Genomic DNA, 111,026 nt, shown 5'->3' with positions numbered 1-111,026 from the left:
AGAGGAGTAGAATGAGAGAGAGGCAGATAGAGAGACAGAGAGATAGGAAGAGACACACATATTCAAGGAGAGATGGAAATACAGAGACAGTGACAGACCCAGAAAGAAAAAGAGAGACAAGAGACAGCACAAGTTAGAGATCGAGATAAATCAGAGAGACAGAGAAATGGGAGAGAGACAGAGACAGAGACAGAGACAGACTGACCTGGGGCAACTCAGCTATGAGGATGGGTACGTGTATATATGTGTGTGTCCAGTTCTCATTCACAGCCTTGAATGTGGTTCTCCATCCCAGAGCCCCCGGCCCCCACAGAAGCCTGTATCCTTCTGTCCCTGTGCCTCAGCACCACCTCTCTGGGATGTCCTTCCCTCAGGTGGAGTTTCCTTTCTTGAACCCTGCCCAGCAACAAGCCTGATCTTTCAGGCCAGAGGGGAGACTCTGCTCCTTCCCAAGACTCCTTGCCCTGGCTGCAAGGGGAAAACTTGGCTCCAAGACCCTGTGCCTTCTGGATGTAGAGCTAGACCTCAAGATACACTGGCCAGATATCCCATGGAGGAAGGAGAAATTAGGAATTGGGAGAGAGGCAGGTGGTTGGCTGGGTTGACCCAGAAAAGTATGTCCACTGCCTTCCCCTCTCCCCAACTCAGGTCCACTGCCCCACAGAATATCCTACTAGAATTGTACTAACACATGACTCACCAGGAGTGGTGTCTTCCTGTGCTGATGCTTGTGGAGGATAGTGGAGGAGAGGATAGGGGGGTGGGTTCCACATGTTTCCTGGCAGATGGTGTTGCAGGAAGAGGAATGTGGGCCGTGGTCTACAAGCCTCGCCTGGGAACGTTGCTATTGGTTATAGCAGCGTGGGGGACTTAATCTTTTGCAAACCCTCGTCCGAAGGGGGCACAGCCTTGGCTTGTGGTCATGGCCCTACCCTGGGGGGACCTGATCAAAAACCACCCCCGGGAACCCCCAACTGAGCAGAGGAGTAAAGTAACCTTGTTGGGGGCGGGGGCATGAATGCACATCCACCCTGGCATCCCTAGCTCTGCTGAAGGTTTCAGAACAGACTTTTGGCTCCTTCCACTTGTGTGTATTGAAAAATTGCAGCTAAAATTAACTCAGCTCTAGGGTCCACCTTTCCCAGTCATTAGCAAAGTTCATCAGTGCTCCTGGCCCAGCACAGCAGATACGGTTTCTCAAAAGCTCAGAAAAATGGTGAGAAATTTCAGAGATGCTGCAGAAGTGGTGGAGGTGGGGGAGATAGAGGAAAATACTTGGAGACAATCCCAAACAGACTGGGATTAGAATTCAGAGGATCTGGCTGATTTGGTGTATGGCCCCAGGAAATAGGCAAGGGAGGGAGGGGGAAGAGTGAGGCAGAGGAGGAACAAAGTTAATAGAAGGTGCAGACGAGGAATGGGTTACCTCTTCGGGCAACTGGGGCTCAGTTCTGCTGGGGAACATTAAGGAACCCTGTAGAACACATCAGAATTGTCGTTCCTTCCCTTCCTTCCCTGCTGCAAAGTTCAGAGAGGCTGGGGCATTTGTCCACAGAACCTTGCCCCCTTTGGTGATGACTCTCCCTTGGTGAGAGGGGGTGGTACTGAGAGCCATCTGAGATCTGAGGTGGAAAAGCAGGGGGATGACTTGCATGAACTAGACCCAAGGTCCTCACATTTTAGCTGCATCAGGATCACCTGGAGGACTTGTTAACCATAGATCTCCAGACCCCAGTCCCAGAGTTTCTGATTTGCATGTCTACCTTCCCAGATGATGGTAATGCTGCTGGTCCAGGGACCACACTTTGAGAACCACTGGGCTAAACCAGGAACATCTGCAATGTGTGTGGTACTGTCCACCACACCTATGCCAAAACCTTGTGAATTGAGGGCATGCAGCACCCCAAATGTGTGCCAATGAAACTAACATGTTTAGAGACATAAAGAGAGATTTGGCAACAAAGAAAGGCAGAGGCCAAGATGCTAGTTCAACATTTACTTTGGATTTCTGGGCATGGTTGTGTGCTAGATGACACTGCAGTAAAAGTGTGACCAAGACAGCGTCAGGTCCTGCTTCACTGAGCTCACATTCTAAAAGGGAGTAAGACACATCTCTAGACAGCCTGGCGTGGTCAGCGTGGGGATGGGAGAAGCTTGGGCTAGAAAGATTGGGACTGTCATGACAGAAGTCCAGGCCATAGTGGTCAAAGTGTGCTAGGGGAAGCACAGGGCAAAATAATAAGGGCTCTGATGACAAAGCACAGGCCACAGTGGTCAGGGCTCTCATGGGGGAAACAGAGGGTGTGGGCCCCAGAGGCAGAGTCCAACCCTTCTCCCCCCAACTTCCCCACCCCCGGAGTCAGGAGGGCTTCCCGGAGGAGGGGGTCTTTATACTGAGATCTTAAGGATAAGTACGAATGAAGCAGGTGGGCAAAGGGACCCCCTATGCCGTTTGTGTGCCCTCATGCCACAGCATGTGCAGTCTGGGGGGTGGTCCCTGTGGTGCCTGAATAGCACCGTGTATGTGTCTGCATGTGCTGTCATCTCTCATTGGCTCCTGGAAGGGGATCCTGGTGGGATGCTCGTTTGGGGGACTCCGCTTAATTGCTGCATTTACATAATTGCCACATCTGGAGAAGGGGACAGAAGCAGTGGAAACAGCCACAGCAGGAAGAATGAAGTTAAATTGCCTGAGAGCTGAGGGAGACTTGGGGGGAAGGGAACTGCTCATATCCACACACAGAATCTGCCCCAAAATACACATCCATACTCACACATGCACATCACATACTCAGAAGCTCACCAGAACACACATGGACACAGCAGGCACATGGACCTTATATCACCTGGACTCATGTTCAAATACAGGCGCATACAAAAGTGAATACTTAGACACACTTCCAAAACACACACACAGACTCACACTCAGACATGTGAGAGGTCACATGTGCAGAAACACACTCTGCACACAGATTCTCTCTTGTACACATGCGTGAGCCACACTCCCACACATATGCATAGAAACATATTCAGAGAGTCACATCAGACACCTCCATGGGATGGGCATACACACGTGTGCACACACACATTCAAACCAACGGATTCAGTCTGTCTGCCAAAAAGGGGTCGCTTTATAAATAAACTTAGGCCCCTTCCAAGTCAGGGGGTTGTTAGCGCAAGAAGGGATGGAGGTGGTATCTCCTTATCCTCAGCTAGTACCTACCAACTCCTTGTACAACCCAAGTCCAGTCAATGGGGTTCATTGAAATTAGCTCGGCTTTGTAATTAGCACATGAATCAGAGCTGAGAACTAGGGACTCACTTTAAAGATCATGTCTGAAGGTGCACCCCCATGTGAAGGGGTCAAAAGAGTGGGGCAAGGAGATGAGTACATCCTCTCCGTCCACACCCCGTACACACATTCTAACCACCCTAAATCAGATTGATGGGTCCCAAACAAGCACTGACTTCTACACAGCAACCAGGAGACCCTCTACATGAGGTTCTGCTGAACTACGTGGAAGACGGAATGCAACTTTCAAGGTCTGCTTTAATGACTTCCAGCTATCAACATGGAAGAACACTTCCATAAGAACATGGGGAAAGGTTTACATTTGTGCAAAGAATGGAGGGAAATATGCCGAAAACTTTTAACTAGCAAACATAGAGACTTTGGGCCACTGTATAGACCTGCTCTGTGAAAGCCTGAATGCCACAGTTGGGGATTAGAGGCTCATTTTACAGAATGACAAGGAGACCTCAAGCTTTACTGATATCTGGGGCCAGAAAGGAAGGATCAGTGTGTTAGTGAATGTAATGCCAGCTGCTGTAACAAATAACCCCCTGATTCTCAGTGACTTAATACAATAGTTTATTTCTCGCCACAGGTGTCCTGCGTGGTTGGCAGCTATCCTCCATCTGCCGATTCACATGCCAGATTTGTTAATCTTGCACCTCCATTATTTCCTAGGGCTCAGAATTATCTGCTTCTACCTGGCAAATGGGAGGAGACAGAGTGGAGAAGTTTCACCAGCTTCTTAAAAAAACTTGGCCCAGAAGTGACATTCTACAGATTTCCCTTCTGCTCATATCTTATTGGAGAGATGCAAGGGGGGCTGAGAACATATTTCTGCTCATATCTTATTGGAGAGATGCAAGGGGGGCTGAGAACATATTTCTAGGCTGGGCAGCTCCCTCTCAGTCACAATTATGCAAGGAGAGTGTGGATTATAATGGAGCCAACATCAACCACCACCAGATCCACAACCTCAGGGGAAGCAGCAGAAAGAGGCTATGGGATCTCCTTCCCTCCCTGCTCCAGGGAGAAGTTCCCAGCCCCACCCTGACCACCCACCCACCCATCTACCCTGGTTCCCTGCCTTTGGGGTGGGTGACCACAAATTTGACTCCTTTGAGGGCAAAGAGAATCTGACTTGATTTGATAAACCTTTAGGTCACTTCAGAAGGATAATGGTGAGAGTCCGACACTCTTTCTCTAAGCATTTATTGAGCCCTTACTGTGTGTCAGGCCCGATGCTGGGAACATGCCCATGAATGAGACACAGTCCAGGCTTTGGAATTGTGTCTCCTCACAGGGCAGAAAGAGAACAGATGATTTCTGTTTGTCGCTGTGATATTTCATTATGAACAAGATGGGAGAGAGGGGAGGGGCAAGGAAACCACCCAGTCTGTCTGTCTGTTGGTGACGGTTGGGGTGGGGTTCAGGGAAGGGATGGGGGCAACATTTGAGGGGGTCACCTGGACCAAAAGGGGATAGAGCTTTCTAGGTGTGAACATAATCCCTGTGTGCAGACCCATGTGCTAATCAGAAACCTATGATTCCAGTTCCTAACACAAACCACTGCTGATTCAAGTGCTAATCAGAAATCTGATCCCTGTGAAATCTGATCCCTAATCAGAACTCTGATCCCATGTTCTGATTCATGTGCTAATTATAAATCTATGTTGATTGCAAACTCTGTCCTGGAGAAGGGCTAAATCACAAACTTGGGCAGGAACACATGCTGATAACCATCAACTCAAAGAGATCCACGTTGCCAATGGCCATCTAGAGTTGATTCCTGTGCTAATTACAATCTTGGGATCATTTAATAGAATGATCAGGGGGTGTTAAATTCATAGTGAAGAAGACTCTGAAGACTCTCAGACTCTGAAGTCTGACAGCCTGGGTTTAAATTCCATTCCTGTAAAGAGGGGGCTGATAGTAAATCAAATGTCTTTTGGGAGAATTAAATGAGTTAATACAAGTAAAGCGCTGGAGCAGAGCCTGGCATCTAAGTGCTTACTCTCTAAGTACTAGCTGTAATAATAATGATAATATGCAGCCAACAGTTATTGTTCTGATTTCATGTAATTCTCATAGCGGGCCCTACCTGCAATCTCTTCACCACCTTCCTTGGCCCAGGTCTGAGGGACTCATCCTCTGGAAAGGTTTCCCAGAGCTTCCCAGGGACCAGGGAGTCCCCAGTCCCGCCTTCGCCCCTATCCCTTTCAGCACCCTTCCCAGGCCAGGGCGTAACCGCTCAATCGCCACTTGGGGGCAGCAACACACCGTTCAGCAGCTGCGCGCGCGGCGCATTGTGGGGCGCGTAGGCTTGAGGGCAGGTTAAGCGGTGGCTTGGGTCAGCAGGCGAACTGCGTTTCCCGGAAGGCCACGCGACACCCTCTGCCTCACCTTGCTCAAATCTTGGAAGCGGAGGTCTCGCCCCCACAGAGGGTGCGCCTCCAGAGCGGCGCGGGGGATTATGGGGTGTAGGGACTGAGGCACGCGCGGGAAGGAGGGATTGCTGCGCAGGCGTGGGTAGCCGGTAGCGCCCGCTGGACCTTAGCTGGTGGGTGGCCCTGGAGCCACAGACGCGGAGCTGAAGTTGAAGCAGCGGTGGAGGGTATGCAGTCCATTACTCGAGGAAGAGCGGGATCCCCGCCCCCCCGCTCCACCCCCCCGCCCCACAGTGTGTGTGTCCTGGAACCAGCTCACCAGCCGTGAGGCTCTCTCCTGCATCTCCACTGTCCCTAGTATTTCCTTGGCGCTACAGTCTTTTTTTTTTTTTTAATTTATGTATTTATTTATTTTTGGCTGCGTTGGGTCTTTGCGGGCTTTCTCTAGTTGTGGAGAGCGGGGGCTACTCTTCGTTGCGGTGCGTGGGCTTCTCATTGCAGTGGCTTATCTTGTTGGGGAGCACGGGCTCTAGGCACACGGGCTTCAGTAGTTGTGGCTCGTGGGCTTAGTTGTTCCGCGACGTGTGGGGTCTTCCCAGACCAGGGCTCAAACCCGTGTCCCCTGCATTGGCAGGCGGATTCCTAACCACTGCGCCACCAGGGAAGTCCCAGTGCTCCAGTCTTAAGAGGAAAAAAAAAAAATCCTTCTTTTCTCTCATTTCCTTTTATAGCCACACCCCCTTTTAAAAAAAACCACCTTACTATAGTAACGTTCAACCATGCACAAAAATAGAATAGTACGATGATCCTCCAGCTACCCATCCAACAATTATCAACATATGACCAGTCTTGTTTTATTTTTTCTGCTTCCCTCCCTGGCTGAATTTGTTTAAAGCAAATGCCAGACATCATATGATTTCATCCATAAATACTTATGTATGTATCTCTAAAATATAAGGTTCTTAAAAAAAAAACACGTTTATCACCTAAAAAACGAATAATTCCATAATATTATCCAATATCCAACCCATCACCAAATTTCCCTGATCATCTTATAAATGTCTCCTAACTGTTAGCTTGTTCAAATCAGAATCCCAACAGGATAATGCATTGCATTTTGTTGGTACCTCTTTAAGTCTTATTCAATGACAGTTCCCCCTCACTCGCATCTATCTCACAGTCTGGTTGCACTTCTTGGTGTCCTTTAATATGTTCTTCGGTCCCCTGTATGCCCTGCAAACTGGTAAATCTAGAGGCTGGGTCGGATTCAGATTCAATTTAGGGGTAAGTATGCTTCGTGGGTGATGACAAGTCCTTCCATCAGGAGGCACATAATACTGCCTGGATGTTTCTTTTTTTGTGTGATGTTAATGTTCAGTGTTGGGTTTGAGTGTTGTCGGCCTGATCCATCCATTATGAAACCACAGCCAAACCTCAGGAAGGAAGTGTCTCCATGATCTCCCCTCCATCTCTCTCCCTCTATTTAACAAATGTTGGCGCCTATTGCTAAACCTCTTCCTTGTTGCTAAGCTCAAGAGGCAATTCTCCATCCTCAACTCACTGGTCCTGTAATAATGGACCTGTCCTATGCTGTCCAGTAGGGTAGCCACTAGCCACACAAGTGGCTTTTGAGAGGTTAACTAGTTCTAATTGAGATGTGTGCTGTAAGTATAAAATACACACTGCGATTTCAAAGACAGTACAAAAAGAAGAATGTAAAATATCTCAAGAATTTAAAAAATATTGATAACATGTTGAAACGATAGTTTTGGGATATATTAATAATAAAATACATGAGAGAGCTATTTTATTAAAAGTACTTTCACCTGTTTACTTTTTAAGTGTGGCTACTAGAAATTTTAAAATCACCTATGTGATTCACATTACATTTCTAGTAGAAAGTGTTGTTCTAGACCAGTGGTTTTCAAGTGTGATCTCTGGACCAGTGGCGTTAGCGTTAGCATCAGCATCACATGACAACTTGTTAGAAATGCAAATTCTCTGTTGCCCTGGACCTACTGAACCAGAGTCTCTGGGGATGGGACCCAGCAGTCTGCATTTTACCAAGTCCTCCAGACCATTCCTGTCTGAAAACTCCCCTCCCAGTTTCTGTGACACAGTACCCTCCCAAACCCACCTACTTCTCACCCCTTCACTGTTAGCACCGTGGTCTGAGCATCATTCGGTCCTACCTGGACCACTGCAATTGCTTACAAACTGGTTTCCTGGCATCTAATCTTGTACCCTACTTGTAGTTCTCACACACAGCTCTGGGGCTCCTCCAAAAACATAAATCAGATCACATTACTTCCCTGCTTAAAACCTTCCAGTGACTTCTTACTGCATTTAGAATAAAATCCAAACTCCTTCCTGTGGCCCCTGCAGCCTCCCCACCTTCACATCATCCCCCAGCTCGCCCTTCGCTTTTTCTGCCCCAGCCTTGCCACCTTTCTGGCTGTTGCTCACACTCCCAGCTCTTTCTTGCCTCGGGGACTTTGTGATGGCCATTCCCTCTTCTGAGAACACGGTTCTTTGTAGGACTGGCTCTCTCTTTTCCTTCGAGCCTCAGCTTAGATGTCCTCATCTCCATGGTGCCGTGTGTCATTAAAGCCCGGCTCCCTGCACCCATGTTCACACAATGTCACCCACCTTTCATTCTCAGCATGGCACGTACCACACACTGTTCTTCTTCATTTGTCTTATCATGTATGCACACGGGGGCAGGAACTCATCTCTCTAGCCCACCACTTTGTCCTCAGCTCCTCCCACAGTGCCTGCACACAGTAGGTGCTTAAAAAAGGTCTTTTCACTGACCCAGCATGTGAACTTCTACAGCTGCTCCTCCTCAGTCTCTCTAGCTTCCTCCACCTACTCTGAAATCAGAGGACCGTTGGCATCCATGGTGTTTGAAATCTCAAAACGTTCCCCATGACAAACCTGATTTCTGGCTTCTGCCACATTGGGATATCTGACATCACAGAGCCCACTTTCCAACTTGGGACCAGTAGGCTGGAGCTGCTATACCTGTGAGAGCTTGCTGAGGATACAGAAAACAAAGAACAGAGGGACGTTAACACATCGGGGTGGTTATGCAGCAGATGGAGGTGCTGAGGGGCCAAACAAGAGCCAGTGAAGCCATCGGAAATTAACAGCAGTGGGAAGCCACCGCTGCTCCAGGCTGGAAGAACAAAGGGAGGAGGTGGTGTCACCAGAGCCCAAAGTCACCTGATAGAAGCTGGAACCCCAGTGGGATTGTCTGGCTGGCTGGACTGTGGAGGGGGCACAACAACAGGGAGAGAGGGAGGAGTTACTGTGGAAAGGGAGAATTGCTCTGGCCCTCCAGGCTCCTGCCACTGCTTTCCACTGGCGGAACCCCAGGTGAATCCAGATGAAGGCGAGATGGAACTGTGGCCTGGGATGCAGGCAGAAAGGGGAGGACAAGGAAGAGATCGGGGCAAATACAGCCCAGAGCAGCACAACGTGGGTTGCCCTCCATGCACCAGGGATCCCACTTGGTTGTCCCACGCCAGGCCTCGCTCACTGATTTGCATTACGTTTCTGGCTGCAGTAGGATTAGGGTTAGGGTTGTTTGCAACTCCAATGTTTCAGTTATCTATTGCTGCATAACAAATTATCCCCAAATTAAGCAGCTTAAAACAACCATTTTCTTTTTCTTCCAACTTCATGGATCAGAAATTCAAAAAGGGGCTTCCCTGGTGGTGCAGCTGTAAGAATCCGCTTGCCAATGCAGGGGACAAGGGTTCGAGCCCTGGTCCGGGAAGATCCTACATGCTGCGGAGCAACTGAGCCCATGCACCACAACTACCGAGCCTGCGCTCTAGAGCCTGTGAGCCACAACTGCTGAGCCCACGCGCCTAGAGCCTGTGCTCCGCATCGAGAGAAGTCACTGCAATGACAAACCCGCGCACTGCAACGAAGAGTAGCCCCTGCTCGCCACAACTAGAGAAAGCCGGCACGCAGCAACGAAGACCCAATGCAGCCAAAAATCAATAAAATAAAATAAAATTAAAAAGAAATTCACAAAGACCTCAGTGGGGCTGTTCTCGTGTGGTGTTTGTGCTGTGGCTGGAGTCCGATGTTGACTGGGGTGGGGTCATTTGAGAACTCTAGGGGCTGATGTCCAAGGTGGCTCACTCACACTGCTGGCAATGTTGCTGGCTGTCGGTTGAGAGCTCGGTGGGCTGTTGACCAGAGCAACTACACGTGGCTACTCCAGCATGGTGACCTTACATGGTGGCCGGCTTCTTCCAGAGCATGTGTTCCAAAAGATTCAGGTAGAAACTGTATGTTTGTTTGTTTTTATGACTTGGCCTCAAAAATCCCACAGCATCACTTCTGCAGTCACAAACCCACCCAGATTCAAGATGAAGCTACATAGATCCCACCTTTTGATGTGAGGAACTTGCTACAAAGAATGTTATTTGAGGCACTGATAGGAGTCCTTTTCTGTCTTGACTCTAGACATTCTCCTGAGATGAACTTCTCTGTTATAGTCTGGTGGCTTTGATGACTAACTACACGGCTATGATTCCAAGCCCTATTTGCAGCCCAGACCCTCTCTTGATGTATAGAATGGTTATCAACTGGACATCCCTCCTCCCAGATATTATGTAGACACTTCAAAATATCTAAACTCAGGTAATTCTCTTTTTTTCTTATTAGTTATCTATTTTATACATATTAGTGTATATATGTCAATCCCGATCTCCCAATTCATCACACCACCACCCCCCCGCCACTTTCCTTGGTGTCCATACATTTGTTCTCTACATCTATGTCTCTATTTCTGCCGTGAAAACCGGTTCATCTGTACCATTTTTCTAGGTTCCACATATATGCGTTAATATACGATATTTGTTTTTCTCTTTCTGACTTACTTCACTCTGTATGACAGTCTCTAGATCCATCCACATCTCTACAGATGACCCAGTTTTGTTCCTTTTCATGTCTGAGTAATATTCCATTGTATATATGTACCACATCTTTATCCATTCGTCTGTCGATGGACATTTAGGTTGCTTCCATGACCTGGCTACTGCAATGAACATTGGGGTGCATGTGCCTTTTGAATTATGGTTTTCTCTGGGTATATGCCCAGTAGTGGGATTGCTGGGTCATATGGTAATTCTATTTTTAGTTTTTTAAGACACCTCCATAGGGGCTGTCTCAATTTACATTCCCACCAACAGTGCAAGAGGGCTCCCTTTTCTCCACACCCTCTCCAGCATTTGTTGTTTGTAGATTTTCTGATGATGCCCATTCTAACTGGTGTGAGGTGGTACCTCATTGTAGTTTTGATTTGCATTTCTCTAATAATTAGTGATGTTGAGCAGCTTTTCATGTGCTTCTTGGCCATCTGTATGTCTTCTTTGGAGAAATGTCTATTTAGGTCTTCTACCCATTTTTGGATTGGGTTGTTTGTTTTTTTAATATTGAGCTGCATGAGCTCTTTATATATTTTGGAGATTAATCCTTTGTCTGTTGATTTCTTTGCAAATATTTTCTCCCATTCTGAGGGTTGTCTTTTTGTCTTGATTATAGTTTCCTTTGCTTTGCAAAAGCTTTTTAGTTTCATTAGGTCCCATTTGTTTATTTTTGTTTTTATTTCCATTACTCTAGGAGGTGGATCAAAAAAAATCTTGCTGTGATTTATGTCAGAGTGTTCTTCCTATATTTTCTTCTAAGAGTTTTATACTGTCTGATCTTAGATTTAGGTCTATAATCCATTTTGAGTTTATTTTTGTGTATGGTGTTAGGGAGTGTTCTAATTTCATTCTTTTACATGTAGCTGTCCAGTTTTCCCAGCACCACTTATTGAAGAGACTGTCTTTTCTCCATTGTATATCCTTGCCTCCCTTGTCATAGATTAGTTGACCATAGGGGCATGAGTTTCTATGCATGGTATCTCTGGGCTTTCTATCCTGTTCCATTGACCTATATTTCTGTTTTGTGCCAGTACCATATTGTCTTGATTACTGTAGACTGGTAGTATAGTCTGAAGTCAGGGGGTCTGATTCCTCCAGCTCCATTTTTTTCCCTCAAGACTGCTTTGGCTATTCGGGGTCTTTTGTGTCTCCATAAAAATTTTAAGATTTTTTGTTCTAGTTCCGTAAAAAATGCCAATGGTAATTTGATAGGGATTGCATTGAATCTGTAGATTGTTTTGGGTAGTATAGTCATTTTCACAATATTGATTCTTCTGATCCAAGAACATGGTATATTTCTCCACCTGTTTGTGTCAACTTTGATTTCTTTCATCAGTGTCTTATAGTTTTCTGAGTACAGGTCTTTTACCTCCTTAGGTAGGTTTATTCCTAGGTATTTTATTCTTTTTGTTGCAATAGTGAATGGGATTGTTTGCTTAATTTCTCTTTCTGATCTTTCATTGTTAGTGTATAGGAATGTAAGAGATTTCTGTGCATTAATTTTGTATCCTGCAACTTTACCAGATTCATTGATTAGCTCTAGTAGTTTTCTGGTGGTATCTTTAGGATTCTCTATGTATAGTATCATGTCATCTGCAAACAGTGACAGTTTTACTTCTTCTTTTCCAATTTGTATTCCTTTTATTTCTTTTTCTTCTCTGATTGCCGTGGCTAGGACTTCCAAAACTATATTGAATAATAGTGGTGAGAGTGGACATCCTTGTCTTGTTCCTGATCTTAAAGGAAACGCTTTCATTTTTTCACCATTGAGAATGATGTTTGCTGTGGGTTTGTCGTATATGGCCTTTATTATGTTGAGGTAGGTTCCTTCTGTGCCCACTTTCTGGAGAGTTTTTATCATAAATACGTGTTGAATTTTGTCAAAAGCTTTTTCTGCATCTATTGAGATGATCGTATGGTTTTTATTTTCAGTTTGTTAATATGGTGTATCACATTGATTGATTTGCATATATTGAAGAATCCTTGCATCCCTGGGATAAATCCCACTTGATCATGGTGTATGATACTTTTAATGTGTTGTTGGATTCTGTTTGCTAGTTTTTTGTTGAGGATTTTTGCATCTGATATTGGTCTGTAATTTTCTCTTTTTTTGTAGTATCTTTGTCTGGTTTTGGTATCAGGGTGATGGTGGCCTCATAGAATGAGTTTGGGAGTGTTCCTTCCTCTGCAATTTTTGGGAAGAATTTGAGAAGGATGGGTGTTAGCTCTTCTCTAAATGTTTGATAGAATTCATCTGTGAAGCCATCTGGTCCTGGACTTTTGTTTGTTGGAAGATTTTTAGTCACAGTTTCAATTTCATTACTTGTGATTGGTCTGTTCATATTTTCTATTTCTTCCTGCTTCAGTCTTGGAAGGTTATACCTTTCTAAGAATTTGTCCATTTCTTCCAGGTTGTCCATTTTATTGGCATAGAGTTGCTTGTAGTAGTCTCTTAGGATGCTTTGTATTTCTGCAGTGTCATTGTAACTTCTCCTTTTTCATTTCTAATTTTATTAATTTGAGTCCTCTCCCTCTTTTTCTTGATGAGTCTGGTTAATGGTTTATCGATTTTGTTTATCTTTTCAAAGAACCAGGTTTTAGTTTTATTGATCTTTGCTATTGTTTTCTTTGTTTCTATTTCATTTATTTCTGCTCTGATCTTTATGATTTCTTTCCTTCAACTAACTTTGGGTTTTGTCTGTTCTTCTTTCTCTAGTTCCTTTAGGTGTAAGGTTAGATTGTTTATTTGAGATTTTTCTTGTTTCTTGAGGTAGGCTTGTATTGCTATAAACTTCCCTCTTAGAACTGCTTTTCCTGCATCCCATAGGTTTTGGATTGTCGTGTTTTCATTGTAATTTGTCTCTAGGTATTTTTTGATTTCTTCAGTGATCTCTTGGTTATTTAGTAACATATTGTTTAGCCTCCATGTGTTTGTGTTTTTTACATTTTTTCCCCTATAATTGATTTCTAATCTCATAGTGTTGTGGTTGGAAAAGATGCTTGATATGATTTCCATTTTCTTAAATTTACCGAGGCTTGATTTGTGACACAAGATGTGATCTATCCTGGAGAATGTTCCGTGCGCACTTGAGAAGAAAGTGTAACCTGCTGTTTTTGGATGGAATGTCCTATAAATGTCAATTAAATCTATCTGGTTTATTTTGTCATTTAAAGCTTGTGTTTCCTTATTCATTTTCTGTCTGGATGATCTGTCCATTGGTGTAAGTGAGGTGTTAAAGTCCTCCACTATTATTGTGCTACTGTCGATTTCCTCTTTTATAGCTGTTAACAGTTGCCTTATGTATTGAGGTGCTCTTATGTTGGGTGCATATATATTTATAATTGTTATATCTTCTTCTTGGATTGATACCTTGATCATTATGTAGTGTCCTTCCTTGTCTCTTGTAACATTCTTTATTTTAAAATCTATTTTATCTGATATGAGTATTGCTACTCCAGCTTTCTTTTGATTTCCATTTGCATGGAATATCTTTTTCCATTCTCTCACTTTCAATCTGTGTGTGTCCCTAGGTCTGAAGGGGGTCTCTTGTAGACAGAATATATATGGGTCTTGTTTTTGTATCCATTCAGTGAGCCTGTGTCTTTTGGTTGGAGCATTTAATCCATTCACGTTTAAGGTAATTATCAATACATATGTTCCTATTACCAATTTTTTAATTGTTATGGGTTTGTTTTTGTAGGTCCTTTTCTTCTCTTGTGTTTCGCACTTAGAGAAGTTCCTTTAGCATTTGTTGTAGAGCTGGTTTGGTGGTGCTGAATTCTCTTAGCTTTTGCTTGTCTGTAAAGCTTTCGATTTCTCCATCAAATCTGAATGAGGTCCTTACCGGGTAAAGTAATCTTGGTTGTAGGTTCTTCCCTTTCATCACTTTAAATATATCGTGCCACTCCCTTCTCGCTTGTAGAGTTTCTGCTGAGAAATCAGCTGTTAACTTGTGGGAGTTCCCTTGTATGTTATTTGTTGTTTTTCCCCTGTTGCTTTCAATAATTTTTCTTTGTCTTTAATTTTTGTCAATTTGATTACTGTGTGTCTCGGGGTGTTTCTCCTTGGGTTTCTCCTGCCTGGGACTCTCTGTGCTTCCTGGACTTGGGTGGCTATTTCCTTTCCCATGTTAGGGAAGTTTTCAACTATAATCTCTTCAAATATTTTCTCGGGTCCTTTCTCTCTCTCTTCTCCTTCTGGGACCCCTATAATGTGAATGTTGTTGCATTTAATGTTGTCCCAGAGGTCTCTTAGGCTGTCTTCATTTCTTTTCATTCTTTTTTTTTAATTCTGTTCCATGGCAGTGAATTCCACCATTCTGTCTTCCAGGTCACTTATCTGTTCTTCTGCCTCAGTTATTCTGCTATTGATTCCTTCTAATGTATTTTTCATTTCAGTTATTGTATTGTTCATCTCTGTTTGTTTGCTCTTTAATTCTTCTAGGTGTTTGTTCTTTAATTCTTCTAGGTCTTTGTTAAACATTTCTTGCATCTTCTTGATCTTTGCCTCCATTCTTTTTCTGAGGTCCTTGATCATCTTCACTATCATTATTCTGAATTCTTTTTCTGGAAGGTTGCCTATCTCCACTTTATTTAGTTGTTTTTCTGGGGTTTTATCTTGTTCCTTCATCTGGTAAAAAGTCCTCTGTCTTTTCATTTTGTCTATCTTTCTGTGAATGTGGTTTTCCTTCCACAGGCTGCAGAACTGTTGTTCTTCTTGCTTCTGCTGTCTGCCCTCTTAAACTCAGGTAATTCTGATACCCAGTTGCTGATTGGGAATCACTATTCTTCAAGATGAATGCTAACTTTCTTACAGTGGCATTCAGGGCTCCCATCTTTCCACATTATACAGACCCTGATTTGGCCCCAACCTCATCTCTCTGCCTCTGGACTTTAGGGATTCACCAAGACAATCTCTAAGTGGTTTCTCGCCTGTGAACCTTAGTACATGCTCTTCCATTTAACTGATTGTGCTCTCATTTTTAATACACATGTCTGGAGTTACCTCCATCAGAAGCCACTTCCTTTCTCAGACTGGGAGAGGTACCTGCCTCAGGGCCCAGCAATGGCTTGGGCCCCTACACTCACTGCATTTCAGGAGCCTGTGTCTGTGTGGCCTGCCATTGCACCTGCTTTCTGCCTGACCCTTGTGAATGGCTAATAAGCAGCTGTTTAATGGATTGTGGAAGTCAGTTATGCTGAAATTCCCAAAGAGATATACCTCCCTATTCACACTCATATAATCCTCTCCCCTTGAATCTGCCTTGGACATGTGACTTGCTTTAACCAATGGAATATGACAGAAGTCACCCCCAGCCAGTTCCTGGCTAAGCCTTAGGATTGTCAGTTTTTGCTTCTGTGTACTCAGGAGCTCTGAGCTCCTTGTTGGGGAGACCACATGGAAAGGCCATGTGGAGACCTAAGGAAGCCAGGTAACAGCGAGAATCGATGCCCCTCATACATGACCCCAGTTCAGCTGTTCTAGTTATCCCTTGGCCATTCGAACTTTTTCCAAAACACCAGACACGCAAATGAAGAAGCTCTCTTGGATGTTCTTTTTTCTCTTGGATGTTCTAACCAGAGCTGACATCATGTGGAACAGAGACAAACCATCTCTGCATCTATTCAAAATCTTGAAACACAGGACAGTGAACAAATAATAACATGGTTGCTGTTTTAAGCCATTAGTTGTAGGGAATTTTGTTATGCAGCAATGGCTACCTGATACACACTGAGTAAACTATTTCCTATTCCTCTGTACACTCACTGCCCAGATCAGGGCTGGCATATTGTATGCATTCATTTATTTGCTCACTCATTCACTGATTCATTCACTAATTTATTCTTTCACCAGTTATTTATTGAGATCCTGCCATGTGCCAAGCTCTGTTCTAGGTGCTGTGGATACACTGGTGAAAAGACAGGCAAAATCATGGAATTCATATAATATAAAGTGTGATTTCAGTGTAAGAGCAATCATCCTGGGTAATGTACCAGAATGATTGGCCAAAGACAGAGTAAAGAAAGCAAGAATGTATTATAGAACAGAAACATAATGTCATACCAGCTGGGTTTATGTCTCAGCCATTTGGGGGAAAATATCAATTTGGAGCCTCATCTTGCATGATAAATGAAAATAAATTCCAGATGGACTAGAGGAAAATGTGGGAAGAAAATTACACAATAAAAATCTTGAAAAAAAAATCTTGAAGATGAAATAAATATTTAATAACCTCTGGGTTGGAAAAGACTTTCTGAACTTTAAGAGAATAAATCACAGGGACTTCCCTGGCGGTCCGGTGGTTAAGACTCCGTGTTTCCACTGCAGCGGTCATGGGTTCGATCCCTGGTGATCTCTGGTTGGGGAGCTAAGATCCCGTATGCCGTGCTGCACAGCCAAAAATAAACAAATAAATAAAAATTTAAAAATCCTGTTAAAAAAAGAACAAATTACAAAGGAAAGGATTGATGGGTTTGACTGTATAAAAAGTTAAATATCCCATATATTCAAAAAGGGCATGACAGGGCTTCCCTGGTGGCGCAGTGATTGAGAGTTCGCCTGCAGATGCAGGGGACACGGGTTTGTGCCCCGGTCCGGCAAGATCCCACATGCCACGGAGCGGCTGGGCCCGTGAGCCATGGCCGCTGAGCCTGCGCGTCCGGAGCCTGTGCTCCGCAACGGGAGAGGCCACAACAGTGAGAGGCCCGCATACCGCAAAAAAAAAAAAAAAAAGGGCATGACTAAAATTGAAGTTAAATAAATAGTAGAGAAAAATATTTGCAACAGGTATGATAGAAAAGTGGTTAATGTAATAAAGATATTAATAAATTAATGTGGAATTAACAGGAAAAGCCAATACCCAAAAGAAAGATGAGTAATTAATATGAAAAGACAATTCAAAGAAGAAATACAAATAGCCAAAAAAGATGAAAGGCAAGTTTATCCCCAGTAATATTCAAATAACTTGCCACTTGAAATACTGAGATGCATCCCTTTGTCTGTCAAATCAGCAAGGATGTTTGAAATGTGGTTCCCTTTGGTGAGGAGAGTTCAGGGAAATGGAAGACCCTGTTCACATTCACTATGATTGGGATGTGAATGGGAGTGACCCTTCCAGAGAAGGATTGGGCAGCCTGAGTCCAAAACCTGAGAATGTGCATATCTGTTAATTCACCATTTACCCTGCTAGGCATTTAGCCCCTGGAAAGAATCCGGCAAGTGGAAAAGATTTCACTACAAGGATTTTTATAACACCATTTTTAAAACAATAGCGAAACGAACAAAAACTAATTGGAAATAATTTGACTGTGTCCTACTAGCATTTGACAAAGATCCATGGGATGTTAATTGGTATTTGAGAATAAAGACTCCTTGATAAAATAAATGTGGGACATGCTGGCTTGAAAGAAGTTAGGTGAGCTGCAGGAATTTTCCTCGACATGCTAGCGTCCATGATAACTGTATGAGGGTACCTCCTAGGCATTTTTTTCCTGAATGTATTTACTTATTTCTGACTTCATTTTCAGTTCTTTAGCAGTTGTTGGCAACTATCATGCCATTTCTTCTCTCTCATTCTATTGGCCACCTCACGGCCCAAGACCTGCTCAGATTCAAGGGGTGGGGTAATAGACTCCACCCTTTGATGGAAGATGCTGTGAAGTCCTACGGCAAAGGATAAGGAGCCAGGGAGGGGTGAAAAATTGGAGCCATTTTTGCAGTTGACCAGAGCCCTTTCTTTTCTTTTTTTTTTTTTTTGCGGTACGCGGGCCTCTCACTGTTGTGGCCTCTCCCGTTGCAGAGCACAGGCTCCGGACGCGCAGGCCCAGCGGCCATGGCTCACAGGCCCAGCCGCTCCGCGGCATGTGGGATCTTCCCGGACCGGGGCACGAACCCGTGTCCCCTGCATTGGCAGGCAGACTCTCAACCACCGCGCCACCAGGGAAGCCCTAGAGCCCTTTCTTCATGTGTATAAGGCAAGGTAAATTACTAGCAATTGTAACCAAAGAACCCCCAAATCTCAGTGGCTTGATGCAACTTACCTTCTTTCACAGGGTTGTGTGATACAGCAGGTGGGGTAGCTCTGCTCCTCAGAGCCACTTAGGGACCCAGGCTCCTCCCACCTGGCACCTCTGGGCTCCTTTAGCTTCCCTGCACCTGCACTTAGTCCTCTCCATTGGTGAATGTTAAAAGAGGTGAGGATCCTAAGTGGGAGGTTTGGGGGATCACACCTGGAAGTCAGACACACATCTGCCCACTTGCTCATTGGCTCACATACCTGATTATAAGGGAGGATGGGAAATGTGGTCCAGCTGTGTGCAAAGGGGGGCAGTTTTAGTGAGCAATTAGTCTCTGCTACACATTTGGGAACATGCTGTATCTGAACATAGGGAAGGGTTATCTTGTTTATTTATTTGTTTTCTTGTGTATCACCTGTCTTCTTCCACTAGGATGTAAGCTGCAGGAAGGCAGTTTTATTCACCATTGCATACCCATCACCCATCCAGGGGCCCAGTAAGCACTCAACAAATATGTGATGGAATAAATGGATGAATGCATGAGTGGATGAAAAATTCAGTAACTTCACAGGACACAATATTATGAACCAATTAAGAATGATACTTCTTTTTTTTTAAGAGACTTTTAAAAATTTAATTAATTAATTAATTTATTTTTGGCTGCGTTGGGCCTTCATTGCTGCCCACGGGATTTCTCTAGCTGCGGTGAGCAGGGGATACTCTTCGTTGTGGTGCACAGGCTTCTCATTGCAGTGGCTTCTCTTGTTGCAGATCATGGGCTCTAGGAGTGCGGGATTCATTAGTTGTGGCACACGGCTCAGTAGTTGTGGCTCGTGGACCCTAAAGTACAGGTCCAGTTGTGTGGTGCACAGGCTTAGTTGCTCTGTGGCATGTGGGATCTTCCCAGACCAGGGCTCGAACCCGTGTCCCCTGCATTGGCAGGTGGATTCTTAACCACTGCGCCACCAGGGAAGTCCCAAGACTGATACTTCTAAGGAGATTTTGGGAACATGAGAAAATGCTCACATATAATGAGCATTTAGGTAGGGTCTATGTTAGGTAGGACATGAATCCGTAACAGAACTCAATATAACTACAGCTTAAACAAAGGAGAACTTTAATTCTCTCTCACCAGTAGACCAAGCATAAGCAGTCCAGGGCTTCATGGTGTCAGTATGGAGGCTTTATGGCATCAGAGATGCAGGCTGCTTTGACCTATGGCTCTCCCATCCCTAGGGGAGCGTCCCGGCCTGAGTGGTCCAAGGTGGCTCCCACCACATCCATGCTCCAGGCAGTGGGAAGGGGAAAAGGGAAATGGAGACTCAGCCCACCACTCTTTCTAAGCATAGGTGGACAGAGAAATAAAGTCTTAGCTTTGGTGTCTAATTTATTCTGAGGGTCATCTCTTTGGTTTCTTCCCAGGGCAAATAGCGAGGGTAACAGTGAGGTCACGTCATGAATGAGCAGTCAAAGGGAATATAGCTGCTTGTTTCAGGTTAATACAAGTTGGTTGCAAAAATGGGCAGAATGCAAATTTGCATATATGATATGGTCAGAAATATATAAAAATATACCCAGTAAAATGACAGGATGGAAATATAACAAAATATTGTAATGAGGTTGTCTCTCAGATGTAGGTGAAGTTTCTTTTTCTTTTTGTATTTTGCTGTGTTTTTCAAAATTTTCACAACGAGCAAGCATTATTAGATCTTTTACATTTTATTTATTGTGACATATAGAACACCTATCAAAAGAGCCCACAGAAGCCCCAAACAAAAAGCAAATGCACGGCATAATGAATCATTGAGTGAACACTTGACCATCTACCGCCACAGAAAAAAAAGAGGTCATCAGTGCAGTCTAGAAAATGTTTTGTCCTTTTTTATTCGTAAAGCTTCCTCTTCTCTGACAGGTTACCACCATTTTGATTTGATAGAATCCCTTCCTTGCTTTTCTTAATAGTTTTTCCCCCTACCTGTGCTTACTAAACACTGTAGTCTAATCTGGACTATTTTTAAACTTTATGCAAATGAGGACCATATTGCATGTACTCTTTTGTATATGGCTTTTTTTCCTTTCACTTAACATTCTGTTTGTGAGATAAATCCACGTTGTAGCAAGTATTAGTATCTACTGTGTTTATTCTATGGATCCAGGATAATTATTATCATTATTGTGTGAATGGGCTACAATATACGTACCCATTCTCCTGTGATGGGCATGTGTGTTGGTTCCCCTGAAGGGCTTTGCAAATAGCGCAGCTGTGAAGAGGTTTACACAGGCTTCCTGGTGTCCATCCACTAGTCTTCCCAGGATACAGGTAGAGGGGCAGAAGTTCTGAGTCACTGGGAAAAACAATGCCATACTGTTTCCAAAGTGGTTAAACCACTTCCACTCACTCCTTCAGCAGCTTTACAATAAGTCTTGATATCAGGTAGGGTGAGAGACCTCTCATCTTGTTCTTGTCTAAGAGTATCTTTGTTATAATCGGCTCTTTGTATTTCAGTGTAAAATTTAGGATCCATCTGCAAGTTCCACAGAAAAAAGCTTTTAGAGTCTAGATTATGAATGGATTGAATATATAGGTAAATTCAGGGGAAACTGCTATCCAAATCCAATAACATGGTATATCAAACCATTTATCTAGATTTTTTTAAAAGTCTTTGACAGAGTTTCCCTGTACAGGCTTTTCATATAGTTTGTTAGATTTATTACTAGCTACTTGGCCATTCATGCTAATGTAAAGTGTTACTTTTTTCCACCTTTGTTTGGTTTATGGCTGGTATATAGCAATAAAATTGATTTTTGTAGGTTGATTTTATATCCAGTTACCTCACTAAATTCTGTTATGAATTCTAATAAATTAGTCTATAGAGTCTTCTGAATTTTCTTTAGCCAGAATCATATAATCTATTAATAATGGTGGCAATAACCTTTTATTTATTTTCCTGCTTTACTTCAGAGTTAAGGTCTCCAGGACAAAATCGAACAGAAGTGATGACAATAGGCATCTTTCTTTGTCTTATTCCAAACTTAGAAGGAAAACATTTTTTTTTAGGTTTTTTTTTGATGTGGACCATTTTTAAAGTCTTTATTGAATTTGTTACAGTTTTGCTTCTGTTTTATGTTTTGGTTTTTTGGCCACGAGGCATGTGAGATCTTAGCTCCCTGATCAGGGATCGAACGCGCACCCACTGCGTTGGAAGGCGAAGTCTTAGCCACTGGATCACGAGGGATGTCCCAGTTCCCTTCCTTTCAACCCTGTTTTGTGATTACCCTCCCCCATCTCCTATCCTGATCCAGGTCACCAGTATTACCAGCGTTAGCGGCCCAGGTGTATCCTTACATAGTTTACTCCACCATCACTCAAATATGCAAACATGTATACATATATTTATAAGGGATTCTTTTTGGTCATTGCTTGGAATCGTACTAGATTCACTTCTCTGCATCTTGCTTTTCTCAGTTAAAATCCCTTCAAATCAGCTTGTAGAGTTCTAATTCATTTGTAATGACTGCGTTTATGATATGGGTAAAACACAGTTGATAAATCTATCAAGTATTGCTTTAATTATATTTAAAAGGCCTTCATTTTATGAATAAAACTTGGCCGTTGTGGTCTAAGATGGGTGCCCACTGCCAGTGTCAGGGCCACACTCCAGCCAAGAGGAAGGGCAGAGACGGGCAGGGCACACTTTTGCCTTCAGAAACACAACCGGGCCACTTCCCTGGCGGTCCAGTGGTTAAGATTCCGTGCTCCCAGTGCAAGGGGCACGGGTTCAATTCCTGGTTGGGGAACTAAGATCTCGAATGCCACACAACGTGGCCAAAAAACAAACCGAAAACAAAACAAACAAACAAAAAGAAGTTGCCCATTTTGTTTCTTCCCACATTCCATTGGCCAGAAGACAGTTACAAGGCCTCACCTGGCTCCAAAGAGACTGAGAAACATAGTCTTGGCCAGGGGACCAGATGCCCAATTCCAGATGCTATTTCAATAGAAGAAGGGGAGAAAACAATGTTTGCTGATCACTAGAATTCAGGCTCACTCACCTTCTAGCCAAACAGTGCTTGCTAGCACTTTCCCTTACGCCAGAGTGGGAAACATCTGGGTAGTCATCCACTGATAGGAAATAACTGGTAGGAAATAAAGAGATTGTGAAACCTCTTTACCAGTTTCTTTGGTGCTTACAGCTGCCATTTCATTAAAAACAAAAACAATTTTTTTTATTCAGGTAGAATTTACATAGAGTAAAAATCACCCTTTTTAGTGTATTTTTCTATGGGTTTGAAGAATGCATACAGCCATGTAATTGTCACCACGATGAAAATATAGAATTCTATCACTCCCGGATTTCCCTTTGTGGTCACCCTCTCCCTCTACTTCCAGCCCTTGGCAGGCACTGATCTGATGCCTGTCCCTATAGTTTACCTTTTCCAGAATGTCATATGAATGGAATCGTGCATGTAGACTTTTGAGTCCGGCTTCTTTCACTTAACATGATGCATTTCAGATGTGTCTGTGCTGTTGTGTGTATTAGTAGCTTATTCCCTTTAATTGCCGAATAGTATTCCATTGTATGGAAGTATCACAGTTTGTTTATCCATTCATCTGTTGACGAACACTTGGGTTGTTTCTAGTTTTGGGCAATTATGACGAAAGCCACTATTCATATGGCCTACTGGTTTTTATGTGCACTTAAGTTTTCACTTCTCTGGGGTAAAAACCTAGGAATGAGGGCTTCCCTGGTGGCGCAGTGGTTAAGAATCTGCCTGCCAACGCAGGGTACACGGGTTCGAGCCCTGGTCCGGGAAGATCCCACATGCGCAACTAAGCCCGTGCGCTGAGCTGAGCCTGCACTCTAGAGCCCGTGAGCCACAACTACTGAGCCTACTTGCTACAGCTACTGAAGCCCGCGCACCTAGAGCCCATGCTCTGTAACAAGAGAAACCACCGCAATGAGAAGCCAGCGCACTGCAACAAAGAGTAGCCCCCATTCACCACAACTAGAGAAAGCCCGCGCACAGCAAGAAGACCCAGTGCAGCCACAAACATAACAAAACAAAACAAAAAACCACCTAGGAATGAGATTGTTGGGTCATATGGTAAGAATATGTTTAACCTTATAAGAAACAGCCGAACTGTTTTCTAAAGGGTCTGTACTATTTTGCACTCCCATCGGCAATGTATAAGAGTTCTAGCTGTTCACATCTTTGGCAGCTCTAGATATTGTCAGTGTTGTTGTTTGCCATTCTAATAGATGTGTAGTGGTATCTCATTGTGGTTTTCCATTTTATTTTGACCAAAGAATCAAACTATTATCTTATCTAGGAAGGGTAAGGCAGGCCAGATGGATTGGTTCCCCTGGTATTTTGGACAATTCTCATGCTTTCTATCCAGAGGTCCAGGGCTTTCTGAACATCAGCTCTACATTTTGGGAATTTCCTACCTTATGAATTTGGCCTCCCCAGTCTAGAAATCAGAGACCACTTTCCCACCCTTTCTTGCAGCTGTGGTGTGGGCATGTTTTCCGTACTCTGCCAACCAAATGCACCCATGTTTGAAAATTGTTTTTTTAATTTGGAAAATTTTGAAAAGACAGAAAAGTAGACAGAAAAGTATGAGGAGTCCTCAATAATCTATCTACTCCCAACAACTGGCCAACCATGGCCCATCCTTTACCACTCATTCCCCTCTTCTGTCTTGTTATGTAGCAAATACCAAACATCATATTTCATCTGCAAGTATTTTGGTACTCACATCATGATTCGATTTGAAAGAGAGTGAGAAGGAGGCCACCTGTAAAATCGATTCTGATGTGAACATCAGAAGTCTTAGCAGAAAATTCTGTGTGGGCATTAGGATTTGTGTAGCCCCGGGAGTGCTTCTCTGGCCCTCCTAGAGATTCAGCGGTTTCCTTAACATCATTGAACACACCTCCTTTTCTGTTGCCTTGGTTTCTATGGTATGTAACGAAGAACCCTGACTGCTATGTTTCGGTCAAGTGTAACCTTGGTTTAATAACTGGTGCCAGGGGGTGGGCATGGATAATTCCTACTTTCAAATTGTGGAAGCAGCAAGTCTTTTGAGAAAGGGGTAGGGATAAGAGATGTCATGGGCATCCATTGTACTGACAACCCGGTGCCCCTCTTTCCTTCTGGAAATTAAACTCCCTTTGTCTTAGTGTAGGTTCCCCCAGAAGCAGACGCTGAAAGAGGATTCAAGTGCAAGCCATTTACTTGAAGTTCAGAGAACACCAACAGGGAGTGGGGAAGGGAGACAGGGAAGGATGAGCCAATGAAGGGTGTGTTATCTAGAGCAATTGGAGCTTAATCTTGCTGGGGAATCCTGGAAGACTGTAGAACAGTCTAGAGTTGTTCATCCAAGCCTTGAGGGAGCTGGGGTATTTATCTACCAACTCCCGTCAGTTATTGGTAGAGAGCTGCTCCCAGGAGCATTAACTCCCTGGCCCTTTCCAGCTTGGGCGGAGTGGGTTACAACAGCCGGAAAGAGCCCTCAAGAAGATAGCCACAGTGCAGGCACTCAGAAGCCAGGTTGTGTGCTTGGAAATGGTAAATGCTGAGGGAATATGGGTGAGACACCAACAGCATCCCCTCCACGCTGCTTATAGGGACTGTTCCTCCCTCCTGCTCCATTTCAGTGTCCTCATGCATCCTGCCATTTTCTTACAGATTTCACCCCTCACCCCAGTTTTGAGGTGGGCAGATTATTTGTGTTGAGCCAATCTTTGCCCTTTCCCAGGATATATATCTATATCTATATTATATATCCCTATCTATCTATCTATCTATCTAACCAACCAGGGTTCTTGGACTCCTTAATCAATAGTAATTGATAAGAGGCCAGATGAGAAATTCAGGCAAGGCTGTACTGGGACTCGTGCTGCAGCACGAAGGAGCAAAAACAAGTAACAGTTCCCCTTGCTTGCTTCCTGAAGGGGAGTGAGCTGGTAACTTAAATTGGGTGAGGGTAGGGGTGGGTTCATGGGTCCGGGCCGGAGGGTTGGCTTAGGCGGTTGGCCAACCCACTTGGTGGTGCTGTGTGCAGGGACCACGTGCAGTATCCTGCTTTTGCTCCTGACACCTCAGAAGTGGTAGTTGGGTTTTTGATCTTTCTTGGTTTTTTTAATATTTATTTATTTATTTTGGCTGTGCTGGGTCTTAGTTGCAGCACGTGGACTTCTTAGTTGCAGCATGCATGTGGGATCTAGTTCGCTGACCAGGGATCGAACCTGGGACCCTGCACTGGGAGCATGGCATGGAGTCCTACCCACTGGGCTACCAGGGAAGTCCCAGTCTTTTTTTTTTTGCGGTACGCGGGCCTCTCACTGTTGTGGCCTCTCCCGTTGCGGAGCACAGGCTCCGGACGCGCAAGCTCAGCGGCCATGGCTCACGGGCCCAGCCGCTCCGTGGCATGTGGGATCCTCCCGGACCGGGGCACGAACCCGTGTCCCCTGCATCGGCAGGCGGACTCTCAACCACTGTGCCACCAGGGAAGCCCGAGGAGCCATGTTTAATACAACCTGTTACCACTGGTGGTCATTAGGGCCAAGAGCCAAAGAATATTTATTGAGCATCTGCTATGTGTGCTGGGGACACAACAGTGAACAAGACAGAAAGATTCCTCTTCTTATGGAGTTTCCATTCTAGAGGAAGTGGCGGACCGTAGAAATAGGAATACGTAAGTCAGAGAATTTCAGGCATGACAAATACAGGAAGAAAATGAAATTGGTAGGAGGTGACTTGAGCAGTGGTGACCAGGAGAGGCCTCTGTGAGTGTGTAGCATTTGGGTTGACACCTGGAGGATGAGAAAGGGTCAATTATTCAAAGACTTCAGGAAAAGCATCACAGACAGGGGGAACAGCAGGTACAAAGGCCCTGAGGTGAGAATGAGCTTGACTTATTCAAGAAACAGCAAGAAGACCAGTGTAACTCGAGTAGGGGAAGTGAGGTGAAAAGAGGCCCGAGGGGAGGACACAGAGATGGGCAGGTCTTTATATGAACATATGTTTTTATTTCTCTCGGGTAAATGCCTTCTTTTGCAGAATTGCTGGATCTATGCGTAGGTGACTATTTAACTTTATAAGAAACTATCAAACTCTTTTCCAAGGTTCTATTTTACATTTCCAATTGCTCCACGTCTCTGCTGACACTTGGTAGGGTCCGTGTTTTTAATTATTGTCATTCTAGGGACTTCCCTGGTGGTCCAGTGTTTGGGACTCCACACTCCCAAGGCAGGGGGCCCAGGTTTGATCCCTGATCAGGGAACTAGATCCTGCATGCCACAGCTGAGACCGGGTGAAGTCAAATAAATACTTAAAAAAATTTTTTTTTGTCATTTTAGTAGGTGTGTATTTCATTGTGGTTTTAGTTTATATCTCCCTAATGACATGTGGATTTAGTTTGTATCTCCCTAATGACATGAAGTGTCTTTATCTTTCTGAGGAAACTGAGTGTTTTTTCACATGTTATTCGGCCAGTCACATCTCTTGTTTTGTGACGTGTCTGTTCCAATCTTTCGGCCATTTAAAAAAGTGGGTTATTTGTCTCACTTTTCAGAAAGCTTCCTCTGGCTGGTGTGGGGAAGATGGACTGTAGGGGGCAAAAGTGGAAGCAGGGAGAGTGGGGAGGGACTGTAGCTCCCACAGAGGCAAGCTTGTCACAGACTCAGCACACAGCCTGCCTTCTGGGAAAGTCAGCTTTGACCTTCCCCAACTCTTGCGCTGCTGCCAGGAGAGACTGAGACACTTAAAGATCTGGTGGCCGGGGGGGGCAACCCTGCTTCCTGGAGTCTGGCTCTGGGAGGAGGATGCTGCCCTCCATCTCAGCCTGTTCCTTTTCCCGGTGGAATGGAGACCAGGGAGTGGAGACCAGCCCAGGCTGGCGTATCAGGGTCTGCACCAGTAAAGTTGTACCTGTCGCAAAAATATTGAAATACTTCACTTTGGGTTGGTAAAGAGCCTCTATCCCACGTCCCACAAATATCTACCACCACCCCAGTTGGCTCCCTTGGGACACCTCAGACTTCCCCACATCTCATCAAGCAAAGGGGAGCCCCAGGACTCTGATCGAGCCCTGTGGCCACATCTGTTCTGACTAGGTGCTGCCTGGGTGTGGGGCTGGTAGACTGGGGACAGCCTGGGCCTGGCTGCAGTTGGAAGAATCAGATCAGGAGGCCGAGGCTGAGAGGTCGAGGGAGGATTTTTCTCAAGGCGAGCCCAGAACTGAAGACTTGAAGTACTAATAACAGTAACAGCAATGATGTTGATAAAGATTAACATTCATCGAGCATATACAGGGTGCCAGGAAGCCTGATTCTAACAGACCTCACAAAATCCTCACGAGAAACTGGATCATTGCAGCAGCCTGGCCCCCAGCTCCTGCCCCTGCCCCCCACAGTCTGCTCCCCACCCCCAGCCAGAGGGAGCCCTGGGAACACCCGAGTCAGATCAAAGCCCTCCCGGCTCAGAGCTTCCTCTGGTCTCTGACGGCCCCCCGGCTTGCTGGACTTCAGCCACCTTGAGATGCCTGGTGTGCCAGTAGGGCCTGCAGGACCTACTCCCTCCGGACCTGGTGGTGGTGGTGGTGATGGTGGGGTGTTGATTCTTCTGCAGCGGAACTCGGCCAGGCCTGGGCAGTGGCGGCGTTAGCAGCCAGTGCTGCCTGGGACTCGGCCCTGGCCCTCTTCCAGACTCGAATACTACGCCCCCGCAACAGGCCACTCAGTGTCTGTCCCATGACCAGCATCCAGTTTCCCCTTTTTTCTCCTGAGCCCGGCCCCCTGGGGACCTGTGGGTGTTCCGCCTGGACAGGGGAGGGGGGCTTCCTGCTGCTGGCCCTAACCTCAGGTTCCTCCTTCCCCAGCCCCAGCTCATCTCCTGCTGGGGCTAGAAGTCCTTGTCATCTCCTGGGTGGCCTCCCTCAGTGCTCGCTTCCAGCCACTTCCTCATTTGGTGGGAGCAGCCTAACCTGGCCCAGTGTTACCACATTTCCCCCACCTGCCTCACCCCAAAGCCCCAGTCCTGCATCTGTGCTGTGTGCATCTGTGTCACTGCCTATTCCTCTCCCTCTTTCTCTGCCTTCCCGCTACTTTCTCCTTCCCTATCCTCCATCTTGGTTCTTTTTTCTTTCTAAGGGTCAAATATTTGTCTTTGGGTCCTGGGTTCCATTTCTGCCTTTATGTTCTGTGTCACCTTGGGCAAGTGTCTTTATCTTTCTGTAAAATGGGGATCAGAGCATCTCCCTCAGAAGAGTGTTCTTGGGGGTTAAATGCATGAACACAGGGTGACTGCACGTCGTTAGTACCCATATCCTGATGGCTCTCTTTTAATATCCTATGAACATCACACGGTTCTGATTGTCAAGTAATTATAACTGGTTCTTATAAAAAGCTGACAAGGGTCAGACCCTGTTCTAGAAATATTAATTCATTTGATTCCCCACAACAATAGTATAAAGTAGGTACTATTTTACTCCTCATTTTACAGATGAGGAAACTGAGGCCCAGAGAGGTTGAGTGACTTGTTCAAGGTTGTCCAGCCAGGAAGAGGCAGAGATAGCTTCAATCACAGTCAGCCACAGACCCTCGTGTTATAATGATGTCTGACCCCTGCCTAGGGATGGAGGTCGAGTTGACACATGTATCTTTTGCCCTTCGTTCCAGCCACTGGGGACTGCAGCATGGCCCTCTGGGGTGTCTGGGCCTGACTCTTTGGTGGTATCCGTCTCCGTTCCTCCTCCCCCATCGTCCCCTCCTCCCTCCTGCCACCACCCACCTCAGACTTCCTCCTTTCCTTGGTTGGACACTACGTCACATCCCACCCGCCTTGGACTGTGGTGTCCAGCAGCGTCGCCTGCATCATGGGGGGCCTTGGACCTTCCAACAGGCTCCTGTCTCTCCTGACTGTGGGTGGTGAGTTGGGGGCTTCGGCAGCTCCTGGGCTCAGTTCTGGGCAGGAAAGGGAACAGGGCGGAAAGAGAGAACCAAAGGGTGGGGGTTGATACCGAAGCAGATCCCTGGGGCCCAAAACCCTATGGGTCTCTCCCAGAGCCTGTGCCCCACAAGATCTGGCCTCTGGGAGAAGCAGAGGGAGGGGATTCTGAGGGTGTTGCAACAGGACACGTCGATGTAGAAGTAACACAGTCTGGTGGCCGTGATGCCGGCCCGCAGGTCCCACCAGACGTGGCTCTCCACCTGCGCCTGCTGCCTGTTAGGACCCACCCTAAGCAGCTTCTCTGCCCAACCCCCAGTCATAGTCACGTGTCTCAGTTTACCTTCTTTTTCTCTCCTCAGGTCTCAGCTTCGTTCAGGCCCACGCAGGTAGGCCTAGACCTTGCGATCCCCCTCCCTATCTCCCAAAGACCACCCCACCTCTGTCCCTTCCCCAGTCTCTCCACACCACCCCCTGATGACTGACACCACCTCCCAATTCCCAGCTCCCACTGGTCTCTGACTCCTGTGCCACTTACGTTCCCAGACTGCAGCTGCTCCTCCGTGAGCCCCGGCATGCTGGCGGGGATCGTGCTGGGGGACCTGGTGCTCACCCTCCTCATCGCCCTGGCCGTGTACTCCCTGGGTCGGCTGGTCCCTCGGGGGCGAGGGCCCACGGAGGGTGAGTGGAGCTGGCCGGGGATGGCCTGGGACCCTCTGAGGACTTCCCTGGCGGGGAGGGGTGAGCTCCCAAGTCACGTCCACCCAAAAGGAGGTGATGGAGGGGCGGCTTTTGCAACCAAATGGTCCGATTCTCACCCCGTCTGTCTCTGAACTCTGCTGTTCCCCACCCCCAAGCAGTGACCCGGAAACAGCACATCACTGAGACAGAGTCGCCTTATCAGGTGAGGAAACCAGCTTTTCTTTCTCAAACCTCACTCCTGCCCTGAGGGTGTCTTGTCCCAAATACCCCTCCCCCAGCCCCTGCAGAACCTAGGCCCTAAAGCCCACTTTCTCAGCAGCTCCTCAAACGCTTGAAGACAAAACATCCAAAACTGCTTTCAATGATCCATCACCACCTTATGCTCAGCTTAAAATGCGCGGAGGGGAAATACAGGGGTAGTTTGTCTCAGCCAGAAGGCAGGCTCTGAATCGTTCTCCAAAAGCCCAGCCCAGGACAGGCTGATTTCTCAGAGAAGTCCTCATAAGGGCAGAGGATATAATTCAACCCTAGTTTGGTAACTCTAAAGAAAGGAGCTCTGAATTTGTGGGGGAGGGACCCTGCAGCCTTTGAGAAACTGACGAAAGCCAGAGACTCTTCAGAAAAATCCACACAAAAAATACAAAATTGTGCATATAATCTAGAGGCGGTGCAAGTATCCTTGAAACCCTTAAGAACCATAATGCAAACGTCATCTTTCCATCTCCCACCTCCTGTCCATGCCATTCTTAACCCTTTAGGGGGTCATGACCTCCTCTGAGAATCTAATGGAAGCCAAACAGACCCTCTCCAGAAAGATGAACTCCAGACTGGGCATGTGTATATGATTTCAGGGATTCTATCTGAGGCCTGCACCTTGGGGGCATAGAGCCCCACCCCATCCCCATCGTGAACCCTGCTCTGTGAAATCTGTTTTACTTGTCTGCAGCCAACTTTGCTTTGCCTCACTTGTGGATAAAAAGTCTCTTTGTAAAGTATAAGAATCTCAAGTTCGGCTCTGTGAGGTCCAGAGGACTGAAGGGGCTTTCCAGTTACTGGGGGAGGTGGGGGACAGTGAAATTTTAGGGCAAAGCCCCAGTTTATTCATTCCTTTGGTGGAATTTGTTGAGGGCCTATATATGCTAGATGCTGGAGACACAGCAGCAGAGCTTACATCCTAGTTGGGGAGACAGACTTTTTTTTTTAATTAATTAATTAATTTTTATCTTTGGCTGCGTTGGGTCTTTGTTGCTGCGCGCAGGCTTTCTCTAGTTGCGGCGAGCGGGGGCTACTCTTTTTTGCGGTGCGCGGACTTCTCATTGCGGTGGCTTCTCTTGTTGCAGAGCACGGGCTCTAGGCGTGCAGGCTTCAGTAGTTGTGGCACGTGGGCTCAGTAGTTGTGGCTCGCGGGCTCTAGAGCACAGGCTCAGTAGTTGTGGCTCATGGGCTTAGTTGCTCCGTGGCATGTGGTATCTTCCTGGACCAGGGCTCGAACCCATGTCCCCTGCATTGGCAGGCGGATTCCTAACCACTGCGCCACCAGGGAAGTCCTGGGGAGACAGACTTGAAGCAGATTAACAAATAAAATCATTTGGGGAGGCAACATGAAGGAAATAAAGTAGGTTGATGTGACAGTGACTCGAGTGTGTGGGGAAGAAACTATAGATGGGGAAATCAAGAAATGCTTCTATGAGAAAGTGACATGAGCTGAGACTTGAAGGGTGAGAAGGAACTACCCATGGGAATATCTAGGGGACCAATGTTTCAGGCAGAGTGAACAGCACACACAAAGGCCCCTCGGCTGGGGCATAACAATGAGGCAGAGGAGAAGGGGGAACATTGAAGGCACTTGAATAAAGTCCAGATCTCTTTCATGGCTACAAGGTTGAAGAAGCTGCCAGGGGCCTTGCAGGCCACTGGGAGAAGGCTAGATTTTATTTTCAGTTTATTTGGTGGACCCCCTTCACTGATGGTCCACACCCTGTCCATCCCTTTAGGAGCTCCAAGGCCAGAGGACAGATGTCTACAGCAGCCTCAACACACAGAGGCCATATTAAAAATGAGCCCAGACCAGGGCAGTCAGCAACCTGATGCCTGGATCCACTCATTCCTGATGCCTGCCCAGCACTCTAGTCCTACTCCCACCAAGATACGGATCCACAGAGTGTCCACAATGAGACATCAGACCTCTCCCCACTACTGCCCCCAAATAAACATGGAGCGCACAAACAATGTTGAGTTATTCCAGATCCCTGGGCTGACGGGATGGGGATATGCGGGGTTCTAGGTGGATCAAGGACCCAGAAACAGCTAAATGAGAGGGAGCCTTTGGGGAACCTGGGTTGTCTGAGAAAGAATTAGAACAGGAAGTATTTCAATTGCTTTATTCCAGCCCAGAAGAGGGCTGGATTTCCTGTGCCGCCACACACAATCCAGGATGACAGGGTCAGAAGTCCTATGTCACAGTTACTGGGGAGTCAGCCCCTGCCAGGCATGTTGATGCAGATTTTGCCATCTTCTGGGGGTGGGGGAGAGAAAGCACGAGGCCTGACCACCCACCTTCCACCCACATCTCCACTTCCTTGGGGACCCCCTGCCTCAGGGGTTTCCTCAGGAGTTCCCCTAAGCACCGCCCCCAGGGTTTCCCCAGAACCTCAAGGGCTTGCCCGGGGGCACCCGCCCTGGGGACCCCCTCCCTAGGGACACCATGCCTCTTCAGGCCCAGCTCTGTCCCTGCCCTCACCTTGGGTGGGCCTGCTGCGTGGGCGCACACACACAAACAACACCACCACGATTAGCAGTGACACGACCGCATCTGCAGCCACGAGGCCCGCCAGGAGTGGCAGGGAGAGGGGCCCACATCCAGAACAGGAACCTGAAGGGGTGGGAGCCAAGATAGAAGGCAGCTGAGGGGGGTTCCAGACACTTGGGCCTGGGCTTTGGGCATATGGGTCAGAGGAAGTCCCTTTGGAGGTGGGTGTCCCAGGTTCCTGGGGAATGAAAGGGGAGAGGGAGATCCAGAGAGAGGCTGGGGGGTGTCCCAGGGCTCCCAGGACTGTGCTCTGGGCATAGTAAATACTCCTGAAGACAGGCTGGCGGACGGCCGAGTCCCTGGGCCTTCAGTTTGGCGATGAGGACAGTGAGATGGGGACCTAGAGAGGGCTGCAGATCCTCTGGGGGCTCTGATTCAGGGATGTGAGGTGAGATCCAGGACCCACAGGCCACACTTTAGGGATGGAAGCAGGACCTGAAGCGGTGCTGCAAAGGGGACAGGGTGTTGATTTCTCACCTGGGGTCGTCTGAGCTGCAGCCACTGAGGAAGGAGAGGGAAGGTAGATCAGTGGGGAGAGGTGGTTCTCAAAACAGGGTGCAGGGAAAGGTGATGTCCTGAGAAGTAGCCTCCACTCGGGAGAGGTCAAATAAGAAAGAGGGGCCAAATGGGAGGGAAGCACCCAGAGACACAGAGGGAGACAGGAAGTCAGAAATCTCACCTCACGGGAAATCTCACCCAGCGGTGACAAGGGGACGAACAGCAGCCATCCAAACTCAGCTTCCCTCCCCAAAGAACCAGGCCCAGAAGTCTCTCTCTGGAAGGGCAAGGGCACTGGGAGAAGGACCCATCCTCAGCACCCCTCCCTTCAGATGCCACCCCAAGCCACTCCTTTCACAAAGCTCTGCCTAACACCCCCCATAACCACTGGCTTCACCTGGGAGCAAAAGCAGGAACGGGATGTTGCCTGCAGGAACCATGGTGGGCTGAGGGCTGGAAGAGGTCTGTCAAAGGGCTTTGGTCCAGAGAAGTCCTGAGGAACAATGGGGAGTAGAGAGGCAGCAATAGCGGATGTCACTCTGCTGGTGGCAAGGCCACCTGCTTCCTGTGTGTGTGTGGGAGGGGGAGAGGTGATGGATCTCTCTGACAGCCTTTAGGGACAAACTAGGGGGAGGGTCAGAGAGATCAGGGAGGCTGCTGTGATCGTCCAGGTGGGACATGACAGGTGGACCAGGGTGTGGGCACTGGGGAGATCCTGGAAAGATTTTGAAGATAGAGCCAACAAAACTTGCTGATGGAGTGGATATGAGTGTGCATGAGAGAGAGGGGTCCAGGATGACCAAAGCTTCTGGCCTAAGCAACTGAGAAGACAGAGCATCCTTTGACAGGATGGAGAAAGAGGGGAAGCAGGCTTAGGGGGGAGAGTGCCAAGGTTTGGGCAAACTGGGTTGGAAATGCCTGATAGATCACCCTGTGGAGAAGCTGAATGACCACAGCTGCCTCTTTGAGTTCAGGCGGTAAGTCTGGTCTGGAGATGTAAATTTGGGGATTGCTGGCTTATGGATGGTATTTAAAGCCATGAGACTGGATGAGATCATCAAGGAAGTGAGTACAGACAGAGGAGCAACACCACCTCCTCCCAACACCAAGAATGGGTGAAGAGGAGGAAACAGCCAGTAAAACGGAAGGAGCAGCAAGTGAGGGAGGAGAACCAGGAGAGCATAGAGCCTTGAGGGCAGGGGAGAAATATGATTTACATGGTCACCAAGATGGGAACTGAGAATGAGCCTCCCAGTGGAATGTCAGTTGGCTTGAGGGTTGGGAATTCCTGCCTGCTTAGTTCACAGCTATACCACAGCACCCAGCAAAGTACCTCCCTTGCAGTAATTACTTTTAATGATGAATGAATAATGAGAACTGGCCTCTGAGAAAGGTGATGTGTGGAAGGGGGTAAATTTGAGTTCACCTATATCACTCTTACCTACAGACCTTTCTTCCCTCGAGACCAGGGAGTTCAGAACCCCAGCCCCCTTCTCTCTCAGGACCCAATAATACTGGCAGCGTCCCCCCGCTCCTCGGCCAGCCCAGGGCCTGGGAGTCAAGGCCTCCAACACCCCCCTGGACAAAAGTCCAGGTCCCCAGTTCCCTCCTCTTTCAGGAGTCCGCTACCTCAGGCCCGTCTCCCTCAGACCAAACACGGGGTTCCCAATCACTGTTTCCGGGGAGACTTAGGAATCGGGCTCTTAAAGTCAGCCCCGCCCATTTAGACACCAAGTTTGCTCGAGCGCAACGCGGGGACTCCCGGGCTTGTGGGCGGGGCCCGCCCCACGACTGGGCGGTGCCAGAACCTCAGTTTAAAAAGTCGCGGGGGGACCCGACCCAAGATCGGGGACCCGGCGGCGGCTCCGCGGGGAAACAGCGAGGCTGGCGCAGCGCCGAGGCCGGGGCCCTGGGGCCCCACAATCCGCAACACGGAATCTCCGAGGTAATGGAGGGGCGGGGAGGTGAGGCACGCTCGGCCCCTAAGAGAGGGGCTGGGAGACGGACTCTTGAGGCTCTGAGGGACGGAGCTGGAGCATCAAGAGTGAGGGGTGTGGGCTTCCCTGGTGGCGCAGTGATTGAGAGTCCGCCTGCCGATGCAGGGGACACGGATTCTTCCCGGTACGGGAAGATCCCACATGCCGCGGAGCGGCTGGGCCCGTGAGCCATGGCCGCTGAGCCTGCGCGTCCGGAGCCTGTGCTTCGCAACGGGAGAGGCCACAACAGGGAGAGGCCCGCGTACCGCAAAAAAAAAAAAAAAAGAGTGAGGGGTGAAGCCTCAAGCTGAGAGTGAGGGTACCCGGTGTTTGGAGGGGGCGGAGGGTCCAGACTCCTGGGTTGTGATCCCGGAGCGGCTGGGATTCTGGACTCTTGAGTCCCGGGGTGGTGGGGGCGTGGGGTGGGGTAAAGGACTGTTGATCCTGAATCCTAGGTCCCGGGGGTGAAAGCGCTGGGAGCCCCGACTCCTGCCTGAGTCCTGGGAGGAGGGGGCTGGGGACCCGGACTCCATGCTGTAGAAAAAGAGGCTGGATCGAGTCCTTGGGGGCGTTGTTTGAAATCAGCCAAGGTCTGGGTGGGCAAGGTCCGGAGCTTGGCCGCAGGAATGCACTCTGGCCGTGACCCTGCCCCACCCTGGGATTTCCCGAGTCGCCACCCGGCCCGGGTCCCCGGGCTGAGCAGGAATTTCCCTTGTGCGGGGATTCCACGAGCGCCACGCTTGGCCACGCATCGCGTCTCGGAGCGGGACACCTGGGTCGCCGGGCGGAGAGGAAGAAGGAGATGGAAGATTCCCTTGCGTGAGCGACGTGACGTCAGTGCGTCGCGTCTGGGCGGTTTCCGAGTCCGCCCTCCGGCGCTTAACCCTTCCTATGCTCGAGCGGGGCTCGGAAGGGTGAGGGCTGAGGGCCCGGCCTTCTTGCGTCGTGCGAACAAGGAGTCTGGAAACTGGGATTACCAGGTCCTACAGGGGAGTAGGCTGAGGGCCCGGACTCCTGGGTCCTGAGGAAGGGTATGCGAGTCTCCCAGACTCCCGTGAGGTGGGGCTTGGACTTCTGGGTCTGAAGAGGGGGGCGAGGTCTGAACCTTTGGATTCCTAATGAGCTAGGGGGCTAGTGACGTCGTGGCTCCTCAGGGAGAGGGGCTGGGGACTCGGATGCCTGGTATCCCGAGGAAAAAGTATCAGGGCAGCTTCTAGGGCAGAGAGATATTGGGAACCTGGATGTGCGTCTCTGGGGAGTGATGCCCGGCGACGCCCCGAATCCCTCAGAACTGGGAGATCTGGGGGTGGGGTGGGGTGGGATTTTTCACGGAAGTGTTAGGCAGAGGGAGGGGGGCTGCAGAGGGCGCCCTCCACCTCCTTCCTCAGTTTCCACGACGCTGGTGGAAAGTTGGGTCAGAGGGGAAAGTGCGGAGCAAAAGGAAGGAAACCGCGGAGGCGGCGCCGCACCCGAAATCTTAGATTGGCTTTGGAGTTCTCAGGCGGCATCAGTGTGCCAGTTTTTCCGCGCGGGAGGGCGAAGAGGGCGCTCAGATCCACTCCCCGGCGCACTTGGGTGACGTAAGGACCCCTGATAACTTCCCTCTCTCCTCACCCCGCAGTGAGCCGGAATGAGCGCAGCCACTGCCCATCACAGACGGTGAAGAAGCTCCTAGAAGAACAAAGGCGCCGCCAGCAGCAGCCTGACGCTGGTGGGCTACAGGTGAGGCCCATGAAGCACTGTAAACTACAACTGCCGTGAGGCCATGTCCTGTTGGGCAAGGACTTGCTGCCTTGCTGGGCCCTCGGGGCTGATGAGAGACGTAGTCCTGACTTAGATGCCCTGTAGGTGGGGAATGGATGCTGAGGAATATGCCAGGTAAATTCACCCTTGTTTCTCTTTGCTTATGCCTGTACAGGGACAGTTCCTGGCTCCCCTGGCCCAGCCCCTGACCCCACCTGTGAATGAGGGTGAAGCTGGTAAGTCTGGAAACTAACCTGGTTCCCTCAGCTCCTAGCCCCAGCTTCCCTCAGGGACTCAAACATCCCAACTCTTAGAACTTTCAGGAACTTAGGAGTTAGACCCTCATTCTTGCTGAGACCCGCAGAGTAGAGCCAGATTCTCTGGAGCCCAGTAGTCTATGCACATAGTCCTTCAGGGGCCCAGGCTCCCAGCCTGGAATCTAGGCCCTCAACCCCTCAGTGTCCCAGGCATTTAGGTCCCATAAGTCCAAGCTTCCAGCCCCTTGGTGCCCCAGAAGTACTAGCTTTCAGTACCTTGGGGACTCCAGGCCCTCACACAGGTCCTGTCTGGGCTGTGACTTCCCTAACTCTGGTAACCAGGCCTGCCTCTGCTCCTCCTCTCACATGCAGGCCATACTCACTTCCCAGCACACCAGGAGACTGTGGGTTCTGGACTTGGCAGCCTGGCGCCCCCCATGGGCTTTCCAGACTGGGACCCCAACACGCATGCTGCCTACACGGACAGGCCCTACTCTTACGCTGCTTCTGCTGCTGAAGGTTTCCTGACTCCTGACTTCTACTCACACTCGGACCCAGGGCGGCCGTGTTCATTTCCCCTGGGGATGGAGGTGAGATACAGAATGGGAAGTGGTTGCTGAAGGGCTCCTAAGATTCCCAGTTGCCCTTATGCAGCATTCTGAGATGTCTGGGGTTGGATTAGGATCCCATTCCTCAGATGGGCAAAACTGAGGCCCAAAGGTCCAAGGTCACTTGGCGCAGGTGGGACGCCCAGCCACTCTGCCTGGCACTCTGTATGTGTATGTGTGTGTGGTAGAAAGAGGGAATTCTCAGCTGACTGGCTCTCCCCATCACCTGTACCCTTCAGGACCCCCTGGATACTCGGCCCTATGCAGAACCTCCCCTGCCACAGGCAGGATCCTGGAGAGGTTCTGGACTCCCTTCAGGACCCCCACAGTTGCCTCCTGTGGTCAACGGACCATCCCTGGATGCTGCCCGTGCTCACATGCTGGCTTTGGGGCCACAAAAGCTGCTGGCCCAGGATGAGGAGGGAGACACGTGAGTATAGGGGAATGGAGTCTGCAGGCTCTCCTGCTCAGCTGGGGTGCTGTGCTCATTGCTTCCTTCCACCTATCCTCAGGCTCCTGCACCTGTTTGCGGCTCGAGGGTTGCGCTGGGCTGCATACGCCGCAGCTGAGATGCTCCAAGCGTACAGACATCTGGACATTCGTGAGCATAAGGGCAAGGTGAGGGCTGAGGGCCTGGACTACTGGATCTGAGGGCAGAGGGTCTGGAGGCCTGGATTCCTGGTTTTCAGAGGGGAGGGGGCTGGGGGCCCAGACTGACCTTTCCTGACTCCTGCAGACCCCTCTTCTGGTGGCTGCTGCTGCCAACCAGCCCCTGATTGTGGAGGATCTACTGAACCTGGGAGCGGAACCCAACGCCACTGACCATCAAGGGCGCTCTGTCTTACACGTGGCCGCTACATATGGGCTCCCAAGAGTTCTCTCGGTATGTTCACCTGGCAGCTGGGGTGAATGGGATGGACTGATTGCCTAGATCCTGGCTTTCAGGGCTAGGAGGCCTGGGGAGACCCTAATCCAGCTCTCTACCTCCTCCTCCTCCCAGGCTGTGATTAACTCAGGGGTTCGAGTTGACATAGAAGCCAGAGACTTCGAGGGTAAGTTGGGTGGTGGGCAGGGTGGGTGGGGCTGGTGGGGCTGGGTGGGGTCGGTGCTCCAGATGTAGAGTCTTCACTGTCTCTACTCTGCAGGCCTCACTCCTCTCCACACAGCCATCCTGGCCCTCAACGTTGCTATGCACCCCCCCGACCTATATCCCCCAGTACTGAGTACCCAGGCCCAAGACAGGCTGGCTTGCGTCAAGATGCTGCTGCACATGGGTGCTGATCATACCAGCCAGGTGAGCTGGGCAGTGGGCAGCTGGCCTCCAGGAGGGCACGCGGGATGGGGGCGCCTGGATATCCAGGGGCTCAGAACAAATTCTGACTTGCCTCTTCCCAGCTGTGTGACCTTGAACATGTGACTTCACTTCTCTGTGCACCAGTTGTCAACTGGGAATAATATTACTGATCTTAACTTGTATTTACCAAGCACTCACTATTCATCAAACACTGTTTCATGGATTAGCTAATTGAATCCTCACAAACGCACTTTGATGTGTGTACTATTATTACTTTCTCTGTTTCACTGATAAGGAAACTGAGGCTCAAGGACTTTGCCTTGTGAGTGTCAGAGAGGGGATTTGAGCCTAGGTGGCCTGACCCCAGAATCCAGCTGTGTGAATACATATAGTCTCCTCCTTCCTGACAGTGGCTCCTTCAAAGGCTGGCTGAGAGAATTAAACATCTACTCATTGTTTTGGATTTTTACATTTTAGTTCAAGAACTTTGAACATAGATAAAGTACAGAAAATAGTATAATGAACTCCATGTAGCCAACATAAATAATCAGCAACTCATAGCCAGTCCTTTCCCATCCACTTCTCCTGTATTATTTTTAAGCAAATCCAAGCTTATAGTTTTACCCATAAATATTTGTCTTTAGAAGACAAGAACTCTTGTTAACCTCAGTACCTTTATTCCACCTTTAAAAAAATTAACAGTCTCATAATATCAAATATCCTGTGTTCAAATTTTTATTTGGCTCTAAAGTGACATACATTTATTTTTTTCATTTAAAAAAAAAAACGAAAAAAAAACTAGGATTCAAATAAAGCCCACACATTGCAGTGATACGTCCTTTTAAGCTCTTAATTTAGAGCTTCCCCTCCTTTAGAGTTTTCTCTTCATAATTTTTTTGATAGAGCCAGCTAGGTTGTTTTGCCCTATGTAAACCCAGAATTCTTTTTAAAATTGAAGAATAGTTGATTTACAGTGTTGTGTTAGTTTCTGGTGTACAGCAGAGTGATTCAGTTGTACACATATACACATATTCTTTTTCATATTCTTTTCTGTTATGGATTATTACAGGATATTGAATCTAGTTCCCTGTGCTATACAGTAAGACCTTGTTGTTTATCTGTTTTACATGTAGTAGTTTGTATCTGCTAATCCCAAACTCCTAATTTATCCTCCCCCATCCCCTTTCCCCTTTGGTAACCATAAGTTTATTTTCTATGTCTAAACACACAATTTTTAATGTTTATTATCATTACAAATTCTTTAAAGGCACATAGTAAAGTTTCATTGTGGAAAATGTCTTTACTTGCTTCAAAATATGAAGAGAGGGGCTTCCCTGGTGGCGCAGTGGTTGAGGGTCCGCCTGCCGATGCAGGGGACACGGGTTCGTGCCCCGGTCCGGGAGGATCCCATGTGCCGCGGAGCGGCTGGGCCTGTGAGCCATGGCCGCTGAGCCTGCGTGTCCGGAGCCTGTGCCCCGCAACGGGAGAGGCCACAACAGTGAGAGGCCCATGTACTGCAAAAAAAAAAAGAGAGAACAGTTCAGTATGGAAGTAGGTACAGGCTTAGATAGGCCACTGATTAATGCTGCTCAGTTCCCATCTTTATAGATAAAATACAGTCCATGTGGGATGTGGGCGCATTTTACTGTGTTTAATAGAATGTGAGCTGGCCAGGGCAGCTGCTAGTCCAGAGAGCTCCTTTGGAGGAATAGAAAAGAAATCTTTTTCTCAAAGATACTTGGGCTGGAAAATTGTCTTAATAAATGTACCGTTCGGTGATGTGTGTGATCTGAACGGCACCCCCTTAAATCTGGTATTCCTGTAGAGTGCACAGCACATACAACTGTATAAGGCACTCCTGGGTGCTTGAAAAAGAGAGACAGGGTGTCTAAAGGCTCTTGGGTTCCATGGGTGGAGGCTTGGGTGTGAGGACTGGCCTGACCTCTGTCGTTCCCCTCCTCACAGGAGATCAAGAGCAACAAGACAGTTCTGCACTTGGCTGTGCAGGCTGCCAACCCGACCCTGGTTCAGCTGCTGCTGGCGCTGCCACGGGGAGACCTGCGGGCCTTTGTCAACATGAAGGTAGGGGCCTAGGCTGGAATGTGCAGATTGGGTGAGACGTGGCAGAGAGCGGGCAGTGGGATGTTGGAAGTCCCACGGGCTGTGTCTGGGGAGGGGCTGCTGTGTGGGACGTGGACGGGGCACGTGTAGGGCCTAGAGGGGTGTGTGGAATGTGGCCCTGGAGGGGGCTTCTGGGGGATGTGAGGAGGGACATGTGGGACCTGGGTGTGACGGAATATGAAGTGCGCCGTCGAGGGCCCAGGCCAGCTGAGCCTGCGTCTTCAGCAGGCCCCCCCTCACCGTCCCCAGGCCCATGGGAACACAGCCCTCCACATGGCGGCCGCCCTGCCCCCTGGGCCGGCCCAGGAGGCCATTGTGCGGCGCCTGCTGGCAGCTGGGGCGGATCCAACGTTGCGCAACCTGGAGAACGAGCAGCCCGTCCACCTGCTACGGCCAGGGCTGGGCCCTGAGGGGGTGAGCACTGAGCCCGCCCTGACTGCAGGGTGCACCCCCGACCCCAACATTCCTGACTGTAGAGGGTGACTTGTAATCTCAGAAGGTGACCTTGACCCTTATCCAACCCTGACTTCAAAATGTGACCTTGAGGGACTTCCCTGGCGGTCCAGCGGTTAAGACTCCACGCTTCCACTGCGGGGCGCATGGGTTCCATCCCCGGTTGGGGAACTTAAGATCTCACATGCCATGTGGCACGGCCAAAAAAAAAAAAAAAAATGACACTGGACCTCAGTGTTTGCTCCCTTGCCTGATAATGGTGACTCCTCCTGACTTCTACTTTCAACCCTGTATCCTGACCTCAAGGTGTGACCTCTGATCCCCAAGCATGACCTCCAGCCCCCTGACTTTTAGTCCTGACCTCAGAGTGGGACTTCTGACCCCCAAATGTGACTCTGGCCCCTTGCTTCTCCCCTTTGACTCCCAGTCCTCAATGCTAATCCCAAGGTGGGAACGCCCAGCCAGCAACACCTTTGCTCAGGAGCCTTGATTCATTGTGTGAACGAGCCTTCACCCCCAGCCCCGCATCTTGACTCAGAACCTCTGACCTTCAAACCCAACTGACCCTACTCACTTCTCTCTGACCCCCAGCTTCACACCCCAACAGGGTGTGCCTGTTCTCCTTGCAACCTCTCAAGCTTCTCCCCCGTCTTGTCTTGTCCACAGCTCCGGCAGCTACTGAAGAGGAGCCGTGTGGCACCCCCAGGCCTGTCCTCTTAGGACTCAAACCCAGAACCTGGACTGATTTTCCAGTCCCCACCGTCCTGTGGGACAGCCAGCGTATGCTAATGTTGCAAATCCGTGATAATGTATGTGCATGATGTCCTGCCATCGGGGTCTTACATTAAAACCCCAAAATGGCTGTTGGTGGGTAAACAGTCCCCAATATTTGGGGTGGTGTGATACCCTTCCTCCACCCACAAGGAGCCCCCTTGATGATTTCTGTGAAATCGAGGCCCCTTGATTGTTTCTGTGAAACACACTGGACCCCCAACCCTTTCCCCACCAGGATCTTTTGGGGTCCAGATGTAACTCCCCTATATGGTACTTGGGGTACGCCAAAAGAGCTTCCAGTACCATCCTAGTAGAGCTCCTAAGATGACCCCTGACCTCCCCAGGACCCACCCCCTTCAGGTCCTTAACCCTGAGACATAGGAAGGACTCTCGATCATAGTCCCCTAGGTCCTACTGCTTTAAGTCAGAACACAACCAGGCCCCTGACCCAGACCTCAGTATTTCTAGTGAATCCCTCCCCTATCTGAAACTCTTGATTAAACTCAGTTTGGACTAGAACCGTTACTGTCTAATCTCTAATCATTGTGCAGGGAAGCGGCTGAGGAGCCGTGTTTGGGTGGATGTGTCTGGGTGGGGGGTTGTAGCAGACACGGCGGGTGCGAAGTCCATATCCTGTCCCCCTCACCCTGTCAACACCTGGTGGTCTAACTGCCAGGGCCAGCACGTGACTCTGCCTGTGGGCATTCTCAGACCACTGGTGCCCGCTTTGCCCTGGGTATGAGTGTGGCAAGACTTCCGTGCCAGGAGGATCATGCCTCTTCCCGCTCCAGCAGCTCTCAACCAGTGACTGACTGAAGGGAGACGTTATGTAAATACTGCAGGTCCCCTGCCTCCGTGGGGATAACTGGGAAGTGTGTGTTCCGCACGGGCTCTCCAAGCTCCCCAGTGGAACGAAGCTCTGGCTCTCCACCATGGCTCTGGCTTGAGAACGTACCCTCTCTTGGCAGCTTCCCCTTCTCTGGGTCCCTTCCTGCTCCCCTATCAAGGTTCTCCACTCCTTGCAGGTAATCCTGTCCTCAAATCCTTGCCTAAGCCTCTGCTTCCGGAGAAACCCAAACGAAAGACGGAAGACCTCCACAATGCCCCCTTGTACCTCTGTCCCACAGCCTCTGCTCTGTCCTCCGTCCCAGTCTCGTCACTCCAGAAAGCCCTCTGACGCGTGGTAGCCCCCACTGCTTGGAGCTCTCACGGACAACAAACCAAGCACACTTCAGGGCATATGCCAGTGTCTCTACCCCAAAACTTAAGGCTTAAAACAACCACCACTTTTGTTTTTTGCTAAATTTATTTTGTTTATCTTTGGCTGCATAGGGTCTTCGTTGCTGAGCGCAGTCCTCTAGTTGTGGCGAGTGGGGGCTACTCTTCATTGTGGTGCGCGGGCTTCTTTGCGGTGGCTTCTCTTCGTTGTGGAGCACAGGCTCTAGGCATGCAAGCTTTCGTAGTTGTGGCACCCGGGCTTCAGTAGTTGTGGCTCGTGGGCTCTAGAGCGCAGGCTCAGTAGTTGTGGCGCATGGGCTTAGTTGCTCCGCAGCCTGTGGGATCTTCCCGGACCAGGGCTCAAACCCGTGTCCCCTGCATTGGCAGGCGGATTCTTAACCACTGCACCACCAGGGAAGCCCAACACCACTTATTTTGTTCCTGATTCTGCGATCTGGGCTGGGCTGAGCTGGGCAGTTCTGCTATCTTGCTTTGGCCACACACGTGGCTGCAGTCAGCTGGAGGCCCGATTGGCCTAGACAACAGCACTCACGTGTCTGATAGCTCAGCTGAGATGGCTGGAACTTCTGAGAGTGAGCCAAGCATCCCTCTCCCTGTGGTCCCTCCAGGAGGGTAGGAGGATCTCCTCACGCAGGAGCTCCAAGAGGGAATATTCCAAGAGAAAAAGCCCCTGCTTGCATCATGCCTGCTGATACCCCATTGGTCAAAGTCAGCCATGTGGCCAAGCCCAGAATCAGTGGGGAGGAAGGTACTGCACTAGAACAAGAATATTGGGAGGTGGAGTTACTGGTGGTGCCAGCACAAGTCTCCCACGTCAGCTGCCTCGGACCAGCATGAGTGTGCTCTTCTGTGTGTACTCACATAGGGGCAGCTGACCCACGGAAAATTCATAATAGTATGTTGTATTTCATTAATTCTAGGAAGAACTTAATTGGAATTCAACTTACAATCAGGTGGCATAGTTTAATGTCTGCGTAGTTTTCCTTGTGGTACATAAAATAATGGTATTTCTTATTATTATTATTTTTTTTGCGGTACGCGGGCCTCTCACTGCTGTGGCCTCTCCCGTTGTGGAGCACAGGTTCCGGACGCGCAGGCTCAGCAGCCATGGCTCACGGGCCCAGCCGCTCCGCGGCATGTGGGATCTTCCTGGACCGGGGCACGAACCCGTGTCCCCTGCATCGGCAGGTGGACTCTCAACCACTGCGCCACCAGGGAAGCCCGGTATTTCTTATTTTTGATGGCATCTTAGATTCTGTTGACATATAAGATGTGTTTCCCGACATGTATCAGCGCGCACACACACACACACACACACACACCACTAACGTGATAACAAGTCTCTAGGAAACTTTGCTTTACTAAAAGAAGAATTAAATCGTATTCATGGGAAAAGAAGAGTGGTTTAGGGGCACAAGAGCATCAAATGAGCAATAGTAAAGTTATTTTTCCTGCTGGAATTTCAATAAAAACAGTGTTTTTGAACTAATTACTCTAAGTATTGCCATTAAAATGCAAATATTATTAGGGAATCATGCACTGAGCGTATTGAGCAAAATGGCCTTTCATTTCCTATCCCACCTGCTTGGAGCTCCTTACCTATTGTTAGCCTGTTAACCACCCTTGGCTGTGAAAATACAAAGGCAGTTTTTCCCCTGCTTGTGGTGCTAGTTATAGATTTCTACTAGAATGGTCTGAGTATACCTGATGGTAAAGCTGGTATCAGAATGATGCTGCAAACTGGGTTCTTAATAAAGCTGTGGCATTGTATCCAACGTGCATCATGTAGGCATCTTCCTCCCAATACCTACCACGTCTATATTTAATATACGTGACCTATAATTCATGTATATATTATGTAGAGCTCATCACTGTGAGCTCATCGGTCCGTTGGAAGAATTAAAAATACGTGCTCCCTCCCTTAGCCATCTGTCAGAAAATTGTGCTCTCCTGTTATTAGAACATGGCACACTACCGCTATCTGCTGGGAAGTTGTGGTAAAAATGCAAATCTACAATGTCTAGGAGATGAATGGTATCACTTAAAATTTTGCAGTGAGCAACCCAAACACCATATGGGACAGCCATGAATTATTAGGCAGGAGGGTAGCAAAATGGCCTAGAGTATGGGCACTGGAGCCAGGTTTCCTGGGTTGGATTCCTAGCTTCATCCCTTCCTAGATGGTGACCTTGGGAATGTGACATAACTTCTCTTTGCCTCCATTTCCTAATCTATAAATGAGAATAGTCATAGTACCTACTTCATGGGGTAGAAATAACGATTAAGCATGCCAGTGCGTGAAAGCCTTGGAGCAGTTCCTGGCACAGGGTGCCGTATGAATGTTTGCTGCCATGTCATTTTAGAATTTATTCAACAAGTACTTGCGAAATGCCAGGCACAATTCTAATGTCCCAACAAATATCACTCCTTTTAATCCTCGTAACAACCCTCTTGAGACAGGTAACAGTATATGTAGAGGGACAACTCTGACATGTCACAAAATGCGATGCACTTGCAGACATCACATAACCCTCTCTGGGACACATGGTTGGATTTCCACACTCCAAGGGGATTCTTATCACCTCCCCCAGAAGGGCTTAAGACTCAAGAATGGGAAGAGCAGTTCAAGATTCCCTGTCCCTCATCGAGTTCACAGGTTGGGGGTGGATGTTGTATGTGACTGTGTATGAGGGTGAGTGGGAGGCAGGGGAAACTTGCTAGAGCCCAGCCTCCTTGGAGTCCACCCTGGAACCCAGCTGATACAGGCTTAGAAGTGGCTGCCCATTCAGTACCACGGAAAGCTCCTGGGTAGGAGCCTAGCCTAGATCTCTAGACCCCGCCCCTTCCCAAGGCCCCGCCCAGATTTAAAGATCTCTCCAACAGTTTAAAGAGGTGAAGGAGGTCTGGGCGGGCTTGCACACCAATGTCCAGAGCTGATTACACCCTGATTCCCCCACAGAGACGGAGGATGGCCTGGTGGGGAAGAGGACTTTATTGGGATATTAGTGGGGGACACGTGGGAGGGTGAATTCCAGGGAACAACAGACAGTGGGACCAACTGGTGGCCACCCTAAGGAACAATACATAAATGTACAAAATAAATTAAAGTGAGGAGGTCCCAAGCGGGGAGGCAGCTGGGAATACCTGGGGATTTCTTAGGGATTAAATTTGGAATTGGACAGGGGAAATAAGAATTTCCAGCCCCCTCACAAAGGGTGTGAAATGAACTTTTTCAAGACCCCTCTCCCAGGCTGGGAGCTGGGGTTCTGGGGCTCAGGAAGAGGGAAGGTCTGGGCTCAGCCAAAGGGGTGAAGGGGGCTGGTTCAGGGTCGTTCCTCCAGGAAGCGGTAGGTGGGGTTCTCATAGCCGTGACGCTGCAGTTCACGCAGCTGCTGCTCCTCCAGGGTCAGCATGGGGTCCACCTGCAATAGGGGCAGAGGAGGCAGAGTGGGCCCCAGGGGCCTGACCGCAGACCTCACAGCCACTCTACTCCCAGGCTCTGGAAGTCCTCCCCATTCCAGGTCTCTTTGCCTCTCACCTCCACCACTCCATGGCTGATAGCCCCGTAGGGTTTCTTCCTGCGCAAGAGCAGCATGGAGAGGATGATCAGGGAGCCACCACCCGCTCCCATGATCAGCAGACCAGACACAGCCTCTCGGGACATGCCTGTTCCAGCTGGTGCCTGCAGGGAGAGGAGATGGGGCCGGGGTCATCTTGGAGGCTCACCAGGGCCCTGTGTGGCTTTGGGAGTCACAGCCTAGCCACTGACCTCTGACCTCTTCCCCTAAGTACCCACAATATTCCTCCTCTTACCAGCTCATCTCTCTGAATCTCCGATGAGTGGAAAGGAAAACCCCTTGGAACAGACACATTCACCTGGGGGAGCAGGAGGTGTCAGGGACCCAGAAGTCTGGGCCCCTGCCTCCCCCTCCCCTGGGCCCCGAGAGGGCATCCCCCAGCCCTCTTCTTCCCTAGGACCCTGAAGTCCATGTCCTCAGTCCCTTCTTTCCTCTGAGGCCAAGGAACCCAAACCCCTAGCACCCTCCTCCTTCAGACCTAGGAGTCCAGGCCCCCTGGCCCATCCTCCCTCCGATGCCTGTGGGTCCGACCAACTTACCTTTCGTTCATACTGCTCCAGGGGGGACATCTTCTCTTTCTCAGAGGATGCAGCATCTTGTTCTGTGGACCCTACCCCCCAAATCCTATCTCATTCCTGAGAGTCCAGAATGGTGCTACCCCCGCCTGAAGAGGGGGTCAGAAGGGGCACCAGACTCCACCCCAGGAGGCCTGGGGTTCCCCGTGTACGGGCCCTCTTCCATTCTGGGCTCAAGGACTCAGAGGGATTTGGTGGCTGGGGGCTACTCTGTGAGATACTCACCTTTTGGAAGGGCCATGGGGGTGTCTGCTGGCAGTCAGAGGAGGCAAGACAGGTGGAACAGTGAAGAGAGGAGAGCATCACCAAAGATAGTGTGGGGAAGCCCCCTCCCAGGGGCCGAGGATCCTACAGAGGCCTCTACAACCTCAGACATTCCTTCCCACCCTCTTCCACTCACTGTGGTGGCTAAGACACCCCCAGATTTTAGGGGATTAGAATTGAGGTTGGGGACCTGTACCCCAAAGTCTGGGATTATGTAGATTTGGGTTAACTCACCATCCTTGGAATCCAGGGGCTGCAGCCCACCCTTGTCCTCATTGCTGCCCCCCGGGGCAGGGACTTCCAATTCACTGGGGCCCAGGTGTTCAGAGTGGAGGAGTTCCTCTGAGGGGAACATGCAGAAAGGTGGTGAGGTTGTGAGCACAGGAATCCACAAAACAAAAATGGGTGAATGGATGGCATCCTAACAATAGAGCGATCGGAGGGGGGAGCCATACGTGTGACCTGGGGAAGTGGAGCTGAGCGTTGGAGGATGGAGGTTGAAGTTCAAGAGAACAGCCTCCTTAAAGAGCAGGAGAATTAGGGTTTGGCATGGGACATCCAGGAGGAAGTCGCAGTAGATCTGGGGGTTACACTTTCTGGTATTCATGCTCTTGTGAAGGCCCTGCAGCTTGCATCTGGACTGGGTTTGTGACTTGCTTTAACCTACAGAAGGTGGGCCCAAGTCTTAAGAAGACCTGACAGTTTCCACTTGCACGGTATGGGGAGCCTGAACCACCATGTAGGAAGTCCAGCTCCCTTGTTGGACAGACCACGTGGAGGGGCTCCATGGAGAAGAGAGGCCCCGAGCCTACACAGAGAGGGAGAGAGGCTCATTTGTGCCAGAGTCCCAGCCCTTAGCTGACCTGCTAGCCAAATGTAGTGACATGCTTGACCACTGACAAGACCGGCAGAAGAAGCACCCAGCAGAGCCCAGAGCAGACGGCAGAATCATGAGCAATGAAAATGGTCGATTTAATACAGCTATAATACCTGGTCCATGCTGTCCTATGACCAGAAGATGAAGATTTCCTATCCTCAGTGTGCATTTGAATTACTCAAGGAAGTTGTTAAATGCAAATTTTCCATCCATGTCTCAAAAGATTCTGATTCAATAGGTGTGGAGTGAGGTCCCTAAACTTGCATTTTTAACAAACTTTTCAAGTGATGCTAATGAAGGTCCTTGAAGGACTGTGGACCATTTAAATTTAAAGAAAGACTGGAATAAACCTTGGTTTTCCAAACTCAAAAAAAAAAAAAAGAAAGAAAGAAAAGAAAAGAAAGTGGTTGATTTAAGCCACTACATTTTGCAGTTTGTTACACAGGAATAGAGAGCTGAAATGGAAGGGGAGTCAAAGGCTGGGGGTCAGGACTGGGCACTCACGGATCTGGGGCCGCAGCTCCTGAGCCAGGCGGGGGTTCTGGTCAAGCAGCCCCAGGCTCTGATTCATCCTTTCCTCGATTACTTGAAGGTGAGTCTGCACCTGTGGGGGAGTGAGTACGAGGGATGAACTGAGCAGGGCAGGCTAGAGATGGGGAAACGGAGGCAGGGTGAAGGAGGAAGGTCAAGAGGGTCCAAGCAAAATTAGCACATACAATGGACAGGAAGTAGGGTACAAGGGCAGGAACTTGGCCATGGGAGGAAGGAAACTGGAGAAGGAGAAGTGGAATACAATGAAAAGGAAAAGATGTACAGAAGACAGGCTGTGAGAGTCTTGGGAAAGAAAGTAAGGAAGAAGGAAAAGGAGTAGCTGCTAGGAAAGGTGGGGCACAGGAGACAAGGTAAGTATAGGGTACAAGGAATATGGTATAGAAGATGGTAAGTGGGTAGGAGGGGCAGAGAGTAGGGTCTGAGGAATAGGAAGTGAGGCTTGAGGAGGTTCTGAAGAAGGAAGAATTGGAGGGTCATATAGAAATGATGTGGTTCAAGGGCAAGACTTGGAGTTCAAGAGCACAGAATGGAGTATTCTGGGACAGGAAGAGGACATCCAAGAAACAGGAATTAGGATCTGAGGGCACAGAGCAAGGGTTCCAGGGAGAACAAGTTGGGTTAGGGAAAAAGGAGAGTTGAGGGGCAGGAACAGGGTTCAAGGCACAGGAGGGGGATTCTAGGAAAGGAAGAATCCAAGGGACAAGAAGTGGGGTCGAGGGACAGAGAGTGGGAATTCAAGAAAGGGGTCAAAGGCACAGGGGTCGGGGAGGCAGCATTCCAGGGTCAAGAAGTAAGGATCTGAGGGACTGGAGTGGGTCCCAAGCACAGAAGGGGGAGGTTCCAGGGATAGGAAGGAGGTCCAAGGGATAGAAAGAGGGATGAGGGGCAAGAGAAGAGTTAGAGGGATGGGGTCCCAGAGGCCGGGGTCTGAGGGCTAGCTGAGAATCTGGGAGCTGGAAGAACCTGAGCACCTGGAGGCGCGTCTGCTGGGCCTTCTCGGGGTCCACGGCAGCCACGTGCTGGTAGTGCCTCAGCGTGTGCCTTTGCTCCTTCCGTTCTGCTCGCAGGTAGCGCCGCAGGGCCAGCAGGACGCGCTCTGGCTGTGGAAGCGATGAAGGCTGCCCAGGCCTGCCCCAGCCCTTTCCACCCCCGGCCCTCTGCCCCCACGGCTCCCGCACCTGAGGCGGATCCTCCTGCAGTGCCGCCAGGAAACCTTCCAAGGCGGCCCGGCGCTGGTCGTTGATAAGGGCAGTGACTCGGGTGGCATGGGTCTCCACCAGGCGCTGTCGCTCACCAGACACCTGCTCCTCCAGGGTCTGCAGAATGGACTGGAAGTGCTGGCGAGGGGGTGGGCACAGGGCCAGGAGAGGTGTAGTGGGGTGAAACCCGGGTCAAAGGCAGTCTGGAAGGGTAGGGCTATGGGGTCAAGTGGCGGGGGAGAGGGAGGCGTGCAGTGGATCTAGGCCTGGGCACAGTCAACCTGGGGTGGGACTAGATGACAGGAGACTGACTGGTGGAGCTGGGGCTTCAGGGTCAGGTGGAGTGGGGGCAGGGCTAGGCCTGCTGGGAGCCCCGCTGAAGGTGTTCACTACATGGGTGGGAACAGTCTAGGCACAGAGCTGGCCTGTGTCGAGATGAAAGGAGCCAAGTATTGTAGGAAAGGTAGGGCTCAGGCCTGGGCAGGACCCACTGGAGACAGGCTGTAACTAAATAAGACTGAGCTGGGTAGGAGCAAGAGTCAAGTAATGGGGCGCAGACAAGTGGGGTCTACACAGGGTAGGGCGGTACTAAAGTGAGGCTGAGAGAGGTGGGGCAGAGAGTCATGAGGCTGGGACTACTGAGGAGGGACTGAGTAAAAGGGAGATTACAGGGGCAGGATCAGAGTCAGGGAGCAGGGCCGAGCATCACAGAGAGGCTGAGAAGGACCGGGCTGTGTCTGCAGGGGCCCAGCTTGGGAGAGGCCTCCAGAGCCAGCCCTCAGAGGCTAGGATCAAGTTAAGACAGGGCAAAACATGGCCAGTGGGAAGAGGAGGGAAGCAAAGTCGGGTTAGATGTAGGCCAAGAGGGGCCCGAGCCGAGTGTAAGGGTGGGGCCCGGAGAGGCCCGCGCAAGTAGGAAGGGGTGAAACTGGATGAGGCCAGACAAAGCCAGTGTGCCCCAGGGAGTGGACAGGCCTGAGCAGGACACCCTGGAGGCTGTCCTACCTCATTCAGGGCCTGTCTGTCGGCTTTAGGCAGGTTCTTGGACTGGTTGTCCGCCATGGCCCATTCACGCATCACCTGGGGACAAGGCGAGCTTCAGGATCCTAGAATCCACCCTGCTCTACCCACTGCATCTCCCCCGCCCCCATCCTTCCTCAGAGTCTCCAGATCCCTTAAGTCCCTCTGCCTCTTGGATTCCCGAGAGGATTCAGAAAGAATTTAAAGTGGAAGAGTACCATGCATCAGAGTTTCCATAGAATCTGGTGGCATCTCAGTGGGATTCTAGGTGGGTCAGAGATCCCTGGTCATCTTAGGGGGGGTGTTGAGGACTGGGGGTTAATGGGGACTTGGGGACTCTTTAAAGATAGTCTCAATGTGTCCCTGAGGAATTTCCTGGTATTTAGGGAGCTCTGCGTTATGGGGGGTCCTGGGGCCCCCAGCACCATCACCTCGTTAATCTGACGCATCCTGCGCTCTTCCAGATCCATCTTGGCCCGCAGGAACCCCTCGTGCTCGCTGATTTCTCCAGGCATGCCAAAGTACACGTCCACACCATCCGTGGGCCTCGGGGTGGGAGTCACTGCAAGGCCAGGAACCAGGGAGTCAGCCAGAAGCCCAGCTCCAGGTCTCCTTCCCTTCCCAGAGAACTGCATTTCCTAGAGCGCACTGGAGACCCTCATGTGTTCACTTCAGCCATAGCTGCTGCCTGGCCTCGTGCGAAATGTGGTTCTGAACTGGGCCTGTTCTTGTAAAGCTTAGGAATCCATTACACTATCCTCTAAGCTTTCCCCCCAATAATCCTTCAGACCTGCCAAATGACTCCTCCACTTCTGGGCACCCCCAAACCACCCTCCCCCTTTGCATCCCTCACAGGCTGCCCCTTCCAGCTCTACTTTATTCAAAGCCATTCCCATCCCTCCCATTTCCCCCAACAGGGCTTCTCCCCCACAGGTCCCTCCCAAAGAGGCCCCTATACCAAGGCTCCCTTAAATCATCCTCCCCCAAGGGTGGAGGGGACTGGGGGTTCCGAGCCTGCCTCACCTTTGCTGACCCCTGCAGGGGGATGGGAGCTTGAGGGTGGGACTCTTTCCTCCTCTTCTTCCTCCTCAGCCCGTGGGGGCTCCACAAAGTAATCATCTACTGGCTGTAGGAAGGATTCCTCCTCTTCCTCATCCTCACCCCCCTCAACTCTGCCCCCGGGGGGCCATGACCGAGTGGAAGGATCCCTGAGGGAGCAGAAGACCCAAGGCAATGAGAACCTGGGCCCAGGCCCCCAGGCTTCCATCTGCTGCCTCAGGAGCCTTGGGTTGGGCATGGAGGCTTCCCTCCCACTCACCCAACTGCTGTCCCAGACGGGTTGGGGGTCACTGGAGGGGGGCAGCACACATACTCCACACCTCGGAACCGATCCGCGCCACAGGGCAAAAGCATGCCCGAGCCATGCAGGATGAGGCCCTGGGAGCTGCAGGCCTGTGGGAAGAGTGGGCCCAGATGCCAGGACTGTGGGGTAACAGAAGGTAGGGGGTAGCCTGGATGCCTGGGTCTTGGGGGCTGATGGGGCTGGGAGCCTGGATTCCTGGTTCTGTCCCATTGGGAAGAGAAGGCTGAGGCCCAGACTCTTGGGTTCTGGAGGAGGAGGGTGTTAGAGGACTGGATCCCTGGGTTCTGGGGGGCGGTGAGAATGAGTGGGCTGGGTCCTGACCTCCTGTGCCTCCTGACGCCTCCGGGTTGAACTCTCGCACTGGTCCATGCGCTCCTGGTGCAGGAACCGGCAGCCTTCAGGCACCAGCAGGGCCTCACTCACAAATTCACCCTCTGGCAAATGGGAGTCATCGATGTGAGACACTGCCGCAGCCACTAGCCCTACCCTCCTCAGAATCCAGATGTCTTATCCTCATAGGCTTTTCTGTCCCACTCTGGACCCAGGCATCCATCTCCCTAATGTGAACCTGAAACCAGGGCCAGAATCTCACCCCTCGGAGACGCCCCTCCACCACCCCCACCCCCACCCCGCCTCCTTCCGTTCCCCTCCCCCAGCCTGTGACTCACCCAGGCAGCGGAAAGGCACAACCTGGTGGTGGGGGTGGGCACAGCGGCCACCTCGGGCATCCCCGCACCATTGTTCCATGGGGATGGCCTGTGTCGCCTGTTCCACACGTGCAATCTGCAGCTCCGGGTACATCTGGGGGCACCGGGTGGGGGTGATCAACCCACGGCCCCGCCTGCGCTTCTGCACTGGCCATGTCCCTTTTCAAGTCTCTAGTATTCATAAGGACCTCTCCTCCCTAGGCCCCGCTTCTCTGTAGAACAGGTCTTAGATATCTAAGCCCCTCAAGCCCGTTGGCCACGCCCCCTAGTACCTCTCCCTTAAGCCACGCCATCCTTAGGCTCCGCCCCTTTGCCTGTCCAGTTTCTTTACGAAGGTCCCTCCATTGCCCAAAAACTCAATCCCTCTAAGCCCACCTCTCTTGTAGTCGCCTCTGCCCCTTCCCCCTATCAGGTTTATCTCCCCATAGATTCCTCCCTTCGTTAAGCCTCGGCTCTCTCTCTGGCCTCTCAGTAAGTATCCTTTCTTTGTGTTAGACCTGCTTTCATAGCCACGCCTCCTAGCTTTCCACTCTCTCATTGGGTTCCACCCCGTTCCCAGGCACGCCGGTCCAAAGGTCTTTTTGTCTTAGCCCCGCGTCTCCTTTGGTCACGTCCACCTACACCTGCTCTTTAAGGAGTCCACCACATTATTGCTAAACTCTGTCTCTTCACTGGACACTTTCCTCAGCGGGCCGTCTTTGCACGGTTCTTCCCCTTTCCTGACCTAGTTTCTCAGAAACAGGTCCTGTCCTATCCTAACTTCGCCTCTTTTTTGGCCACGTCCCCTAGTTTCCCATGCCTTCTTGGATCCCTCATCTCCCTGGACCTTGTCTTTGCACGACTACCTTCTCACGCGCGACCCGGCCCCAAGCTGGATCCCTTTTCTTGCTGGCCACGCCCCTCTCAGTAGGTCCCGCCTACCTGTCTGCAGTACTCCAGCACGCGTTGCGGGTCCCGGAGACAGCGTCGTGAGAGCTGTGGGTCTGGTTCCCAGCGGCCGGTACGCAGGTCCCGGTGAAGGGTTGGGCGCCCGCATAGTCCAGCCACCTGAGCAGACCCTGGGGCCTGGGGGTGGGGACGGAGGGGTCAGCGAGGGCACGGGGGACGCGGGCATGTGACTCCCCTGGTCCTTTGCTCCCTAGAACCCAGATATTCACACCCCCAGCACCAGCCCCCTCCACCAAGCACCGCGCACCGCCTCCATAGACGGTCGGTTCCCCGGGAAACAGCTCCCACAGGGCGGGGGCGCCCCAGCTCTGCCGTTGCTATGGCGACCCGGGTCCCCCGGGATTCTCGCGGCCTTGTTGCCGCGGAGACAGGCTCCGCCCTCACCCCAGCTCAGCCGCACTAGAGCTGAAAGGGTTAAACGTGAATGGCGGGGGAGGAGGTCAGAACCCAGGCGTTCTGGCCCCTCCTCCCTCCATCCCTAGCTCATGCTCGCATTCTCGGGTGCAAAGACCACAAGGCCTGGTTTCAGGGCCCTGCAGGCCTGGACACCAAGTCCTTGAGGGATGGAGAGCTACATCCTGGGTTGGGGGGCGGTGGCTGGAGGCCTAGACTTCTGGGTCCTAGGAGCCTTGCGGGAGGCCTCATATGGGTCCAGAGGATGCAGGGGGCCCAGATTCCTGGCTGTAGGTGCCTTGCTGCCTGGTGGGTCCTGTTCAGGTGGGAAGGGTCTGGGGCTGAGTCACCTAGGTCGAGAGGGTCTGGGGGGGCTGGACTTCTGGGACCAGGGGCTCTGGAAAAGCCAGTTCCTACGCTGCGGGCTGGAAGGGACTAGGACGACAGATGATGAAGGAGATGGGGCCTGGACTTACGGTTTTCTGAATGCCTAGTGCAGTTAGCGGCGCCGGGGGGCCCGGCCACCTAGCTGGAAAGACTGCGCTTTCTGCTCTGGACCCGTCCGCATCGGGGTCCAGAGGCCCGGTCCTGCCCCTTCCCCCATCCCCTTGGACCCGGCCGGGCCTCACCTCGGCAGCGCTGGGACTCCCACCGGCCAGGCTCCCGACGGCGAGCTGCGCGCGCAGAAGCAGCAGCAATAGTGGCAGCAACAGCGGCAGCGGGCCCAGACCGCGAGCGGCGGGGATGGCGGGTCCCATGTCCCGGCCCTCGCGCCCTCACGTCCCCAGCACTTCCGCCCGGCCCGGCCCGGCCCCAGCGGTGACAGGAGCTCCCAGCGCCACGGCCGCCGCCGCCTCCTCTTCCCGCCGCCCCCGGGCTGCGCCGGCGCCGCCAGCCCCGCCCCGCGCTGGCCCCGCCTTCCTGGCCAGGACAATAGCGTGGCAGCTCTGCGCACAGCGGAGAAGCTTGGAAACCCCGGGTGGGAACCTGCGCCAGGCCCCCGCCGCCTTGAGATTCTAGGCGTCCCACCCCATGCAAGCGCCTAGGCAGGAGTCTGGGTCACGGGTTTCCTGGTTGGGGATTTTGAGTTCTCCCTCAAGACTCTCACCACCAGTGTTCCCCTCCCTCGGATCCAGATAGTCACAAATCATCTCGCTTCTCCTCTAGGGATGCAAGCATTGGAGAGCGGCCCCCACCCCCAAATCGTCTCTTGAGGTCCCAGGAATACAGGCCTCCAAAGTTTCCCCAATCAAGAACATAGCACTTGGGCTTCCCTGGTGGCGCAGTGGTTGAGAGTCCGCCTGCCGATGCAGGGGACACGGGTTCGTGCCCCGGTCCGGGAGGATCCCACATGCTGCGAAGCGGCTGGGCCCGTGAGCCGTGGCCGCTGAGCCTGCGTGTCCGGAGCCTGTGCTCCGCAACGGGAGAGGCCACAACAGTGAGAGGCCCGCGTACCGCAAAAAAAAAAAGAACATAGCACTTGAGACCCAGTCCCCTTCTCCCTCAGATCCAGAAGCCTGGGTCCCAGGTACCTTCTCTCTCAGGACTAGAGACCAAGCCCTCAGCCCTTTCTCCCTAAGACGCACGAGTCCAGGCCTTCTGCTCTGCTACCCAGGAACCCCAGTCATCTAGACCTTTAACTCCTAGATCAAGGATTCATGAACCAAAGCCCCCAGACCCTTTCTTTAAGGATGAGCTGAGTCAGGTAGCCAGCACCTCAAGATAAGAGTTGACCCCCATCCTTGCTGTAAGGATCAGGGCATTTCTATTTTCCCACCCCTAGCCTCTCCTTCGCCCCCTCCCCTTCAGGGCTCACTTCTTTGTCTCCTCAAAATGCATTGTAGAATTGTCTTCCCCAGGCTGACTGGGGCAGTCCTGTCATGTGTGTGCATCTGTGCATGTATGTTTGTGTAGATGTATCTTAAAAGAGCCTAGAGTGCTCAATGGGTAGCAAAGGGCTGGGGGGTGGCTCACGGTTTTTTCTACAGCCACTTCATAGTCTAGGGTAAGAAGAAGGGCCTTGGGGCAGCTTCGATGGAACCCTTCTTTGATAGACAGTAATAATGCCAGGAGAATCTCTAAGACATTCACTTCGCAACTTTTTTTATTAAACATAAATATGCTCATTCTCAGATTCCAACACCACCCCTCACCCCCCCCCCAACCCCACAACAGCTCTCACCCTATCCTTACTCCTTGGGTCCAGTTCTTCCAGGGCCTTTAAGGAAGGTAGAAAAAATCAAGATAGTGACCATCTTGGATTCCCAGGGGTGAATGGCCATTCTGGCTGCAATTCCATGGGTGAAGCAAAGTGCCCCTTGGGGAGAGCCAGGACAGGTCCTCCATCTTAATCTGCCTTATGTTGCCTTTCTTCTCAATGCAGGTGGTCATCTTGAAATATCTTCTTTCAGTGTTGGGAAACAACTTCCTTCTCTGCCCCTAACTCCCATCACCCCCTGCCCCCCCATCCCTCTGCAGAGGGTCCATGTGCCATCTTGCATCTCTTTTACACAGGGGAAGAGGTAGGCACAGTGGCCTTCTTGCTCCCACTTGGGGCATCCCCTTTGGCTGAGCTGACTGTATATCAATGACCCAGACCATTGTAACGATCTTTCCCTCCCCTCAATGTTCAATGTTGGAAGAGTAAGGTCGCCAACTTGTTCTGGTTCCTCAGAAATCAGGACAATCCATTATGGCAAGTTGAAGATCCCAGGACTCTTCAGTTGGAGAGATGTCACACATGAGTCTGGAGACGTGGGTGGCTGGGGGTGGGGAAGGCAGCATATGGGAAGGGGGGAGTGCTGGGGGCCAGATCTGGGGGTCCAAAGGATGTGGGTTTGATGTAGCTGGTAAAAGCTCGAGGATGGGGTGTGGTGAGATAACCTGCCTTGGCTCTATATAACCTGCAGGGGGGGACAATGCCCACATGTGTTTTGAAATCATAGAAGGTAGGGGTCCCTGGAGGTCCAAGAGGGGAGGAGGGTGGCAGGAAGAGACCTCCTCCAGGGGCTTCTCCAAGGCTCAGGCTCACACTGACTCCTCGGACCTTGTAGTAACCATTGGTTGGGTCCTGAGGGGACAAAATGGGACTTGGTAAGGTATGTAAGGGTACAGCGGGGTGAGGGTCACTGATGGAGAGACACACTGAGATAGAGCCAGACCTAGGGGGAGACGAAAAGATAGAAACAGGAGCAGTCAGAGATCCAGAGACATATGGACTGGTAGATGAACAAAGTGACACAGAAAAACAGTGACAAGAGATGAAGGGACAGAGGAGATGGGCAGAGAAAGACAGAGACAGAAGGATATAGGCCTGCTGAGCGGTGGCGGTGTGGAAGGAGATGTAGAGGGAACAAGAGAGAGAAATGGAGATCAAGACATTCATTCATTCATTTGCCCAACAGCCTTGAGGCTTTGATTCTGAGTCATGCCCTGTGCTGCATGCCTAGACATCTCTCACTAGGATAGACCTAGCCCTGTCCTCATGGAGATCCAGGCCAAAGGAGAAACGAGGAATCACTAGATAGAGCCAGGAAGGTCAGGGTTGTGATGGAGGAAGTTCAGGGAGTGACTGGGACAGCTATGGGGGGATCTTCAGACTGAGATGGGGAAGCCTAGCTCACAGTGGTCATGGCTATGACAGGTGAAACACAGACAGAATGATCAGGGCTACGAGGAGGGAAGCAAGAGCTTTCTGGAACCAGAAACGTTTGAGTTGAGACCAGAGGAATGATGGAGAGAATTAGGTAGGTATGTGAAGAAAGGTAGGAGTGTTTCGGGCCAAGAGAATAGCATGTACTAGGTACAGAGAAGAGAGAGAAGGGCTCTGGATTGGGGACTGGGGTCAGTGGGGCCTAAAAGAGATGGGACCCTAAAGGATGTACAAGTTTGGGGAAATGTGAGGCCAGTGTGGAACCTGGTAGGTAGAAGGGGCCTGGGTGAAGCAACCAGGGAGAGGCATCTAGGAGGCCTGAAACATGACTGTGTTGGGGAAAGCACAAGCAGACTGAACCTTGATCTGGGGCTCAAGATGGAGGCCAAGGCTGGGGCTGATATGTGGGCATAGTCAGCAGATAAACAAACTGAGACTGGAGTTGGGTGAGACAGCCCAGGAGGCAGCAAGAAGTGGGTGGAGGGGGTTAGGTGCCAGCTCTGGGGGCAACAGAATGAAAAAGCAGGGAACAGAATTGGAGAGAGGGACTTCTCTGGTGGTGCAGTGGTTAAGAATCCACCTGCCAATGCAGCGGACATGGGTTCGAGCCCTGGTCTGGGAAGATCCCACATACCACGGAGCAACTAAGCCCGTGTGCCACAACTACTGATCCTGTGCTCTAGAGCCACAACTACTGAGCCCGCATGCCACAACTACTGAAGCCAGCATGCCTAGAGCCCATGCTCTGCAACAAGAGAAGTCACTGCAATGAGAAGCCCACGCGCCGCGAGGAAGAGTAGCCCCTACTCGTCACAACTAGAGGAAGCCCGTGTGCAACAACGAAGACCCAACACAGCCAAAAATAAAAAAATAAAAAATAAAAAGAAAGAAGTGGAGAGAGAGCTGGAGATACAGTGAAGGGAGCCCCTCTTTTCCCAACACTCACCTTGGTCTCCAGAGCTCCCTCCTCATCCAGAGCCAGGTCGCTGTGGTCTGTGTGCACGATGGGGCCCTGGGGTAGGGTGCTTAGTGAAAGGGAGTGTAGAGGATCCTCTGGCCCCACTGCCAGACCCCAGAGACCCTCAGCTGAACATCTGAGGCCAGGCAGGAGGGACCAAGGGCACCTGAGAGCTGGGGTCTGGGCTCAGGACAACAAGGAGCCTTAGGGACATATTGAGTCTAGGGAATAATTGGGTCAGGGGTGTATTTGGATTTGGGGGATATTTGGATCTGGGGATCCCTGTTGGGACTACGGCTCTTTTTGAGTTTGGGGCGCCCAGTTGCGACTGGGATCACAACTGGGACTGGGTTACTATTTGGGTCTTGAGGTACTGTCAGGTCTGGGGACCCTGGCATCCTACCTGGTCCTTGCTGCTGCCTGTCTCCTCCTCGGGACCCCTCGAACTGGAGCCGTTGCTGCTCCCTGGGATTCGCACCAGATTCTTTTGCTTGGAGAAAGAGGCTGAGGCCAGGGACATTGGGGGTGGGGGCAGAGGTAAACGATGGGGCTGGATCACGGTCTGTGGAGACCAGTGCGCAGGAAGAGAGAGGACTGGGGCAAATCAGGTCGGGAGACTGGGAGAGAACTCTGGCCTAGGAGAGTAAGGGGTGTGTGACCCTGAGGAGATGGAGTTAGAGCTTGAGCAGGGAATCAGGTCCTGGATGTAAGCCAAGGCCAGTGAGGGTCTAGAGAGGCAGGACTGGGACCAGGTCCCAAGGCCAGGCCAGTCAGTGGGCAGGGCCTGTATATGGGCCTGCGGTGGGGCTCAGGTACTGACCCTTGCCGTGGCACCAGCAGCAGAGGGCCACCCCAGTGCCGGCCATAAGGAGAGTCATGGCCACAGCGGCCACTCCAGCCACAATCCGCACAGCGGGCAGCAAGTCTGTGGGAAGAAGAGGGGGTTCCTGAGGATGCAGAGCAGGAACTGGGGAACAGGGCTTGGGGCTTTTGTAGGGAATCTCTGGGTTCAAAGGTCACCAAGTTTGGGGATTCCAAGTTTTGCAGTCCCCTAGCTTGGGGTCCCTTGAGTTTAAGGACTCATGAACTTGAGGTTTCACAAGTTTAAACTCCCTGGCTTTAGAGAGTCTTAGACTTTGAGGGTATTTTTACTTTGCCTATATTTGGAGGTTGCCTTCTTTGGAGCCCCTAAGTGTGAGGGGTCTCTTAGTTTAGGATTCCGTATTTGAGGGAAATTATTGTTTGGGGATCTCAGGATTCAATGGACTCATAGTTTTGAGGCTCCCAAGGTTTGGGGGTCTCTGCACTTGAGGGTCCTCTGTTTGGGGGTTGTGGCATTTTGGGGGCTTGAAATATTCAGATTTGGGGTCTTCGGGCCCAGGGTCTCACCTCTACGTCCCAGGCTGACCTGGGTGCCTCCTTCGCCCAACCGGTTCCGGGCAGTGCAGTTGAAGCCCCGGCTAAAGTCGGACTCCTGGGTCCCCGAAATGTGCAGCACAGAGATCAGGCCTGGACCCTGTCCCCCGCGGCCCTCTGGGGCTGGGAAAGTCTCCACCAGGAACCGACCCCTCGACCCCGCCGTCAGGAAGCCCTCATCCCAAGACCAGACCTGGGGGCACAGAAGAGGAGGGTCACTGAGGAGACGAAGGAGGGCGGGAAGAGGAGGTCAAGGCGTCGGGAAAGTCACAGATCATCCCAGCAGTTTTGGGGGTCCGGCTAGGAGGTCTGGGATCACCGCTGGAAGGGTCACGAGAGTGGGAACTTTCCTTACCACGGCTTCTGGGGCGGGGGAGGCGAAGACTAGACACTGGAGGCGGGCGGGGCCCCTCAGGAAGGCGGGCGCAGAGTGCAGGGCGGTCACCACTGGGGGAGCTGGTTTGGAGATTGTGGACCAATCAGAGGAGAGGCCCCGCCCACCCAAGGCCCGTTCTCAAGCAGGCGAGGCCAGGCCTGGGCACTCCCCACTAACCCCGACCAACTAGGCCAAGCCTCTTAACAAACTTCGAACCCCTCTGAGGCTTGCCTTCCCTAGGTCCCGCTTCAATCCAAGGGCCCCAGCCGTCAGTTAAGCTCCCCTTCTCGAGGCCACGCCCACTCCCATTAGCCCTCGCCCCCTCTGCCCACTTCTTATCCCAGGACATGCCAGGTCCACTAGGAAGCACCGCTTTCTCACCATTCACAGTCAACCTAGCTTCCGCAGCGCCACCCCGCAGGCCCGAGAGCCCCGGCCCGGCTCTGCACACGTAGTCGCCTGCATCCTCCGGCCCCACCGCGAGAAGACGCAGCGTGGGCCCGGAGGCCAGCACCTGGGATAGGGAAGGGGCGTCAGGGACATGACCATGGGAGAAAGCCCCATCTACTGCTAGCCATGGCCACAAGCCCCAGGTCTGGCCTCACCTGCGCTTCCCCGCGGCGGGTCCAGGTTACCCGTGGAAGAGGATTCCCGCGCCAGACACAGCTGAAGGAGGCGTCTTCCCCTACGTCCACGGATAAGGGTTTCGGCTTTGCCTGCAGAATCGGCCCGACTGGAGGAGACAGAGGAGGGGTCACATGACCAGGGAGGGATGCAACTTCTGACTTGGGATTAGCCACTCCGAAACGACACTCCCAAGGGCCATTGGGTTTAAGCCCCCGGTTCACAAATCAGCTCGTACGTCTGGCTCACAAGCCCCAGCCCCGCTCGCGCCCCGCCCCTACTCCACTTTGGTACTGATCCAGCACAGCCAAATCCCGCCTAAATCCTACTTCGGGCCCCACCACCTCCCGCAGTCCGTCAGAGCCGCGCCTCACCGTAGTCCCAGTCCCATTTCTCTCACCCCACTTTGGCCACACCCATGGCCCCGCCCCTGCTCACATCGCACATCCAGCGCTGTGCTGCGGTTGGCGCTACCCAGTGCGTTGCTGACCTCGCAGGACACCGGTGCAGTCAGGAACGAAGCGTCCGCCACTACCTCCAACATTGGCCCGCGGGCCCCAAGCACAGGGGAGCCCCCCTTTGCCCACCTGCGAAGGTGGTGGGCTGTGTTGTCCTTGCTCCCGAAGCACACCTACTCACGTCCTAGCCCCAGCCCTCCCCAAGACTGTACTCCCGGCTGGGGAGAAATGATCTGTGTCCTCACCTATAGCCAGTGACAGGAGGCTGGGCTGTGGCCTGGCATAGGAAAGTGACCTTCTCTCCCTCCTGCACTGTCTGTGGTTCTGCAGACAGAGTCACCACTGGGGGGTCTGTAGAGGTGAGTCAATGGTCAGTGGTGGGCAAGGACATGCAACACCTCCATTGATGACCTAGTGGACCAATTCTCAGGTCCTCCACCCCAGGAGTCTGAGTCCCCAGTCCCCTCTTACCTTTCAGCTAGGAGTCTAGGCTTCCAGTACCCAATTCCCCCAGGGACCCGAGGTCCACAGCCCTCTCCTTTCTCATACCCTGAAGTCCAGGCCCCAGCTGCCTCTTTCCCCAAGGACCTCAGGCTCAAGGCCCAGTGTCCAACTGCACTCACACTGCAGGCTCAGTGTGATAGCTGTGTCCTTCCCCGCAGGCAGGGCCTGGCTCCGAGCCCGGCAAACCAAGATGGCTCCATCATCGTGGCTGGAAGGGGTCAAAGATAAGATGCTCTCCACTGACCCAGTGGTTCCTTCCTTCAACAGGGTCTGTAGGTTATGAATAATAATGATGATTTCATCTACCCTTAGGTAGTACTTACTTTAGGTCAGGCGCTCTTCTAGGCATTTATAAATATTACTTTATTTAATCCTCACAGCTATCCTAGAGGTGCATACTACTATTAACTCCATTGTACAGATAAGTAAACTGAGGGATGGAAAGGTGAAGATCAACTAACGAGTGGCTGAGCCAGGATCTGAACCTAGGTAGTCTAGCCCTAGAGCCCTTATACTTAAGTACGTACCAAGGATCCCAAGCCTTGAATCCCTGCCCTCCCATGCCTCCTCTGGAAGAGCCTGTGGTCTGAGTGGACCCCCAAATTTCCCTGAATGAGCAAGGGCTGGCACAGAGACTTGGACCTGACCTGGCGGAAGGTGGCCCCATCTAGCCGGACCCCATCTCGGAACCACAGCAGCTCAGGGGTGGGGCGGGCATCCCCGCGGCTCCGACAGGTCACATTCGCAGGAACCCCAGCAACCAGAGACACAAAGGGGCCACCCAGCACCTGGGGGGGTTCCGGAGGCACTGTAGGGTGGATCTGAGGTCAGAGCTGGATCCTGGGCCCAGAGACCCTGATCTTCCCAGCTCCGACCGACCACTCCTCCGTTCTCCCCGGACTCTCATATTCCCAGCTAGCACTGGCTGTCCGCCTGGGCTCCCCAGGGACAAGTGGGCTGGGTCCTCACCCAGCACGTGCAGTTGGGCTCGTCGAGAGCGGAGGCCTGCTTGTGTAGCTTGACATTCGTAGGATGCTTGATCCTCTATCTCTACGGGCCTAATGTGGAGGTCGTGATGGCCACTGGCTGCATTCCCTGATATCCAGTACCGGGACCACCCTGGAGTCAGGGAAAAGGCAGTCACACCATGGTTCTGAGTTCTTGGTCCCAGGCCTCCATCCCCAGACATCCCACACCAGAAAGACACTACCAAAAGTGGGTGCTGGGCCAGAGAGACACTAATCCTCTCCCAATCCAGAGTCGCTGCAAACTTGCGGGGGGTGGGGGTGGGGTGTGTGTGTGTGTGTGACAAATTCAGAAAAAAAAAAAGCAAGAAAACAATTGTCATAAAAGTCAGATGAGATACTACCTCCTGGGTGGGGAGGGAGTGGGCTATGACAGGGGAAGGGAACAAGGAGGGCTTCTGGGGAGCTGGCAATGGACCTGGGTAGTCGTTACATGGCTGTCTATTTTAGAATTATTTGGCAAATCTTCCATTTATGTTTTATGAGCCTTTCTGCACTTATGCAATATTTTACAATAAAAATTAAAATTCCCAAACCCTATGGGTCACCTCCAAAGAAGGAGCTGAAGATTCTGAACTCCCAAATGTTTCCTTGAGCCCATTCATTTCCCAAACTTGAAAACGTCAAAATAGAAACTTCAGTCATAGCCCAAGCCCAACACCCTCACCCTGGAGTCAGCTCCTCCCTGAATAGACAGAACAGCCTCACCTGGCAGGTCTCTTTCGCCCCCTAGAGCCAGCCCATCCTTAGTCCACTGAACCAGCCCCCAGTATGCGCCCAGGGCACAGGGCAGACGGGCCTCGTCCCCCAGCAGTACTACCAGGTCTTCTGGCTGTTGCAGGAAGTGGGGTGACAGGCCTAGGAGAACGGGGCGGAGGAGCAGAGCTTAGCACATTCAAGAGTTCCCTCACTCAGGAGGGAGTTCAGTCCCCAGTCCCCTCTGCCCTCAGATCCAGAAGCCCAGGGTCCCTCAGATCTAGGAGTCTGAACCCTCAGCTGCACTTACCACAGTAAAGCGACAACTGGCAAACAACCCTCTCTTGTATTTATCTGCCTCTGCCCCTTCCCCTCGCGGTACCTGCACGCCCTCTGAGGCAGAAGAGAAGGACAAGGAGTGCGGGGACCAGCATCCTGAGTGTGTGTCCCCCAAGATCCAGCAGACTTGCTGTTGCACTGGCTTCCCTGCCAGCTCCTTCCTCGGCAGCACACCTCCCACCACTCTAGCCTGGAGTCCCCTTCGCTCCCAACTCTTCTCTCCAGGCTAGCAGCACCCCCTGTCTCTGGCCCGGAGTTCTCCTAGCCTGCTCCGCCGCAGGCTCCGCGGCTCTGAAACGCAGGCCAGTTCCGCGCGCTCGGTCTCGGAGAGACCCTGGAGGGCTTGATCCCCCTCGCCCCGCCCCGGCCCGCCTTCTGGGAGACCCGCCCTCTTCCCGCTGAGAAACTCCCGCGGCCCAGAAGCGGATGAATGGGGGCATGCAGGGCCGGGTTCCCCCAGCGGGAGGACACCCCAGCGCCCTTTCAGTCTGGGAGCTGGAACACCTGGGTTGAAGGAGGGGGTACCGGCTGGGTTGGACACCTGCACCCTGCCGGGGTTGGGGGATGGCTGGGGGTGAGGAGGAGGGAGGGGAGGGAGTGGAAGAAACTTGCTCAGCCCGGGTCCTGGAGGGACCGCGCTGAGTGGAAACGGAGCTATAAATGGGAACCCCTGGGGACTCGCTAGTTTCCGCGCCCCGGAGAAGCGGGGCCCGGGGCTCCTCTGGCCTGGTGGGTCAGGAAGAGGGCACCGTGTTTGCCTGGGGGGCAGCTGGGACCCTCCGAGAAGGGGAGGTTCAGCTCTCCCCACCTCAAAACCCCTTCTCAAAATATCCCTCTGCCTGCCTTGCTACCGCTGCAAACCATAGCACGTCCTAAGATCCAGGAATCCAGGCCCCCAGCCCCTCCTTTCCCAGAACCCTGCGGTTCGGGACCACCCCCTCGCCCCACTCGGCCGTGGTTGCCGGGCGACGGCTGGGAGGCGGCGGTGTCCGGGCTGACTCAGGCGGGGAGGCTGGGAACCACGCAGCTTGTCCTGACGGCTACATGCCGCCCAGCTGGGGCGTTCCCACGCTGCCGGCCCGCGGTGCGCTGCGCAGCTGGCCGAGCAGGTGGGAGGGACCCTGAGCCGACAGAGCGGGGACTGGGGGTCTGACATTCTTGAGCCTGTAGGGACTGGGGCTCCACACTCCGTTGTTCCTGAGCTCAGATTCTTGTGTCCCTGAATAGCAGGGGCATGGATCCCCAGGATTCTAAGACTAGGGGTTCAGACCTCTGAGGACTGAGAAGCTAATGTCCTGAATGCCAAGTTTCTGAGGAGTTGGGGACTCAACTAGGTCCCCTGCCTGCAGCAGAGTGTAGTTGGGAAAGGATGACCTGGGGTCAGAAAATCTGGCCTTAAATCTTAGAGTCAGTGGATTTAACCACCAATCTCTCTCCCACCCCCACTCAGGACCAGAAGGATTTGAAAATCAACAGACAGTGAACATCTGCCCTAAGTCCTGTGTGTGCATGGGGGGTGGGGGGGGTGGGAAGGATTGGAGGCCTGAACTCCCAGGTCCTTGGGAAGAAGGGGCCTCGACTCCTGAGTCTGAGAGGGTAGATCCTGGGGGCCCAGACTTCTAGAACTCTTGGCTTTTGTTTTGGGGATCCAGCCCCTGGATTTTGAAACAGGATGAGCTTGGGTCCAGGACTCCTGAGTCTTGGGGTGGAAGTCAGGTAGTAAGGCTGTTTTTCCAGACACCTGACATCACTTCCCCTTTCTGGCTCTCTGGGGCCACAAGCATGGAAAGATGGAGAGCCTGAGGTCCCAGGAATATCCAGAGAAGGAAAACATCCAAGGTGGAGGGTGGAAGGTTTGTGCTAATTAAAGGTCCCAGCAATGGACAGCTCTATGCCCTGGCCCCGAGGGATACCATCTGGTGACGGCGCTGCATCCAGCCCATTCCCCAGGAGGCGTGGGGGCGTCGGGAGAGGGAATGTGGGAGGAGGGCAAGGAGTCAGGAATGGGAGGCAAGAAGAGAGATTAGAGGGAGCATCAAGGATGGAGATGTGGGGACTTAGGCCAGATGCCTCATCTTGTTTCTGGATGAGGACCAGATGGGGGTCATAGTGGGGGAGAGAGAGAGAAAACGAGCAGTTCCAATTCCTGCAGGAGATAAGCGGGCAGAAGCAGCTTATCCCATGTGGGTGTGTATGCACACACTGGAGTGGGGAGGGCAGGCCAAGCAGCATATGGTTATAAAATCCAAAGATGTGAACCATCAGGAGGACTCAGAGATGAAGAAACAAATGAAAGAAAGACACACAGTCAAAGGCTGACTGAGAACAAATATTTATTGAGCTCCTGGTGTGCGTGAGAGACAGAGTATGGGGTGGGGGAGAGATAGAGATGAGAACAGAGACAGAAAGCGAAAAACAGAGAAACATACAGGCACAGACAGTGACAGAGTTAAAGGCTGGCTGACGTGTAACCACCTAATGGAGAGAGAGAGGGGGAGAAAGACACTGAGTCAGAGAGGGAGAGTCTCAAAGTGATGGAGAAAGATAGGAAAATAAATCGACGTGGCTTGAGGGAGGGAGAGAGACAGACACCCAGAAGGCAAGAAGAGACAGAAAGAGATAGAGGGAAGCTACGTGAACTAGAACTCACAAGGCCCTTGCCAAAGTGTTCCCACACTGGGCTCAGTGCTTGTGGCCTCGGACCCTACCTGTCACTCCTACCCACTCAGATTGCCAGGCACACCTAACACCTTAGACATTTACACACTCACACACTGCACAAACTTCCACAGATCACAGCTCACTCTCACCTTCCCCAGGCTCACACGCATGCTCACACACTCACAAGCACTTCACACATATGTGTGCACACAGATATCGGCACTCTCCCAGTCCCTCTCACACACTGTTGCACACTCCTCAGCAGAGACCCCTGACGTCACTGAGAGGGGGATGTCTACTCAAAGAAGGAAGGGATTTGAAGGTCAGGTACCAGGGTAGGAAGAGCCGAAGAGTCTTACCCCCACGCTGGGTCCAGCTCTCAGCTCCCCATACTGAGCTGGGACCTCCTGGGTCTGAACTGCTCCTCCTTTACCCCTGGCCCAAGCCAGGCCCTTGGGGTCATGGGGGCTGGGGAGGCACCGAGGAATGTGCCTGGCATGTGCTGACAGGGGATTTCTTGCTCCAGCTGTGCCGGAAGGAGCTTCTTGGGCAGAGGCCTGAAGCTGGAGATGCAGGAGGGTGCCTGGGGGAGGTAACAGTGTGAGGACGAGATTCGACTGAGAACTGGACCCAGTTCTGCCATTGACCGCATCCTTGCTCTCCTGGGCTCCCAGGGCCTGCGCGACTCAGCAGTGGGTCCTCCCTGAGGGGCTATGAGTGGTGAGAGGAGACCAGGGGTGGGAGTGGCACAGGAGAAGAAAGAGAAATAGACACTGACTTCGGGGAAGGAGATAGAGACTGAGAGAGAGAGAGAGAGAGAAAGAGAGGAAACTTTAGACCAGGAGAGCACGATAGAGAGAATACAGGAAGGAGATCAGAGGGGACTTAGGGCAGGAAGAGGGAGAGAGAAAGACAGTGTGGGGGAGGGGAGACTGACTCCTGGGAGGAGAGAAAAACAGAGAAGGAGAAGAAGAAAAAGAGAAACAAAGAGAAAAGTAAGAGACAGAGACATGGAAAACCCAGAGAAAGACAGAGGCAGACGCAGGAGGCGGGCAGTTGTCCCTGTGGGAGCCACAGGCAGAGGACCTGGGCTGGCTCTGAGGCTCCCCATCTGGACACCGCTGCTCCTCTTGGGGCTGCTGATGACAGGTGAGTGGGATCCTGGCCGGTGACCAGAGCCAGGTGGCCCTCATTTTCCACCCACATTCTCCAGGCAGACCCTCCGCCCTCTCCTACTGATACCTCTGTGTCCCCAGGCCTGGCCCAGGTGCCAGTCCCTGCCTCAGCCCCGCGAGGCTTCTGGGCTCTGCCTGAAAACTTGACGGTGGTGGAGGGGGCTGCCGCTGAGCTGTGGTGTGGGGTCAGCGCCCCTGGCAGCACAGTCCAATGGGCCAAAGATGGGCTGCTCCTAGGCCCTGATCCTAGGATCCCCAGTTTCCCGCGGTATCGCCTGCAAGGGGACCCTACGAAAGGTAAGAGACAAGAGCCTGAGATTCTGAGCCACCAGCAGAGGCTAACCGCGGCCCTGATCTGGGGTCCTCCCTGCAGGTGAATTCCACCTGCACATTGAAGCATGTGACCTCAGCGACGACGCAGGGTATGAGTGCCAGGTCAGCCGCTCAGAAACAGGTCCTGAGCTCGTGTCGCCCAGAGTGATCCTCTCCATCCTGGGTACGGGTGAGAGACCTCCAGGACCCATGAGTCTGGACTTCCACCCTTGCCAGCTCCAGGGTCCAGGAGTCCAAGACCCCAGTTCCCCACCACCCCCTTCCTTAGACCCAGGGTGCAGAACTCATTTCCTGAGCAATGAGACACGAAGCCCAAATCCTCATATCCTCTGGCTTATCCCAGACCCTTTCTCACCAGTGCCCCCCAAAGTGCTTCAGCTGACCCCCGAGGCAGGGAGCACGGTCACGTGGGTAGCTGGGCAGGAGTACTTGGTCAGCTGTGTGTCTGGGGATGCAAAGCCAGCACCTGACATCACCTTCCTCCTGAGTGAGTGTGGGTGAACTGATGGGGGCAGCGGGAAGCCCCTGGAGTGGGGAGGGGATGTGTCCCTGCCCAGGGTTCTCCTGAGATGGGATGCAGGAACAGGCCTGGGGAGATGCTGAGGCCACTGTGGGACCCAGTGGATGGGAGGGGACATCCAGAAAAGGTACCAAGGAGTTCACAGGACTGCTAGGCCGGGACTCAGGGGAGAGGCCGAGGCTCCAGATAGAGATACGGGTGTCCTTCTGGTGCAGTAACGAGAAGCTGAGGTGATGGGGGTGGGTAATACAACCCAGCAAGGAGGGGAGGGGAGAGGGCCTTCCCTGGCGGTCCAGTGGTTAGGACTCCGCACTTCCACTGCAGGGGGCACGGCTTTGATCTCTGGTTAGGGAACTAAGGTCCCTGCAAGCCAGGTGGCGTAGCCAAAAAAAAAAAAAGGAGAGGAGGGGAGAGGCCCAGGCCAGGACTCAGCCCTGAGTGAGGACTCCAGGATTCAGGGAGGCTAGAATGTGTGGAGGGAATGGATATAGTGTTTTTCCTCCGGAACCAGGAGGGAGGGGTTGTATGTCCACCCTGAGGAATTCCAGGCCATGCTCCCCAGGATCTACCTTGGGGGAAACCTGGTACCCCTTCAGCCTTCTTGTTACCCTAAGGTGGACAAACAATTTCTGACATCTCTGCTAATGTGAATGAGGGATCCCAGGAGAAACTCTTCACCACAGAGGCCACAGCCAGGTATGGAAATTGGGGTGCCCTCCCCGCAGACGGATCCCCAAATTTCTCCATGAAAACCCCATATCCTAGGGATTCAAGCATGGAAACTTGGGTCAGGTAGGAACATCAGGGACCCAATTCTTCACCCTGACACTCTAAAACTTCTTCATGGAATCCCAGTTCCAGAGGATCAAGTACAAAGGTTTTGGCCAGGTGTGGGCCTCTGCGACCCCAGTTCTCGCTGTTGACCCTGAAATCTCTTCCATGGAACTCTATCTAAATCCTAAAGGAAATCATCATAGAGACTTAGGCCAGGTGTGGGGAGCTGGCATGCCCACCTCTTCACCTTGACTGCCCAAATTTCAGATGATGACTCTGACTTTAGAACCCCAACTTCCCACCCCAGGGTGACACCCCAGAGCTCGGATAACGGGCAGTTACTGGTCTGTGAGGGGTCCAGCCCAGCTTTGGACACCCCTATCAAGGCTTCAATCACCATGAATGTTCTGTGTAAGTGGGGAACTGAGTCAACTGTTGGCACTAAGAATGGGGAGCTGGAATTGGGGGGCCCGGGGAGCACAGGGATTATGGAAGGCTCAGACTCTCAAGAGGGAAACATAGGGGTTCAGAGGCAGGTTGTGGGGCCTGGAGGGAATGCATGGGGTCCCCAGGCCCGTGACTGCTGTTCCCCAGTCCCCCCAGGACCCCCTGTCATTGAGTGGCCAGGCCTGGACGAGGGACACGCGAGGGCAGGGCAGAACTTGGAGCTGCTGTGCATGGCCCGAGGGGGGAATCCGCTAGCCACACTGCAGTGGCTGAAGGTGAGGGCAGAGGCAGGTCTGGAGTTGGGGGAAGGGGCGAGGGCCAGGAGCCGGCCCTGAGCTGGCCAGGCCTGTCCCTGTCTCCAGAACGGCCAGCCAGTGTCCACAGCCTGGGGCACAGAGCACACTCAGGCAGTGGCCCGCAGTATGTTAGTGATGATCGTGCGGCCGGAAGACCATGGGGCAAGGCTCAGCTGCGAGGCCTACAACAGCGTATCTACAGGGATCCAGGAACGCGGGGTCACGCTGCAGGTCACCTGTGAGTCCTGGTGCCAGCTGCCCATCTGTCAGTCTGTGCCCCAGAGAACCACCCGTCTGTGCCCCCAGATCATGCCTGTCTGATGCCAAAAACCTCATCGTCTGTCCCCAGTCTCCTCTCTGTCTGGGCTCATCTGTGAGCCGTGCAGCCCAGCTCAGTGTCTCTCTGTCCGTCATCCCTGCAGTTCCCCCCAGTGCCATTACCATCCTGGGATCTGCATCCCAGTCTGAGAACAAGAACGTGACACTCTCCTGCATCACCAAGTCCAGTCGCCCAAGGGTCCTACTGCGATGGTGGCTGGGCTGGCGGCAGCTGCTGTCCACAGAGGAGACGGTCATGGATGTGAGGCGGGGGCCGGGCTCCTGGGTCTGAGGGAGGAGGGAGCTGAGGGCACAACTCCTGGATCTGGGAGAGGAGGGGTCTGGCAGCTTAGATGCCTTGGTGTCTGGGGAGCAAGCATGGACTGGGGCCCAGGGCCTCCTGGGTCTAACAGAGGAGAGGGTGGAGATGGTTCATGTGTCCCTGCTGGGGTCTGGGGTGGACCCAAGTCACTGGTACCATGGATGGGGGTGCCCTACTCCCCCAGTCTGAAGCTTGCTCCCTGCCAGGGCCTGCATGGTGGCCACATCTCCATGTCTAACCTGACATTCCTGGCGCGACGGGAGGACAATGGTCTGACCCTCACTTGTGAGGCCTTTAGTGAGGCCTTCACCAAGGAGACCTTCAAGAAGTCACTCGCCCTGAATGTGAAATGTGAGGCTCCACCGTCACCCGGGGGTGCCCCATGCCTTAGAGGCCCCCACCCTCAGGCCCCAGCCGGGAGAGAAAATCCACTCTTCCTGGCTCTCCCCACAGATCCTGCCCAGAAGCTATGGATTGAGGGCCCCCCAGAGGGGCAGCGTCTCCGGGCTGGGACCCGGGTGAGGCTGGTATGTTTGGCCATTGGAGGCAATCCAGACCCTTCCCTCACCTGGTACAAGGTTGGTGCCAAGCAAGGGTTGTGGGGTGGCCGGGAATGTGGGGGAAAGATGAAGCCCCTTCTCTCCTCCTCTTGGGAAATCTTGGGAAACCTGAATTTCTTGAAAAATACTGGAGATTTTGAGTTTCGGCAGGGAATTGGAAAAGACAAATGCCATGAGAGTTAAATGCGACCTTAGAAAAAGTGAGGAAATTCTGGGAAAACAGTGAGAATTCTAGAATAAAAGAAAGAATTCTGGATCCAGATTGGGAATTCTAGAGAAAAGGCAATTAATTTCATTAAAATTGAAGGAAATTCTGGTGAAATCTTGGAATTCAGGTGAAATGGCAGGAATTTTAGGGAACGACTAAGAATTCCAGAAACAAAGACAATGGTGGGCAAAGCCTAGAATTTGGGGGGAAAGACTAGTAATTCTCCAGCACATTTGAAAAATCCATTAATATTAAATTGAATTCTTGGGACTTGGGGGTAATAAAATGAAATTCCATTAAAATTTTAAAATTCTGGCAGAATTCTGGGAGACTCTTGGGAAATTAGGAATCTAGTGGAAATTCTGGGGGAGAGACTAGGCATTATAGGAACAAAATTGAATTCCATTTAATTGGATGGAGTTTTGGAGAAATACCACGAATTGGGACAATACAAAGGATTCTAGTAAAAGATTAGGATAATAAGAGAATATTGGGGAAGGATTCAGAAATTTGCGACCAGCCAATGGAATTAAGGGAAAGATCAAAGGAAATCTTTGAGGAAGGTGGGGAGTTTAAGAAAAAGAACTAAGGATAGGCAAAAGTGAAGGAATTCTGGGAAAGGTTTGGGAATTCCAAGGGAGTTTCCTGGCGTAGGGTGTCTGGTAAACATAGCTGGAATGAATTTTGAGGAGTGGGGCTGAGGGTCGGCCGAGGGCATCCAGAGAGCAGAGGAGGGGGGGGCGGGGGTGGTGAGGCGTGGGACTGGAGGCGGAATCAGACAGCAAAATCTCGGGGCTCCGGGGGCCCAGTCGGCGGGAGAGATTCCGGTAGGATGTGCTCAGTTCCAGTCCCCAATCCTCTACCCTAGCTGGTGCCCACGGAAGGGGGCGCCTTTTCCTCATCACACAAAATCTTTATCTGGGCTGGCAGCCAACCCAGTGGGGCGTCTCGCGGGGAATGGCAGGGCTACCCGCGGTCCCCCAGTCATTCTCGGCCCTCAGGACTCGCGCACGGTGACCGAGCCGCGGCCACCCCAGGAGCCACGGCGGGTGCAGCTGGGAAGTCTGGAGAAGTCCGGGAGCACCTTCTCCCGAGAACTGGTACTGATCACCGGTCCGTCGGACAACCAGGCCAAGTTCACGTGCAAAGCCGGCCAGCTCAGCGCGTCCACGCAGCTTGTGGTGCAGTGTGAGGGGGCGCACGGCCGGGCTGGGGGCGAGGGCTGGGCCGCGGCGGGGAACTGAGCCGGAGCCGTGGCTGGTGGCTTGGGGATGGGGGGCGGCTGGGGGAGGGGTGGATGCCGCAGAGCCCCGGCGCGCTCGGGGCTGGGCGGGGCCTGGGTCACTGCCGGCGGAAGCAGGCCGGGCCCCCTCCTCACCTCTGAGCCTCGCTCCTCCCACCGGTTCTCGAAGTCCCCCCAACTAACGTGACGATCCTGGCCAACGCGTCGGCGCTGCGCCCCGGGGATGCCTTAAACTTGACGTGTGTCAGCGTTAGCAGCAACCCTCCGGTCAACTTGTCGTGGGACAAGGAGGGGGAGAGGTGAGAGTGCGAGTGGCCCCATCGCTCCCTGGTTCTGGCCACGCTCCTTGACAGTCAGAATCCCGCCCCCGCCCTACTTGCCGTTCTGTCCAGTACCCTGCGCAGTACCAGACTCTGGCTCTGGTCCTACTCCCTGCCCGGTCCACAGGCTGGAGGGTGTGGCCGCCACGCCCCGGAGTGCTCCATTCAAAGGCTCCGCTGCCGCTAGGAGCGTCCTTCTGAGAATGTCATCCCGCGACCACGGCCACCGCGTGACCTGCCGTGCCCACAGCACCGAGCTACGGGAAACCGTGAGCGCGTTCTACCGCCTCAACGTGCTGTGTATGTACGCGGGCGTGGCATCCCTCTTGATTCCCTCCTGACCCTATACTACGTGGGTCTTCATCTTGATACTGTCTTTGACTTCCATCCTAAACTTTGAAACTTTCCTGACATTTATCCTCACACCCGACCCTGCACCAGCTCCTATCCTGCCCAACCCCCATCCTGCCTTTTGTCCTCTATCCTCACCCCTGACCATCACCCCCATCCCGAACGCTCTTTCCATCCTTACAGCTGACTCTGGCTTCTCCTGAACCTAACCCCCATCTCAGCTCTGAACTTAATTGCTACCTCGTCCACAACCTTAAAATCTAGTCATGATCTCGACTTTAACATTTCATGCCTGCACCTGATCTCAAATCCTCCCCGGATCCGAACCTTAACAATCTTGACTCCCAGCGGCGCCTCCTCCGCAGACCCTCCAGAGTTCCTGGGTGAGCAGGTGCTTATGGTGACCGCGGTGGAGCAGGGCGAGGCACTGCTACCCGTGTCCGTGTCTGCCAACCCCGCCCCGGAGGCCTTCAACTGGACCTTCCGCGGCTACCGCCTCAGCCCAGGTACAGGGAAGGGGAATGAAGAGGAGCGCAGGTCTCCGGGACTCCGGGACGGGAGGGTCTGGCAAGCCCCTCAACCTTTACTTCCCCCAGCTGGCGGCCCCCGGCATCGTATCCTGTCTGGTGGAGCTCTGCAGCTATGGAACGTGACCCGCGCTGACGATGGCCTCTACCAGCTGCACTGCCAGAACTCAGAGGGCACCGCTGAAGCTCTCGTGAGGCTGGACGTACACTGTGAGCCCCCTCGTCAACCTAGGCAACTAGGGAGCTTTGGGAACCCCGCCCACCATGGAAACCACACCCACCCAGGGAATCTTGCCCACTGTGGAGTCTCCTCATTGTGGAAGCCCCACCCACCCAGGGATTTTTACCCATCCTGGAAGCCTCCCACTCTGGGAGCCCCCACTGTGATGGAGCCACGTCCACTTCGGGAAATCTGCCCACTAGAGAGACCCTATGTAGAATCTCTGCCCACCTACTCCCATCAGGAAGCCAAGCCCACTGTGGAAGCCCCACTGCCACACAATTCTGGAAGTCCACCGCACCTACTCTTGTCACTACGGTCGTATAGTAGAGGGTGGGGACAACCTCATTAACCTTGAGAACTTTACTCTAAAGGCAGACTTTATCCCACCCATGACTTTCTCGGGCACCTCTAAGACGCCTCACCCACCTGGGGCCCTCTTCCACCATGGCCTGTCTGGGCCCAAGTGCCTTCCCCAAGCTCCTCCCTTCCCTAGATGCTCCCATCATCCGAGCTCTCCAAGACCCCACTGAAGTGAATATTGGGGGCTCTGTGGACATAGTCTGCACTGTTGATGCCAATCCCATCCTTCCTGAGATGTTCAACTGGGAGAGGCTGGTGAGGATCAAACCTTTGGTAAATGGAGTGGCCTGGGGGGATGTGATTTCTTGACTGTGAGTTCCTTGGGAGGAGGGGTCACGTCTACATGACCTTCTATAACTATGTACTTGTCTGGGCATGCTCCAAGAAATAACTGTTGAATGGCAGATGGATGGGTGGATGAGTAAATAGATAACCAGGTGAGTGGGTGGGCAGGTGGGTGGATATATGGATGGATAGGTAGATGGGTGGATGAATAGGTGGATGGATGAATGACTGGATGGAAGAACAGATGGACAAATGAACAAGTGAATGACTGGATAAATGGATCAATAAATGGGCAGTTAGATGATTGAATGAGAGAAATGAGTAGATTAGACTAGAGAGTAGATGGATGGATAGATACACCATCAGTGGAAAAGATGTCTGTGGAAGGATAATGGGTAAATGGATGGATGGATGGGTGAGTGCACAAGTCAATGGAGAGATGGAGAGATAGATAAATAGGTAGCTAGATGCATTGATGAACAGATGCATGTATTTATTGGTGTGTGTGTCTATGAGGAAATAGATGGGGTGGATGGGTTAAGAGATGGAAGGGTGAATGGACAGGTAGAAGGAAGACAGATGGTTGGATGAATGAATGGGTGAATGGATGAATGGATGGAATGGGAGGTTGATGGATAGGATGGTTAAATACATGGATGGATGGATGGGTGGGTAGATGTTTCCAAGCATGAATGGTTGAATAAATGGTTGGGTGAGTGGTTGGATGGATTGATGGATGAATGGATGGATCCATGCATGAATGGTTGGATAAATGGATGGATGGGTGCATGGGTGGATGACAGCAGACATTTTTTCTTTGCTAGAAATGGTGATTGTGGCTGGGAGAATGAGGCTACAGAGGGGACTCAGTTTGGAGGATAATGGAGCTGGGGCCAGACTTGGGGACCATCTCCTGAGTCTTGTGCCTCCAGGGAGAAGAGGAGGAGGACCAGAGCCTGGATGATATGGAGAAGATATCAAAGGGGTCCACAGGGCGTCTTCGGATTCACCATGCCAAGTTGACCCAGGCTGGTGCTTACCAGTGCATTGTGGACAATGGGGTGGCACCTCCAGCCAGAGGGCTGGTCCGTCTTGTTGTTAGATGTGAGTAACAACCAAAGCCCTAACTTCAACGCCTGCCACTAAATCCACATATCATGTCCTTCCATACACCTCATGTTGACCTCCAACCCCTCTAGTTGCCCCCCACGTGGAGCATCCCTCTCCTCTAACTAAAGTGGCTGCAGCTGGAGACAGCACTAGTTCTGCCACCCTCCACTGTCGTGCCCGAGGTGTCCCCAATATCGTCTTCACTTGGACCAAAAATGGGGTCCCTCTGGATCTCCAGGATCCCAGGTGAGCCCAGGCCCAGCCAGGTAACAGTCCAGCCCTAACTTTGATCCCCCAGCCCCAATCACCCTCCCTGAGTCCCTGCCACACCTCCTCTCCAGGTACACAGAGCACACATACCACCAGAGTGGTGTCCACAGCAGCCTCCTGACCATTGCCAACGTGTCCGCAGCCCAGGACTATGCCCTCTTCACGTGCACAGCCACCAACCCCCTCGGCTCGGACCACACCGATATTCAACTCGTCAGCATCAGTATGGTGGTGGGGGCTCTGAGGGTGTTGGGAGGGTGCTCCCCTAGGTCAATCCCCAAGTCTCTGGTTGCTCTCAGAATGGCAGTGTTCCTGAAACCTGAGAAGTGTTTAGGAACGAGGATGGAGTTTTTGCCTGCCCCGAAATCCCAATGGAGACTGGATTTTTAGGGAAACCCACACAAAGGAAAAAATGGAGGGGGGTTCTTATTGGCCCAAGTAACTGAAAAGTAGATTTTTGGGAGTTGCTGGATCTAGGTTCAGCCGTCATCAAGAACTCCCCACCTCTCAGGACCGCTTATCTCTGTGTTGGCCTTATTGTGAGATGTCTGTTAGACATCTAACAACCACTATGAGAAGCTTTACAGTAAAGTAAGGCTTCCTAACAGTGGTGTGAAAGTACTAGAATTAAGATCCATTGGTTCCACTTGGCTCCCAGCCCATGCCTGATCCAATCAGGTGGTGAGGGGAAGACAACCTGATCTGATTGTTGCTCCTGTTGGCTAGGCCTAGTCACATGTCCATCCTACAAGGAGTGGAGTCACTTCTGTCAGAAGCACGTGGCCCGAGAACGTGGGCGAGTGGTTCTCCAATGGATATTCAGGGTTCTGTAACCAGAAGAAATGAGGGGAATGGATATGAGATAGGCACAAAAATCCACTACAAGAAACATATATTATACAGTCAATCCTCCTTATTTGTGGAGGCTGTATTTGCACGTTTGCCTGCTAAAATTTATTCAAAACCCTCAAATCAATACTCATGCTGCTCTCTCAGACATTCAGGGGCCTGTACAGAGCGGGTGAAAACTTTGAGTCACCCAATGAGTACATTCTCAGCTGCGGTGGAGCAAGACAACACTCTGCTTTCTCACAGCTCTCATAGTTTGCACCTTCGTCCTTTTTGTTAGTGATTTTGCTAAATAAAATGGCCCCCAAGCACAGCACTAAAGTGCTGTCTGGTGTTCCTAAGCTCAAGAAGTCTGTGGTGAGCCATTTGGAGAAAATACTTGTGTTGGATAAGCTTCGTTCAGGTGTGAGTTATAGCACCACTGGCTGTGAGTTCAATGGTAATGAATCAACAAGATATATTAAATAAGATGTCTTTAAGCAGAAACATGCATAATACAAGATCATGTATTAATTGGTTGATGAAAATGTGACTAGAGGCTCGTGGGAATCTAAGCCTGCATTTCCCCTAGAAGCAATGGTTTGGTATTTGCTCGCTGAGGGTTCACAGTGATTTTAGAGAACATGACCACCATGAATAATGAGAATCGACTGTATATTTAAAATCATGCTTAAGGAATCTGGAAGGAATCTTTCAGAATCCTTCTGTATCCTCTGACTATGTCCCCCATCCCTTACCTCAAAGGCCGCCCTGATCCGCCATTGGGATTGAAGGTCGTGAGCATGACCCCATACTCGGTGGGGCTGGAGTGGAAGCCTGGCTTTGATGGGGGCTTGCCACAAAGTTTCCAAGTCAGGTGGGTCCCTGTCATGGCAGGAAGGGGTGGTAGCCAATAGGACTGGGGCACCTCCCTGAATGACTGCCCTCCCTTTCATGCAGGTATGAGGCTCTGGGGACTCCAGGGTTTCTCTACGTGAATGTCCTACCACCCCAGGCCACCGCCTTCACACTGACTGGGCTGCAGCCTTCTACACGATACAGGGTCTGGTTGCTGGCCAGCAATGCCCTGGGCGACAGTGGAATAGCTGACAAAGGGTCCCAGATCTCAGTCACCACTCCAGGTGGGAAGGGACATTCTTGGGCAGGTTGCAAAATTCCTCAGAGAACTTATAGGGTGGTATAGTGAAGTCAGTACTATTATTCCCTTTTTGCAGATGGAGAAACTGAGACCCAGAGAGGTTAAACAAACTGTCAAAGTTCACACAGGTGAAAGGAACTACAGAGAAGTAGTTCAACTCAGATTTAAACTCAGGCAGATGAACTCCAAAGACTAGTTTTTGCCACTAGACTCTACTGTTGGAATGTGATTGATGACACAAGGGAAATTATAAGAGAATTTGAATTGAATTAAAATGAAAACATGAAAATTGTGGGGTGCAGCTAAAGCAGTGCTTAGCAAGAAATTTATAGCATTAAGTGCTCATATTAGATTTTTTTTAAAAAGACTTCAAATTGTCTCTCTAAGTTTCCATCTTAAGAAACTAGAAAAACAAAGACAAATTAAATCCAAATCCAAAGTAGACAGAAGGAAGGAAATAATAAAGAGCAGAAATTGATGAACTAGAAAATCAAAAGACAATAAAGAAAAACCAATGAAACCAAAAGCTGATTTGTTGAAAAGATCAGTAATGTTTATAAAGCTAATCAAGGCAAAAAAGAGAGAAGACACCACCTACCCAGTATCAGGAATGAAAAGGGGGACATTACCACTGATCCTACAGACATTAAAGGACATTAGGAAGTATTACAAACAATTTTATGTCAATAAGTTCAGCAACTTGATGACACGGATAAATTCTTATATGACTGAGAACATTTTGACTCTGGTAGACACTACAGTGTAGGGGCTAATCACACAGAGCCTGGTTCAGACAAACCTGGGTTCAAGTCCCAGCTCTGCAACTTCCTAGATGTGAGACCTTAGGCAAGTCACTTAAGACTCAGTATAATCTTTGAGCCTCAGGCTCTAAAGATAAGGTGTATCTCCAGCCTCTGTATCTCAGCTTCTGAAAGTAAGGTCTATCTTAGACAGTTGTGAGGATTAAATAAAATATATCTAAAACTCTTAGAACAGGCCCCTGTACAAAGTAAGTGCTATGTAGATGCTAATTTCACGAAATGCCCCCTGCTCACCTTCTGTTTACTTTGCCCCATGAAAGCTCCCTTTCTCTGTCTTTCCCTTCCTGACAGAGCAGCCTTTTTCCTCCTGGAAGTAAGGACTCTTTCCCTTCCCTACAATCTTCCCTCCCCTTCCCCCCACCTCCATTCCAGTTTTCCCTTTAAGCACTAAAGCATAAAGTAGTACTATACTTACCTCCCTTGCTCTAGAACTTATACCTCTATTAAGGCATCCTGAGAACCCAGCATCTTTTTTGATTAACCCCCCAAATTGACAATTCAGGTTAAAAGAACCTTCCATACCATAAAGCACTCATCAATAATTTATTATTATTATTTTTATTATTAGCATTATTATTATTAGTATTAGCATGGCTATTAATAGTATTGTCATTATCATCAGCAGTTTCCAGTTCTCTTTGAAATATTCCTAAGAAGTCATAAATTAGTTCCCATGAGTCTCAAAATGGGTTGCAAAGCTTAATAGGAGGCTGAGAAATATTTAAGGCTAGTCTCAGATTAATGGTGTTAATTTGCACTCTCTATATTCACCTCCCAGGTCTAGACCAACCTTCTGGAGAACCTGACTACCAGCTGCCCACAGAGCAGCCCGCAGGCAAGTCCTCAATCCCCAAACACCCTCTCTCTCCCGGAAAAAACGTTCTGGTCTCTAACCCCACCTCCTCTTCCTTGTGGCCACAGCCCTTTAAGACTTAGCTCTGCCCTGTAGGCCCTCACTCATATCCTTAGCTCTTCCTCTTACCTGGATGTGATAAATTTTCTCTCTTCCTAATTCAGTTTAATTCTGAAAAACAAAGCAAAATGAAAAACTAGCTGATTCCATGCCCTGTGCAGAGCCTGTGTCAGCTGGCTTTTGCCGCGTAACAAACCACTCCAAATATGCACACTTACAGCAACAAACATTATTTCTTGTGATTCTGTGAGTGGCTGAACAGTTCTGGTCTGGGCTGTAGTCATGTAGCAGCTCTGCTGGGACTGGTTGGTCTAGAGGGGCCCCTCCTCGCACGTCTGACAATCTGGCTCTTGGTTGGGACAATGGAGGTAAGTGGGCCGCATGCGTCTCCTTGCCTTGTTCACATGGAGGTGGTCACTGGAATCCCAAGAGCAGCAGGAGAGGGCAAGTTCCAACTTACAGGCACTCTTCAAGCTTCTGATTCTGTCTCATTGGCTGAAGCAAGTGACATGGCTCAATTCAGAGTCAATGTGGAAGGGAAAATCTCAAGGGTACGCATATAGGGAGACCATTATGATCATTTTGCAAATAATCCCCTTTAGAGTCTGAGAAGGTTGCAAGTGACAGAAATTCAGCTGTCGTTGACAATAAAAAGAATGGCTTGGCTCATGAAATTGAAACCTCTTAGTGTGCCTGGATTCAGGTGCTCAAAATTTTCACCAAGGATCAATTTCTCACTCTCACAACTTTGCCTTCAACTCGGATGACTTCCTTCTCGGATTCTTCTCTTAAGAAGGCAAAGAAATCCTCCCACACCGTCAGCTTTTATTTCACTTCTTAGCAGCTAGCAGAAGAGTGTCCTAGATGTTCTTGCAAAAATCCACCTTAGGTTAAATGCCAGTCTCTGAACTGATCACCGTGGGAAGAGGGATGGGTGCTCTTATTGGCCAGGTCAGGCCACGTGTCCTCCACGGAGTCCTGGGGAGCCATCCAGACTGAGGAGAGCAGGGAGTAACCACCGTCAAAGGAAAATGAGTCCTGTTAGCAGAAGTTGGGGAAATGAGTGCTAAGCAGATGTCTGCTGAGAGGGACTTAGTCCTGTCCTCAGGGATATAGCAGAGGATTCTGATATTGTCTGGGATGGAAGTTTGTGCAAAGAGGAAGTCATTCGAGATGGAGTTTGAAGGGAGAAGAGAAGTTTGCTTGAGATGAAAGGACATTTAAAGACAGACACTTGACTATTCGAAAGCTTAGAAGTGTGGGTTTGTCTCAGTGATTCTGGAAACAGCCAGCTGTTAGTTTTGTGTGGCTGGAGGGTCAGTAGTTGGTGAACAAGAGTGGGGACATGGAAAGAGGCCAGATCATAGAAGGTCTTGAATGCCCAGCTAAAGAGCTGAAGTTCCTGCTTGAGTCCATACAAGTGGCTTAGGCAAAGGTAGGACCCACTGCTAATGGCCTGATTTGAGAAAGGAGCCACCTTCCCTGGGGTGGCAAAAGGAGTGGACGTGGAAACCCCTGCCCATCTGCTTTCCTGACCTAGGAGGAGGACTTTGCTTGGTCAGGGGCAGGCTTTTCCAGAGAACCCCAATTGAAGTCTAAAACCAATTGTCCCCACAGGACCCTCAAAGCTGCCCCTGCTGCCTGTGCTGTTTGCTGTTGGGGGTCTTCTGCTGCTTTCTAACGCCTCCTGTGTCGGGGGATTCCTCTGGCAGCGGAGACTGAAGCGTCTTGCTGAGGGTGAGGAGGGACCTTTCCCCTGCCGGGACGGAGGCCCAAGGGTGATGGGAGCCCTGGGTTGGCTGCATATTGAAGGTATCCCAGGGCCAAGTGGGCTCAAGGAGCATGTTTCTGACCCTTTTTTCCCCTACTTCCCTCAGGCATCTCAGAGAAGACAGAGGCAGGGTAAGTGGGTATATTTTTCTGTAAGGAAGCCTCTGGGGAGGAGGTTTGAGGGAGACAGCTGTCAGAGGGTCAACACCCAGCTGCCCCCATGCCTCCATCCTGGAAGGTCGGAGGAAGACCGAGTCAGGAATGAATACGAGGAGAGCCAGTGGACTGGAGACCATGACACTCGAAGCTCCATGGTGAGTGGGGGTGGTCCTGACACTCCCCTGACAGGGAATTGACAGTGACTAGAATTCCACTGTTAGCTTCACGTTAATCATTGCCCTTTCCAGGAATGACGGAGTCAAAGGATGGAAAAGACTTTATCTGTTTTTTTTGGGGGGGGGCATTGACAGGTTAGCACAACAGATGTAGAGCCATATTACCACTCCATGAGGGACTTCAGCCCCCAGCTTCCCCCCACACTGGAGGAGGTGTCTTATCCCCGAGGTGAGTGGTGAGCACAGCGGAACCCCCCCCCCATAAGTAACCCTGACATCTGGACCTGGTGTCCTGATCATCTCTCCCTTCCAGGTGTCACAGGTCTTAAGGAGGAGAATATGGCTTTTCCTGGGCACGTGTATGATGAGCTGGAAAGACTGTACGCCCCGTCTGGGGCCTGGGGACCCCTCTATGATGAAGTACCAATGGTGAGGAGATTTGTATCAGCAGAAATATTTCTTGGCCAGTGCTAGAAACCCACCTCCTACTGGTTGTATTAATTAGGGTAAGCCAGCTGCTGTAGCAAAGAGGCCTTGGCCACAATCCAGTGGCCTAAACGAGACAGTCTATTTCTTTCTCACATAGCAGTCAGAGGTGAGTGGCCCTGCTGCATGTAATTATTCTGGAACCCAAGTTCTTTCTGTTGTGTTCCTCTGCTGTCCTCTAGTAAGTTGACCGAGTTTACATGGATGAGACAGTTCCCTGGGGGTTTCAACTGGTGGGAAAGGGAAAAAGAGAGCATGGGAGAGGCACAACCCTGACTCATGGTACAGGCCCAGAAACGGGCCCATAAAAGCATTATACAGGCCCATAAAAGGCCCATTATACAGGCCCATAAAAGCATTCTGCTTTTATTCCACTGGTGAGAATATGGACATGGTCACACCTAACTGCAAAGGAGTCCGAGAAATGCAGCCTATCTGGCAGCTATATCCCCTACTACAATTCTGTTACTGTGGAAGGAGGAAGGTATGTATTTGGTTGGATAATTAGCCATCTCCACTATACTGGTTAAGCAGAGAGATATAGAGAAATAATTTTTTGGCCTACTCAATGGAAAAGTCAAGGGATAGAAATGTCTTCAGGCCCACCCAGAATTTCCTCTCTAAAGATGTCCCTAACAAATTCAGGTTTGTATCCTATTAGATTGGAAACCTTCAAATAAAGGGAATGCCTCTTTTTCAGTAGCTCCAAAGCCCCAACGCAGACGCTTATTGGTTTAGTTTTGCTCATACTCATTGCTGAACCACTGAAGTGGGGAGTAGAATATGCTAATTGGACAAGTCTGAATCAGTGCCCACCCATGGCATCAGGGAGTAGGGGCCAGCCCCATTCAATCCACTGGGCTGAGCGTGGAAGAGGGATGGAGAGCACAGAGGGAAATGAAGATTGTGGCTGGGCAGGCAAAAGCAGCCGACAGGGACCTTGGCCACAAACTAAGCCCCACCTACTGCCTCACAGTAAGGGAGGTGGGGCAGAACCCCTACTTTCTGTGTGGCCTTGACGAATGTTCTGGCTACAGTGGGCCAAAGATTTCCCTCTGCAACTTTGTCCAGACGGGGAAGTGTTCTCCCCACAAAGGTGGAAATAAAGTGCGCGATGCTGTCCATGGTGCTGAACCACACGAGCCCTCCGAAGCACAGATGCAGTCTGCACACTTTCTGAAAAGGGCCAGATAGTCAATATTTGGGGCTTTGCAGGATATAGTGTCTTTCTAGAAACGACTCACTCTGCCATAAAAACAGCAATAGACAATAGATAAACAAACAATTGTGGCTAAGTTCCAATAAAACTTCATTTTGGGGCACTGAAATTAATGTAATTTTCACATGTCACAAGTATCATTCTTTTTTGATATTTTCCCAGCAATTAAAAAATGTAAAACTATTCTTAAGCAATAAAAAAATACAGCGGGCCATATTTGGCCCGTGGGCAAGTCTGCTCTAAAGTTTGCTGATCAAAAAGAACCATTTTCTCCCAAATCTAGGGACAGCACAACCCCAGTAGCGACCACCCTACATGGTCTTTTATCTCTTCTATTTTGATGAGGGAATGTTTTGGACCTTCATAAGACTGACAGAATCAAGACTCACATTCCACAATTCCCATATCTGATATCGTGGGCTAACTAAAAGTTTCACATGTCTGACATTTAAATTACTTTTTTGACAGTAAATCACAAGATATCTTGGACTTGCTTAAAAATAATCCAGTCGGGGGTGGGGTGGGGGATGAGAAGATAGAGATATAGATAAATAAAGATTGACCAAAGGTTGATATTGTTGAAACTAAGTGATGGGCTCATGGGGGTACATAATAATCACTCTCCTCTTTGTTTATGTTGGAATTTCCCCCATAATTAGACGCTAAAACATTTTTTTCTATGAAGTAGGGCAAGAGGTTGTATCCCCCAGAGCTGCAATGATGACACACAGAGCATCTCTCTATGGTTCTAACTTCACCTTTGTTTGTCAGGGCTCCTGTGACCTCTACTGGCCTGAAGACAGGTATGAAGATGCAAGAGGAATCTATGATCAGGTGGCAGGAGATTTGGACCCTATGGAACCTGATGCTCTACCCTTTGAGCTGAGGGGACAGCTGGTGTGAGAGGCTTCTCAACACCCTTTTCCTACACCTGCAAGACATAATATCCCAACTGTCCTTTTTCTTCCAGCCTAGGCTGAGCTTGTTAAGTGATCTCCATTGGACACAAAGGGACTGGACTTTTTCAGAAAGGGAAGTGGAGGGGTGTGTGTAAGTGACAGAAGATGGTTCAAGCTGGTGTCAAAGTATAAACAAGCCTCCTCCTGGGGTTGGATTTAGAGTTCTCCATAGGGACACAGTGAATTGTAAAAGACATCTCAATAATGAAAAGGTAGTCTGAGGGTCTTTATGCTTTTTAAAGTAAACATTTCAGGAGTGGGAAAAGACATGTTAAAAACTCAGTTCATTTTGAGTTCAACTACATCTGAAATAGCTTGATTTATGCTTTTCCATAGTTATCTACAACACAATGTATAAACTATGACACACATGTAAGCATAAATAGACTCTATAGAAAATAAACAGCCTTTATTGAAACAAGCTGGACACAAAATTATACATGCTATGTGATTTCACTTATAGAAATTCTAGAACAGGCAAAGCTAATCTACAGTGACAGAGCCAGATTAGTGGTTGTCTGGGGCCATGGGAAGGAACTGACGAAAAAAGAGTATGAGGAAATTTTTGAGGGGGTGATAGAAATGTTCTTTATGATGATTGTGGTGGTAGTTATATGAATGTATAGATTTGTCAAAACTCACTGAACTCTACACTTAAGATGGTTGCATTTTATGGTACATAAATTACACCTCAACAAAAGTGACTTTAAAAACAGGCACCATAGGGCTTCCCTGGTGGTGCAGTGGTTGAGAATCTGCCCCCCAATGCAGGAGACATGGGTTCAAGTCCTGGTCCAGGAAGATCCCACATGCCACGGAGCAACTAAGCCCGTGCGCCACAACTACTGAGCCTGCGCTCTAGAGCCCGCGAGCCACAACTACTGAAGCCCACACACCTAGAGCCCGTGCTCCACAACAAGAGAAGCCACCGCAATGAGAAGCCCGCACGCAGCAACAAAGACCCAACACAACCAAAAATAATAAATAAATAATAAAATAAATAAATTTATTTTAAAAAGGCACTATAATAAAGCAGCCCAGCAAGAGAATTCTTATATTTTTTAATTTTATTTATTTTTTTATACAGCAGGTTCTTATTAGTCTCTTATTTTTTTTGTATTGAAAAGCAGGAAAAGATAACTGAGAAGCTGTCTATTTCCATGGAGAACAGAGTATAGTTAGGAATAATCTTTCTTTAGGCCCCCAGTTCTATTTTATTAATCATATTGTCAAAACTGTTTAGTTCAAATGTTTGTCCAGGGACTTCCCTGGTGGTCCAGTGGCTAAGACTCTGTGCTCCCAATGCAGGGGGCCTGGGTTCGATCCCTGGTCAGGGAACTAGATCCCACAGGCCACAACTAAGAGTTCGCATGCCGCAACGAAGATCCCGCGTGCCGCAACTAAGACCTGGCACAGCCAAATAAATAAATAAATATTTTTTAAAAACCCACAAATGTTTGTCCACATATTATTTTTTATCAGCATAGGCTAAAATAAGTTTTTATACCACAGCACTTGAATACAAAAATACATTGGAGTCCAACTGATTTCCCTTTAATTAAAAAAATACTCCATTCCTAAGAATAGAATTTTTCTAATTGTATATTTTTCCTGTTCAAAGAAGAAAACTACAGGGTATTCCCTGGCTGCCCAGTGGTTAGGACTGTGCGCTTTCACTGCTGAGGGCGCAGTTTCAATCCCTAGTCAGAGAACTAAGATCCCACAAACCAAGCCGGGTGGCCCACACCCACCCACCCACCCCAAAAAAAAAGAGAGAGGAGAAGAAGAAGGAGGAGGAAGAGGAGGAGGTGGAGAAGGAGGAGAAGAAGGAGAAGGAGAAGGAGGAGGAGGAGGAGGAGGAGGAGAAGGAGGAGAAGAAGGTGGAAGAGGAGGAGGCGGAGAAGGAGAAGAAGAAGGAATAGGAGGAGGAGAAAGAGAAGGAGAAACATACAACATTCTGTTTCCACTTTGGCTAAGGAGAAAAGGTGAATTTATTGAAACAAAACTATGAGGGGTCTATCTCTCTGTATCTCTTGGCTTTGCTGTTCTCTGTGTTGACTTCATTCTCAGGTAGAGCCTTCATTTGGGGACAAAGATGAGCACTTGCCGTTCTAGGCTGGCATTCCAGAAGCTCAGGAGCCAGAGTACATCTTTTGCCAATAGTTCTGGAAGGTCTTGGGGCTGTCTTTCGTCAGCCCAGCTTGGGTCTTACGTCCATCCCTGAACCAATCATTATGGCCAGGGAACAAAATATGTGGATAATCCAGGTCCTGGGTTGCTCAGAACCACATAAACCACTTGGGTAAGGATCACCAAAGGAACCCCCAGGCTGTGGTTGGGTCTCTTCACGCACTTTTTACTTCCTCTTTGCTACTGTCTGAATCAATGTAACAGATATCTATTGCTTCTGTCTGCCCAGAATCGAGTCCCTCTTAATTTATATAGATATCATTGAATAAGACAAGTTCCTAATTATGCTAAGCCCCTGGATCCAGCTATACCCAAAGTCAGAGCCACTCCTGGACTATACATTCCCCTTTTCCCTTAGGTAAATCTGAATGGCGTCTTCAGTTAGTTAGTTGTAACCATAAATTACCCTCTCCCTTAAGCCACTTTGAATGGGGTCTTTAGTAAACTGATACAGAAATGAATAATTTACAAGGGGAAGAAACTCACTCAAATTAGTAGAGCTAAAAGGCATTTACTTTATTACTTACTAAGGGAAAAATAGTAATTACCAAATGATCAAAGTTAACATTACCAGGCATGTAAGAAATTGACATCATGGGCCTGCTGATATGAAATATTGAAGGTACAACAGTATGTCAATGATATTCCTGACTAAAGTGCATAAGCTGAATCTAATCATGAGGGAGACATATTGAAATTGAAGGATATTCCACAAAATAGCTGTCCTGTAATCTTCATATATGTCAGCGTCATACAACACAAAAGAAGACTGAATTGTTCCAGCTTAAAGGAGACTAAAGAGACATGGCAACTGAGGGCAACACATATTTTCCATAAAGGGTATTATGGGGACAATTGACAAAACTGAGTAAGAATTGTAGATTAGATAACGATATTGTGTCAATGTTAATTCTATTACACTATGGTTGGGTAAGAGAATGCCTTGTTCTTAGGAAATGTGCACCTAATCGTTTAGGGTAAAAGGTTATCGTGTCTTCAATTTACTCTCAAACAACTGAGAAAAATAATGTGTGTTTATACAGAGAGATAGAAAATGATAAAACAAAGGTAAAATGTTGACATTTGGGGAATGAGGGTGAACTGTATTGAAATGCTTTGTATCCTTCTTAGAACTTTTCTGGAGGCCTGATATCACATCAAAATAAAAGTTGATTTTTAAAAGTGCATTGTAAAGGTGCATGACAATGTCATAGAAGAAAAGAATTGGAAGTACAACTGGGTCTCATGGGTTGTGCAAATCCATCCAGTTCTTTTTTGTGTGTGTGTGGTATGCGGGCCTCTCACCGCAGCGGCCTCTCCCGCTGCGGAGCACAGGCTCTGGATGCACAGGCCCAGTGGCCATGGCTCACGGGCCCAGCCGCTCCGCGGCATGTGGGATCCTCCCGGACCGGGGCACGAACCCGTGTCCCCTGCATTGGCAGGCGGACTCCCAACCACTGCACCACCAGGGAAGCCCTATCCAGTTCTTTTTATCTTTCATTGGTCCCATCATCTTTTGTCTACATCCCTCAGCAGATTTCCTCCATTCTCTCCTTGTAGATACCTAGCTTCCCTCTTTGTCCATAATTATTGCTTGTCCAGGAATTGACTGCCCCAGTTCTAGAGCACCACACCCTTGCCTGACTCTGAAATGTAGTGCCTTTATTCCAAATTTCAGACAGATCAAATCGGATTGGCTCAAGCTGGGTTAAGAAAAGGAGATCATAAGGGAAATGAAGACTATCTAGAGCAACAACGTGGACAGTGTTGAATTAAAAGTCAGACCCAAAAGAGAACATACTGTATGATTTCATCTCTTTAAAGTTAAAAACAGTCAAAACTGATTTGTGGCAAGAGTGGTTACCTTTGGGGGAGAGGGAGACAGTGATTGGAAAGGGACACAAGGAGGGTTTTTACGAGACTGATAATGTTGCTCCTTGACCTGGGTGCTAGTTACACAGGTGGTGTCATTTTTTGAAAATTTATCACACAATACTTGTGATATGGGTACATTTCTTTGTGTGTGTTATATATCATTAAATTTTTTACATTATATCTCATAGCTGGCATTATGGTTGGAATTATAATTTTCTGATATGGTTAATAACGCTTGGTACCGTTCTGAACAAATAAATTATAATTGTCACTCTATTTACTGTATAGTTTCATTTCAGAAAAAAAGTTCGCGTATTTTAAACCATACCTAAATTTTTCATGCATGCGTATTTATATTAATTTAAGATAATTATAAACTTATCTTTTTACCCATATGAATGCCTTTAACGATGTTTTCAAGTCGTTCAGGACGCGGACGCAATATCCAGCAGCATGACTTGACGCTGGCCTCTTAAATGTCTGGAGGGTGGGAGGGAGGGAGACGCAAGAGGGAAGAGATATGGAAACATATGTATATGTATAACTGATTCACTTTGTTATAAAGCAGAAACTAACACACCATTGTAAAGCAATTATACTCCAATAAAGATGTTAAAAAAAAAAATGTCTGTAGCGCCCTCCGTCAACGCGGCAACCAAAAACGTTTGCGCAAATTTCCAAAACTCCCACCAGGGGGCGGTACCGCCTCTTTTGGGAAGAACCAATCTACCAGATTTGTTGTGTATTGGGAGCTCAGGGGACGGGTCTGTGCTGGAGATAATAACTTGGTGGTGGTGGTGGGAGTGTCTTCTGCATGTTAAGTGGTCACTGAGCCCCAATATTAAAGGCTAAGTAGCTGTGCAGGGCATCAAGACATAGGGGACCGCAGGAGCACAGCGTGCGGAGGGATTTTCTTAAAATTGTCGCTGGAGAATAACTGTCAAGGCAGGGAGAGGTAGGAATTGAGGCTGGCGAGATGGGCAAAGATATATCACGAAGGTCATCTTATGGCGTTTGTACTTTATCCTATGGGTGATACGAAGCCACTAAATAGCTGAAATGCAACAACGGACAGAGAGCATTTATTAGCTGTTTCCACACGCCAACCCCTTTTCTAAGTTCTTTTTATGTATTCTCTTCCGGAACCATCAGAATTACTCATGAGCTCAGTTGTTCTGTCATCCAGAGTTCATTCACCCTTTTCCTGGTGACCTGCAGTCTCCTCTTGGGAAGCATCGTTGCCTGGTCTCCTACTTCAGATATGCTTTGTGCTTCGTATGTAGCCCACTCTACCTGGGGCTCCACGAATAGGGATAGCCCTGGGAACTGACCAACCAGAGTGTCTTATTTTCTAAAGCCCAGTGATTGGCTTACGGGTCATCAGGTGACCCAGTCAGAACCAACGAGAGGACTCTGACCCCCGCAGTTGTTCTCCCCCTTAGAACACTGCCCTGCCTCTGAGCTAATATTAAAGCCCCTTTTACGCTCAGCAGGAAGTGGGTGGTCACCCACAGAAGGACCATCTGGGAACTTCATTCAAGAACCTTCCCTAGCTACAGTTGAGCAGCTTGCTGTGTTCTGCCAGTTCTGCCAGGAGCTCAAGTTTCCCCACCTAGCCTCTGCCCCCCACCGCACTGTCATTTTCAACTTCACTCTCTACCAATCCTAGTTCTGTGTTTCAGGTAGTTAAGAAGAAATGCTTTACCTCCTTGTCTTTAAATCGTCTGTGATCTCGACCTGGTATGCCCACCCATTCTATTCAATAAGAATGGTTGTCTTCAATGTTGTGCAATTTCGCTTTGATGTATTTAGGCATGAATTTATTTTTATTTATCTTGTTTAGGATATACTTGCTTCTTGGAACTGTGGATTCATGTTTTTCATCAGTTCTGGAAAAATTCTCAGCCATCATTTCTTCAAAGATTGCTGTTCCTCCGTTCTATTTTCTGCTTTTTGTCTTTTATTAGATATTTGATGTATCTTAATCTCTCTTTCATATATCCATCTCTTTGTCTCTTTGTGCTATGTAATTTCCTCTGATAAATCTTTCAGTTCAAAAGTTCTGTCTTCAACTATGTCTAATCCACTGTTTTAATTTTTATTGTGGGAATTATATTTGTTATATTTTTAATCTCTAAAAGTTTCATCTTTTATTTTTCAAATCCACTTTTTTCATTCCTGATACTCTCTTGTTGCTTGCTTACATTTGTGATTGTATATTTTATTTCTTCAAAAATTTTACAAAGGGCTAGTCTGTAGTCTGATTTTGACAATTGCAATATCTGAAATTCTTGCAGGTCTGAATCTTTTGTTTGTTGTTGTGTTATATTGTATTTTTCCAAAGATGGCCAAAACAAGATTTGCTCTTTACAATATGACTTGACACAGGGCAAGTTTATGACTATGGCAGAAGTGACATTGTGATTTCCAAAGCTAGGTCATAAAAGGCAGTACAACTCCTCCCTGATTCCTTTAGGATGCTCACTCTAAGAACTCCACCACTATGCTGCAAAGAAATCCAAGCATCCTGTGGAGAGGAACTGAGGCCCCCAGCCCACAGACCTGACCGAATCTCCAGCCAACAGCCAGCACCAAGTTGTCAGGCACGTGAGTACAGTATCTTGAAAGTGCATCCTCCAGCCCCAAGTTGAGCCAACCCTGCTCATACTACATGGAACAGAAACAAACAACGGAACTGAGCCCTGCCCAAATTGAGAAATTGTAAGCAAAATAAATTATCGCTATTTTTAAAAGCTACCAATATTAGGGGTAGTTTATTTTGCAACAGTTGTTAACTGGAGCAGTTGCTTCTGCTAACCCTCACGGTGGCTTACTTTCTTGTGTGCTTGGTGATTTTATTTTTTTATATATTACCAGGCTGGAACATCATTATTTTAGAGTGATTTATCTTCTCTTTTAGGACAGACCTCAAAGTTAACTACTGATGAGATTTCCCATTTCTTATCCCTCTTACTCGATAACCCTAAAGAACTCACCCCTAGTCTTGGATGGCCCCATCCTGGGACAGTCTGTAGTTTTCACATTTGTAAATATCAACATCAGACTGATAATAATCTCATCACCAAGCCCCAGTTCACCCCCCACATCTCTACCCTGGGAGGAGAACTAAATTCTTCGATTGGTTAACACATTGTCAGAGGTCAGGGAGCAGGCTAGTTTCCTCCTACTATGGGAAATTGATACAACCACACACAGCACTAGTTCAGTGTAAGTGTGACTCACCTATGCCTAATTTGAGAAAGGAGCAAATTCGTTCTCCCTTCAATAATCTCCCTCTATCACCATTAACCTTTGAGATCCCTAAATGCAAGCAGTTCACCTGCTGCTGCTTGGTTCTATCTCCTTAGTTGTGGCTCACTGGCTCCTTAGTTGTGGCACGCGGGCTCCTTAGCTGTGACGTGTGAACTCTCAGTTGCAGCATGCATGTGAGATCTAGTTCCCTGAGCAGGGATCAAACCCGGGACCCCTGCATTGGGAGTGTGGAGTCTTAACCACTGTTCCACCAGGGAAGTCCTAGTTCTATCTCCTTAAGAACAAGCAAGGGGGAAAAAAAAATAAGATCTGCCAGCTGAGAAATAAAAAATATCTTCTCCAAATCCCACTAAGGTGCCTTTCCCACCCAGAACTGAGTTTTCCCACTGCTATATGTCTCCTTGTAACTTAATTAAAGAGCAATCAGGGCCTGCCTGCCTACCCTCCACCATAAACATCCTTGGAAAACGTCAAACACACCTGGATAACTAATTTTGTCATGAGAACCTCTCATGAGGGAGGGGAAGATCTTGGCACCGCCTCTACTGGAGCGATGAGTGCAACACCACGGCACCTTGGTAAGCAGCGCCGCTGTCAGTAACCACTGTTAGAGCAACTCTACCTCTCCCAGCTGCCCCCTACTCTATCCCCTGTCAGATCATGACTTTTTTGAGGGAGTGATTCTTGTGGCCTCCTCTACTTCTTGCCGGATCAGCACTGACTCAAGAAGTTGATCTTATCCACATGGAAACAACTTAGATGTCCATCAACAGATGAATGGATACATATATACAATGGACTACTACTCAGTCATAAAAAAGAATGAAATCATGCCATTTGCAGCAACGTGGATGGACCTAGAGAGTATCATACTGAGTGAAATAAGTCCGAAGAAGAAAGACAAGTACCATATGATACCACTTACATGTGGGCTCAAAAATATGACACAAAAAACTTATCTATGAAACAGAAACAGACTCACAGACATAAACGGAATTGTGGTTGCCAAGGGGCGGGAGAGGGGTGGGTTGGGAGTTTGGGATTAGCAGATGCAAACTATTATATATAGAATGGATAAACAACAAGGTCCTACTGTATAGCACAGGGAAGTATATTCAATATCCTGTGATAAACCATAATGGAAAAGAATATGAAAAAGAATGATGTATATATATGTATAATTGAATCACTTTGCTGTATGGCAGAAATTAACACAACATTGTAAATCAACTATACTTCAAAAAAATAAATTTAAAAATTTATGACTTTAGACCCAAACTCTGGTTTACAGGAAATACAGAAGATAAAGGAACACATTAAATGACATCATAATCAGGCAAATACAATATGTAGGACATTCTGTAAGACAACTTTAAACTTTGTTTGCAAATTTTCATGATAAAATGTCAGGGAAAGTGAAGAAATTATCAGTGATGGGAATGCATTCAACACAACAATCTGCAAATGTTAAAAATGAGGCAGATCTGCAAACTATAGAGAAAATGAACAAAGCCAAAGTTTGAAAAAATCAGCAAGATTGATAAAATCCCCAGTTAGACTGATCACGAAAAAAAGAGAGAACAGAAATTACTAATATCAAGATTGGAAGAGAGATTATCACTACAAATTCTGTCACCATTAAAAGGATGTAAAGAGAATATTATGACAACTTTGTGTCAAGGCCTTGACAATTTAGATGAAATGCCAATTCCTTGAAAAACACAACATATGAGAGTAACTCAGGATGCAATAGAAAATATATTTATTCAAGAAATTGAACTTATTATTCAAATCCTTCCCACAAAGAAAGCTCCAGGCCCAGATGGCTCCGCTGGTGAAATCTATCAAAGATTAAAGAAAGAAATAACATAAAATCTTTCAAATCTGAGGTCCAGCTATATGTGCTGAGATGGAAACAATCCCTCAAAATACATTAAGTAAAAAAATCAATGTGCAAAGGGACAAGTAGTATTTTCTCATTTATGTAACGAAAAGGAGCTACATAGGTGTGTTTCTATGCACAAACCATCCTCTGCAAGGATACCCTGTTGCTTTAGAGGCGTGAATTGAGGAGTTGGAGAAACTGTTTCACTCCTTTTCCTTTTGTATTATCTTAATTTTAAATTATGAACTGTGCATGTAATAAAAAAAACTTTAAAGACTTTTTAACCCAGGATTTTTCTGGCTTTATAGTCTGACTCTTGTCCCTTGATTCTGTGAATTAGGTACTGAGGAAAAGACTGCAAAAAGGGTGGTTAAAATTTTATTCCTGGGGTTTAGGGGACAAGGACATTAAATCCACACTTGGCCACTGGCTGTGTGACTTCAGACATCTTTACCTCTCTGAGGCTCCACTTTTACTATCTGTGAATGGGAGGTTGTGCATTAAAGGATTAATTTCGTCCAACTCCTGGGAGGTAACCTCTAATCCCTTAGAATATCCTGCTTGTTAGGAGTATCTTTGTTTACCTGGGGTCCTTGGGCTGTGCTGTATAAACTTGACCCCTGGAGGGGCTGGAGACTAAGGTCAGTCATGTGGGAGGTAGGCCATGCCCATGTGACTGACCCCCAATAAAAAGTCTGGACACCACGGCTCATGTGAATGTCCCTGGCTGTGGCACTCCGTGTGTGTTTTCATGTTTTGTTGCTGGGAGAATTGAGCACCATTCACTGGGCTCCTCTGGGAAAGGGCAATGAGAAGCTTGCTTTGGCGTCTCCAGGACCTATGTCTTGCCTTGGTGTCTCCAGGTCGTATGTCTCCTATGTCCCATAGCTTCTTCCCTTTGGTATTTTTAATCTGTATCACTTCACTGTAATAAATCGTAACCATGAGTAAACCAGTTTTTCTGAGTTGAGTCCCTCCAGCGAATCGGTGAGCCTGAGGCGGTTTTGGGGATCCCTAAACACAGGGGTGATTACGTCATATACCTCTTCAGGGGCATAGACACCAATGGGGTTGTACGTACACAAAACTTCATGATCACAGCCAGTATGTATTGAGCACATACTGTATACCAGGCTGTGTGTGTCCACGAGCTCACTGGATCCTCGTAACAACTCCGTGAGGCTGATACTATGATTCATTTCTTATGTTTATTTTATGGTAAAATGTACTGTACATTCAGGAGTGTAACATATAAACGTATGGCTTTAAAAAATACTTATAATGTGAACAACTGTGACTCCTCATCAGGTTAAGATAAAAAGGACATAGAAGCCCCCATGAGCCCCTACCCAGTTACAACTCCTCTAATCCCTTGAGGTAACCACCTTTCTGACTTCTGTGATAATAATTTCCTTGCTTGCGTTTCTTTGTAGTTTGACCACCCATGTATGTATCCCCCATACTATATTGCCATTTCATTATCCCTGCTTTTGAGTTTTTTGAATAGAATAAGACAGCATGTCCTGTCTGGCTGTTTGGTGTCTGGTGTCTTTCACACACCACGTGTGTGAGATTTATCCATGTGGTTGTGCGTATCAGTAGTTTATGCTCTTTTCACTGCTCTGTAGTATTCTGTTGTATGACTATACCACAATGTATTTATCCATTCTCCTGTTGATGGAAATTCCCATTTGGGACTATTACAAACAATGCTGCTGGGAACATTTCTTCCTGTACATGTTTCCTGATGCCCATGTTCAAGTTCTCTAAGATACATACTTAATATGGAACAGATAGGTAAAAGGTTATGTGCATTTTCAAATTTATTCAGTAGCACTACCCTCTCTCCCATTTTAAGATGAAGCAATTGCAACAAGAGAGGTTAATGGACTTTCCCAAGGCCACAAAGCCACACTGCCTTGCTCCCAGAGCCCACATTCTCACTTAACACCCACTGGCATGTGATGGGCACCTAATAATTGTGAGCTGTTATTCTGAGGGTCGTTGGGGGCTGTTTTGGGGGGTTTCCTTTCCTGTCCCCATTATTCTGAACTATGTCCCCGTAAGTTAATAATTAACTGCCCCTCAAGGAGCCTGTGATCCTAAAGATTTACCTTTCCCTGGTTACTGTCTGGTTAATCAGTCACTGCCCCTGGCCGGGCAAGGGGCACTAGGTGGACCAGCGGCCTCCAAAGCCCCCTGACCTGGTGTGGAAGTGGCGAAGGATTCCTGATGCTCTGGACCTGTCGTGTGCTCTGCTCCCAAGCGGGGCCCTCCGCTGGGGGCTGGAAGCCCCTGCGCTTTGATGGTGGGGCCTTCCACCTCAAGGGCACAGGAGAACTGACCCGGGCTTTGCTGGTGCTACGGCTGTGTGCCTGGCCCCCTCTGGTCACCCACGGCCTGGCGGTGAGCAGTGACCGTGGGGACTGGCCCAGGGGCTCCCCAGGGCCAGGCTCTGAGCCCTTGCTCCCTGTCACCCCAGCTCCAAGCCTGGTCTCAGCGACTCCTGGGGTCCCAGCTCTCGGGCGCGCTTCTCCGAGCATCCATCTACGGGCAGTTTGTGGCTGGTGAGACCACAGAGGAGGTGAGGGCCTGTGTCCAACAGCTGCAGAGCCTAGGCCTCCGGCCCCTGCTGGCGGTGCCCACTGAGGAGGAACCAGACTCAGCTGTCAAGACTGGGTGAGTAGGGGGCCAGGGACCAGGGTGGCCGGGAGGCTTGCAAGAAGGGGGTTAGTGGGCTCCAAACCCTGACGCCTGCTGGCTGGGCAGCGAGGCCTGGTATGAAGGGAACCTCAGCGCTATGCTTCGATGTGTGGACCTGTCACGAGGCCTCCTGGAGAGCCCCGGCCCGACTGGAAACATCCTCATGCAGCTGAAGATTACGGCGCTGATGAGCACTCGGCTCTGTGTAAGGGACCGGCGGGGTGGGAGGGGAGGGGGTGGGCGCCCCCCAGGTCCCCCTCGCTACCCCATCTACCACCCCATTCCAGAAGGAGCTAACCTCACGCGTCCGAAGGCCAGGGGGGTCCTTGGAGCTGAGCCCTGAAAGACTGGCTGAGGCCATGGACTCTGGGCGGGTAAGGAGCTCAGGCTGGGGGAGATTGAATGGTTGGTGGGGAATGTGGGGGAAGCAGAGCCCCCTGGACTTGGAGGGAGCAGGCACCCACCAGAGGCATGTTCGAAATGTTTAACTACCTCTACTTTCCAGGCTTAGAATGATCAGAATAAGTGTGGCTACGGACCTGGGGCATGGCTGGAATAAATGGAATATGGGTCACCTGGGGACTCTAGGGGAGGGGCCTGGGGGCTGGGAGCTCTCAGAGGAGACACTGAGACAGCAGCTCTTTACCAACTAGAAGAAAGTAATCAATATTTTATCAATCGACTCAGCTATGCTAGTGTGTGCTAACCAGCTGGAAGCTATGATTAGACCAATGGGTTTTGGTTCATTCATTCACTCATTTGTTCTTTCATTTATTCTTTTTTTTAAATTAATTGTAACTTTTGAAAAATATTTACTTTATTCATTTACTTATTTGGTTGCGCCGGGTTTTAGTCGTGTCAGGTGGGCTCCTTAGTTGTGGCACGTGTGCTCTTAATTGTAGCCGGCAGGCCCCTTAGTTGCGGCATGCATGTGGGATCTAGTTCCCTGAGCAGGGATTGAACCTGGGCCCCCTGCGTTGGGAGCACAGAGTCTTAACCACTGCGCCACCAGGGAAGTCTCTCTTTCATTTATTCTTTATTTCCATATCTTATTTCTACCTTCCCTGCCATCAGCAGCATGTATCTCTTTGTTACTGTGATTTTGTTTTGCCAAGTATATGCTCTTTGGGGGCATATTTTTCCAACATTTTATTATGAAAATTTTCAAACATACAGAAAAGTTGAAAGAATTTTACAGTGAACACCCATATACCTGCTGCCGTTAACATTGAACTATATTTGCTTTATTTATTTATTTATTTTTAAACATCTTTATTGGAGTATAATTGCTTTACAATGGTGTGTTAGTTTCTGCTTTATAACAAAGTGAATCAGGTATACATATATCCCCATATCTCTTCCCTCTTGCGTCTCCCTCCCTCCCACCCTCCCTATCCCACCCCTCTAGGTGGGCACAAAGCACCGAGCTGATCTCCCTGTGCTATGCGGCTGCTTCCCACTAGCTATCGGTTTTACACTTGGTAGTGTATGTATGTCCATGTCACTGGGCTTATACTTGCTTTAAATCGTATCTATCCTTCTATCCATTCCTCTATCCATCCATCAATCCACATTTTTTTGATGCATTTCAAAGTAAGTTGCAGACATCAGCACACTTCTCCCCCAAATGCTTCAGAACGCACATCACTAATTAGAGTTCTGTATTTATTTCTTTTCAGGTAAAATTTACATACAATGAAATGCACACATTGTAAATGTACCCTTTGATGATGAGCTTTGACAGATACACACCTGAGCAATTCAAATCCCTATCAAGGTATAGAACCTTTCCATCACTGCAGGAAGTTCCCTTGTGCCCTTCTCCATCAATGGGGCTGGGTGGGGGGTGGAGGGTATAGTTTTAAACGCACACAAGTAACATTATGTTATCTACGGCATTCTGTTTCTTACTTTTTTCACTGAGCACTCTGATTTTAAGATCCCTCCAAGCATCTCTGTGTACATCTGATCCATTTTTTAAAATATGTATTTATTTGTTTGGCTGCTCTGGGTCCTAGTTGTGGCACGCGGGATCCTCGTTGCCGCGTGCGAAATCTTTTAGTTGTAGCATGTGGACTCTTAGTTACAGCATGTGGGATCTAGTTCCCTGACCAAGGATCGAACCTGGGCCCCCTGCTCTGGGAGTGTGGAGCCCCAACCACTGGACCACCAGGGAAGTCCCTAATCCATTGTTTTTAATGGCTGCTTCCGGCCGCATGGTTTACCTCTCCTGGGATGGACACCCGGGTGGTTTCTGAGGCTCCATCACCCCAAATCATGCTGTCTGGGACCTGCTGAGGTTTCTCTTTTTAATTCGTAATTTTTAATATGTGTCACAGAACACATAGAAGCAGGACTTAGTGCTTCAAAGGATCAGCTCTGGAGTGTACCGAATTTCACCTCTTCACGAACTTAGTTTACTCATGTGAGGGCAGTGATAGTAATTTCTTCCCAGGGTGTTTTTAAAGACTAAAGCCCCTGCCAGGCTGGCATCTGCACGATGACAGAGGGGCCCTCATCCCTCTGTGTCACTAGCTTCCCTTGGCTTCCCCAACACCATCAGACCTGGTGTTCCCTTTCCACCTCTGCCAGGTCATTCTCAATCTTCGTTGGGTTTTACCCTGCCTGACTCTTAAATATGGAGGTTCCCCAGGGCGAGGTCCCGGCTCACTCCCCTCTCAGTCCTTACTCCCCTCCAAGGGGCCTTCGCACCCACCCCTACAGCCTGTTTCCCTGCTCTGCGCTCATGATGCCTGCCTTCTGTCTCCAGCCCCAGCCTTTCCTCTGAGTCCCTCTGGAACCTCCGCCTGGACATCCCCCAGACCCCTCACACCAACTGGGTCCCACACTGGCCTGTATCTTCCCAAACCTGCCCCTTCCTCCTGTCCCCATCTCAGAGCAGTCCTACCACCCCCATCCCGATCCCAGGCCCCACCCATCCTTGGTCTTCACAGCCACTGGCTCCACAGGCCGATTCATAACTGTCCTGTTCACGGCCATATCCCAGGCCATGGCACCTAGACAAGATGTGATAAACATGTTAAATAAATGAGTAAATGAATGGAGCAGGTGAGTCTGAAACAGAAAATTAATGGTGGAGAACTTACCACTCACAACGTGCACTGTCCTAAGTGGTTTATATGTGTTCAAGGGAAGCATTTACTCTCTGCCTGAAGATGCTGAGGTTTAAATCCCAGGTCAAGCTGTGTGATTTTATAAGTTTATTTATTTATTTATATTTTTGGCTGCGTTGGGTCTTCGTTGCTGCGTGCGGGCTTTCTCTAGTTGCGGCAAGAGGGGGCTACTCTTCGTTGAGGTGCGTGGGCTTCTTATTGCTGTGGCTTCTCTTGTTACGGAGCACAGGCTCTAGGCATGCAGTCTTCAGTAGTTGTGGCACACGGGCTCGGTAGTTGTGGCTCACAGGCTCTAGAGTGCAGAATCAGTAGTTGTGGCGCATGGGCTTAGTTGCTCCGTGGCATGTGGGATCTTCCCGGACCAGGGCTTGGACCTGTGTCCCCTGCATTGGCAGGCGGATTCTTAACCATTCTCCACCAGACACAGCTTGGAAGTCCCAAGCTGTGTGATTTTAGACGAATGACTTCAACTCTCTATGCCTTCTCCTCTGTTTCCCCCTCTGTAAAATGGGGATGACAATAGTCCCTACTTCAGAGGGTGGTGAAGGGTAAATGAGGACCTGAAATTGCATGTGGCGCCCTGCTGGTCCTCTGTGAGGGTGGCGGCTCCACCAGCTGCTCACACCCCAGAACTCTCCTGGGAGGATGCCCCATAGGGAGACAATTCTCTGACTGGGGAGAAGAACTCCGCAGGTGCCCCTCACCCTTCCCTTCTCCTGGAGAGTCTTCTCCCCCAGGATGGTATCCATACCCATCCTGTTGACCGTACTGGAACCCTAAATTCCACCTGTTCCTCTTCCTTTAACTTCCCAGTTTCTTTGATCCCAGCTGGACTCCCTGAGTCACCAGCAGCTCACATTCACCCTCGAATCCCCATAAGAGGACCCTGAACTAGGGATAGTTATTATTTCCACATTACAAATGTAACAATTCCCTAAACGTTTGTTGAACATCTACCACATTCCAGGTGCTGTGCCAGGGGTGGGGATGATGACCAAGATAAACAAAATCTCTGCCCTCGAGGTAATTACTTGCTAGTCTGGGAGGCGCAAGAGACTCTCAATTGTTAAAACCAAAGCCCAGTTGGGGCTTGCAGGGCCTCGTGCGGAGGGGAGGGAGTGGGGGAGGGGGTGGGGGGGTGGGAAGCGCACCGAACCAGGAAAGTCATTCTTTTTCAAGTTTAGGTTCTAGTACCCCTCGGGGTCTCAGTTTCCTAATCTGGAAATTGGGAATAATACTTACTTAATTGTTTTAGGGGATCAAACTTATTAATGCAGATAAAGTAGGTGCTTTTGAAATTGGGCTCCGAGGGCTTCCCTGGTGGCACAGTGGTTGAGAGTCCTCCTGCCGATGCAGGGGACACGGGTTCGCGCCCCCGTCCGGGAAGATCCCACATGCCGTGGAGCGGCTGGGCCCGTGAGCCATGGCCGCTGAGCCTGCATGTCTGGAGCCTGTGCTCCGCAACGGGAGAGGCCACAGCAGTGAGAGGCCCGGGTACCACAAAAAAAAAAAAAAAAAAAAAAGAAATTGGGCTCTGAGAGCTTCCCCGTATTAGTAAACCGCCTTCTCACTTGAGCTCTTTTGAAAGGTTTCTGTTTATTGTTCCCTTACAATCAAATGATCTTGGATTGAGATGGGGAGTGTGGCGCAGAGACAGACACAGAGAAACATTGCCCTCTCTTCACTCTATCCATAAGTGTGTGAAAAAATGTAATAAATGTTTAATTATACTAAAACAAAAAACAAAGCCGATATGTTACAAGTATAGATAGCCATTGTAGGGAAAAATAAGGCTGAGGAAGGGGAAGGGAAAGCCCCAGGAAGGGAGTTGCAAGTTCAAACCAGAGAAAACCTCATAGAGAAGGTGGCATTGAAATAAAGACCCTGCGGAGAGGTTGGAGTGAAGTAAGTGGACATCTGGGCGAAAAGTGTTCCAGGTGGAAGGAACAGCCAGAGCAAAGGCTCTGAGGTGGAAAGGTACCTGGCATGTTCAAAGACTAGCAGGGAGGCCCGTGAGGCTGGAGGGCAGTAAGCCAGGTGGAGGGTGGGAGGAGGTGAGAGCAGAGGGGTCAGACCAGGCGAGCCTTGTGAGCTGCAATGAGGCCTTCAAAGTTCGATGAGGAAACTGAGGTCCCAAGAGACGAATGCGAGGTAACACTTATGGCTCTTATTCTGAGCTAGCTACTGTTCCAAGCACTTTCTAGATGCTAATTCCAAGTCACGTCACTCTCCCACTGGAAAATGGAGCTTGGAATAACATCTGCCTGCTAGGATCATTGTAAAGATTAAATACATAAGCTGGCGTCTGAAGCCACCTATTATCATAACAGGTATTGAGCGCTCATCATATTCTGGCGCTGTCCTGTCCTGTGTATGTCCAGGCACAGCTCATATATTAACCCATTTTTATCCACACAGCGACTCCATGAGGTAGTTATTATCATCACCCCCATTTTACAGAGGAGAACATTGAGGCCCAGAGAGGTTATATGATTTGTTCAAGGCCACACAGTAAGTGGCGGAGCCAGGATTCAAACTCAGATTCTGAGCTCTCAACCATTGTATTATACCTCAATAAATAATATCAATGTGATCCAGCTACTTTTCAGATTTCGAACAATTTCTAAACTGTTTTTCCCTTCCTGCTGGTGGGGGAGAGAAGACTTAGGCTCTGGAAGGGTCCAGTAGCCCTGAACTGCTCTTGCCACCCCCCACCCCCCACAGGACCTCCAGGTCTCCTGCCTCAATGTCGAGCAAACCCGGCATCTCCAGGCCTCCTTGAGCCGTTTGCACCGGGTGGTACAGGTAACACCTGCGGCCGCGGTCTGGCTCCACTGCACCTGCTTGCTGGTCACTCCTGGGGACCCGACCACAGTCTCTCTCGCCCTCAGCACGCCCGGGCCCAGCATGTGAGGCTCCTGGTGGACGCTGAGTACACCTCCCTGAACCCTGCTCTCTCTCTGCTGGTGGCCGCTCTGGCCACTCGCTGGAACGGCCCCAGGGAAGGCGGGCCCTGGGTGTGGAACACTTACCAGGCCTATCTGAAGGTGTGTGGTGCACTTGGGGCGGGCGGGGGGGGGGTCCAGGGGAGGGGACCGCAGGCCGGGGTCCCAGCACCTTGACCCGAAGCTGCCCCTGTGCTCTGCCAGGACACCTACGAGCAGCTGAGGCGGGATGCTGAGGCCGCAGACAGGGCTGGCCTGGCCTTCGGGGTGAAGCTGGTACGAGGGGCATATCTGGACAAGGAGAGAGAGGTGGCCCGGCTCCAGGGTACCGAAGATCCCACTCAGCCTGACTACAAGGCTACCAGTCAGAGGTGGGACTGGGGCAGGCTGGCCTCTGAGACAAATAATATTAGCATCTAACCTTTCATCAGAGCTCACTCCCCAGGGTGCTGAGTGTCCTGTGTGGGTCCACACAACACTCCCTCTCCCCAGTCCAGGACACCGTCACTTCCCACCTGAAGAGCAGCCTCCTCCTTGGGCTTCCTGCTCCCTTCTCTAACCCCCTCCCCATTCGGTCCCCACGTGCAGCCAGAGGGAACCTGCCTCAAATCTTGTCCCTCCTCAGTTCAAAATCCCCCCATGGCGCCCAGTGCACCCTTGATAACCCCCAGATCCTTGCAGCGGCCTGCAATCCTGTCCCCTCGCTCACTTCACTCCAGCCACACTGGCCTCCTTGATGACCCCCAGGGCCTTTGCACTTCCTGTTCCCGCTGCCCAGAACCTTCTCCCTCCAGACAGTGGTGTGGCTCAATCCCTCCCCTCCTTAGATCTTTATTTGTTGGTACCTTCTCAGGGGACCTTCCTGCCCTCCCTATCAAAAACTAGAACTTTCCACACCCACTCACTTCTTCGATTTATTTTTCTTCCGGCACTTATCAGCAGTTGAGGTTTCACATTCGGTTGCTCATTATTCGTCTCACCCACGGGAGCGTGGGCCCAGGAGGGCAGGGCATTCTGATTTGTTCACTGCTGAACCCCCAGTGCTTAAAATTGCGCCTGCTGTGTGGTGGGTGCTTGGTACAGATCTGTTGAAAGAATGAATAAACAACCCAAGCGGTAGATACTATTATTATCATCCCCATTTCACAGAGGATGAAATCGAGGCACAGAGAAGTGGAATCACTTACCCACGGTTGCACAGCTAGTGAGTGGCAGGGCCAAGATTTTTGGCAGACTGGCTCTGGAACCCACATTTTTACTCACCTCAAATCATTGTGATTTCCTTGGGTCACCATCCCATGGCCCTGGGAAGAAAGAATTTATTCTTTCAGGGAATTCCCTGGCAGTCCAGTGGTTAGGATTCTGGGCTTTCACTGTTAGGGGTCCAGGTTCAATCCCTGGTTGGGGAACTAAGATCATGTAAGCCGAGAGGCCACAGCCAAAAAAAAAAAAACAACAGAATTTATTCTTTCAATACATACTTGCTGACCACTTTATTTTTCTTTTAAATTTATTTATTTATTTATATTTGGCTGTGTTGGGTCTTTGTTGCTGCGCTCAGGCTTTCTCTAGTTGCAGCAAGTGGGGGCTACTCTTCGTTGCTGTGCGTGGGCTTCTCATTGCGGTGGCTTCTCTTGTTGTGGAGCACGGGCTCTAGGCGCACGGGCTTCAGTAGTGATGGCACGCAGGCTCAGTAGTTGTGGCTCATGGGCTCTAGAACTCAGGCTCAGCAGTTGTGGTGCATGGGCTTAGTTGCTCCACGGCATGTGGGATCTTCCCGGACCAGGGCTCGAACCCCTGTCCCCCGCATCGGCAGGCAGATTCCTAACCACTGTGCCAACAGGGAAGTCCCTGACCACCTGATTTAGATCAGGAACTGTGTTGCACCCTGGTTGCAGTGGCAACCAAGGTGGCCACCAGGCCCTGTCTTCATGGAGTTTTCAAAGCCCAATTCCATTTCACAGTGGACCAAGGAGAGGTCTGTAGAATTGCAAGTACTCACCAAGCTTCCAGAGCAAGTTGCCAAGCCACGAAGGCTAAGCTTGCATCCAAGCCCATGAAGGTTCCTAGGCACATCTGTGTCCCATAGGCTTAATCATTTGGCACCATTTTTGGTTTTTTTTACTGAGCTATAATTCACATATCGTAAAATTTGCTATTTTAAAGTGCACAATTCAGTGGCCTTTAGTATGTTCATAAGATTGTGCAGCCATCACCACTAATTCCAGAACATTTTCATCACCTCAAAGAGAAACCCCAGGGCTTCCCTGGTGGCGCAGTGGTTGAGAGTCCGCCTGCCGATGCAGGGGACACGGGTTCGTGCCTCGGGTCCGCGAGGATCCCACATGCCGCAGAGCGGCTGGGCCCGTGAGCCATGGCCGCTGAGCCTGCGCGTCCGGAGCCTGTGCTCCACAACGGGAGAGGCCACAGCAGTGGGAGGCCCGCGTACCGCAAAAAAAAATAATAATAAAATAAAATAAGAAACCCCATATGCATTAGCAGTCACTCCCCATTCCCACCCCCGCTCAGCCCCTGGCAACCACTAATCTATTTCTGCCTCTATAGATTTGTCTGTTCTGGACCTTTCATATTGATGGAATCATATAATATATGACCTTGTGCACCTGGCTTCTTTCACTCAGCATAATGTTTTCAAGGTTCAGCCGTGTTGTAGCGTGTGTCAGTGCTTCGTTCCTTGTTACGGTCACGTAACATCCCATTGTATGCAGAGTCCACATTTGATTTATCCTTTCATCAGTTGATGGACATTTGGATTGTTTCCACTTTTGTTGTCAATTGTGGGTAGTGCTGCTATGAACAGTCACGTACACATTTTTGTGTAAACATACAGTTTTCATTCTCTTAAAAGTTGAGTTCTCTAGGACTGGAATTGCTGGGTCATGTGGTCACTCCATGTTTAACTTTTTGAGGAACTACCAGATGGTTTTCCAAAGTGGCTGCAGCATTTTAGACTCACACCAGCACGGTGGGAGGGTTCCAATTTCTCCACATCTTCTCCAGCACAGTACCGTTAATGTTTTAATAGAGATTTTGAATAAATAATACATTCACATGATTCAAAAATCAAAATGATATGAAAATGAACACACCGACACAGCTCACATCCGCTCCCATCACCATGTAATCACGGGGTCTCCCTGCCCCCGCAGGGGCACTCCACTCTCCTCTGGGTGTTCATTTAGCCGGTCCCCCACTTACAGACATTTGGGTTGTTACTAACCCTGCTCTGTAGACACTGCTGCAGTGAATGACCTTGGATAAATGTCATCTTGTGTGATGTGGCCCTTTGCTGTGAGAGTGCCATTGTGCCAGAGGCTTTATGTCCACCCTCATCTCACTCCATCCTCACAACAACACTGTTACGTGAACGTGGGTTGTTAAAGAGAGGAAAAAGCCTCAGAGAGGGGATGTCTTTCGCAGTGGAGGCAGGTGGGATGCAGGTACTTCCTGACTTCAGGGTCCTTGCCCTTAGGCACCTCACCTCCCAAGGACAGAAATCCCCAGTCCCTGGGGCCTAACTCTCACTTACCAGGTGTCATATACCAGACCTTTATCTCCCTTCAGTTACAGCCGCTGTCTGGAGCTGATGCTGACCCAGGTGTCCCATCGTGGCCCCATGTGCCCCCTCATGGTGGCTTCCCACAATGAGGACTCTGTTCACCAGGCAACCAAGCGGTATGAAGTAGGGGACTGGGAAATAGGTACCCAAAGGGTGGTGGACGTGGAACAAGGGGAGGGACAGTGTGGGCCAGTAGGTTCAAAGGGGATCTGGGGAGGATATTCAAAATATTTAACTCCTGCTACACCTGCAGGTCCCACAGGCCCCAGCTGAACAAGGCATTGCCCCTTATTTGCTGGGGCATGGGGAGGTCCCAGGGCTCCAGGGAAGAAGTGGGGCCTCACTGGGGATCCTTCAGGGGGCCCAGGGCAGTGGTTCTTTATCAGTGAGTTTGGAAGTACTTCAACATTTGAATAACTAGCACAGCCATATGAGTGCATCATGGCTGACTTTCAGCTCTGGATCCAGCCACTGTCTGGATTGATGATGTGGCCTTTTCTGTAGCATGTGGGAGCTGGGCATTCCTCTGGATGGGCCTGTCTGTTTTGGACAACTTCTGGGGATGTGTGACCATGTCTCCCTGGCACTGGGTATGTGAATGATCTGTCCCTCCCAGCCCCACTCCCACATCCCACCCAGTCAGCCCCAGGCCTCATTCCCTCCCAAACAGATCCCATCTTCCATTCCCAGACAATGCCTGGCCAGGCTCCCATCCAGAGCCTGCAGCCGGTCTGAGCGCCAGACCCTTCCAGATAGATCTGTCCCATAGCTGAAGGCCTTGCGGGCCTGCGTCTCTGTGTCTGCGGTCTGTTGTTTTTGTTGGTTCTTCATCGTGGTACCTTGTCACCTGTGTGCTTTGTTATCTTTTACTGTGTTGTTCACCAGGGCCTGAGACCAGAAGATTTATGTTTTCTTCTGCCAGATGCTAAGGGGTACAAAGTCAGTGTACCCTAACTTCACAGCCTGAGGGTTTTTTTTTTGAGATATCCCAGGGATGCAAATTGAGGCTGCAAATATTTTAGGGGACTAACCCATGGCCACAACCTATCAGAGATGGATTTCTCTATTTTTTTCCTTGCTCTGCTCATGGTCAAGGCCATTCCCCGGGAGTGAGGGAGGGTGGGAGGTTTGACTTCTTGTTATCTCTTACTTTGAGGGTCTAGATTTTTGGATTCCAACTTAATCTGGGGAAGTTCTCCTTTATAACTCTTACCGTGGTCAGGCTTTGGGCCTCCATTTCTGTACCCCCTGAGCTTTGAAGTCATTAAGTAGCAGCCCAATTTTGCCTTCAGGATAGAAATGCTTCTTGTGTAACCCTTCCTTCTCTGGATTCTCACTTTCTCTTAATTCTTGGATTAAGCATTTTCATAACTTTGAGAAGATTTTTTTTTTAATGTTTACTCCAGGATTTTTAGTTTTTTCAGTGGGAGATTTTGTCCAACCCACCTAGTCTGCCATGTTCTCAGAAATGGAAATCTCTGTTCCAGATGGGGCCTGGGGGAGCCTCTCCCCCAAACACCAGCCCACACCCTGCAACTACTCTCCCTCCAGGGCAGGCTGGCTATGCTGTGTACAAGTCCATCCCCTATGGCTCCCTGGAGGAAGTGATCCCCTACCTGATCCGGAGGGCCCAGGAGAACCAAAGCGTACTGCGGGGTGCCCGCAGGGAACAGGAACTGCTCAGTCAAGAACTTCGGCGGAGGCTGCTGGGGCGGGGCCTGAGGGTACCCCATTAGCACCCCCAGGGCTCATATGGTCAATAAAGGTCCTGAGCTGCTGCCCAGGCAGCTGCCCTGTACGGAAGCCGCCTCCTTGGGGAAGGGCTCATCTCGGCCTCAGCCGGTCCAAGCTCAGGGGGCTCTGGGGCTCAAGAGAGATCTTTAGATGACCCTAGAGCATAGCAAGGGCATTGATCAGAGACTAATGAGCTCCCCCACCAACCCTGAGGCAGACGATCCTGCGATGGGCCTGGGGTCAGCTCTACTCAGCCAGCTAGTGGCTCACGCGGGAATTTTCTTTACTCCAGTGGACGCCCAGGTGAGGAGCACAGATGAAGAGCAGACACGGAGGCACTGAAATCTAGAGGCTGGGCTAAGGCCACACGTCCACGGAGGGACAACGAGAAGAAGCAAGCCCCTCTCTCATTTAATAAGCATTTACTGAATCTCCTGAGCTAGGCTTCCAGGTGAACAGTGTTAGGGACACAACAGTGACCAAACACAACCCCAGGCCTGGCCTCACAGAGCTCTTAGTCCAGTAGGGGTAGACAGACCCATCTTCAGACAGCGACAGCCCAGGGTGGTCAGGGCTGTGATGAGGGGAGCCCAGGCAGAGTATCAGGGCAACGTTGGGAAAAGCCTGGAGGCTGTAGGAGGCCAGAGGAGACACCTGGTGATCAAGAGGGCGTCCCAGAGAATTCATAAGAATAACCAAGTAAATACTGAGAAGGGCATTCCAGGACAAGGGCATGTGCATAAACAGACTGCGGAGTCGGGGGACAAGGACGGAGGCTGGGGGGCCAGAAGATGCAGTCTTTGGTGCCACACTGCAGGGTATCGACTCTGTCCCAAGGGCACTGGGGAGTAAGGAGGCTTTGAAGCAGGGGAGGGACAGAGTCAGGTCGGGCTTTAGTGAGAGTCCCTGGGCTGCAGCACGGCGAGTGGACCTCGAGCTTTCCACCTGAGAGCCCAGGGGAAGCTGGGGTAGGGAATCCTGGCAGGTGGGTAGAGCAGGGCAGGGTGTGGGGAAGGGAGGAGGGGGCTGGTGGAAAGAGCAATCAGGAGGCTGAGCGGAAGGGCCGTGGGGCTGATAGGCTGGATTTGAGGGAGACATTCAGGGCCAGGCCCTGGGCTCTGGCTTAAAGAGGGGACAGTGGGTGCAACTCTGAGATGGGGATCTGGGAGGAGATGCAGTTTGGGGGAGATACTGAGGCCAGCGTGGGACCCAGTGGGTGTGAGGGCCCCAGGGGACGTCCAGAGAGAGGCAGAGTATCAGGACATTGTGGGGCAAAGAAGAGAGGCTGGGGCTGAGATGGAGGAAACCGCCCATGGGTGTGG

The 111,026-nt window shown here is 50.2% G+C and overlaps 7 protein-coding genes across 15 annotated transcripts; 4 read left to right on the top strand and 3 right to left on the bottom strand.

Annotated features, from left to right (window-relative positions):
- Window positions 1–5,765: 5,765 nt before the first annotated feature.
- On the top strand, window positions 5,766–32,525 carry TYROBP (transmembrane immune signaling adaptor TYROBP). 2 transcript variants are annotated; one of them, XM_012538417.3, is made up of 7 exons: window positions 5,766–5,906; window positions 10,162–10,338; window positions 29,327–29,575; window positions 29,957–29,983; window positions 30,141–30,275; window positions 30,455–30,498; window positions 32,291–32,525. In XM_012538417.3, the coding sequence occupies exons 3-7, from the start codon at window positions 29,524–29,526 to the stop codon at window positions 32,348–32,350; spliced, it is 318 nt and encodes a 105-aa protein (XP_012393871.1). In that variant the 5' UTR covers window positions 5,766–5,906; window positions 10,162–10,338; window positions 29,327–29,523; the 3' UTR covers window positions 32,351–32,525. The 2 variants fall into 2 exon arrangements, with proteins under 2 accessions (XP_012393871.1, XP_004284250.2); XM_004284202.4 differs by having other exon boundaries at window positions 30,452–30,498.
- HCST (hematopoietic cell signal transducer) lies at window positions 32,342–34,104 on the bottom strand. Its single transcript, XM_004284215.3, has 4 exons — window positions 34,001–34,104; window positions 33,583–33,606; window positions 33,037–33,168; window positions 32,342–32,811 (listed from the first exon to the last, which is right to left on the bottom strand). Exons 1-4 carry the CDS (start codon window positions 34,041–34,043, stop codon window positions 32,771–32,773), a joined length of 240 nt encoding a protein of 79 aa, XP_004284263.1. The 5' UTR covers window positions 34,044–34,104; the 3' UTR covers window positions 32,342–32,770.
- A 1,328-nt stretch (window positions 34,105–35,432) lies between these two features.
- Window positions 35,433–43,348, top strand: NFKBID (NFKB inhibitor delta). Of its 2 annotated transcripts, none has more exons than XM_049703056.1 (12): window positions 35,433–35,548; window positions 37,201–37,301; window positions 37,498–37,558; window positions 37,952–38,169; window positions 38,427–38,617; window positions 38,700–38,805; window positions 38,924–39,070; window positions 39,188–39,239; window positions 39,333–39,481; window positions 41,447–41,563; window positions 41,852–42,016; window positions 42,722–43,348. In XM_049703056.1, the coding sequence occupies exons 4-12, from the start codon at window positions 38,017–38,019 to the stop codon at window positions 42,773–42,775; spliced, it is 1,134 nt and encodes a 377-aa protein (XP_049559013.1). In that variant the 5' UTR covers window positions 35,433–35,548; window positions 37,201–37,301; window positions 37,498–37,558; window positions 37,952–38,016; the 3' UTR covers window positions 42,776–43,348. The 2 variants fall into 2 exon arrangements, with proteins under 2 accessions (XP_049559013.1, XP_012393852.1); XM_012538398.3 differs by lacking the exon at window positions 35,433–35,548 and adding an exon at window positions 36,025–36,610.
- Window positions 43,349–47,042: 3,694 nt separating this feature from the next.
- APLP1 (amyloid beta precursor like protein 1) lies at window positions 47,043–56,429 on the bottom strand. 6 transcript variants are annotated; one of them, XM_004284165.4, is made up of 17 exons: window positions 56,174–56,429; window positions 55,125–55,268; window positions 54,165–54,297; window positions 53,818–53,930; window positions 53,452–53,585; window positions 53,157–53,341; window positions 52,565–52,695; window positions 52,119–52,193; window positions 51,093–51,251; window positions 50,886–51,014; window positions 49,867–49,966; window positions 48,720–48,827; window positions 48,447–48,473; window positions 48,186–48,256; window positions 47,882–47,944; window positions 47,607–47,750; window positions 47,043–47,490 (listed from the first exon to the last, which is right to left on the bottom strand). In XM_004284165.4, the coding sequence occupies exons 1-17, from the start codon at window positions 56,300–56,302 to the stop codon at window positions 47,392–47,394; spliced, it is 1,944 nt and encodes a 647-aa protein (XP_004284213.1). In that variant the 5' UTR covers window positions 56,303–56,429; the 3' UTR covers window positions 47,043–47,391. The 6 variants fall into 6 exon arrangements, with proteins under 6 accessions (XP_004284213.1, XP_012393842.1, XP_033269668.1 ...); XM_012538388.3 differs by having other exon boundaries at window positions 48,447–48,470; XM_033413777.2 differs by lacking the exon at window positions 47,882–47,944.
- A 1,847-nt stretch (window positions 56,430–58,276) lies between these two features.
- On the bottom strand, window positions 58,277–63,114 carry KIRREL2 (kirre like nephrin family adhesion molecule 2). Its single transcript, XM_049702751.1, has 9 exons — window positions 63,016–63,114; window positions 62,552–62,797; window positions 62,328–62,460; window positions 61,926–62,026; window positions 61,544–61,763; window positions 60,975–61,079; window positions 60,558–60,658; window positions 60,143–60,208; window positions 58,277–58,614 (listed from the first exon to the last, which is right to left on the bottom strand). The coding sequence occupies exons 1-9, from the start codon at window positions 63,112–63,114 to the stop codon at window positions 58,279–58,281; spliced, it is 1,407 nt and encodes a 468-aa protein (XP_049558708.1). The 3' UTR covers window positions 58,277–58,278.
- Window positions 63,115–69,263: 6,149 nt separating this feature from the next.
- NPHS1 (NPHS1 adhesion molecule, nephrin) lies at window positions 69,264–86,597 on the top strand. Its single transcript, XM_012538364.1, has 29 exons — window positions 69,264–69,402; window positions 69,510–69,725; window positions 69,802–69,924; window positions 70,120–70,248; window positions 70,896–70,977; window positions 71,363–71,466; window positions 71,650–71,777; window positions 71,865–72,036; window positions 72,221–72,378; window positions 72,645–72,789; window positions 72,892–73,016; window positions 74,208–74,394; window positions 74,619–74,748; window positions 74,897–75,069; window positions 75,486–75,626; window positions 75,717–75,857; window positions 76,364–76,485; window positions 77,448–77,619; window positions 77,715–77,871; window positions 77,967–78,118; window positions 79,489–79,600; window positions 79,684–79,865; window positions 81,482–81,538; window positions 83,234–83,353; window positions 83,494–83,518; window positions 83,625–83,700; window positions 83,857–83,950; window positions 84,035–84,150; window positions 86,198–86,597. Exons 1-29 carry the CDS (start codon window positions 69,264–69,266, stop codon window positions 86,327–86,329), a joined length of 3,810 nt encoding a protein of 1,269 aa, XP_012393818.1. The 3' UTR covers window positions 86,330–86,597.
- Window positions 86,598–97,753: 11,156 nt separating this feature from the next.
- PRODH2 (proline dehydrogenase 2) lies at window positions 97,754–110,685 on the top strand. Of its 2 annotated transcripts, XM_012538403.3 has the most exons (10): window positions 97,754–98,014; window positions 98,091–98,287; window positions 98,378–98,516; window positions 98,599–98,685; window positions 104,170–104,250; window positions 104,337–104,492; window positions 104,595–104,761; window positions 107,976–108,086; window positions 108,475–108,560; window positions 109,522–109,754. In XM_012538403.3, exons 1-10 carry the CDS (start codon window positions 97,841–97,843, stop codon window positions 109,704–109,706), a joined length of 1,383 nt encoding a protein of 460 aa, XP_012393857.1. In that variant the 5' UTR covers window positions 97,754–97,840; the 3' UTR covers window positions 109,707–109,754. The 2 variants fall into 2 exon arrangements, with proteins under 2 accessions (XP_012393857.1, XP_033269573.1); XM_033413682.2 differs by lacking the exon at window positions 108,475–108,560 and having other exon boundaries at window positions 97,788–98,014; window positions 109,522–110,685.
- The last annotated feature ends 341 nt before the right edge of the window (window positions 110,686–111,026 follow it).

The sequence above is a fragment of the Orcinus orca genome, chromosome 20 (genome assembly GCF_937001465.1).
Source record: "Orcinus orca chromosome 20, mOrcOrc1.1, whole genome shotgun sequence".
NCBI classification, from domain to species: domain Eukaryota; kingdom Metazoa; phylum Chordata; class Mammalia; order Artiodactyla; family Delphinidae; genus Orcinus; species Orcinus orca.
The sequence above is the reverse complement of the archived record's forward strand: the minus strand, read 5'-3'. Positions and strand labels throughout refer to the sequence as shown.

Coding starts and splice junctions, on each gene's coding strand:
- TYROBP (XM_004284202.4), top strand. CDS start 29,524: ATGGGGGGCCTTGGACCTTCCAACAGGCTCCTGTCTCTCCTGACTGTG. Junction 29,984..30,140: donor CTTCGTTCAGGCCCACGCAG/GTAGGCCTAGAC, acceptor TTACGTTCCCAG/ACTGCAGCTGCTCCTCCGTG. Junction 30,276..30,451: donor GGGGCGAGGGCCCACGGAGG/GTGAGTGGAGCT, acceptor CCCACCCCCAAG/CAGTGACCCGGAAACAGCAC.
- HCST (XM_004284215.3), bottom strand. CDS start 34,043: ATGGTTCCTGCAGGCAACATCCCGTTCCTGCTTTTGCTCCCAG. Junction 33,169..33,582: donor TGCAGCTCAGACGACCCCAG/GTGAGAAATCAA, acceptor CCACCCCTTCAG/GTTCCTGTTCTGGATGTGGG. Junction 32,812..33,036: donor ACGCAGCAGGCCCACCCAAG/GTGAGGGCAGGG, acceptor CCCCACCCCCAG/AAGATGGCAAAATCTGCATC.
- NFKBID (XM_049703056.1), top strand. CDS start 38,017: ATGGGCTTTCCAGACTGGGACCCCAACACGCATGCTGCCTACACGGAC. Junction 38,170..38,426: donor CATTTCCCCTGGGGATGGAG/GTGAGATACAGA, acceptor TGTACCCTTCAG/GACCCCCTGGATACTCGGCC. Junction 38,806..38,923: donor TTCGTGAGCATAAGGGCAAG/GTGAGGGCTGAG, acceptor TGACTCCTGCAG/ACCCCTCTTCTGGTGGCTGC.
- APLP1 (XM_004284165.4), bottom strand. CDS start 56,302: ATGGGACCCGCCATCCCCGCCGCTCGCGGTCTGGGCCCGCTGCCGCTG. Junction 54,298..55,124: donor TGCTGGAGTACTGCAGACAG/GTAGGCGGGACC, acceptor CGGTGCCCCCAG/ATGTACCCGGAGCTGCAGAT. Junction 47,945..48,185: donor TGGAGCAGTATGAACGAAAG/GTAAGTTGGTCG, acceptor CTGCTCCCCCAG/GTGAATGTGTCTGTTCCAAG.
- KIRREL2 (XM_049702751.1), bottom strand. CDS start 63,114: ATGTTGGAGGTAGTGGCGGACGCTTCGTTCCTGACTGCACCGGTGTCC. Junction 62,798..63,015: donor ACCGCAGCACAGCGCTGGAT/GTGCGATGTGAG, acceptor CGTACGAGCTGA/TTTGTGAACCGGGGGCTTAA. Junction 60,659..60,974: donor CTGCTGGTGCCACGGCAAGG/GTCAGTACCTGA, acceptor CCCTGGCCTCAG/CCTCTTTCTCCAAGCAAAAG.
- NPHS1 (XM_012538364.1), top strand. CDS start 69,264: ATGGAAAACCCAGAGAAAGACAGAGGCAGACGCAGGAGGCGGGCAGTT. Junction 79,601..79,683: donor CCACAAAGTTTCCAAGTCAG/GTGGGTCCCTGT, acceptor CCTTTCATGCAG/GTATGAGGCTCTGGGGACTC. Junction 81,539..83,233: donor GCCCACAGAGCAGCCCGCAG/GCAAGTCCTCAA, acceptor TTGTCCCCACAG/GACCCTCAAAGCTGCCCCTG.
- PRODH2 (XM_033413682.2), top strand. CDS start 97,841: ATGCTCTGGACCTGTCGTGTGCTCTGCTCCCAAGCGGGGCCCTCCGCT. Junction 104,493..104,594: donor CTTACCAGGCCTATCTGAAG/GTGTGTGGTGCA, acceptor GTGCTCTGCCAG/GACACCTACGAGCAGCTGAG. Junction 108,087..109,521: donor GTTCACCAGGCAACCAAGCG/GTATGAAGTAGG, acceptor CTCTCCCTCCAG/GGCAGGCTGGCTATGCTGTG.